At 44.2% G+C, this 122,256-nt stretch overlaps 2 protein-coding genes across 4 annotated transcripts; one reads left to right on the forward strand and one right to left on the reverse strand.

Moving 5' to 3' along the window:
• The first annotated feature begins 607 nt into the window (after window positions 1-607).
• AIDA (axin interactor, dorsalization associated) lies at window positions 608-40,271 on the forward strand. Of its 2 annotated transcripts, XM_066611689.1 has the most exons (11): window positions 823-888; window positions 3,523-3,564; window positions 12,281-12,350; window positions 18,802-18,855; window positions 20,181-20,235; window positions 27,174-27,237; window positions 27,515-27,621; window positions 34,178-34,300; window positions 36,056-36,178; window positions 36,447-36,564; window positions 37,971-40,271. In XM_066611689.1, exons 2-11 carry the CDS (start codon window positions 3,548-3,550, stop codon window positions 38,065-38,067), a joined length of 828 nt encoding a protein of 275 aa, XP_066467786.1. In that variant the 5' UTR covers window positions 823-888; window positions 3,523-3,547; the 3' UTR covers window positions 38,068-40,271. The 2 variants fall into 2 exon arrangements, with proteins under 2 accessions (XP_066467785.1, XP_066467786.1); XM_066611688.1 differs by lacking the exon at window positions 3,523-3,564 and having other exon boundaries at window positions 608-888.
• An 18,454-nt stretch (window positions 40,272-58,725) lies between these two features.
• On the reverse strand, window positions 58,726-115,708 carry MIA3 (MIA SH3 domain ER export factor 3). Of its 2 annotated transcripts, XM_066618715.1 has the most exons (29): window positions 115,522-115,708; window positions 112,041-112,174; window positions 103,903-103,989; window positions 99,822-102,693; window positions 97,587-97,859; window positions 95,988-96,127; window positions 89,832-89,963; window positions 85,054-85,075; window positions 83,919-84,007; window positions 81,598-81,675; window positions 81,398-81,508; window positions 79,012-79,083; window positions 78,129-78,233; window positions 74,007-74,129; window positions 73,800-73,902; window positions 73,163-73,218; window positions 72,989-73,079; window positions 71,569-71,707; window positions 68,319-68,420; window positions 68,167-68,227; window positions 68,020-68,055; window positions 67,760-67,827; window positions 67,500-67,597; window positions 67,268-67,390; window positions 62,335-62,406; window positions 62,177-62,247; window positions 61,965-62,027; window positions 61,314-61,461; window positions 58,726-60,287 (listed from the first exon to the last, which is right to left on the reverse strand). In XM_066618715.1, exons 1-29 carry the CDS (start codon window positions 115,676-115,678, stop codon window positions 59,935-59,937), a joined length of 5,979 nt encoding a protein of 1,992 aa, XP_066474812.1. In that variant the 5' UTR covers window positions 115,679-115,708; the 3' UTR covers window positions 58,726-59,934. The 2 variants fall into 2 exon arrangements, with proteins under 2 accessions (XP_066474812.1, XP_066474813.1); XM_066618716.1 differs by lacking the exon at window positions 61,965-62,027.
• Between the last annotated feature and the right edge of the window lie 6,548 nt (window positions 115,709-122,256).

The following is a 122,256-nucleotide window of genomic DNA, read 5'->3' on the forward strand; positions in this document are numbered from 1 at the left end:
CTCCCAGTTTTGCAAAGGCCCTAGATTTTTCTATTGCAGTGGTTCTCAAACTTTTAGCTCCAGGACCCACTTTTTAGAGTGAGAATCTGTCAGGACCCATGTGCAAGTGATGTCATGAGCGGAAGTGATATCATCAAGCAGGAAAATTTTTTAACAATCCTAGGGTGCAATCCTGCCCACGCTTTAATGAAAGTCTCATTTACTATCATTGTTAAAAGCATATACAGAGTAGCCAGTTAAAAGTAGACATTTGTAACATTCCCCCAAATGCAGTCACTTAGCAAGGTAGCATCAAGTCAAATATATTAAAAATAAAATATTGAAATGAATGGGGACCCACCTAGAATTGGCTTGCGACGCACCGAGTGGTCCCGACCCACAGTTTGAGAAACACTGCTTATTGTTTCTTGTGGGCAGCAGCTATCACTTGTACCTGGCAGGAAGGGGCAGCAAGAAAGAAGAGGAAGTCCCGCCTTCAAGCCATGAAAGCATTAGTCTGTCTCTTTTTAAGTCTATATCCGCCCCTTCCCGAGGGAACCTTCCCCAAAGGTTTCATTGAGCCTTGATGGAAAGAAAGGCGGGGCCAGTACAACCGAACATGGCTGGGGAGAGGCGGGGCTGGCCGGAGGCAGCCGCCAAGTTCGGTTGAGATGGCAGATGGGCTTGGTCGGGGACTGGTAGCGTCTCTGGGCTGAGCGGAGTGGAGGCTGCCCGGCGCGAGCCCTCCTTCCTCCCACCCCCTCCCCCGGCGCGAAGATGCCCTAGCGGTGCTGGGACCATGTCGGAGGCGACCCGGAGCCTCCTGCAGCGCTGGGGCGCCAGCTTCAGGAAAGGGACCGACTTCGACTCCTGGGGGCAGCTGGTGGAGGCGATGGACGAGTATCAGATGTGAGTGCGCGGAGGGTGAGGGGGGGGGCTGGGCGGGGTGAGAAGTTGAGGCGCTGGGGGGGCGCCAGGGCCGCGCCCCAGGGCGGCTCTGGGTGGGGCGAGGGCTGAGGGGGCTGGCTGGGGGAGGCTGAGGGCTGCGAGCGGCTCCTCCCGCTCTGGGGTCTCCCTGGGACGGCTGCTGGCGCTCAGGGAGTGCCTGTGCTGCAGGAGGTGATGGAGGGTGGGATGAGGCGCAGTTAGCTGGGGAGGGGCTGCAGGGTGGGTCTCCTTCTCTCGGCCTCAGTCTCCTTCTGGGGTCGTGATGGGCAGCAGCAGCAGGACTTGGGGGGCTCTGTGTGTCAATAGGTGCATGGGGTACAACATGACTCTGCCTTTAACTTTGCAGCGCCTCCCTGGGCACTGAACTACGTGTGCATCTGCCAACATCTAAGATCCAGGGAGAGTTTCCCTTTGGGGACCAGCTGTTGCTGCCCACTTTAGGGCCCTGTCCTGTCCAACTCTCCAGCTCCGGTGTAGCCACAATGCAGCCCCATGCAAAGGGAAAACACGTTCCCGTCTCTTGAGAAGGCCCTGGTGACAGCCCTTTTGCCCCCCATGCAGCACACACCCCAGTGGCACAACTGCACCAGCACTGGAAAATAGGATAGGATTGGGCCCCTAGTCTGCTTCTTTCCTGATTCTCCTCTCTACAGCTGCCATATGTGGACAGGACTGGCACAGCGTTAATAGTTGCAGTGGGAAAAATGTCAGCAAGTGTAGCCACTTCTCTTACCATACTCTGAAACTTCATGCTCAACAGTATTCGAACTCTTTTGTGCAACAGACTAGACTTTATAACAGGGGTGCTCACATTTTTTTGGCTCGAGAGCTACTTTGAAACCCAGCAAGGCCCGGAGATCTACCAGAGTTTTTTTTACAATGTTCGCGCCATCATAACATATAACATTTATGTGTACAATGTATGTTGGTGTACCTTGAGCCCCACTGAGTATAACAGGACTTACTCCTGAGTAGACATGCCTAGGATTAGGCTGTGAGGCTGAAATCCTAGCCACACTTACCTGGGAGTAAGCCCCATTGAGTACAATGGGCCTTACTCCCTGTGTTTCCTCCCAGAGGCACCTGAAGGGGGGGTCGGCACTCCGTGATCTACTCATTTTGCCTTGCGATCTATCGGTAGATTGCGATCCACCTATTGAGCACCCCTGCCTTATAACATACTCTGTAGCAGGGGTGTCCAAACATTTTGGCAGGAGGGCCACATCTCTCTGACACTGTGTCAGGGGCCAGGGGAGGGGGGAAGAAAGAATTAATTTACATTTAAAATTTGAATAAATTTACATAAATGAATTTATTGGAACTTATATGAATGAATGAAGGTCTTGCAGTAGCTCAAGGCCTATAAAAGGCCTTGCACAAAGCAAGGCCAGCCTTTCCTTTGTTGCCACTGCTGCATCACAGACATGAAACAGTAAGTAGCGGAGGTAGCCCTCATCCCACAGCTCAGGTGAAAGGTCGAACAGTTGTCCTCATGCTGAAAGCAGTTGCGTTGGGCCAGCATGGGCTCTAGCAAGTCTCTGGAAGGCCAGAGACTCATTGGAGACTAGGGGTTCCCCACGGGCCTGATTGGGAGCCCCCAAGGGCTGCAAGTGGCCCCCAGGCCAGGGTTTGGGCACCTCTGCTCTATAGCATACTCTATGGCATTCTCTATAGCAGGGATGTCTAAACTTTTTGGCAGGAGGGCCACATAATCTCTCTGACACTGTGTCGGGGGCCGGAAAAGAAAAGAATTAATTTACATTTCAAGTTTGAATACATTTACATAAATGAATATATTAGAGGTAGAACTTATATGAATGAATGAAGGTCTTGCAATAGTTAAAGGCCTATAAAAGGCCCTGCACAAAGCAAGACCAGCCTTTCCTTCACTGCTGCTGCTGCATCACAGACATGAAACAAAAAGCAGAGGAGGGAGCCCTCATCCCACAGCTCATGCAAGAGGTCAAACAGTTGGCCGTCATGCTGAGAGCAATTGCATCAGGCCAGCGCGGGCTCCAGCAAGTCTCTGGAGGGCCAGAGGCCCATTGGAGGCTGGGGTCTCCCTGAGGGCCAGATTGGGAGTCCTTGAGGGCCGCAAGTGGCCCAAGGGCCGGGGTTTGGGCACCCCTGCTCTATAGCATACTCCAGTCTATAGCATACTATATGGCATTTCCCTGCCATTGCTCTCCCACTAGAATTTTGGGGTTCGTGGAGGAGTGTCACATTGTCATTTGAGAATTCTGTCTGTTATTAATAACTTGCAGTTATGACTACTGATCTTTTCTTGATGCAGGCTTGGATTTAGACAACTGCTTGGGCTCATGCTGACCACTGTTTGTAAACTGCTTTAAAAAAATCCTATCTCCCCCCCCCCCCAAAAAAAGTCTGTCATTGGGCACAAAGTTTTCCTCTTTAAGAAAAACAAGTTGCTTGCTCCTTTGGAGTCATAGAATTTTAATGTTCAACAAAACACTCCGAAACCTAAGGGTAGATACTGCAGTGTGTACTCATAATGGCTATGATGGCAACATCCAGAGTGTTTTGTTGAGCATTCTGACTCTTCAAAATGTTGTTTCTTTCTTTCCCCACCCCCAGAACACACTGATGCATCACTCCCTGAATGTCTCCATATAGCAAGTAAGAGAGCACTTGTACACCTTTCAAGTTTTCTTTTGCCGAAGTTTGTTCTGAATCTCCCTTAGTTTGCACTGTGTCATAACAGCATGATGCATGCTATTAAGTAGGTACAGTGAGCCCAGATTTCTTACACTTATGTCTCCCTTTTTACAGTCTTGTATAGCAGGGTCTCAAACTTTTCAGTAGGAAGGCCACATTACACATTTTTGTCTCTGCCCAATCCATTGCGGAAACTCAGTTTGCTATGATTTGTTTATGCACATGCAGAAATGATGCTAATTTCTCACCACAATTGTTTTACGGAGTAGTTGAAAAGCTAACATGTGGAAAACAAATATGTTTTATCAGCGGGGTTGAGGTTAACCCTGAATAATTATGGTTTGAGGATCTTAAAGCATGTGGCCCAGGTAACTGAAAATGAGTGTTAGCCAGGCTGACACCACTTTGGCCGTATGGAAAGGAGTGCAGTGGACAGAACTGTACATGTTAACTTTCTGAACACATGGTTGGGAAAAAATATTTTAAGTTGCTACAAGTCAGATAAAATTTTCTGGCTGGCCAGATGTGGCTCCAGGGCTATAGGCAGGGGTGCCCAAAGTTTTTGGCAGGAGGGCCGCATCATCTCTCTGACACTGTGTTGGGGGCTGGGGAAAAAAAGAATTAATTTACATTTAAAATTTGAATAAATTTACATAAGTTTCCATAATTGAATATATTAAAGGTGAACTTATATGAATGAATGAAGGTCTTGCAAAAGCTCAAGGCCTATAAAAGGCCTTGCACAAAGCAAGGCTGGCCTTTCCTTTGCTGCTGCTACTGCATCACAGATATGAAACAACAAGCAGTGGAGGGAGCCCTCATCCCACAGCTCATGCAAGTGGTCAAACAGTCACCCTCATGCTGAGAGCAGTTGCGTCGGGCCAGTGTGGGCTCCAGCAAATCTCTGGAGGGCCAGAGGCTCATTGGAGACTGGGGCTTCCTGATGGCTGCATTGAGAGGCCTTGAGGGACGCAAGTGGCCCCAGGGCCGGGGTTTGGGCACCCCTGGTTTAGAGACCCCAAACTATGTTGTATAGTTAGTTCCCCACACGTCTTCTCCCTGAATCATTTCAAACATTTGCATTTTCAACTGGGAGGACTATAAAATGATGTAATGAGTTGAGACAGGGGTGCTCACACTTTTTTGGTTCGAGAGCTACTTTGAAATCCAGCAAGGCCCGGAGATCTACCAGGGGGGAAGGAAGCGTCTGATAGACACCCCCTTTAATGTATGGAGCCCCTGCTGGAGTCTAGTCAGTTTCCTCAGTTTTGTTGCTACATGCCTGAAGAGCAGCTAAAGTGTCAGTTTCAGTGTCAGTTTAGTGTCAGCTAAATATGTCAGTTTCATCTAGTCACTAGACAAAACTGACATATTAACAGTTTGGAGAGACAGGGCTCCGAGATCTACTCATTTTGCCTCGCGATCTACCGGTAGATCGCGATCCACCTATTGAGCACCCCTGCGTTGAGATCTCTAGGTACCCAAAATGTGTGTTTATGCTATCTTCAATTAAATGGTGTGAGGGGGGAGGAGACCATGAGTGCAGAGATGCAGAGCTTTCCTTTGTAGCATCTTTTCCCTTATCAGGAGGGAGCAGGATATGTGGGACTCAAATATTTTTAATGAGGGGCTACGATCAAAACTGCACAATGATAGGCACAGTTTAAATAGGGGTTCTAATAGCAAATGATAGTTTACATTAGTTATAAAGTACTCTACCCAAGGCTATTCATTCAAGGGAAATGCCATACTGCATTTCAAAATCTGTGCAAAGAAAGCAAACTTCAATGTGTTTGGTGCATTTGTATTGTGTGGATAAGCTTTGATGTTTATCATGCTGATTGCAAACGTGGCATCCATGAGTTTGGTCTCCAACTAAATGTTCAGTTAAGAGCAGGCACTGTTATCTTATTAGAGATAAATTCAGATAGGAGGGCACCATCATCTTTTAATGTCTGTACTGTCAAGAGAACATTATATGTTATGTGCTTGATGTTGGTTAATGATGAGTTTAAGCTCTCATGTTAGTAATGACGTTTGTGGGTATGTTTGGCCATCTATTAAAGATTTAACTTGGAAAATACTATGGTAGAGATTCACACGCCTTTAACCTTTTTTAAATTGATAAATTCCTTGGTTTTCCTAGCATAATTTGCACTGGTGTCAAATATTTCTGGGAAAACTAGGGAAAAAGGCAAGTGCAAATGTTTCTCAGATAGGGATCTAATCTTGTTATTTTGCCTCTTAAAGCTTTTGTGGGGATGGAATAAACCAGGCAGGCAGAGTAATGATTGTCATCAGCAGCAAAAATGACTGGGTCAGGAAGCAGCACTGATGGTGTGACCAACAACAACTCTTTGGCAACAATTATAGGTGCTGAGTTCCATTTTCGGCTGTCTCTCACATTTGTTTTCATCAGTATGGGTGTGTATGCCTAAGAGTGGTGGACTGAGTGATGCAGTAGTGTAATCTAGGAAGGATAAGTGTTGCCCTGTTTTTCTAGGAAAGACATGTAATCCAGTAGACATTTGTATTTGAGTCCAAATCTCTCAGTTCCAAATTGCACTTGTGACTTTGCACCATTTGTGACCTTGGACTGACTGTTGATTCTGAATGTTGGTTTCCCATCTGTAAAAAGGGGAATAAAGGAGATCATCTTCAAAGATTCTTGTGTGGACAAAACACAGATCCTTCTGAACTGCCACCGTGGATGAATCTGTACTGGAAATCCTGTGTCACCACTCTAAAAATGGCATGCATGGGGAAGGTGACTGTCAGGATCTGTATGAGCCTGTGGCAAGAACAGAATCCAGGTCCCTAAATTTCTTCTTGTCTTCAACCAGCACTATGAAGACTAACTGTACCAACATCTGACAGTGAAGGAAGCATGGATTACCAGTGTATGTAAGGAAACCACACACACACACACACACACACACACACACACACACTTATTTATTTATTTATTTATTTATTTTATTTATTTATTTATTCCCTGGACTTGGCAAAAATTGTGAAGCATGTGGCAGATTTATAAATACAGTAATTCTTCAGAAGACATATTAGAATTTTTGTCCTCCTCTTGTCTCTTTGCTGTGGAAAGATTTTTATTTTCATATATCTTGATACAATGAGAAAAGAATTAATGTGCCTCACCATCACTAAGGTTTAAAGTGAACAACAGGAATAAATGATAAAGGTAGGGGGTGCTTATGAAAATTCTGTACTTGTTGTTAAAAACTCAGTTTTACATAATTATAAAGTTACAAATTGTGTTGCCTAAATTTGTGGAGTTGGTTTGGGCAACTTCAGCTGTCAGCAAAGTACTATGCATCCTTTCAAGCACAAAAACATGGGTATACCTATTTGCAAACAGTTTCAACCAGCAGTGTCAAACATTAGGTCCTTGGGCCAGATGTGGCAGAAGCTCTTTATATGGTCCACGTGATAATTGGGCTCTCCCAGCAGTGTCACTTCTGACAAGACTCTGGGACAGAAGGCAAGGAATGCTGTAGGAGAAGGGGCAGACCAAGAGGGGTGAGAGGGACTTGCTAGGAGAGCCCAATTATCACGAGGCCACCCTTTCAGCTGTGCCATTTCTGCTGAGGCATCATTTCACAGAGCACATCTCAGCTGCTGAGCTGCAAAGCGATGCCTCTGCAGAAGTAGCACTGCTAAAAGGTAGGCTGCAAGATAATTGGGCTGTCCCCTAACTTGAAAATATGATCAAGATTTGCCTATTTCCTGTCATTTGGGGATAATGAGTTCTTACTTGAGGACACTTTCTTATAATCTGCTTAATGACATTACTTCCTGCTTAGTGATGCCACTTCTGGCCCTCAGCAGGCTCCATGGATGCTATTTGGCCTGCTGTATGAAATGATATCCTTGGTTTAAATGATTTCACTGTTTTTATTATATTGGTAGCTGGTGTCTATTGATCTAGACAAAGTTTATAAACAGGTGTGAGGAACATTTTATTCTTACATGAAGACAGTATGCAGTGCATTGAGCTTGTACAGTATTAATAAAGCAGTACTAAGTGTGGTTATTGCCTCTGTGCTGGGTCTCTGAACTACCCTTTTTTCTCCTTATCTGCTTCAAAACTTATAGGATAGTCTCCTCTACCAATGCCTTTCTCTTGTGCTTCTCATGTTATTGCATCAAAGACTGAGAAGCAGTGTTTCTGGAGCCCACTATCCTTGGCAATAGCACTGCATTTCAGGCCATGTGAAGAAGTGGGCCAGAATCTGTCCATGTATTTCAAGTACATGAGTCCAGCGCAGTACCCCAGCATCCACTATGAATGACATCTCCTGGCTTGTATACAGTGATGGAAGCAACATGTGAGCACCATATGTACTAAATTATCTGCTTTGTGAAAGTAGAAGAAACTCCTGGCAGGCTCCAAAAACAGTTGAGATCATGTTCTGCTCATGGGCTACATATGCTGCATGGGCTTAGGGTGGGCCCCAACCTTTCAAGAGCTTCCTGTGGAAGCATGTTCTAGGAGAAGTGCACCTTCTTTCTGCCACTTCCCTTCCCTCCATGAAGGGTCTGCATGAAAGGTACAAGCCTTTTTCTCTGACCTAATATTATTCCAGTCAGTGTAACCCACTCTGTGTAACCCAGTGTATAGTATCCATTTAGAGCAGGGGTGCCCAAACCCCGACCCTAGGGCCACATGCGGCCCTCGAGGTCTCTCAACGCAGCCCTCAGGGAGCTCCCAGTCTCCAATGAGGCTCTGACCTTCCGTAGATTTGTTGGAGCCTGCACTGGCCTGTCACAACTGCTGTCAGTGTGAGGGCGACTGTTTGACCTCTCATGTGAGCTGTGGGATGAGGGCTTCCTCCACAGCTTGCTGTTTCACATCTGTGATACAGTAGCAGCAGCAAAGGAAAGGCCAGCCTTGCTTTGTGCAAGGCCTTTTATAGGCCTTGAGCTATTGCAAAACCTTCATTCATTCATATAAGTTCACCTTTAATATATTCATTTATGTATACTTATGTAAATGTGTTCAAATTGTAAATGTAAATTCTTTTTTTCCCAGCACAGTGACAGAGAGACGATGTGGCCCTCCTGCCAAAAACTTTGGACACCCCTGATTTAGAGTATTAAATCACTCTTCTAGTGATCAATGAAACAATTTCCTAACTTGGGGACCCTACAGCATGTCACACTTTACCTGAGATGAACATGAACTCTGCCAGCTAAGTTGTCTTCATTGCTACGTGGGCAGAGGCACAAACTATGCATTTCTGAACTTGGTTCAAAGTTTAGGAACCTCCTATGCAAGTTGTAGGCTATGGTAATAGTTTTTAAACTTTGTATTCTGTGAGCTTTTTACACATTGATCTCTCTGCTGAGGAACTCCTGTGTGTTACAGATAGAAGTATTTGAAAATGTTATTTATCTTACTCAGAAGTAAGCTGATTGTATTCAGTAAGAGGCTGTAATCCTATTTTATTATTATTATTAACAACAGTATTTATATACTGCTTTTCAACTAAAATTTCATAAAGAGGTTTACAGAGAAAAATCAAATAACTAAATGGTTCCCTGTCCCAAAAGGGCTCACAATCTAAAAAGATGCAAAAGAATACCAGCAGGCAGCCACTAGAACAGACAGTGCTGAGGTGAGGTGGGCCAGTTACTCTCCCCTTGCTAAAAAAAAGGAGCACCCACTTGAAAAAGTGCCTCTTACCCAATTAGCAGGGTTAAATGCTTTGTAAATGCTTAGATGAGTAAAGTTTGTTTACTCACTGGAAACAAACACTCTTAGTTATGGAGGATTCTGGTATGTGTTTCAAGATGCTTATACTTAATTTGCGCAGAGGTTGGCCAGGCCAATAATACTCCACCATTACTTCTAGTGATAGAAGTGATATGAATAGCTGCAGCTTTTTATAAGGATCTGCAGCAAGTACCGTAGATACTCGCCTGTAAGTTGAAAAATTTATTCCCAGAAACGCAGCCTGAATTGTTGCCCCACCTTATCTCCGGGGCAGGCAAGCAGGGAGGGTGGGGGGGAGGTGCCCCGAGCGAGGGAGAAGCAGTCATTTGAAACAGCTGAGTCCATCTCCTCTTCCTTCTTGTTCCCCCTTCCCCCCTTCCTACTGTATTTAAACTTCAAGCACTCCATTGAAAAGCCCAACTTGCTAACCCCCTTCCCATCTCCCCACAGATGAAGCTGGACAGGGTGGGGGAATGGGGAGAGTGATCTTTTTACAAAAATAGAAGAGAGAGAGGCAGCCTGCAGAAGGCTGTACCTTTGTTTCTCAAGCCATTGAAAGGGTTACGTCTATCTCCTCTTTCCTTCTTGTTTTTGCCCCTTCCCCCTTATTGAATCCAAACTTTAAACTCTCTGTTGCAAAGCTGAGGCTTGCTAACCCCCTCCCCATAATAATTCACCACTGATGAAGTGGTGGAGGGAGAGGTGGGGGGGAGAGAAAGTGTTAACTTTTATAAAAGGAAAAGTGTTAAGTGCGTGTGAGTGTGTGAGAGAGAGAGCACTTAAAACAGTTAAGGCTACAATCCTATCCTTACTTTCATGGGAGTAAGCCCCATTGACTATTAAGGGACTTGCTTCTGAGTAGGCATGCCTAGGATTGGGCTCCCAGTCTATTCCCTCTTCTGGTTTTCCTCTCCACCTCCCCTCCCCCCTGTTACTGTATACAGTCACACTTCAATCTCTCCCTTGCAAAGCTTTTTGCAAACTTTCTTGCTAACTTCATTTTCCCCTATCCTCACCAATGAAGTTGGACTGGAGGAGAAAAGTCCCTGCATTTATGTATGTGGGGGGGGAAGCATCTGTGAGAGAGAGAGAGAGGCAATATCCCTGTGTGTGGAAGAGTCCTGGAGACCTTGCAAAGATGAAAAACACAGGAAAAGCAGAGAGCAGAATTTAAAGTAGAATTTTTCTGTAGCAACAGGTATTTTAGCAGGAGGTCTGGTCTAGAGGGTAGAGTCTCCATTTGCCTGAAGATTAACATCCACAAGGTCGCCAGTTCGAGGTCACCGGCACCGTGCGACCTTGAAGCAGCTAGCAAGCTGCAGCTGAGCTGTTCCATCTGCTCAGAGCGTGGGAGGATGGAGGCCAGAATGTTAAACCAGATCGGAGTGTAACAGCTTGAATGTGGTGGTTCTTGAAAGAGAGAACCTTCTTTCAATTTGTAAAAATCCCTGCGTGGATTTAATAAGCCTGCCTGTGTAAACCGCCTTGAATAAAGTCTTGAATAAAGACCAAGAAAGGCGGTATATAAATACTGTATATTATTATATTATATTATTATATTTAGCCAGAGATCTTTGCTGTATGCTGGCAGGAACTCTGAAGCACTTGCAACTGCTGCTTGTGTGGTAAGCTTTTAGGAGAGCATGCTTGCTTCTGCAGTGTCCCCAGGCAATCAGGCATTTATGCAGCAAAGTTTAGCTGCCTCTCAGATCCCATTGAAATGTTCTGTGCCCATGCAGGAGCCACTGAAACCCTCCTGGGGGAGAAGTAAGGGATTAATTGCCATCCCTGAGTTCCCCACCCCCCACTTGGGGTTGTGTGTGAATAATCTTATTGGTTTGCTCTTTTGTACTTCACACTTTGGCTTTTTACTAGTCGTGTTCTTGTGGCTCTTTACTAGTTGTGCAGCCTTGCTAGTTGTCTATTATAATATGGATATTTTAAGTTAAATTCTTGTATATGTGTTTCTAGAGGCTTTTGATGTTACATTAACCATTGGCGAGGGGGAATAATCTTATGCTTGAGAAATTATCTCTTGAGTATTTTCTTGATTCTTACTAGTAATACATTAAATTTTGAAAGGGTCAGGAGAGAGAATAATTCCTTTAGGTGGAATAGGTGCTTTGATGGCTGCTAATTCTTGCCTTATTTCCAGTGGTCTTCCTTCACCTCATCCTCTTTCAATAGTCAAAAGTGGAGATAAATTGTGAGGTCAGAGCATGCTGAATTTCATAGCAAGAGACTGATAGTGTATTAATGCTTCTTAATAATTATTTGAATTAATTGTAGAATATATTATTTAATTTTTATTTCATTTATGGGCCCCGAGTGCCAAATGACCTTTGCATGCCACTGAGTCAGACACCCCCCTAGGTTTAACCCCTGACTTATCCGAGGGGCATAGAAAATTCCATGATCCATGGCTCAAAACCCGCCCTCGACTTATCTGGGAGGTCGACTTGTGACTGGGTGTCTGCGGTTTGTTGGATATTTGTCACAGTGGATTGGATTCAGATTTAACCATCCTGTTTCAGCATTTGACGGGGGTAAGAAGGGGAGGTTGCCTTAAAGATTGGAGCAGAGTCAGTGCACGATGCAGTGGTGGAATAAACATAATTTCTTCCCATTCACAAGCAAAATTAATATTGGACTGGTAATTGTTGTATGTCTAGACTTCTCTGGTTGAAAATAATTGAAGATGGTAGAAGCTCTTAAATGAGGGTTTGTCTTTCACATATTGTGAAATGTAAGGGTATATTTTTACACTTATATTTGTGTGCATTATGCTTTTCCACTTTGAGGAGAGGGTTAGAATATAGATCTAGAGTATACAGAGTAGCTGCATAAATATTGTAGCATTTCTTAATGAACACTGTCATCATCTGTGATCCCAAATTGCAGAAAGCCCTCAAATTGTATGTGTGTGTTTTCTTCCCAATCCAGATTAGCAAGGCATCTGCAGAAAGAGGCCCAGTCTCAACCCAACAACTCTGAGTTCACAGAAGATCAAAAGGTACATAATATGTTATGTGGTGGTAGAGTACACTTTAGAACAGCATGGGTTGCTGTCAAAGGGTGGGTTGCGACCCATTTGGTGGGTCATGAGCCAATTTGAGGTGGGTCATGATGCACTAGTGCAGCCCCACCCCCTTGCTGTTGGGGCAGGATAAGCCTTTGACCCTGGGGAAACCTTAGGCCATCTGAAATGCTGCTGCCAAAAGAAGTCACCTGGCCCCATCGAGAATTTTAAGAACGCAGCAAATCCACTTTCATAGCTGCATCTCCTTAGCACACCTCCCATTCAAGCCTCTACAGACCACCCCAATGCTGTTGCACTACCCAGTCAGTGCTGCGGAGCTCCCGGGCATTGTCATGTTCCAGGGGCAGGAGGGCCAATGAGAGTGTAGAAGGTGAAGATGCTTAGAGCAGAAGGGAACAGGGTGCCGTCCTGAGTGAGGGCAGTCGCGCGCACATCAGTATCTCGTGGAGGTGCTTCTCTCAAAGGAGCCCGCTTTTCCCTCCCTCCCCACCTTGCTCTTTCTTAGGCGGAGAAAGTTAAATGCTGCTTCAGGGGATCAGTTGTGGGAAACAGAAAGTGATGGTAGGTGAGTCTTGGGCTCCCACTGTTTAAAAAATTTTTTTGCATTGGTTATTCCAAATAAATGAAAAATCAATAATCTGTGCCAATATGTAGTTAGATATATGAGAAGAGAAGTTAAAGGTACTGGATTTTGTTCCACAGTCCCCCCATTACTGTGCTAGATAGCTGAGTGATGTAGTTATAGCTTTAAAAATAATTGGCTTACCTATCTGAAGCGCTGCTGCTGACAAGAGCTGCACTACTCGAGGTGCAGCAGCTGCCAGAGCAGTTGTGTAGGGGGTTTCTTAAATCTTGGAAAGTTTTGGAAAAGTACTGAGGTCCTTGTGTATTTTTCTGGAATTTCTTTCTCTGTTGTAGGCTGCAGTCATCTGCATGCTTACTTTGAAGGAAGCCTTACTGAACTCAGTAGGAGTTAAAACAAGTGAGTAACGATGCCTAGGACTGTGTTGTAAGAAACCTTCATAAATGGGCAAGTCAAGAAGAAAGGGGCCATGTCTCTTTAAGAGGGGCTGGTGCATTTGTTGGGCTTGTGGTGTAGAGCAGCCACATGAGGGAGGCCAGAAGGAAGTGAAGTCAGGCATTGTATAATCTGCTGCTCAAGAGAGAGGTGTGAAGGGAGGCTGTTTTCATGGCACATTAAATGGCAAGTGGCCATTTGGTGATTGACTTTTGGTTGCATGTTTTGCTTTCAGGCTGTCTTTCTACCACCTTGTTTCCTTTGGGGCTCTTGCATGTGCCTGTGGTAGCTATTATTCAGGCACTCAGAATGAGCAGGACTAGCAAGCAATTGGCAATTCCCTTGCTGCCCCAGCAGAGTTTTTTTTTGTTGGCCTTAGAAATGTGAGAGGGGTAGGAAGGTTGTGCGTGCAGGTGGGCGCCTTTCACTGATTCCATAATGTAAGCTTTTGAGCAGCACAGAACTTTGCAGCTGGCAAAATAAACCTGGAGCTAGCCTTGAAATCTGGTAGCAGTGTATGCCTGTGGAATATGGTTCTGTTTAATGAGCTAACTTGTAGGGATGGAAACTTTGAATCCTAGTAGCGAAAATCAGCATTTTTTGCTGACTCTTAGAGATTTGAGTCACCTGCGCTGATACTTGGGCATTGATGCGAGTCTGAGGCCACTTGATTGGTACTGATTCCCCACGCATGCGCACTGGAGTCTGTCTGTGTCTGGGTGTGCTTGCTTGCTTTTTTCATGGCATGAAAGACCTCGTGGAACCATCATTCAGACCAGGCGAGCAGCAGGGAAGTTCCAGCCAGGAGGCAGGGAAGGGTTAATGTTTTGCTTTTGCATCAGGTGGGAGTGGGCTCTCTTGCCCATCTCTAAAGGAACCAATGGTCACTGGATGCAGGATGGGCAGTCTGCTAATTTTCTTTGGCTGAGGGAGGGCAGAAGGAGGAGCCCAAGGGGGTTCTGGCCTTAAAATTGACTGGTGAAACCCAGGGAAGCGGAGAAGGCGGTTCGTAGTGATCATGCTTTCCAACCACATGGCTGGCTCTTGTGTGCTCCAGTAGTGTAGCTTAGAGGGGGTGCAAAGCACTAGGTTTTGCAGGGAGCCTCACCTCGGCTTTCAAAGCACTACGTATTTCATAGAGCTTCACTGCAGGTGTGCAAGTGGCCCCCTCCCCTTCAGGGCAGGGCAGCAGGTAAGGCAGAACTTCCCTATTGTAGTCCATGGAAAAGCATGACATTTGCCCTGCCTGCTTGCACCTTAGGAGGCACTCCTTACATCTGAGAAAGCTTTTCAGTGGACAGTGACAGGGCAATTCTGCCTCACCTGCTGCTACTGCTCGGAGGTCCTTGTAAAAGGGGATAATATAGAATCATGTATTGTAAGGATTCTACCACACCTAAGGAGCAAACACAAATTCTTGCCTCCAGAGGAGTTCCTCTGAATCTACCATAAAGCACTTCAGAAGGTGTAGTGTTGCATCTTGCAAGAAGGCTCTACGCTCAGGGCATTTTTAAAAGTGAAGGTATTTAGCCATGTGCCCACAACTAACTGGGAGATGCAGATATAAGGGGGAGCAAATCTTATTGGCAGCACTCAGCAAATCTTGCTGTTCAATATCAAATAATCTGCATGTAATTAAATGGTAAACTTGCTCCAAATTGAGAGAGCCAAGAATATCAAAATCATGGCCCATAGTTTTAATTTACTTTTCAAAAAGGAGCAATTCCCTGGAAAGCACTGGTTCTTGTAAGAGATGGTCCAGCAGGTTCTTCAGACCTCAATTATAGTGTATTTTAAGCCAATATTGTAAGAATCTCCACCAGGCAACTGACTCCAACCAGAATAGACCTGCTTCTAGGCAGTGCACCATTGGGAAGCTGTGCTGTGCACGAGACAGGCTCTGCATTGCATTTGCTCTACATCTCTCCTTCACCCCTTCCTCAGTCTCTCTCAATGAAATTCTCTTTGTTTAACGTTGGAATAAATATAGCTATACAGCTACTGGAGTAGAGCTGCAAAGGATTGGGTCATCCCAGTAAACCTCGCAGCTTGTGGACGTGACCCTTCTCCCTCTTGCCACTTCTGTCCCCGTTCTCTTGCAGTCCATCCCACCTTCTTCTGCCTTGTTTATAGATGGAATGGAGACAGTAGGGGAGTGTTTAAAGAGAACTCCAACACACACACACACACACACACACACACCCCTACCTTAAAGACTGCCAAGTTGTGGGTTTTTGTTCTCCTTTGAGCGGTGGTCAATGCTGCATTCTTTTGTTTTATGTTGTCTACCATGATGTTGTGGTGGTGGTTGTGTGTTTGCTGCTTCTTTGTCATGTTTCTCTTCTGAGCTCTGCCGTGCCAAGGAACCTGCGTTTCCGTTTGAGCTTGAAAAATCCATCTGAGCAATTGCTAGTTTTTGTTCTTAAAATATGGGGGAATAGTCTCTTTCATCTCACCTCCCCCGTCCCATTGCAGCATGACTTCTTCATACCCAGCAAAGGCTAATCGAATTAAGTTTAAAGACTCCTGGAGTGTTTTCCATCATGCTCATCTTCATTTCGTCCTTAACTTACTGTGCTTAACTTCCTACCTGAAGAAGAGTTTTGGAGAACTTAAAAAGGGAATGCTTCAGTTATGCTGTCTGACAGGAGCGCAAAATAGGGCTTTCCCGTGATGGCATATTCTTCCTTTAGCATGTTGCCTTTTTTATAAAGAGGAAAATAGATATATAGAGATTAAACCATGAAAACGTCATACTTTTCCTTTTAAGTTGCTAGTAATAGGCATGTTTCAGGTTTGTTTTTGTTTTGAAATTTGTTGTCTGGAAAAAGGGAGAGATTTCTTCTAACAATGGAAAATCCCCAATGCAAATAAAGCTTTCTCTTGGTTAGAAATAGCCTTGCAAGGAAATGGATTAATTGTAAAACAATTAAATATGTCTTGGCTAACTTAACTTCCTGGATCAACAGCCATAGTTTGCTAGAATTTTCTTAGATTCAGTAGCCAGATGTCTTGTGGAATCAGGATTTATTTTCCCAGTACAACTATTATGCAGACTTGTGAATGCATATTGGGTATTGATTTTGACTGAATTTATGCACACATCGAGATTTCCAAAACTCAGGGATCACTCTAGTACTTGCTATGCTTAATCTAGAGACAGTTAATACCTGGTTTTGGTAGCATCCTAACATGCCAGGAATTGTAGTGAAGCAAATGGAGCCCATTGCCCACCCTTTTGCCTGTAGCCCAGTCTGTCCAAAAGGACTGAGAGTGGGTGGTGGCATTAAGGTTATGAAAGCTACAACAAAATGATAAACTTGCTGCGTATTGAGGGTATCATTATTTATATACTGCTTTTCAACAAAAAGTTCACAAAGCGGTTTACAGAGAAAAATCAAATAACCAATGGCTCCCTGTCCCAAAAGGGCTCACAATCTAAAAAGATGCAAAAGAGCACCAGCAGACAGCCACTAGAAAAGACACTGCTGGGGTGAGGAGGGCCAGTTACTCTCTCCCTGCTAAATAAAAGAGGAGCACCCACTTGAAAAAGTGCCTCTTACCCAGTCAGCAGGAAATGGGTAGTTTTTCTTCTGCGTTTTTTCATTATGGCAGTTTCAGCAGCTCTTCAGAAACACTGATAATGTTACCAGGAGGACTTAAAAAAAACTTTTTACCATGTCTTTTCAGGCAATGGTAGCTTTAACAGTGCTGGGAGTGCACTGGTAACTTTCTTGTAGGGTCACTTCCTGGCACATTCCAGAAAGGGGAAAAAGTGGCAACTAGCTGGTGCCAGGTACTAGGAAAGGGCTTCAAGTGCTGCTAAAGTTGTTGTAGCCCTTGGTGAAGAAAAGTAAGTCGATAGCACTCATTGGAATGTCAGTTCTAGGTTGCCAATAGCTTAATGCCAACTTTGTGTTTGGATCAGATGTTAACATCAAGGTGGTTGCATTGCTGTTATTATCTCTATATTTATATGCACTGTAGCTATAGTGCTTCAGTTATTTGCATCATCCTTATATAATCCTGCTTTGTGTTCTGCAAGATGGTGGAATGTAATAGTTCTTGCTTGAGCCTTAGGCTTTGTTCTGGTATCTAGACAAATTACTAAAGCTGGCCTTGTTTTCTTGTTTAACAATGTTTTTATTGTTGAAAAAAATCAGCTTTCTTGTTGGAAAAGTAACACTTGGAAAAACACAAGCTGTGTGTTGGGGTTCTTTTTTTACTTTACAGTTGGGTGTGGTTCCTGAGAAACAGTTATGAATAATGCTTATTGGTATCTTGCCATAGTTCAATAGATCCTTTTATTTTTTATTTTTTAAAAACCTCTTGTTTCTTGTACTTTTAAAGCTCTCCCAAGCAAATCTTTTGCGAGTGCATTATCATTCTTCAACTCTCAAGTGTTTTCTAATGCATCTCAGAGCATCCTGCTCCGCAACAAAGGGCAGCTAGGAAGTTCAAGCAGCTGTAACGCTCTACTTACAGTAGAGGAAATACAGTTCTAAGCATAACAGTTAATCCAGGAAAAGAAAATGATTGATATCTTGCTTACCTCTTAGTGCATGGAAAGAGATATGGGTAGATGAGAAAGAATCTTTCTTCTCTTGTTTGCTTCCTAGGGTAATAGGAAGGCTTCTATTTCGTATACATAAACAAATTCATCTCATGTAGGAAGCTATATATGTCTTGCAACTCCATTTCAAACAGTTCTGTTGCCAGGCCTCAGTGGTATCCAAGGGCCAGGTAATGTCATCTGAGTGGCATCAGCTGCTCTGTCACCCCTTGCCCTGTGCATGTCCATCCCTCACCTCCAAAAACGGCTCCACTTGGAGCCACTTGGAGCCAAGGGCAGTCAGGAAGGCCAATTTTGTGGTGTTTGCTGTGCTCCTGGAGTGAATGTTGTTGCCCTCCCCAGCTGAGAGAGCGGAAGACTGCCATTCTGCTGCAGGGGGCATGTACGCCCCCGTGGCTATGCCACTAATCTCAAAACTGATTATCATTTTGCTTCCAGACCATGTGTATTTCACAGTTCTGCTTGCATGACAAAAAGTACATCTCTTTGTATGTGTCTCTGATAGGTAGCTATGTTGTTCCATAGCAGCAAAAAGAGTCTTGTAGCTCCTTTAACAACTTGCAAATGTGTTGCAGCATAAACTGTGATATGCATGACTCGGGACCTACATGCGTGAAATGTACTAAGCAAATCTTAGGGATGCAAGACAATATTTCTTTTTGCTGTTGCCTCTGCAGTTTTGATGAACACTTCAATGTCCCTTGCTGCTTTTCCATTCTGAATTGATTTCTTGTCTCATACACATCCAAGAGAAGGTTGTCGTTGTTTAAGTATACAATAATTATTCTAATGTTACAGTGACAAAACTAGTTAATTTTTCTATTTTCTTTCAGAAAATCTTAGCTAAAATTGCAACATGCTTGGAGCTAAGGAGTGCAGCTTTGCAGGTACAGTTGTTCAGTTTCCCCTTGTGATTTTCAGTTTCTTCATAAATGTTTGACCAAATGGCAGCTGGCTTGTACACTGGCTGTATTCTAGTTCTGTGGTGAGTCACTTATTATAGTGCATGAGAAAATAAGGAACAGATAATCTGACTCAAAAAGGGGGAGGGAAACAACTCGTAAATACGGTGGCTAGCAAAAGCTCCGGTCCAACTTGAGCTTGAAATCTGACTTCATTTGTTCCTTGCCTTTACCACTCTAGTTTCTTCCTGCAGTGATTGAGCAGGAAGAAACAAAGACATAGTTCAAAGGTACATAACATGAGCTTGAGTGTATATTTGGTGCAATTAGGGAGGGGCTGTAGCTCAGTCATACAAATGTTTTGCAGCATCCCAGGTTCTGTCCCTGGCATCTTCAAGTAGGGCAGGGAGAGGCCCTTTTCTGGCTGAAAACCCTGGAGATACATTGCCAGTCAGTGAAGGCCATTCTGAGCTAGTTTGATTCACTTATTCACTTACGAAGCATAGTTGGCTTTCGTACTGTCACACTAGGAAACTCTGTAAACTTAATCCTCTCTACTGCTAATAGTTTACTATCATGAACACAATTATAAAGCTAGAGTGAGATTTATTTGTTCATTCATTCTAAGGATTTGTATCCTGTCCAATAATAAAATATCAAGGTGGCTCAAAACAAAAGATTAAAACAGCATAAAACCACAATATTAAAGCAATAAACAGCAAAGCTGACAAAATTAAGCCACTGGTGATAAAAATCATGGCCAAAGGCATGCGAACACAATGGACTCAAATTATTGTGTTATGCTAATTAGGCTTGTGTTGGAATTTTGCATACAAAGCTGTGGTATACAGCCAGACCACTGGTACTTCTAGCCCAGTTCTGTGTGCTCTGAGTGGCACAACCCATCCCAAGATCTTGCTCAGAGGGACCTGTTTTCTCTAATTCTAATGCAGTAATGAATCTTCAAGAAACAAAAGAGAATGCCCTCTTCTGGGTTGCATTAAGATGTTGTTTAACAAAATGATGTAACCAGCCTCTCCAGACTTTTGGGGTGCAAGTGATCAGCTTGGAAATGATATCAACAAGGGTTTTAGGGTCCAGATATTTTCCTATTAGTTTCCTAAAATTGTTCAAGGGGTTTAAAATCTCAATAGTTAGTTACTCTTTAAAAAAACCTTTTAGTCCTTTCAGGGTTCTTTTCAGAAAACCACTGAACAAGTAGAAAAAAAGTTAATCCATCCTTTTACTGTATTGAGATGTATATAGCCATGAATGATAGATGCAGATGTCTAATACTACTTTTCTTTTAGTCTTCACAGCCCCAGGAAGAATTTAAGCTAGAGGATCTCAAGAAACTAGAACCAAGTAAGTACCTTGCTTTTAATGTCAAGCCACAGTTTGAAAGAAGTTTCAGTGGTAGTTTGATGGGATGCTGTTGAAGCATTGGTACTGTCCAGACTTTGGTGGTTCCTGTGATAGAATTGAAAGGCAATTTAGCTGTTTTTTAAATACACAAACTTATCCTGCCCAACATATACTTGTGCTTTGAAAGTATGCAACAAGAGCTTGAAAGTACAACTGGGAAACTCGGTTTGCATTTCTGTTGACTAGGACTCCTGAGTGCTGTAACAGTGTTTCAAACAGTTATGAAGCTGATCAGTTTCTCAAGGAAATCTAATAATTAGCTTTCAGCTATTCAGAATAGTTCCCTATATAACTATGCTCTGATCCTTACAGCATTGTTGAAAGTCAGTTATATTATCTCCATATGGCAACTGGGCTGCTGAGGTTGTGATGGACAGGCTTGCCAAATGCTGCAGCCTGATAGAGAAACACTGGGATTTTCTTCTGGGTAAACATGAATAGGACTGAATGCTACAGAGTTCATAGTAGTCTCTTAGCCACCTCTGTGCACCGACTCTCTAATTTCAATATTGCTTCAAGCCATACTATTCTGTTATGCCAGCCATTTTCAACCTTTTTCAGGTCACGACATACTGACAAGGCACTAAAGTTGTCAAGGCACACTGCTAGTTTTTAATTACATTATTATGTTACAATTAATTTAATTAATATAACTAAGGGCACAATCCTACTCAGAAGTAAGATCTACTCAGGTCTACTCAGAAGTAAGTTCCATTTTGTTCAGTTGGACTTACTCTCAGGAAAGTGTGGTTAGGATTCCAGTCTTAGATCATTATCATTACGTGACAATTAAATAAATTCCCAAGAAGCTTGGAGAGGGAAGTATATGTGGTTTCTGGAAAGGAGGAAGAGTGTTCTGAAGTAGGTGATCAAATTGTTGTCAGTTGATATGCTTTGATATGCCAGGAAGTGCTGGTAAAGAGAGGTGAGACTGAGCACATACTGGAGAAATGTGGGGTGAGGGGCAGTGAGGAGATGTGATTGAAACAAGTGCAGGATTCAATGCGTGTGGGGGAGAGAGAATGCGAGGCAACTGATTCTGGACTTTGGAAGGTGGGGAGGAGGGAGGGGAGGGCAGTAAGAGAGGGGTTAACTGCAGTTATAATGGGGGAATGTGTGTGCAGGAGGGAAGGAGCTGGGGTAGGGGAGAAGAAAAGCATCAATTGCCTGCTCACGTATTCAAGAAAGAGTGCGATCAAGAGCCCAAGCCTCTGTACGTCTACTCAGAAATAAGCCCCATGATAGTCAATGGGGCTTGCTCCTAGGTAAGTGTGGATAGGATTGTGGCCCATACCCTTAAAGCCAAAGTCTTGCCAATGGAGGCAATACAGGGAGGGTCACTTTGGGACATTGCAAGTAAGGAAAAGGGTCTCTCAGGGATCCTTTTCCAACCAGCTGCTTCTGGCTCCATACCTGCTTTCACCTTCTGGCTCGCTCTCACTCCCTCCTCGCTCCTGCTCGCTGGGACCTCTTCCAGGCTTCTCTGGCTGCCCAGCTGGCTGGCTGCCCAATCAGCATACAGGACAGGCACCAGCAACAGCAGGAGCTTTGAAGCCCCTTCATGGGCTACTCCTTTTTTCTCCTGCTACTGCTTGAGGCTCCAAGCGGCCGCTTCTCCCACGTGCGCAACTGCTGCTGCCGCCTAAGTCCTTGGCCCCATGGCACATGTGAGGCAGCCTCACGGCACACCAGTTGAAAACCACTGTGTTATGCAAAGGAAGTGACTCTCTTGATCAGTAATTCCTAAACTGAAAGAACTAAGGAGCTTATGAGTAGAGATGTTTCAAAATGGTGTTATTTATTTTGCTCTGAAGTAAGCCCTTTGTGTTTAGTAAAGCTAAGGCTGTAATTTCTTCTTACTCACTGGAAACAAACATCTCTAACTATGAAAAGTAATCCTTTAAATTGTTTCTTTTATCTCCTTGCTGAACAGCATATTGGCTGCTACTGAGGGTCAACTCATTGTACTATGGCTGTACACTGGTTGTGTTGGTATTGTTCATGTGCTTTCAGTGTAAAGAGGTAGCAGGATTTTCTCCCTCTTTCCTTTCTCCTCCCCGCTGAGGGGGATGCTCATTGTTTCTCTGCATGAGTATGAGTCCTCATTGTGAGCAGGTTTTCCGGAACAGTAATCAGGAGTCATGTCCAGAACTGTGACTGATGCAGAAACCTAGTATGCAGGTTCTGCTTTTATGTGGCTCACTCTACTCCTTGCACAGGGTGAAGGTAATCCCTTCAAGTTGTAAGGGGCATGCCTCCAATTTTAAGTCAGAAAAAACTATTTCTCTGCTGTTAAGCATTTGGATTAGATTAAGCATTGCATCTAGGTTATGGTATGGCCTGCTTGCTCATCAGTAGTGAGCAGCCCTAGGTAGCTGACTGTTCGAAGGATCTGGAATGTGATTCGTGCCCAGTATTGGGGGGGCTGAAGCTAGTTTTTTAATGTGTTTCAGTGTGTAGGCAGGGAGAGTGGATTTGGACCAGGCTGAAATAGCTGTGAACCCAGTACTACCTGAGTGCTTGCTTCTGCTCATCCTCTACACCAGGGCTCACCATGCCTTTTCCCTCCCCTATGTGAATGGTGCTTACTGCTTCATGAGGGAGCTGTTCTTCCCTGCTGCTGATCTCCCCCAAATTGAGCTCTACCTGCTGCTTCTGGGTTCCGTTGCCCCAGCAGCCACTGTGCCTGAATTTCTGGGCAACCGTGGTGGGCCAGAGCACAGTTTGGGGGAGATCAGTGGCAGGGAAGAATAGCTCCCTGGCAGAACAGTAAGTGCTGGTCGCACTAGGGACTACTTTCCCATTGCACAGAAGCCCCCAGTTTGGAGATCGCTGCTCTACGCTCTTCTCCAGTGTGCACTTTTGTCCCCATAGGAACTACCCTGAACATCCCTGAAGAGTGCTAAAATGGCATTCCTCTGTAGTAAAGCTCTGGATTTTGACTAATCTATATGTCATTAAAAAGAAAAACTGTGTGCTTGTAAACCTACAACCCCCAAATAAAACTTTATCTTTAAATGGTCGGCAGGTTGGCGATCTCCATCAATTGTCTGTAAACAGGGCTATCAGAGATTGCAGCCTACAGAAACTTTTGCTATTAGCAGAACTCTGAAATTTTGCTTTGGACATTCTGTGGGAACCTGAAGGAATTCTATGTAAAGAATACCTTCCTCCCCTGCTGCCCCCCTTTTATTTCCACCATGATGATGGAAATTGCTCAATAAAAGATGTTGTCATACTGTTCATTGTGGAAAGAAATTGTTCTGTTTCTGGGGGATTTTTAGCTGAGCTATAGTGGCAAGGCAAGCAAGGGCAGTATTATCGTGTGAATTGTCAGTGTTTGATAGCTGCTGCTGCTGCTGTAGAAATCAAGTAAGCCAAAGATTCAACTGAACAATTAAAAAAATGCACCTGTCATTTTGTTGCCAGTTTAAAATATGACCTGACTTAGTATTTAAAGCAAGTGAGCCCTCCTCTGGCTCTCCAAGTGAATTTTTGTGCGTGTAAAACATTGCTTTGTTAATGGCTGTATGAGAAAATGCAGCTCCAAGCTAGTTTTCCAAATGATAGGAATACTGATTTGCACAGGTCAGTTGCAAAGGTTCCTTATGCCCAACTTAAACCTTCAGGATGGTCTGTCATCACCTCTGTGTCCTAGAATGTTGGCCATATGCTAGGAACAGTTCATTTTTTGTTCTTCAGGAACCTCATTGTAGTCTTGTTTCCTGTGCTGGCTGTATGATATTTTGTTGCTTTTTAATTATGGAAAACATCTTGTTCCAGTGCAGGAGAGGGCAAGTGGACACCCTTGAGAGAAATAAAGTTTTTAAAAAAATACACACAAAGGTGTTTCCAAAAGTATAAAATTGATTTGTAAAAGATTGCAGATTTGCAAAATTGTTGAAATTTGTAATGTTTGTTTTGTTGCCATTTGTTTTGAACATCAGGGGCAGCTTTGCTGGCATTTGTCATGTCTGTTATTTTTAAAAGTTCACATATATTCTTTCATGCTAAGTAGAATAGTGGGAGTCATTCTAGTTCTAAAGATACATTTTAATTCCAATACTCTCTTCTATTATAAGTAGCAAAGGTTTAAAGTTGCACTTTAAATTGTGGCACTGTGTCTGCATGTTAGTTAACACATGGCCATAATTTATCTCTTAATTGTCTAGAACAGGGGTTGGCAACCTGCGTTTCTAGAGCCGCATGCGGCTCTTTCAGTTGTCTGCTGCGGCTCCTCCCGGTGAACGTGGCAAAGAGTGTGACAGGAGGCACCTGTGCTGGGAGGGCAGGCTGCTTCCCTCCACCCCCTGAGCTCACTGCCCTCCTCTCCCTTCACCCCCATCTGCCCCGCATTGGTTTCCCTTTTCAATTTTGCCCGCTCTGCAGGCTTAAGCTCCCTGTTTTTCCCTTCCCCAACTCTCCAGCAGGCTCAGCCAATCAGCATCCAGCAGGCTCCTGGCTTTTTCTGTTGGAATGGCTCAGGGCCCTTCACTGGCAGACAGACCAGTCAATCCTGAGCCACCCTCCTCCTCAGCCATTGCAAGCCCTTGCAGCCCGCCTTTCCTTGAGCAGGTCCCCACTCAGTGCAAGGAGAGGCTTTTCCTCCACAGCAGAGGAGACATCCTGTGTGTCTACTCAGTAGTAAGCCCCATTACAGTGGATGAAGCTTGCTCCCAGGAAAGGGTGCCTGGGATTGCAGCCATGGAGCCTGCTCCTATGCATGTCTACTCAGTTGTAAGCCCCATTACATTGGATGAAGCTTACTCCCAGGAAAGGGTGCCTGGGATGGCAGCCTTGGCACCTGCTCCTACGTGTGTCTACTCAGTTGTAAGCCCCATTAAGCGCAAGGACAGGTGAGTGGGAGACCGCGCAGGTCTGTTCCAGAGTAAGTTCCTGATGTAGTCCCTGGGCTACTCCCAGGAAGGTGTGGAGGGCTGTATCCTCAGCCCCCTCCTATGCAGTTCTACTCACAAGTAGTCAGTGAGGCTTCCTCCCAGGAAAGTGTGGAGAGGACTGCAGCCTGAGAGCTCCAACCAACTTGTCTGCTCAGAAGTCCCATTGTAGTCAATGGGGCTTACTCCCAGGATAGTGTGGAGAAGGTTGCAGCCTGAGTGAGGGCAGGCAGGCAGGGCAGAAGCTGGCCTGTGGCTGGCCCCCCCTTCTTCTCTTCCCCACCTCTGGAGTCTGTGTCCTTTTTTCCTTCCAGCAGGGTGCTCTGGAAGGTGGGGGGAGTTCTTTAGTATCCATGTAAGATAAGCAGATGTCATAACCGCCATATGTATTGGAATCCTGGAAGATCTGGTGAGGAGCTAGATGTGTCAGCAGTGGCCCCTTTAAGGGTAAGGCCTAGGCATCCAGCAGAGTGTGCTGCACAGCTGCAGCCACTTGAAGGCAATAGGGCCCTCAAGGATATAAGGAGCACCTGAGGAAGGGGGTGTGGGTTGTAGAAGGAGTGCAGGTAGGAGAGGAGATGAGACTGACTGACTTGGCTTACTGACTTTGACTTGGATACTCTGATTTGACTGACTGACTTTGGAATCAGATCTTGGACTATGACTTGGCTTATTGACTTTGGACTCTGCCCTGGATGCTCTGACTGACTTTGTGACTAACGGACTGCTGGAGACACTGGAGTTTGGTGTGTGGCTGCTGTGCCCAAGACCTGCTTGAGGACCCAGGGTCTGCTGTAGTGGTGGGAGGCTGCTGGCAAGAGAGAGGACCTCTGCAGGTTGAACAGGCGAGCTACCCTGGAGGTGGGGTCCAGCAGGACTGCAGGGCAGAACCAGGGTCATTTGTTGGGGGAAAGAAGGGGAGCTAATTTGCTTAAAGTGGGCCTAATTCTCCAGGCAGAGAATGGCCTTGGAATCAGGCAAAACACCATAGAGGACCAGGTGTCTGAAAACACAGGACAAGAATGTATGACAAAACTAACTAAAAGCTACAAGAGGGGGCTACATTATAAAAATGGGACCTATAAGAGCATAAAGGCGAAAAAAAACTATATATGCAGTATTATCTTCATTTTAGAAGTCAAAAGGGTTTTGTTGCTCCTGAGGTTTTTTTTCCTCTGGAAAATGGGTCCAAATGGCTCTTTGAGTGTTTAAGGTTGCCGACCCCTGGTCTAGAACAGTGGTTCTCACACATTTAGCACCGGGACCCACTTTTCAGAATTTTTCACAATCCTAGGCTGCAATCCTACTCACACTTACCCAGGAGTAAGTTCCATTGACTACCATTGTTAAAAGCATATACACAGTAGCTTGTTAAAAGTACAGGTCTGTAACATTTCCTCAAATGCACATACCATGGTAGCAACAAGTCTAATATATTAAAAATAAAGTATTGAAATGAATGGGGACCCACCTGAAATTGTCTCGCGACCCACTTAGTGGTTCCTGACCCACAGTTTGAGAAACCCTGGTCTAGAAATATGTAAATTGCCTGAATTGCTTTGGCTTTATAGAAGCCTAGTATGCAGGTTTCCCATAACTTTAAATATTGGGCAACTTTGGGGTCTTCATGTGAAAATAATCTATTGTCCTATTCATTTGTAGGGATGAATTGTGAAGAGTTACTCTCCCTTTCAATTGTTTCGTATCAAGGTACAACCAGTAGTTCCCAAACTGTGAGCCATGGTTCCCAGGAGAGCAATAGAAATCAGCAAGGGGAGCTGTGGAATCCTTGTTAAAACCCCACTGCCCTATACAATGTATAGTGTTGTAACCCTAATGAGAAGCCGTGGCCCAATGACCCAGTAGGTCATTTCATCTAGCTGAAAATATTTGGGAACCACTGGGGTACAATTACATTATCTGTTTCTTACATTTATACACTAATTTGGCTTTTTGATAGATGATTATTATTTTTTCTTGCAGTCTTAAAGAATATTCTCACCTATAATAAAGAATTCCCCTTTGATGTTCAGCCTGTTCCACTAAGGTAAGGAAAAATTAAATCTGAGGTCTACAAGTGGTGAGGTTAAGAATCCATGCCAGAAACACTGGAATCTTGTCTCTTAATGCAAAGTTGTTGAATGCAAAATTGATGGCTCCAATCATCCAGCTTGTGTGAAAGGCTATCGGTTTTGCCAGATACCATTTCAAACCATAGCGTTCAATGCAGCTTTTGCATACAGTTAGACTGAGAGTCATTAGATGATATGCTTATCTGAATAAGTCCTCAGATGCCACTGTGTGTATGTTTTTACTTTTTGAAGGAAGATCTTGGCACCTGGTGAAGAGGAAGATTTAGAAATTGAAGAGGATGAGGAGGAGGGTGGAGCTGGAGCAGGATCTCCAGACACATTTCCTGCCAGAGTTCCAGGTAGGAGACCCAGTTGTATCAAATATGATTTATTAGAATCCGGGTAGGGATATGGGCCTGAAGATTTGTTGTGATGGTGTTTGGGTAAAGAAACCTGCAACTAGAACTTGGATGGTAATTGGCCAGATAGCACAGTGGCTATCCCACGGATAGCAAAAAGCAATCCACTGTTGCAGAAGACCCAGTGATGAGGCACCACTCATGCTTAATAGTTTTGATGGCAGTTTGTTAGCTATAGTAATCAAGCAACACTCGGGCTTTTCTTTACCTTTCTGTTTCTGGTCCTAGAAATTGTCAAGAGTGGAGCAGCCTATTGCCATAATGCAGTTTGCAAGAGAACAAAAAAAAATCATAGGTGGAACATTTCCAAAATACAGTGTGCCCAACTGAGAGCTTTTTGTGAAACTGTAATGGTACCAGCTATGTTCAGTGACCATTCTAATGTTTTGTCAGTTTGTGGGTTCAGTATGGTTTGGATGTAAACTCTATCATGCAGATTTTATAAGGGGTTGGGGGTCGTATGCAGGAGTATAGGGGGGCCCATGGATCCTGTATCTGCAAATTAGGTTGTCTGCAGATCGGTTCCACACGCCCCCCCCGGAGGCTCCTCTGAACTCAGCAGAGGCTTCAGTCATCTGTCTGCAGCCCCTGCCGGGCTCTGACTGAACTTGGCAGCAAAAAACATGTGACTTCCAGTTTCACAGAGTAATCGAAAGTCGTGTTTAGCTGCCGGGCTCAGTCTGAGGCCGGCACAGGCCACAGGCAGATGTCCTAGAGGCAAGGTGAGTGGAGCTTGTCTTGCCTCTGGAGGATGGGTGTATAGGCATTTGCCTGCATCTGTGGATTCTGGGGAGGAGGTTCAGGTAACAGAACCCCTGTGGATACTGGGAGCATGCCTGTAGTGATTTTTTTTTTAAATCGGGTATGGAATAATTGCTAACTGTGGATAACTTTTTAGACTAGGGATGAAATTTAGATTTCATGGCATAGACCAGTGTTTCTTAAATTGTGGGTCGGGACCCACTAGGTGGGTTGCGAGAATAGACTTGATGCTACCATGGTGTGTGACTACCTTGGGGAAATGTTACAGATCTGTACTTTTAATTATTATTATTAACAGTATTTATATACCGCTTTTCAACTAAAAGTTCACAAAGCGGTTTACAGAGTAAAATCAAATAACTAAATGGCTCCCTGTCCCAAAAGGGCTCACAATCTAAAAAGATGCAAAAGAATACCAGCAGACAGCCACTAGAACAGACACTGCTGGGGTGAGATGGGCCAGTTAATCTCCCCCTGCTAAAAAAAGGAGCACCGACTTGAAAAAGTGCCTTTTAACAATGATAGTAAATGGGACTTGCTCCTGGGTAAGGGTGGGTAGGATTGCAGCCTAAGATTGTTAAAACAGTTCCTGCTTGATGTTACTTTTGGTCATTACACCACTTCCAGTGGATCCTGACAGATTCTTAATCTAAAAAGTGGGTACTGGTGCTCAAAGTTTGAGAATCACTAGACAGTAAGGCATCTGCTTATAGCCAGTATCTCAGAGCAGCAGGACTTAGTTGGGATGTCACCTAAGCCAGACGGCATCCAGGTTTTTAGTGTGGGGGTATGCCAGTTGTAAAAGCTTCGTTCAAGGGTGGAAGGAGAGTTGTACTGATGTGAGGCATGCATGGGCAAGTGGAACTGTCCTGTTCATGCACCTACTGATGGCACACTGCTGCACAAACGGTCTGAACATGACCCAGCACTGAAATGGCATTTACAGAGCAGCTTAGAGGTGAAGGCAGGTGGTGTACTGCATATATTAGGTCTGAGGCGTATTTTGGCAACAAGTGCTCTTAACTGGTTTGCTAAGTTTGCAGTCTTCATTGTATTTGTCTACAATCTGCTTGCTCGCTTGTGTTTCACATTGCATTATTGTACTGCCTAACTGTACATGGTCTTGTCTTCTACATGCATGGCTCCATCCTGTAACCATGTGCTTCCTCATTCACCTAACCAAGGAACCAATGAAGGTATGGTAACATTTTAATTTGAACAGCTACTAATTGTGAATGTGTTCATGTCGCTGTGGCATTGCTCTTGTGGCTCTACTTTATACTTAAAATCAGCCAGAAACTATTTTTGTTCAATGAATGCTAGATGCAATGGCGTATACTCCCAATGTCCCTGAAGAGTGACTCCTGTGTATTGAGACTCTTAGGACTAAGACACATGGACTAATTCAAAAGATACTTTCCTCTGCCCTATCTGGAGATGTCGGAGATGGGACCTTCTACTTGCAAAACAGAATCTTTTCCACTTAGCTACAGCCCTTCCTTAAAGAAGTGCCATGTGATGGCAATTTCAAATGGAAATGGTGAAGACAAGTGCATCTCACCTTGGATAGGGTGATGGGAAAATGGGGCATTGGTGAGAAACCAGAAATGCTAGGGAAGTACTTCAGCCGTTGCTTGGCAGCTGCCCACAAAGTTCTTTTCCTGACAGGATGTTGCTGCAGGCAGCTTGAGGGCTAACCGGTTTGTTATACACAGGCTTTGTCCTGTCTCCTTACCTTGGTTGCTGTTGGGTGCCCTGGGGGACTGCTGTGGCCCCCTGGTCTTTGATACTGATTGGTACCCCCACCCCTCATTGCTAGAAAAAGGATTTTGTTCGTATATTTGGACTTTGCAGTTCTTTAAACAGATTGGTGGAATCTATTTTGTGGATCACACAGGAGCTTCCTTTTCAACTTCTGCTCTGCCTCTTGAGTTTTCCAACTGTGCATCACATTGTATCTTTCTGACATGCAGCTGGTGGGTTTCATACTTTAATTGCTGTGCAAAATTCTGTATATGTTATGCATCTGTATTTCCAATAGCTAACCTTGAAGATGCCAGAGCCTGTTGTACTTAAGCTGAAAATGGTAACTTCTCTTGTATTGAAGTGAATAAAGAACTGGTTTTGTGCTGAAAACTTGAATTGGATTTCAGTTGTGACACTAGCATGTGAGTGACTGTACAAGTCCTTCCTAGCTAGCTGTGCACTGCTGAGGTTGGACTATTGAAAGCTAAGGCACTCTTGACACATTGTTCCATTTCTTTTTTTCTAAATTTGCAGCATCTACAACATAGTCTCTTTAAAACTGCCAAGGTAACTCCCTAAACCAGGGCTTTCCAAACAAACCCTGGCCCGGGGGCCGGATCTGGGGTTTGGATTAACTCGTCTGCCCTGTGAGCAGACCTTACTGTTCCCCCAGGTTGCCTTATGACTTTCACTTCATTCTGAGGACAGGGATGCTCTGGGCAGTTGTCTGTTGCCAGCATCCCAGAAGGCTGCGTGACAGAACGTCTGGGCAGACACAGCTGCTCAGAGCGGCCCTGTCCCCAAAACAAAGTGACAGTCATGCGGCGAATTAAGGAATTAAGTCAGATAGAGATTAAAAGAGAAGATGTTTCAGACCTCATTGATAAATGAAAGATCAATAAGTCACCGGGCCCTGATGGCATCCACCCAAGAGTTATTAAAGAATTGAAGAATGAAGTTGCTGATCTCTTGACTAAAATATGCAACTTGTCCCTCAAAACAGCCATGGTGCCAGAGGTTTGGAGGATAGCAAATGTCATACCAATTTTTAAAAACTGAAGGCGGGGGGACCGGGAAACTATAGGCCGGTCAGCCTAACATCTATACCGGGTAAGATGGTGGAATGCCTCATCAAAGATAGGATCTCAAAGCACATAGTCGAACAAACCTTGCTGAGGGAGAATCAGCATGGCTTCTGTAAGGGTAAGTCTTGCCTCACAAACCTTTTAGAATTCTTTGAAAAGGTCAACAGGCATGTGGATGCAGGAGAACCTGTGGACATTATATATCTGGACTTTCAGAAGGCGTTTGACAGGGTCCCTCACCAAAGGCTACTGAAAAAACTCCACAGTCAGGGAATTAGAGGGCAGGTCCTCTCCTGGATTGAGAACTGGTTGAGGACCAGGAAACAGAGAGTGGGTTTCAGTGGGCAATTTTCACAATGGAGACAGGTGAAAAGAGGTGTGCCCCAAGGATCTGTCCTGGGACCGGTGCTCTTCAAACTCTTCATAAATGACCTGGAGACCAGGGTGAGCAGTGAGGTGGCTAAGTTTGCAGACGACACCAAACTTTTCCAAATGGTGAAGACCAGAAGCAATTGTGAGGAGCTCCAGAAGGATCTCTCCAAACTGGCAGAATGGGCAGCAAAATGGCAGATGCGTTTCAATGTAAGTAAGTGTAAAGTCATGCACATTGGGGCAAAAAATCAAAACTTCACATATAGGCTAGTGGTTTCTGAGCTGTCTGTGACAGATTAGGAGAGAGATCTTGGGGTGGTGGCAGACAGGTTGATAAAAGTGTCGACCCAATGTGCGGAGGCAGTAAAGAAGGCTGGTTCTATGCTTGGGATCATTAGAAAAGGTATTGAGAACAAAGCTAATATTATAATGCCGTTGTACAAATCGATGGTAAGGCCACACCTGGAGTATTGCGTCCAGTTCTGTTCGCTGCATCTCAAAAAAGACATAGTGGAATTGGAAAAGTTGCAAAAGAGGGCAACTAAGATGATTGCTGGGCTGGGGCACCTTCCTTATGAGGAAAGGCTACAGCGTTTGGGCCTCTTCAGCCTAGAAAAGAGACACCTGAGGTGGTACATGACTGAGACATACAAAATTATGCAGGGGATGGACAGAGTGGATAGGAAGATGCTCTTTACACTCTCACATAACAACAGAACCAGGGGACATCCACTAAAATTGAGTGTTGGGAGAGTTAGGACAGACAAAAGAAAATATTTCTTTGCTCAGCGTGTGGTTGGTCTGTGGAACTCCTTGCCGCAGGATGTGGTGACGGCATCTGGCCTGGATGCCTTTAAAAGGGAATTGGACAAATTTCTGGAGGAAAAATCCCTTACGGTTTGCAATCCATGATGTGTATGTGCAACCTCCTGATTTTAGAAATGGGCTAGGTCAGAATGCCAGATGCAAGGGAGGGCACCAGGATGCAGGTCTCTTGTTATCAGGTGTGGTCCCTGGGGCATTTGGTGGGCCGCTGTGAGATACAGGAAGCTGGACTAGATGGGCCTATGGCCTGATCCAGTGGGGCTGTTCTTATGTTCTTATGACCTGGCAGAATGGTAAGCTGCGTTCTGAATGAGGACCGCATTTTTGTAACACAGCGGTCGCAAGTATGGTGACTGCTGCCCTAAATTGTTGGATCATACTGTTGTGAACACACACACACTACTGTTCAAACACTGTTGTTTTCATGTTAACATGATTATCACTACTTGCAGTTTATAAGAATCTAGCTTCATTAATAGAAATCTACTTTAAAAACATCTCTAGCCTGGTAGCCTGACTAGGAGATTTCATACTTGCAAGTTTTCCTATGAACTAAAACCATGTTTTAATAATTGACGTATGATAAATAATCTGGTATTTAAATTATTCTTGCTTGGTGTTCTACAACATCTGTCCCCCTAGTGTGTTTGAGTACCAGGATTGAATTTGGTTCCTTAAGAGTGGCTTCTCTTAGAATAAAAGAGGATGCGAGGAACTGTTCTTCATGATTACTTTTTGTTCAGATTTTGTCTCCTAAAAATATGGAAAATTCTTACTGATTTTGGGGTGGGGATCTCTGTTTTCTCTGTCAATTTGGGAAAAAGTGTTCTGAATAAAGATGTCCCTTGAAACAGCTAGAGCGGTTCTCTGTAAACTGCTTTGTGAACTTTTGTTGAAAAGCGGTAAATAAATACTGTTGTTAATAATAATAACAGTGTGTGAGTATGCTGGTGACTCTTGCCTTCCCATGATGGGTGCATCTGTTCAGTGCTTAGTTGTGCTCAAGGCAATGCATCCAATCCACTGAAGTTTAAAAGGATAGGGGACCTCAGCCTATGATAGTTCCATGCCTAGACACAAGTTCAACATGGAAACGAAACCTGTTTTTTCCAGGTACACTTTCAGTATTCTTGGTTCACTGCTAGTTTCAGATGAATTGTCCTTTTGTGACCCAAGATTGGCCTTTTAGTCTCATGACAGCAGGGAGGCAATCCTCCTTTGGACATAGCTAGTAACAATGGGCTGGAAGCCAGAACAAACATTACTTGTTTCACATGAGTTTTATTCTTGTTTGATTGCAATCCCATGTGAATATTTTTGTCCATGGTTTGTGTTTTCGATGCAGTTTGACAGGGTTTCTCTACGCCTTCCTCAGTCCATGATTCTGTCTTTTCCAGCTGATTCAAGTTAGGGGTTTTTCATGGTATTACGTATGTGTCCAGAAGTAGACACACAGTGACTGACACAGACAGGGCTGAAACCTGGGTGAATTCCCGCAAGTGAAAGCCATTCTCCAAATGTTTGAATGCACTTTCAACTGTGGAACAGAATAAATCCAAACTCTAACACAACAAATTGGATGTTCTGTTACTGTAGAACTGTAATTTTGTCTATGCCAAGGATGCAAAACCTGAAAGCAGTAGTGGAAACTACACTAAAGGGCTGTCATTCAGTTACTTTAACACTCTGATGTGTTTTCTTGTCAGGTACTTTATTACCCCGATTGCCATCTGAACCTGGGATGACGTTGCTTACTATCAGAATAGAGAAAATTGGTCTTAAAGATGCCGGGCAGTGCATTGATCCCTATATCACAGTTAGTGCGAAAGGTAGTTACTTCTGCATTTATTGGGTTGACATTAAAGCTTTGTTCTTTTGGGCACTCCTGATTAATTTTTCCTAACCATTAGCACAGATGATGAGTAGTTGCCAAATATATTAAGAATTGGGGGGAAAAATTGATGTCGCAATCCTATCTTGTTCTTTGTTTAAGATAGTCTTGTTTAAGACATTTTTTTTTATCCAGCTAAATGCCCGCAGGACTGCAAACAATATACCTGTATAAGAAACAGAATAATTTAAAACAAACAGTAAAATTTATAGGGTTATTGCAAGGTGTTATTTTTTGTGAAAGGCTTCCTACAATTGAACAGGGTGACCCCAAAAAAACAGAATCCATAAAAATTTTATTAAATCCTACAAAGGTCCAGTAAATTTCAGGAAACTTTCCCTTGGTTGACCAAGACATATTGGGGAAGATTATTGTTCCAATATTTCATGCACAAAGTCGACTTGTATACCCTGAAAGAAAAAAGAAGAAAAATTAAAATTAACAGTTTTATTCAAAGATTTGTGGGTTCTGTTTATTTTGGGTCACCCTGATGTATAAATCTGCATCATCCAGATTTTTAGCAAAAGCCTTCAGCAGCCAAGTTTTTTTTCACAATTTCTAATGTAATCGATTGGGCTCCTGTTACCTGCCTTTAACATGTGCAGTTAAGGCGTGGCAAAGGTCCTCCATTGGATTAGTTTCTTTAGATGGTGAAGCATAAATATAAACAGATAAAATGTTTCTCACCAGTGTGTGTATCCTGTTAATTAACGGAAAATGGTCAGGGTGCATGATTCCAAAAAAGGTTAACTGAAAGACTATCTTTGGATTTCATGGAAATCCATGGTGACCTTTCAAGAAGTGAAGTGTATGATTTTTTCTTTTTTTAAAGAATTATTTCTTTGAGTGGAACCCTTCAAGAACAAATTTAGTTTGTCCTATGTGTGGTAGTATCTGTTGGAGGAAAGTGCACTGGAACATTGAAGGCAGCCTAGAGCATAGGTTCTCAAACTGGTGGGTCAAGACTCACCAGCCTGGGAAGCCCTGTCTCTGGCCTCTTAAGAGGCAGGGGTGGGGGGAAGGCATTGATGTGATCCCCAGGATCACGCTGCCAGGGACACAAGGCTTTAAAAACCTACCTAAGGTCCGTGCCAGCCTCTGGGGGTGCAAGGAGCCCTCCGCAGAGCTCCCATCCTCCAAAACAATGAAAACTGTGATCAGAAGCCACTTCCAGTTTTTGATCTTGAAACCGAAAGTGGCTTCCAATCACAGTTTTTACTGTTGTGGAGGCTTGGGGAGCTCTGTGTTCTGGCATTGGCATATCCTGGGGGTCAGGTCGCTGCCTAGAGCATATTGCACTCTCACATGTGACTTTTCTACACCAGTATCACTTTTAGATAGGAAATAGCATGTAGTTTGAGTGCATTGTGTTGTGCTTGGTGGATGTCTGTATATTTTGTCACATGTAATGAGCAGTGTTAAACCCTGATAGCCAAAAATATTCCTGTAGTATGCATACAGCACAGTACACATATGCATGATGTTGTGCACCTATTTTCTACCTGGAAATGACATTCATATAGGAAATCCATCTTGTGTGAAGATGACTGCTGAACTGTTCACTAAGGAGTGAACTTCTTCAATGATAACATTCATAACTGTGTCTGCAATGCAACATAATGATTGTTGATTAGTGTTACAAAAATTGTCCTGGCGTTTTCTCCTGAACAAAACAACTTTTTTTGCCTTATAGATCTGAATGGAATTGATTTAACCCCTGTGCAAGACACCCCAGTTGCTTCAAGAAAGGAGGATACATATGTTCATTTTAATGTGGACATTGAGATCCAGAAACATGTTGAAAAATTAACAAAAGGTGTGTGATTGAGTTCTAAAGCTCACAGAAATATGCTCATCAGGTCAAAGTTTAGACCTCCATGAAGCTGTAGAATCTAGGGTGGAGAGGGATCCATAATTCCATGGCAATCTGCTGTTACGATGGGTGTTTTTAAGAATAGCTTGGTATCTTTTAGTGATATCAGGAGATGTGACCCTGATGGCAGACTGCTTCATCCCAGGCAGTAAAGAGCTGTGGCTTGGTAATTTTGCAGCATGCTTGACTGCTTGTTTTTCCTTTCCTTCAGGTGCAGCTATTTTCTTTGAATTCAAACACTATAAACCTAAGAAAAGGTTCACCAGTACCAAGTGCTTTGCTTTCATGGAGATGGATGAAATTAAACCTGGGCCAATTGTTATAGAACTGTAAGTTGCACATTTCACACTCTACAGATTTCTTGTATGTGAGAAGAGACTAGTTTCTGGTATGGTGCTGGATTGGCGGTGGCTATCCACAGACTTCCAAAACTGGTGAAAGGAACTGAAAATTGTCTGTGAAGGTGGAAAATTGTTGTTCTTACTCCGTTGGTATTCTCTTGCAGTACAAACTGTAGTGTTAGTTGCATAGCTTGATCTGTGAAAGGCTGAACTGAATCTTCTGGAATGTGTTACTTCTGTTAGGTAGTGAGAGCTAAGTATTGCAAGCTGAAATATTTCAAAATTGTTTGCTTTATTTGAATTTCAAAACTTGGACTAAAATTGCATGTAGGGTTCCTGGAACAAAGAACCAATAATAATCACTATGTAAGTGACAAGGTTGTGGCTTAATAACTACATGAGACCTGCTGGCTCAGGTCAAGGACCCATCTAATTTAGCTTCTCAGATGACTCTGGGAGCGCATGACAAATGCGCTTTTCTGCATCTTTTCCAATTCCACTATATCCTTTTTGAGATATGGCGACCAGAACAGGACATAATGCTTGAGGATGCATCTTTACTGTCAATTTGTACAATGGCATAATATCGGCTATTTTATTCTTAAGCCCTTTTTGTAATGGTCCTCAACATGGAATTAGCCTTTCGACATCTGCCACACACTGGGTTGACACTTTCATTGAGATGTCCACCACCTCCCAGGATCTCACTCCTGATCCATCACAGACAGTTCAGAACCCATTCATGTACACATGTAACTTTGATTTCTTGCCCCATGTGCATCACTTTACGCTTAAATGGAAGCACATCTGCCATTTTTCCATCCACTTCCCAGTGTGGAGAGAGTCTTCTGGAGCTCTTCATAATCCATTGTAGGTCACAAATTGAAAAGCAGTGGTCTGAAGACCAGTCCTTGGGGGCACACTGATTTTCACCTCTCTCCATTGTGAAAATTGCCCATTTATACCCACTGTTTCCTATGCTTCAATTCTTAATCCATAAGATGACCTACCCTCTTATTTTTCTGACTGGCGTTTTCTCGGGAGGCTTGAGAACACTCAGTTGATAATAGATTGTGACCACAAATGTGTTAGTTCAGTGGCACAACAATGGAATGTTTACCTGTGGGGAGTGGATCAAAAAGTTAAGTTTTGTGAAGGAGTGTTTTAGGGGGGTGAAAATTTCTTCCACCTGGTAGAAGTCCTTACTAGAGCCATTATACTTCAGTAAGAGATAGCTGAACTACATCACTCTCTCCTCTGGCTTATTAAAGTGTATTTAACATAATATAGCTTGAGATAAGTTGTATAAAGACAATGTAATGGTAATAGTGAGGTGGTCTAGTTTTATAAGAAGCTTAAAAGTCTGACAATTCTTCTTTTCGGATGGTTTATAGATACAAGAAACCGACTGATTTCAAAAGGAAGAAACTTCAATTGTTGACCAAGAAGCCACTTTATCTTCACCTTCATCAAACACTACACAAAGAGTGACTCTTGTGAACTGAACCACTTGCCACAGAACCATAGCAGCTGCCTGTGTGGCACTTAACCTTCAGATGGCAGGAAAAATGGCTGTATTTTACCCAGCTGGTCAGTGGGGCCATTGTATGCTGCACAGCAATGGATCAGCAGCCAAGCCCTGCTAGCCCAAGAAGTCCAGTTTCCTTTGGAATGTATATTTTTATCACAGATGTTCCAGAGTATGTTGTGAGTCTCTTCTACTTGGGCTGGTTGTGTGTTCAGTTTTGTAATTTGGTTTCTACACCCACATGGGACCCCCCTGACTCAAGCAGATGGAAAGTCTTCATTCACCAAACATGATACAGCAATAAAAGGTGTGGCACTATCAACAACATTTTATTCTTGCCCTTCCCGTTGCAACTTATCACATCTGCATCTATTTTCTAGCAGTGGATAGTTATGAAGTGACAATTGGCAAGTTTTTCAGTGTCAATGGCATGGATTTGTCACACAGCATGGTGACCTTGAATGTCTTTTCTCATAATAAGTCTGCCTTTGGCTTGAGGGGGATAGAAGCAGTTGCAATTGAGTCATGGTTATTCTGAGAGTTCCTAAGATCAGATTCCAGATACATTTTATTCGTAGAATCTCAGTGCTTTCAGTCTTGGGAATAATTAGTTGTCCAAGTCATTCCACTGTCTAGGACCTGATAATTTGATAGTTAAGGGAACAAATCACACTAATGTTAATAAAGAAAGGCTATGCCTAAAGAAGTTGCTCTGCTTAGAGAAACTGTCAGCTTCTAGATGTTAATATGGCATTGTAACCTCTGATGAATGGTGCAAAATGGAATGAGTTTGAGGTCACTTTCTTATAACGGATACTACCTAAGAAAAGGAATCAGATGAAAATGTATAGAAGAAACCATTTTTCTTGTATAAGTAGGGCCTTGGTATCTGCAAGGGATCCATTTTTGGACCCCTTGCTGATACTTAAAATTGCTGATAATTAATTCTGCAATCTTCCAGTCCTTCCAGTGGAGGACTTTCTGAAGCCCACCAAGGCAGCACATGTGGGCTTCAGAATGCTCCAGAGAGGTCAAAAAATGCCACTTCCAGTTACCCTGGAAGTGGCATTTTTTTGGTCTTGCCTGGCCATTCTGAAGCCTGCAGAGGCAGCCAGTGGACATGCGCTGCCTCTGTGGGCTTCAGAAAGCTCTCCAGAAGGGACTGGAGCACAGCTCTGGTCTCCTCTGGAGGGTTCAGGTGAAACAGAGTCTGATGGTGCGGGTGCAGGGGACTTGCATTGAGCCAGATCTGTGGATGAAAAATCCACAAACAGGCTCCACCTGTCTAAGTTATAATGGTGACTAAGCACAAATTTGTCATCTGCTTCACTGCAGTAGATCCCTAAATAGCAATAATGCTCCATGGCCTACATGCTTTCTATAATCTAATGCAGTGATTCTCAAACCTAGCACCGGGACCCACTTTTTAGAATGAGTCTTTGTCTGGGGCCCACTGGAAGTGATGTAATGGCCAGAAGTGACATCAAGTAAGAAGTGCTTTCCTGCAGATGCAAACACCGAAATTGTGCCATTTTTCCTAGGCAGCCTATGAATAACTAAAGTAAAACATAACTAAGGGGAAATGAGCTGGGGAAGCCAACCCTGTTCCATCAAGTGAATTTTCTCTGTAGCCTGCCTGCAAAGCCTCAGACCCCCCCCCCCCCCAAAAAAAAACCACTGTAAGAGTTTCAGCCCTACCCAGTGCCCAGTTCAATTTTAAGTTCTTATATTTAAACCAGTTCAGTGTAATTGGGACAAAGTCAACTCTAAATATAACATGTTTTTTGTTTGGGCTAGATTGAGATTCAAAGCTTCCCTCTTTACAGCTAGAATCTTAATTATACTATAATTTTAATTTTCAGTGGAGATCGGAGAGAAGTGTTAGGAACCTTTAATAGGAAAGAAGGTGAAAAGCAAATAGATGGGACAGGTGGCTGATTTTCATGACTCCAAATAGAGTAATTGGTGGAGACCTACTAGGCTCTAGGAAGTCTCTGGCTATAACTAAGCTCCTTTTTCCTCTGACCTTAGATTACAGTGGGTTTTCAGAAGCTAGAATTTTTAACTTTAATTAGCCAGGCTTTGGGGTTTTAATAAACTCCTAGCTGGTGAAAGCTTGTCTTTACCAATTTTACTTTTGTGTCCTGTTTTTACATCTCCTCAACAATTTCAGTATTTCAGGTGTCTTGTTTAATCCTTTCATAATGTCCCACTTATTTGAGGGTGAAATATTTGGAAGATCTGAATGTGGTAAGAATTCTCTACCTCAGGATAACTCTAGCCACAGAAGGCTAACTTCCTATACTTGTTCATTCTCTTTGGATGAAAGTTCAATATTTTGGCATTGAAACAGAAGCCTGGTTCTCACAGCTGTAGCTGACCCACAGCTCTCAACGTGCAATATATGAAAAAGTGTCTGTGTGGATAGTTTAGCCTATGTAAATAAGTTGATAACAAAATTCAGACTAATCTGAACATTTCCTGTGGAAATACTTCTTAAAAGCTACCTGTCGCATATAGCCTACAGTGACTGCAACCAAGTGGATCCTAATGCAAATATTTTTAAATCTGGTGTAAAAAGGCCAGAGGCACAAGCTAAACTGTAATGAAAGGACAATCTACTAATAAAGAGCAAGATCCTTTTTGCTAATTTGAAGGATGAATTTTGTTCAATATGAAGCTGTTCTAGCCCTGAGAACACTGCAAGGAGTTGTGAACAGGCTTTTGATACTGCAAGTCACTTGCTTAATCAGGGCAGCCTGTCCTATTTAGTGGACTGTTGTGATAAGTGAGAAGACAGTGATATGCCTTTTATGAATCGCTGAAAGGTACAGAGTCTGTTCAGGAAAAGCATTTCCTGTACTGGACATTCACCATATACAGGAGGGCATTATAGCCAAAGTTTTTCTGGACCAAGTAAAAGCATAAACTTGAAAAATCAGGCTTATTTAACTGTGGGCTCTCAGTGTTGCAGTTTAATCACTAAGTAATTCTAAAAAAGCCTTTTATGTACAGGGACTCATTTGATTCCTTATGCATGCCAAATTCAGGTTGGAGCAGGCAAGGCAAATGAGTGCCTCTAAGTAGCCAGATTTAAAACAGCCTTAAAGGGGTTCCATTCAGGACTAAATCCTGATGTGAACATGCCCTTGAGGCAACCTTCACATGCAGATTTCCATATTATCGAGAGGTGTGTTATCCTGGGATGACTAGTCTGGTTTCACTGGGTACAAGGTTCTAATAAACCAGCGCAGCAGCATTACTGAAGATATGCACAAACTCTGGCACTTATGCCCAGACAACACTCCACCATTTGCTCAGGTGTTAAAACTTGGTAATAAGGTAGAGCAGCAGAAATTCAATTTTTTTTGTTTCCAGAGCTGTTTGGACACTCCTAAATGAAATCTTGAGGAGCCCCAGACTACCTGCATAAGTATGGAGTGATGTGGTCACAGGGCTCCTAGGAGCAGTATGAGAGGGGCTGAGCTAGAACATCAGTCCTCTTATGGGTCAATTACCAAGTATAAACAAATTGCCAGTAAAGTAAACAAGTGTGCCCTCAAAAATCTGTAGTAGAACCAGTGAATTTATTCAAAAGTATCTGGTGCCATACAGTCAAACTTAGGGATGGTACCAGATTGAGGACAATTAAAACCCAAGTAGACTTTTGTCCTAGTGATTTTCCTGCGTTGGTGTGGGGTCCACTGTTCTGCAAGCCGCACGCCAATTGACACAGTCCAAATAGACTGAACCATTTTAAACTGAAAGTTGTTTCCCTATTTAGCTGTAACCAAAGGGGTAGGAGACTCAATACACACTTGCTTCTTAAAAGTTCAGTTCTCCGGGCAAGGAAGGGTTGGCATTGTTCAGTCCTGGGATGGCCCCAGCCCCAGGAGGCAGAGTTGGTCATAAAGGTGAAGGATCCCTCTGTGGGCTGTCCCTACTTCCTCCCAGATTGGCATCGCCTTCCAAGGAGCTGTCATATTCCTGGTTGTTCCAGTGACCCTTTTTTTATTAAAAAAAAAAAGCTAAATTCAGAAGAGGAAAGGGCCTGCCCTTTCTTTCTCCCTTGCCTTTTTGCCAGTCTGCAGCAACAGCAGCCCTGCTCCAGTCCAGCCCTGACCCTGGGATGGTGCACATCTGCTGCCATGTCTGACTCAGAGGGAGAACACAAGCCCTGCTGGCCATGTGGGCTCCCTTTGCTGCTTTGCCTGACCCTTTCCTCTCTAGCTGTGGTCATGGCAGAAGATGACGCAGCAGCATCGTGAGGACCTGCAGCCTCACACGTGGACTTCTTGGAAGCCTTTGCTGTTGCTGCTCCTGAGGTGCCCACCATTTTCTTTTACACTTCAGTGTGAGAGGGCAAGCGGTGGCACCACAGGAAGTGGTATGCCAGCAAGGGGATGCCCTTTATGGGCCCCCTAACCCCACTGGAGCAGCAGGTGCTTGAGGGCAGTCCCAACACACACACAGAGGACGTGGAGATCAGAGGCTGAACAGACCACTCCCACCTCAGCACGGCAGTTCCTCTTCAGCTCAGGGGGCACTAGAAAGCATTCAGGGCCATCTGACACCCCCCCCCCCCTGCGTGTGTGGATCAGCAGCCATGAGCTCTAAGGACCCTGCACAGGACACAGGTATCCAGTCCCAGGATGGGACTGAATCGGGACCCCAATCCAGCCAATCCTCCAGCTCAGGGTAGGCCAGGCAAAGGGGAGGGGTTTGTCCTCCAGTCTCACTCCCAGCTGGAGGACATGATCTGGCGCATTATGGCTGTTGTAAAGGCCCACAAGGCTTCCTCTAAGGCAGGGGTGTCCAAACTTGTTGGCAGCAGGGTCACATCATCTCTCTGACACTGTTGGGGGCCAGGGAAAAAATAATTTACATTTAAAATTTGAATAAATTTACATAAATGAATATATTAGAAATGGAACATATGAATGAATGAATGTCTTACTTAAGCCCTATAGAAGACCTTTCACAGAGCAAGGCTGGCCTTTCCTTTGCTGTCACTGTTGCTTCACAGACATGAAACAGCAAGCAGCAGAGGGAGCCCTTGGCCCGCAGCTGGCATGAGAGGTCAAAAAGTCAACCCTGGCACTGAGAGTAGTTGCATTGGGCCAGTTTGGGCTCCAGCAAGTCTCCCGAGGGGGAAGAGGCTCAATAAAGACTGGGGGCTGTCCGCAGGCCAGATCCCTGAGGGCTGCAAGTGGCCTCCGGGCTGGGGTTTGGGCACCCCTGCTCTAAGGGTAAGCGTCACCAGAGGAGGACCCCCTCACTCTCCTCCTAGTCAGATTCCAGCAGCCCTGAGCTAGTCTCCCCCTCCCCAAGCTGTCAAAGGCCAGGCACCCCAAGGCTGAGCACAGGAAGCACCAAAAGTCCCTATCTGCCAAGGCAAAATATTGGGGCAAGGACCTGAGCCTCTCCAAACCCTGGGAATCAGATACCCATGATCCTTCAGAAGACTCCAGGGAGAGGGGGGGACTTTCTGGTGAGGAGGAGGCTTTTCCCAGTAGACTTATTCCCCCATCTTTTGGGCAAGGCAGGGGACATCTTCGACCTGGCTCCTGCGGGGGAGACCCCCTGACCCACAAGAAACCCGTAAACCAGGGTCCAAGTTCCTTTTTCCATCTTTTCCTCAGAGGCATCTGATGGAAAAAGAAACTTCTCCCCCCCCCCCCACAAAGGAACTTTTCCCCTGACCTCCCAATTGGGGGCCATCTCCAGCCCTTTGCGCCCCAGTGGAGCAGGATCACCATGGATGCCTGGGTACTGGAGACAGGCTTCAAGGGGTATGCCCTGAAGTTCCAGGTGAAGCCCAGGGACAACTTTCAGAAGGTCCCAGTGTCCAAAGATGGCCAGAAACATCAGCGCATGGAAGTAGCCATCCAATACATGTGACCTGCCCCCAGGTGGCAGAATTTGTGGTCAACAGGGAGAAGAGCTGTCTTATCCCAGGGTGGCAGTTGGTACACCTGGGCTTCCTGCTAGATACAGACAGGGTCATGATTTCCCAGTTTCAGGCCAGGCAGGAGAAGCTGCAAACACTCCTCATGCAGGTGCAGACTCAGCAGAATCAGGACATCAGGGTTCTGGCCCGTCTCCTGGGGATGATGATCTCCTGCCAGGATGTCATCCCGTGAGCTTGCTTCCCCTCTAGGGGTCTCCAGAGCTTCTTCCTACCTTTCACTTCCTCTGCCCATCAGCAGGGACCTGGCATTGTGAAGGGATCGGAGGTGTCTGGTTTTTGGTTCCCCCTTTGGGAACCAATCCTGGATTGTGATCACCACAGATGCCAACCTCTTGGATTGGGGAGTGCACATTCAGGGGGACCTGGCTCAAGCAAGCTGGTTAGAGAAGGGGAGGAAAAGCCACATCAGCCTCTTGGAACTCAGGGTCATCATAAGAACATAAGAGCAGCCGCACTGGATCAGGCCATAGGCCCATCTAGTCCAGCTTCCTGTATCTCACAGCGGCCCACCAAATGCCCCAGGGAGCACACCAGATAACAAGAGACCTGCATCCCGGTGCCCTCCCTTGCATCAGACATAGCCCATTTCTAAAATCAGGAGGTTGCACATACACATCATGGCTTGTAACCCATAATGGATTTTTCCTACAGAAACTTGTCCAATCCCCTTTTAAAGGCATCCAGGCCAGATGTCGTCACCACATCCTGTGGCAAGGAGATCCACAGACCAACCACACGCTGAGCAAAGAAATATTTTCTTTTGTCTGTCCTAACTTTCCCAACACTCAATTTTAGTGGATGTCCCCTGGTTCTGTTGTTATGTGAGAGTGTAAAGAGCATCTCTCTAGCCTCTCTGTCCATCCCCTGCATAATTTTGTGTGTCTCAATCATGTCCCCCCGCGGCGCCTCTTTTCTAGGCTGAAGAGGCCCAAACGCCATAGCCTTTCCTCATAAGGGTGCCCCAGCCCCGTAATCATCTTAGTCGCTCTCTTTTGCACCTGTTCCATTTCCACTATGTCCTTTTTGAGATGTGGTGACCAGAACTGGACACAATACTCCAGGTGTGGCCTTACCATCGATTTAGGGCATTATAATATTAGCTGCTTTGTTCTCAATACCTTTTCTAATGATCCCAAGCATAGAATTGGCCTTCGCTGCTGCTGCACTTTGGATCGACACTTTCATCGACCTGTCCACCACCACCCCAAGATCTCTCTCCTGCTCTGTCACAGACAGCTCAAAACCCATCAGCCCATATGTGAAGTTTTGATTTTTTGCCCCAATGTGCATGATTTTACACTTACATTGAAACACATCTGCCATTTTGCTGCCCATTCTGCCAGTTTGGAGAGATCCTTCTAGAGTTCAACACAATCACTTCTGGTCTTCACCACTCGGAAAAGTTTGGTGTTATCTGCAAATTTAGCCACCTTACTGCTCAACCCTGTCTCCAGGTCATTTATGAAGAGGCTGACCAGGGTCAGCACTGGTCCCAGGACAGATCCTTGGAGCACACCGCTTTTCACCTCTCTCCACCTCACCTTTCTGAGTGGCCCTCCAGTCATGCACACCATGGATACAGGGAGCCCAGGTCCTGATCAAGATGAACAACCTTACCCCCAAGGCCCATATCAACAAACAGGGAGGCCTGCACTCCTCAGCCCTCCACAGGGAGGCATGGGCTATTTTGTCTTGGGCATAGGCTCATCTCCTGGCAATTCAGGTGGAGCATGTGGTGGGCCTGGCCAACGCCATGGTGGACTGACTGAGCAGGCACCGGATCCAGGTGAAGAGTGGCAGCTGAACCCTCAAGTTTCGCCCTTGGGTCAAGAAAGTTCAGCATTCTGATAATGGAACTGTTCACCACAAGGGAAAATGTGCAGGTCCCAAGGTTCTTCGCAAGGGATGCACAAGAGGGCACAGAGGGACTGGATGCCCTGTAGAGCCCATGGCTGGAGAGTCTGATGTATGCCTCCCCCCCCCCACGGCCTTCATGCAGTGGCTTCTGAACAGGGTCAGGTGGAGATTATCCTGATCGACCCCACGTGGCCTCATCGGCCGTGGTTTCCAGATCTCCTCTGCCTGTTCAACCCAGGCTCCCTGGGAACTGCTGACTTGGGACCACCTCCTGCTCCAGGGCCCAATAGTGCATCCGCAGCCTTCCATCTGACAGCCTGGAGCTTGAGCAGGACATGCTAACCAACCTAAGTTACTCTGCTAAGATCATCATCACTCTGCTAGCCTTGTGTAGGTCATCCACCAGGAAAGTATATGGGTCAAACAGGCATACCTTTGCCTGGTGGGCAGAGACCAAGGGGGTCAGGGCAGCTAAGGCAAAAGTACTAGCCTTCCTGCAGGATGGCCTGGACAAAGGACTCTCCACCAATACCCTTCAAAGGCAGGTGTCAGCCCTGGGTAGCATATTGAGGACAGGCACAGGGGAGTCTCTATTCACACACCCTCATGTCTACAGGATCCTGAAAGGGGTAGCACTCCTGAATCCCCCCCCCAGTCCATAGGTTCTCCAGCTGGGACCTGAACCATGTGCTAGAGGCACTCACTAAGGCACCTTTCGAGCCCCTCTTCAGGGTCCCATGGAGGGAGCTGTCCTTTAAGGTACTGTTTCTGGTGGCCATCACCTCCACCAGGAGGGTATCAGAGCTAGGAGCCCTTTCAGTCAGTGCGAGGAGTAGGTGGTTCTCAGGCTAGATCCCACCTCTGTTTTGAAGGTAAACACCTTGTTCCATCCAACCCAAGAGCTAATCTTGCCTTCCTTCTGCCCAAATCCCATTCACCCCAAGGAGAAGGCCTGGCACATGTTGGATATGCATAGAGCACTCTGTTATTATACATGGAGAACCAAGGAGTTTAAAAGATAAGAATCCCTGTTTGTGACTTACAGGTTCCAACATGAGTCATAAGGCCTCTGCCATCTCTGGCAGAGTGGCTGTGAGCCTGTATTGAGCTAGTCTACCATTCCTGGGGGAAGGGCTCCTCCATTTTACTTCAAGGGAATGGCTCAATGCCCTCCCCCAGGTCCAGCCTTGACAGATCCAGTTTGTGTTCCTAGTTGTTGGTTGTCCAGTTTTCTCTCAGTTCTAGTATAAGTTCAGGTTCGGGTCCTGCCTCAGTCCTTGCAGTGCTGGATGGCAGTTCAATATGCTACAACTGTGCCTGAGGACTACCTGCTTTTTCCAAGCCTGGTCTAGGAGGAAGTAAGGACACCCCACGGAGGGAACCTTCACCTTTACGACTGACTTTGCCTCTTGAGGGGAGGGGCCATTGTGGGAGTGAACAATGCCACCCTTCCTCCTCCAGAACTGGAATTCTCAGGTAAGAAATACCTGCTTTCTGGTGGATAGCTCAACAAAACCATCTTACTCAGTTAAATTCCATGCCAGGAAAGTGGAAGGTAACTGAGCATAATGGTATATTAACAATAGTATCATTCTAGCTCTTAACATTTTTTAAAAGTCTTCGTCGTAGGGCAGATTTGATAATTTTGGTTTTAGTTAACATATAGAAGGATTGGTTTGTCTATGTACTTCAGTATGATAACCATCCTCTTTCATCTACTAGTGGAAGTAAGATGTAGGACTAGATTGTCTATTGCAGCAGGTTAGCTATTTAGCATAACCAGTAAATTCACAGTGCTTTGGTTGGCAACCTTCAGTCTCGAAAGACTATGGTATAAACCTACAGCACCCGGTATTCCCAGGCAGTCTCCCATCCAAGTACTAATCAGGCCTGACCCTGCTTAGCTTGCAAGATCAGATGAGATCAGGCTTGTGCAGGGTAACAGTGAGGAAATACAAAACACTTCACAAAGGATTTCATTGGAATCAGAGGTCAGTGATAACCTCATCACCTATATATATTGGGTATATGTAGTTTAGAGAGTCTGGTCCAACAAGAAGCTGACGGAACATACCAAGATCCAGGTCTACAGAGCTTGCGTCCTGAGTACACTTCTGTACTGCAGCGAGTCATGGACTCTTCGCTCACAACAGGAGAGGAAACTGAGCGCTTTCCACATGCGCTGCCTCCGACGCATCCTCAGCATCACCTGGCAGGACAAAGTTCCAAACAACACAGTCCTGGAACGTGCTGGAATTCCTAGCATGTATTCACTGCTGAAACAGAGACGCCTGCGTTGGCTTGGTCATGTCGTGAGAATGGATGACGGCCGGATCCCAAAGGATCTCCTCTATGGAGAACTCGTGCAAGGAAAGCGCCCTACAGGTAGACCACAGCTGCGATACAAGGACATCTGCAAGAGGGATCTGAAGGCCTTAGGGATGGACCTCAACAAGTGGGAAACCCTGGCCTCTGAGCGGCCCGCTTGGAGGCAGGCTGTGCAGCATGGCCTTTCCCAGTTTGAAGAGACACTTTGCCAACAGTCTGAGGCTAAGAGGCAAAGAAGGAAGGCCCATAGCCAGGGAGACAGACCAGGGACAGACTGCACTTGCTCCCGGTGTGGAAGGGATTGTCACTCCCGGATTGGCCTTTTCAGCCACACTAGACGCTGTGCCAGAACCACCTTTCAGAGCGCGATACCATAGTCTTTCGAGACTGAAGGTTGCCAATACAGTGTAGTTTAGATATACAGGTTGCCAATACAATGTAGTTTAGATATTCAGGGATGGAGTTAACACTCAGTGAAGTAGCAGGGAACCTTGAAGGGCTCCAGGGGGAACTGCTAAATAGATGTGTTTTCCAAGGACCTCAACAATGAGGTATTCTTCGTTGCCAAGAAGAAGGAACGAAGGTTGAGAGCTTGAACAGGGCAGTCTCTTGAAATGGCGGTTTCAGAGATATTTCCCCAATTGCTCTGTGCTGAATCACATCGTATCCCAGATGCCATCTTCGGGGATGATTCGGACAGCTGAGGACTCCCCCCCCCCCACAGCCTAGATAAAACATGAAAGCTAACAAAGCCTTTAACTGTGAGTAACCAGTTCATTAAAAGGCTATAAAAAGAATTGCAATCAAGAGGTTGGAAGGAGGGAAAGACAACTTTAAGATTATTTACCTTGGCTTGCAGCCACCCAGAGGAGAAAAAGAGCGAATGTGGATTTAAAAAGCCCCTGCTGGAGCAGTTTTTTCCTCTTCTTATTTGTAACAAGGATGATTGGAAGAAAAGAGATAAAGGATCACCCTGTCAGAATGGTATGCATAGAAAATAAATTAATAATCTTTAAAGTATGGAACAATTTTCACTTTCGTTTTTGCCGCAAAAGGCTTGACTCAGGCCTGAACAATTAAAGGTATACTAATTTAATTTGACAGTGTTAACTTGAATTGGATTATTGACCCACCCCTTTTGAATACAAGAACTTAAAGACTATCTTTGACAAGAAGGGATGCAAGACAATAAGAATTGGATGACTCTTTAACTGTAGGAATCGGCTTGATTTGATACTGATAAGAATGATATCAAAATATTTTAAGGATGTTAGCGAAAGCCAGACCTCATTAATGGAGAAGTTGCAAAAATTCAGAAAGGAACTGAAGCAAGAGGTTGAAAACTATCTGAACAAATGAGGCAAATAAACTCCTCCCTCACAAACAAACAAAGAAAAGTATGGAGGGGATGGAAAAAAGAATGGACCAAATGTCAGATGAAACTAAAGAACTGGAGATTTTTGTAATGAGACAGGAGATGGAAAAAGCAACCGTTATAATCAGAACTCAGAATTTTCAGGAAGAAAAAAAGAGGGAACTCTCAGAGAAAGAGAGTACATCCTTTCAAGAAGAATTTTTGGATTAAACTCAAAAAGAATAAAATGGAGAAAACGGGAAAAAAAGAGAGGGATCAAGAAATATAAGGGAGTTAAGAGGAAGAAGAAGGGAGTGGAAGGAGCAAGAAGGAAAATATCAACAAGACAGAGAACAAAGAAAATACTAAGACAGGAAGGGAAAATGGCTGAATAACAAGTGGAAATTTTTTTTGTAGGTTTTAATGGATTGAATTCTCCTCAAAAGTGAGTATTCCATTAATTATGTCAAATCATAAGGCGAATCAAAGAGGCAACTAAACTAATTATGTCAAATCAAAGAGGCGACTAAACAGCCACCGGGTAGATGGGACTCATCAGCCTGGAAAGGCAGCTCATCTGAGAGAAGGAAAACTCTGATCCCAAACCTCCACTGCCTTGTGGCTACATTCAGTTAAGGAAAAGGCTTCAGGAGTCAACCTCGAGGCAAAATCCGGAGCCGGAGTCCCTGAGGCAGTTCATGGCTGAACACAGTCACGTTCTGGCAATTCCTGCGACGCCACTGGAACCAACCGTATTGGCTTCTGCCTTTCCATTGGACCATTTCAGCGACGTGGAGAGGGGGGATTTGCTTCATGGGTAACAGCCTATCCTCCATACCTACTTTACCCAGGCTTCGCACACTGGAGAAGACACTGTTCCAGAACCACCATCAGAGTGCGATACCAGAGTCTTCCGAGACTAAAGGATGCCAAAGCATGTCAAATCAAGTAGATGTAAATGAAAACAAAGTTGGAACAAAAATATTAAGTTAAAGCGCTATTAAGATAATTAAAGCGGTATCTTCTAAAGATAATTTATATAAATTGTTTTATAGATGATATACAATGTCAGAGGAAGCAGCAAAAATGTACCCTGGATCATCAAATAATTGTTAGATATGCAAAGAGAATGAGGGAATTCTTTATTATATGTGGTGGTTATGTGGAAAGTAAAGAAATATTGGAAAATGATATATATTGTTACAAGAGATATTGAATTCTGTAGTACCATCCAAACCGGAAATATTCCTTTTAAATGTGATATCAGAAATTGAAGACCAATATAAGAAACATTTTATTGTACATATCAGTATAGCAGCAAGAATATTCTATGTGCAAAATTTGAAGCCTTTTTATGATTGGATAAATAATTTTAGTTAAACAATAGTGATTGTTTAGTTAAATCATTAATTAGTATAATGACAAATAGGATAATTTTTGTATCAATGATTTTTTTCCCCAGTTGTTGATTTCTTTTTTGGATTAAGGCATGTTGTAATCTATGGCCAATATCCTCATGTGTAACCGATGTAGTCCCAGCCCTAAGTTTAACCCATTTTCCTTACCTGTATCTGTAATAAATAAATAAACTTTGCACACAAAAAAATGAAATAAGTAGTTCATTAGAACAGGGTTTCTCAAACTGTGGGTCACAAAGATGCAACTGACATCAAACTTGATAAAGTTATCAAGATGATAACAGACTATCAAAATGCATGGAGCTCTATGGAAAGTGAAACTGAGCCACTGTGTGTTTACTTGTGAGCAGGCAACTTTGCCTTGGTCCATTGCAAAGGGCAGGCAGAGGAATCCGATGCCACTAGAATGGTCCTGTTCCAATGAATGCAGACCCCCAAAAACACCCAAGAAGGAAGTCCCTCCCTCCAAACAAACAAATATATTCAGCCCTATGGAAAGCAATACTAAGTTATATGTTCATGTATACTCATGAGTAAGCAAATGTGCCTTGGCTCATGTGGAGTGCAAGGCTACTAGAATAGTCCCAATCAGATCAATATGAAGCTCAACAAGAGCTCCAAAAAGCCCCCCCCCCACAGTACAGTAAAAAGAGGCTTAAAGGCGACTTTTTTCTTTTTTAAGCCTTGCAAAGCTAGGTAGGTCCTGATGGTGGGTAATTTTGAAAGTGCTAAAAGGTTTGGGAACCACTGCTTTACTGGAAAGTTGGTTGTCTTTTACAGACTCCTTCCTCCACCCCCCTTGCCTATGGAGCCTCATTTCCTGTGTTGGGGTTCCCCTCCTCCCACAGGTCCCCAATTTACCCAGGGAGAAGACTTCTGGGCCAGAGGATCAGGGAGGAAGCTGGTGGAACATGGGGCCACCTCCCCATATGCTGCCTGGGCACTCCTGTGGGCGGCAAAGCACAGCAGAGGAACACTGCGCACCAAACCCCCCGCTTTCTCCCCCCCCCCGCCTTGGAGGGGGGAGACAGCAGGCTGTTGGGTTGCTGGGCAGCCACCCCTCACCCGCCTCAGGGGAGCACTCCCCCACCCAGCCAGCCGGGACCTGCCTTGCCGGGCAGGGCACCTGGCTATGACATCGGGAGCCCACAGCTGAACGCCCCCCCCCGACACCATCCGCAGAGCTACAGGACCCAGGTGGGCCGGACCAGCCCACCCCCCAAAGGCAGAGACCAGAGCAGAGGCAGCAGCCTCCCCAGCCATCTCAGGAACAACGCTGGCAGCTCCAGGTGAGAGGAGGTGGGAGGAAGACAGAGAGAGGAAGGGGAGCAGTTGTGGTAGTTCCAGGGGAGGGCAGTCCCAGAGACATGCCCTTTTTGTACCATCCCTGTGAGGGAAGGGGCCAAAGGGGAGGGGTCTGCCCTACATAAACCTGGAGGCCAAGGATGACAAGGCAGTTGGGAGAACAGGCAGGCGGATCTGCTGACAGCAGCCCCTGCTCCTGACTCTGGCAAATGCTGCCAACCCAAAGAGGGGGAGCTGGGTGACACAAACCCCCTTTCTTCTGGTGGAAGTATGAATTTCTTACCTGAGAATTCCAGTTCTGGGAAAGGAAGGATGGCATTCCTACTGCTGGGATGCCCCTCCTCCTGGAAGGTAGGATCAGAACCTCCATGAACGAATACTCCTCCCACATTGGGGGGCTTGCCATGGTATTCCCCAGTCTGGACTTGACAAGCAGGAAAAGACCAGATGTCCCCCTGCTCCTCCAAAGTGGCCGGGCCCTTGATTTGTGGCGTGTCCGCCGCAAGGGTTGACTATGGTGATACCTAGCCAACTGTAGGAGTAACTACAAACAAACTACAACAACCAACCAACCCCAACAACCGCGCAAAGAATACCCGCTAGGGTTTCCTGCCCCCTGTGGGGAGGCCTGAAGTAGCAGTGCACCACCTGAGCTGGAGAAGCTGTGGGCAGAATGTCATCCTTCCTTTCCCAGAACTGGAATTCTCAGGTAAGAAATTCCTACTTTCTTTGGGAAGGAAGGCTGGCATTCCTACTGCTGGGATATACCAGAGCCAACCAGAAGGGTGGGCCAGCGAGGGGTCGCTCACAGCCTCACCACCTTACGCCCCATAGTTGCATCTGATGAAGCGGCTGTGGTGATCTGGTAGTGCTTGGTGAAGGTGTGGACCAAAGACCACATCGCCGCCCTACATATTTCAATGAGGGATGTGCACCCGTCGAATGCCGCTCCTAAGGGAGTGGGCCATGATCCCTTCTGGGGGAACTTCCCCTCTGGCCTGGTAGGCCAGCCGTATGCACGCCTTTAACCAGCGGGCTAGCTAACTGGCTGAGGCCTTGTGGCCGTGGTTGGAGCCCTAGTAGGTTACAAACAGGGACTCCGACTTCCTAAAGTCTCTAGTGTGCCTGGTGTAACAACATAAGGCCTTACGCACGTCCAGAGTGTGCCATGCCTACTCCCTAGGGCTTGGGGCAGAAGGATGGGAGAATCAGTTCCTGGGCCCTGTGAAATAGGGAGTTGACTTTTGGGACAAATGTCGGATCCAGGCAGAATACCACCTGGTCCTTATGGAAAATGCACAGCTTGGGGTTCATGGACAAGGCCCCAAGCTCCGAGATCCTCCTGGCTGAGGTAATCGCCACTGGGAAGAGAATCTTGAACGTGAGTTCCCTAATGGCAACTGAGGCCAGAGGCTCGATGGGTGCCTGAGTGAGGGCATCCAGAACCTTGTTCGGGTCCCAGGTAGGGAACCTGTGTACCGTCGGAGGGTTCAGCAGTGCCATCCCCCTCAGGAACCTGCGGACGTGAGGATGGGATGACAGGGATTCCCCTGAGCCCGCTTCCAGGATGCTGCCGAGGGCCGCCACCTGCCTCTTGAGTGTGTTGGTGGGCAGAACCTTGTCCAGGCCCTCCTGCAGGAAGGCCAAGACATGCTTTACCCTAGCCATGACCGCCATGACCCCCCCTAGCCTTCGCCCACCTAATAAAGGTGCACCAGGTGGACTGGCAGCAAGGTGGCCATGACCCTGTCAGAATATCCCAGCCTGACTAGCGTGCTCCATTCAACCTCCATGCTGTCAGATTGAAGAGATGTGACTGAGGATGTGCCATCGGGCCCTGCAGGAGGTCCTGCTGTAGTGGGAATGTCCAATGGTTCTGTGCTGACAGAAATAGGAGCTCTGGGAACCATGGACGTCTGGGCCACTTGGGAGTGATCAGAATGACTTTGGCCCAGAGCGGCTTGATTCTGTTGAGGAGACGCTGGAGTAGCGGAACTGGTGGAAAGGCGTACAGAAGACCCTGAGGCCAGGGGTTGCTTAGAGTGTTTATGGCCCCCGCCCCCTCTTGTGGGACCCTTGCGAAGAATCTTTGGATTTGCACATTCTCTCTCGTGGCAAAGAGGTCCACAAGTGGGGTCCTGAACCTCTCAACAGGCTGAAGACCCGCGAGTTTAGTTGCGGGTTTAGTCTGTCTCCAAGATCCGCCGCCTGCTTAGCCAATCCGCTGCGACATTGTCCACTCTGGCCACATGCTCCGCCCGTATGGCGATGAGATGGGCTTCGGCAGCAGTGATGATGGTTGCCGCCTCTTTGTGGAGGGCTGTGGATCGTAGGTCTCCTTGTTTGTTCACGTAAGCCTTGGCAGTTATGTTGTCCGTCCTCACTAGAACTTGCTGGCCTTGGATCAGGTGGGCGAATTTGCCCAGAGCCAGACAGATGGCTCCAAGTTCCAGCAGGTTGATGTGCATGCGGGACTCCTCCCTGGACCAGGCTTCCTGTGCGACCGCCCCCCTTGTGTGGGTTCCCCACCCCAGAAGGCTGGCGTCCTTGGTGATCACTGTCCACTCTGGGAGTTGCAGCGTGGGGAACCCTCTGCCAGTTTGGAGCGGCTCCTCCACCACGCCAGCTCCTTCCTGACCTTGGGAGGGATGAGGTCTTGTAGTGGATGTTGTTCTCTATCTCTTGCTGAAAGTGCAGGAGGAATCTCTGAAACGCCCTGGCATGGAAGCGTGCCAGGCATGGTATAATGTCCTGGCAAGACACCATCATGTCCAACAGCCTAGCTAGCGTCAACACAGCCTGTTGCTGTGTCGCAAGCAGTGTCTCCAGAAGTTGCCACAACTTCTCGCGCCTCTCCGGGGACAGAGAGAACCTGTACTCGGTAGTGTCCAGGAGCAGGCCCACGTGCCCTCTTGAAACGGCGCTTCCAGAGGAACCAGTTCAGCCACTTGTGGTCGAGGATCAATCTCATGCTGCTGTTCTTCTTTGGAACCAGGAAGAAGGTGGAGTAGACTCCCTTGCCCCTCTGTGCTGGCAGGACTGGCTTGACTGCTCCGATGTCCAGCAGGTAGCGAATTGCCACTTGCATGTGTGGTGCTTCTCCTGCACCTTGTACCGTGGCACCTTCCAGAAGCGGTTCCCGGGCTTGGTCTTCAAAGAGTAGCCCCTGGTCACTATCTTCAGCACCCAGGTGTCTGTGGTGACCTTGCTTCCATACGCCACAAAGTGCTGGAGGTGTCCTCTGATCTGGAAGCCCTCTGTCCGTGGTCTGGCGTCGTGTGGAGTGGGTGGGCTTGGCAGCCCTGTGGAAGAGGAAGAAGAATCTCCTCCCGCGGGGGGGGGGGTGCGAGACTTAGGGAAGAATTTAGACTTGGCCCATTGGGATTTGCGGGGGGCGGAGTCCCTGAATGAGCCTCTAGGTCTGAATGTGGGGCGTTGTAAACGAAAGGGCCGGCCTGGCCTTGTTGACTTGCCTGCCTCCTTTTGTGCCGAGGTTAGCACCTCACAATTGTCCCTGCTTTCTACCAGCAAGGGGTCAAGGGCCTGACCAAACCGTTTGGACCCTATGACGGGGAAAGCTACCAGACGTGCCTGGGAGCTCTGGTCTACGTCCCAGTGTCGGAGCCAGATGTTGCTCCTAGCCATTACATTTGTAGCCACCGCTCTAGTGCTGAACTGCATGGCCTCCAGGGGCGCATCTACTTAGAAGGCTGCTGCTAGCAACAACTTCTTGATGGTGTTACATGTGAGCCTAGACAGGGACTTGTCTGAGGCCAACAGGTCCTCCACCCAGACCATAAGAGCTCGTCATAATGGAGGTGGTGGCTGATGCCCTAATGGCTAAAGCAGAGTCCTCAAAATCCCTCTTGAGGGTGCTCTCCACCTGTCGGTTGCAAGGGTTCCTGGGGCCCCCTCCCCCTCTGAGGGCAGCACGGCTGAGGAAGATAGTGCTGCAACTGGGGAGTCCACGCCTGGGACCTTCACCTGCTCCATAATGTCAGCTGGCAGACAATAGAGTTTATCGCAGAGCATGGGGTACGCCTGGACCTGGTGGGTGCCCCTCATTCAGCCTCTAGGGCCTGCCTGAAGGCGTCTGGGAAGGGAACCACAGCCTCGGTGGTGGCCTTCTGGGGATGGAGGAACTTGGAGCTGGGTCTGTGAGGCTCTGAAGCTTCACTTGCCTCGGTTTCCCCTTTGTTACCTAAGTCCAACATGCCTGCTGCCTTGGCCAGTAGGCATGGGTACAAGTCCAAAGGGAAAAGCTTGCCCCCACTTTCCTCCAGAGGCCCTTCGTCATCACCAGTGAGCTCCCCCTCCTCCCTGGAGTCCTCAGACAGGTCGGGGGTGACTGACTCCCAGGGGTATGAGGAGGTTGCCCTGCTGCGTCCCTTGGTCCGCTTGCTGCGCTTGGGCTTGTCTGACTTGCCCTTTGCACCCGTGGCCTTATGCCACTTGCATGGGAGGGGGGCTCCCTCTTGGGGCTGCTGGAATTGGAGCTGGATGAGGATGGGGCGGCTTTTACGCTTCCTCTTGCCCCCCATGGGCCCGCCAGCTTGCTAGCTTCTGCCAGGATCTGTCACATGGCCTCAATTTGGACCTGGGGCAGCACAGCCATCCCCCCCTGGACTGGCTCATACTGGCTTATGGTAGGCCCATGTCCCCCTGAGGTAACTGCGGTGCCAGGTGGGTCCTGGAACTCCTCCATCCACCTTGGGGCTGTGGCCCCAGGTGCTGCAGGTTCCTGTCCTCCATGGGGGGGGCCTGCGAAGCTGTAAAACTGGAAAAGGTGGGGGGGTCAGCTCAGCCTACCAGGGCGCTCACCTTTCCCCCCGCCGTACTTCCCCCCTTGCCTAGTGGGCCTGTCCTGCGTGGCAGGGCAGGTAGCCTGTGTGGGAGGTGCTGCCTGGGGGGTCTTTGCCACAACCCACCTGGGAGGGGTGCCTGCCCTGCAGTAATTGTGCTGTAAGGGGTGTGGTAGCACCACCTGCCTGGCGCGCTACCTGTTGGTGTTCCTGCTCCCCCCGCACTCGACCACTGCTGCAGACAAGGGGTGGCAGCACTGTCTGGGGGCTTACTGGGTCTGCTGCTGGCGCCATTACTGGAGGTCTGTGGGGGCTGCGCTGGTTGAGGAGGGACCCCGCCACCTCCTCTGCTCTGCTGCCGCTTGGAGGGGAGCGGCGACCGATGGGTGCTTAGCTGCCCCGGTGGGCCTCTTGCGGGGCGCAGCATCGCTGGGGCCTGTGGAGCTGCTGTTACTGGAGGTCTGTGGGGGGGCCATGCCGGTTGAAGGGGGGGCACTGCCGCTGCTCCGCTGCTGCTTGGGGGAGTGGCGACCGATGGGCATTTCGCCGTCCTGGCGAGGCTCTGCGGAGTGCACCACCGCTGGGCTGCCACCGGCCTGAGTCCCTCCCACAAGGAAGGGGGAGGGCCCAAGATGGTACCTGCCACATGGCTCCGGTGCTCCTTGCTGCTGCTGCTGGCCTGGGTCCGCCACAGGCTCTGTGCCGGGGGGGGGGTCAGAAGCCTCCCACACTGCCTCAACCCGCCGTTCCTGCCTGCTCGCAGTGAGGGGGGAGGCAGCGCTGAGTCCCACCAGTAGACAGCTCTGGCTGCTGTTCAGAGCCAGGGAGGGGAAGTTCAACCCCCCTGCTCCAAGGAAGAAGGCAGAAGGAAAAATTTAAAAAATAAAAGGAAAAAAGGAAGAAATACTGATGTGATGCCAGAGCACGACAGAGGTCCGTCCTCGTTCCTAGATGGTAGGACTGGAACTGGGGAATACCATGGGACGTCCCCAATATGGGAGGAGTATTCATTCATAGAGGTTCTGATCCTACCTTCCAGGAGGAGGGGCATCCCAGCAGTAGGAATGCCAGCCTTCCTTCCCAGAGAACTAGTCTGAGGCCTCCACCAGGGGGTCCCTCTCGGAAAGGCTAGGCGGGCCAGACCCCTCCCCTCCCCCCACAGGGAGGCCTCACATCCAGCAATGGCTGCCTTATCCATTTGCCCCAACTGACGCTACCTGTGATATTCCTTTAACCAGGTATTTATAGATCTTTTCACTGTGCTAATATACACTTTGACACAGTCACAAAGTATATACTGGTACAATGAAAAGGTCTATAAATCTGATGTTGACGAACATTGAAGATTCTATCTATTTGCCCTACCTGACAAGTTAGCCATTGCTGGGCATGATTTTAGTATGGGACATCAGATTAAATTTGCTCAGTTGCACATACTGGTAAAGGCACAACATTACCAGATACTGATTTATAGAAAGGCCATAGAGATTCAATAATCTTATAGGAATAAGGGCAACCTTAGCCTCAGTCATACATGGATCCTGTACTTAAGTACTAGAATCTTAAGTTTCAATGGAGACCAGAAAGAAGTGTTAGGAACCTTTAATAAAGAAGTAAAAAGCAAGTAAATGGAACAATTGGTTGATAATCTACTTTTCTCATGACTCCACAATCACTGGGCTGATTGGTGGACCTCTATTGGATTCTTGGAAATTTCTGGTTATAACCACCCCCCCTTTTCCTCTTTAGTTCATTGATAATGCCCTAAATATTTGAAAGCAAAACATCCCTTAGGAAAATCTTCCCTTATGAAGATCTCAACTTGCTGAATGTGGTCAAATCCTGTAAGAATTTTCTACCTCAGAAGGACGAGTTTGATGTATTGTACCTGTTTGTAATTACAAACTTCCAGACCATGTTCCATTCAAGTTTGATCTCCCTGATGTTTTGCCCTTACCTGTGAAGGGCATTATCAAAGGTAAAAAGAAATTAAAAGCTAGTAAACGTAATAAAGAAGGCTAAAAGCTACCAGGAGCTAAAACAGAAAGGTTCAAATTTACAAAAGTGAAGAATATTCCTACATCAAACTACCAGACAAGGCTCCCGAAAAGGAAGAGAGGGGCATTATCTAGACAAGAATTTGCCATTTATAGTTCTTCCAGTGTTCTGCATTTATACTGCTGCCCTGCAAATTGTTGTGTGAGAAAGCTTCTCTCTAGACAACACAGGCTTACCCTCAAACTAAAGTGTTGTCTAGAGAGGAGCGTTATCAGAAAAGAATTTGCACTTTATGGTCCTTCTAGTGTTCCGTATTTCTATTGCCTCCCTGCAAATTGTTGTGTGAGCATGCAGGTTTCTTTTTACCTTTGATAATGCCCTTCACAGGTGATCTCAGAGAGATCAAACATGAATGGAACATGGTCTAGAACAGTTTGGTCTCCAAATGGTCTCTAGTTTGGAAGCCATTGAAAAGCTTTTTCCTGAAAAAGCTAGGCAGTAGACACCACTGCCCAGAGTGTCCCTGTGCACAAATTGGTTGGAAAAATAAGCAGCAATGCAGCACAACAGCATGCACTGCTCACAGGGAGAGGGCTTTTTTCAATGTCCAGATCTGCCTTGCAGGACCGAAGCTTGTAATTACAAATGGACAAGTTCTAATTTAAAGGTGAACAAAATACATGTTGCTAGAAATTGGAAATTATTTCTGCAAAAAAGAAAGCTATAGTTGGTTCTGCTGAAGCCATTGAAATCCTCACCACATGAAACGTGGTAGAGTTCAGTCCAGAAATCCAAAATCATGGTTTCTGTTCAGGTTTATGTGCAGAGTCCTGTGAGATGGCTGGAGGGCAGGATGGACCTCCTTGGTAGTCCTTTGGACCAGAAGGTGGCAAGTCCTTGGCAGGAGGAGGGGGATAGGCCCTTATTCCTTGTGGTGGTAGCTGAGGACCTGGAGGATAATCTCTGGGGGGTGGTGGCCAGAAAGGAGGAGGAGGCCCACGTAGATATCCTCTCTGCTCAGGAGGTGGCAGTGAACCAGGTGGAAGACATCGCATTCCAAATGGAGGGCCTGGCGGATAGTCTCTTGGAACAGATAGTGGAGGACCTGGTGGATAGTCTCTTGGAATAGGTAGTGGAGAACCACCACGCACTGAAAGGAAAGAAATAACTATGAAGTTGGCATTCTTCGAAGTAAATTGCTTTTACTGTCACTTTAGCAGAGTATACACAGCCTCCCACCCCCCACCCCCCCAACATATGGCAGAAATCTGAAGCAGGCTCCGAGTTCAACTATCATTTTAAGAAATTGCATTTCTAGTCCTTATGACTACAGAAACACGTTCAAAAACAAGACATAAGGCTCCAGAGTTCAGAGGCAGTGCATCTCTGTTCCTAAATGGCCTTCTCACTCTCTTCATACTCTTCTCCCTTCTGCATAACAATTTTTTGAAACAAGCTTTTTTAAAAAACTCAGATTCTACAAAAACCTAATAGCAAGTTCAGAATAAAAAACTGAGACTACTTTACATGCAGTGGATTTATATTCTGAAATATTTTGCTGCATTTACTTAGATATACCAAACCATACTGATTTAAATCTCTTAACTTCTGCTGGTTGGAACACATGAAGCGGCTTTACATCCAGTCAGGCCAGATATCTATCTAGCCCAGTCCTGTTATACTCCAATTGTCTCTCTCCTGTCTCTGAGGCCAAACCAGAGAGCCTTTGGACTGAGGACCTTGGGGCATGAACCTGGAACCTTTCTACATTAAAAGCATGTGCTCTACCACTGACATAAAGCCTTACAAAAGGGGTAAGAAGTAGTTCAAAATATAGAATTTAAAAACCAAATTCTGTATCAAAAGTTATGCTAGAGGCAACAACATACTAACAATGCCTTATACCCACAGTTTTGTACTCTTTCCAAGTCTCTACAGATGGCTGCATGCCATAACAGTAACATATTGGGTAGTAATGATCAGCAATGGCTCTGACTGCCATCTTTAATCCCAAAGTTTTGGCACTTAAAATGGTATTGCTGATATGTGGCAGAAAGTCATTTTCAGTCCAAGCTGCACCTTTGAGAAAATACCTGTTCTGTGATAGGATGTGATTACCGGAATTCATAATGCCACCGCAATATAATTTAAGCACAACAAAACATAGCAACCATACCGAGAGAGAGAGGAAGAGTACGAGGACCATAAGGTGCCTGATGTGGTGGAGGTCCAAATTGAACAGTTGGTGGCAGAGGTCCAGCTGGTGGGGATGCCATCATGGGAGTCCTTGAAAAAGGTGGTGGGCCTTTAGGCCCCATGTTGACCTATACAAAAGTAGTTAGTTATTGGGACTGAGTACACATATGGAGGTTTTCCTTTTCTTGAATGTCTTTACTTCAGTTCTTAGGATAATGACTCTGATACCCAATTATAAAGGTTGAACAGCAAGCCACCCAAAGGTGTATTTCTTTAAATATCAGCAAACCCAAACAGAAAATAGCTTCCACACACAGAAACCTAGAACACGCCCAAGGGGTTAAAAAACAAGTAGCAGGAAACCATCACAGCATAAATTTACAGAGTAACGGTTAATGTTATCCTTAAGGTAAAAAGTGTGGCTCTTTCAAACACTGTGTTAGGCAACGTTGGCTGCCTCAACACTGCATGTAGTCTTAAATCAAGAAATCTACTGCAAGAGATACAGCCCAAGGAATTTTGCAGTACTAATTTTGTCATGCTGTGAATTGAAGCCTCATGCTCCCCATTCACCATCTTCACCAAAAATAGGGAGAAACAAAAGCACCATTTCCAGCTTCTTAGTACTCACTGCAGTTGTGTCAGCTGGTGGAACAGAAACACTGGGGGCTTCACACTCCTTGGGAGGATTTTGCTTTATTTTTCCCCGGCAAATAATGAGCAAGAGGACAGACAAAACAGAATGGAAGAAGTGATGCGGCATATTCAACAGGGTAACCTAGCAAAAAGCCTGGCCAAAGTGCCATCTCAACAGAAGAAAAAAAGTTGCTCCCCCTTGCTTACCATTCCATCATGAATTGAAGGAGAAGATGTTTTTGGCCCACAGTTGATTAGGGCTGCCGGAGGACCAAGATCTGGAAAGGAAAACAACTCCATATTATTATACTGCTTCTGGAAAAGGTGGTAGACATTCAGTTGACCAATAGTTCAGTCTCTCTCACCTGGTGCAGACATTCTTCCAGATACTTCAGAATGCCTCCTTGGGAGCGGAGGACCATCACACACAACAGCATCTGAAAGAGGTAGAATCACTGCAGGGGAAGTATCGACATCTACAATAGAAATCACTCTTGGTTTTCCATATGCAGACAGTTTTAGATTTCCATGGGGCTGGTACAGGTGTCCCTTTCAAATATGCTTAAGAGTTTAGGAAAAGGTTCCCTCCACTTCCTGTTTAATGTTAAGGGATACATTGGTACATGAGTTCCGAGGACAAGGTTTGCTAGGCTTTAACCAGGATTTGAAGACAATTCTTGACTTAAGAAATCCAATCAGCTTTCTTTAATGTTGGTACTGACATATCTCTTAGCCATGGATTAAAAATGGGGGAGGGGAATTATTCATGGTCCTTTGGTCCACTTCTGATTTCTAACTTTGGTTAAGTGAGTGTTTTGGTTGTTTTTTTTTTTTTAAGATTGGGTCTGAAAATGGAGCAGGAAGTCTGAACAACATATTTGACTAGATAGTCACCATGCAACTCTGCCACATTGGTGGTTATATTGAAAATTCCCATCTATCAGAAGTTCAAATTCAATTCAGATGCCAATCCTAAACAAAAAAGCTGGGAAGTATATTTGCTGAAACAGAAACTTAAAAGCAAAAGTCTGTGTTGGTGTCTAATTTCAGCTTTAGACAGGATGTGGATATTTGAGATCCTCAAGCAAGGATGAAGCAGCATAATTTAACATTCAGGGTTTACTCATTTGCAAGCAACTAATTAAGTACTTATATCCTGCTGATTTTAATGGGGAAAAAATGTAAGCACATGCTTGATTCTCCCATTGAAATCAATGGAATAGAAAGTGTTTAACATTGGCTGGATTGTAAACTAGCTGCTTTAAAAAAATGGAACAGGAATTTCCTGTTCCTGGTAGCGGAAGGAGCATTCTTTACAGTAAGGGAAGCCCCCTCGCAGCAGCTGGTGGAAGAGTCCATTGAAACCATTGTGCAAGACTGTTGCCCCAGTCCATATAACTGAGCTAAGATGCTAAGCAATGCTTCAAGTCTGCAAAAAACCACCAAATGCTAATATTCTGTTCCTAATTTTTATACAGGAATCCACATAATTTTGTGTATTGTCTTCTTGTTAGTAAAGACAAATGAAGTAATCCCTATTTACCACCCCTCATGTCCCCAAGTACTTATACAAGCTGAGCCAGAAAAACAATGAGTGGGTGGAATGCCCCTTCCTCTATCAGGAACAGGAAATTCACAGATAAGGGAATTCTGTTTTTTCCTGGCAGCCGAAGGGGCATTCCTTACTGCATGGGATCGGACAGAGCAGTTCCTCCAGAATAGAAGGGTGGGCTGGTAAAGCGCTGTACCTTAAGATTTAAGCACTTGCTGCAATACCTTTCTACCAAAAACTACATCTTCTGAGGCCATCACATCTAATGTACGAATGGATGACCATGATGCAGCTTTGCATATTTCTGTCACTGAAGCTAATCCCCCAAAGGCTGATGTTGCTGTGCCCCACAACGGTTTGAATTCCTTGTGGTGGATTTATTCCTGTTGCTTGATAAGCCCTGATAATACATTTCTTCAACCATCTAGATAATGTGGATGTAGACACCTTTTCTCCTACCCTCCTTCCATGTACTGACACAAAGAGGGCTTCTATTTTATGTAACACTTTTGTTCCTGCTATGTAAAATCAAAGTGTCATCCTTATAACCAGCATAGGCCAAGAATTTTCCCTTGGATGTTTGGGATTAGGGCAGAAAGAGGGAAGTGTTAAATCTTCAATCTATGAAAAATTGTATTGACCTTTAGAATAAATGTTGGGTCTGGTCTCAAGCCTACCTTATCCTTATGAAATATACATAACTGTGGATGCACTTATAGAGCCCTGAGCTCAGGCACCTTTCTTGCAGATGTTATTACAACTAATAGTTTTAAGCTTCACAATCCTCACAGACACAGTAGCAAGTGGCTTGAACAGAGCCCATACCAAGGCCTGTAAAACTTTGTTTAGGTCCCATATAGAGAATCTGTGCACCATGGAAGGTCTCAAATATGTCACTTCCCTGAGAAATCTCTTATGCAAGGATAGCTGAACTACTTCAGTTCCCACCAGAATTTCTTCAATGGCAACCACCTGCCTACATAGTGTACTACCACTCAAACCCTTCTCCAAACCCTCCTGTAAGAGGCTAGAACATCAACAACTTTGTGTCACCCTCTCATTCCACTTTCACCAAGTCACAAATATTCTCCAAGTCGAAGCATATAATTTCTTTGTACTAATTTTGCATGATGACATGATGGTATCTACTACCTTATCTGAATAACCTTGTTTCTTTAAACCTAACCTTCTAACTTCCAGACTGTTAAATGGAAGTAACCAAGACATGGGTCCCTGTAGTAATGCATCTGTTCTGTCTGGCAGTTGTTCAGCTTTTATGGACAATAGATTGTTCTCTGTCCAATGTATTAACATTACTACCTCTCTGTGCAAGCTCTGAGATCTCATGCCACCCTGGCGACTGATGTATACCTTGGTTGATATGTTGTCCATGTCTAAACAGGACATGCCTTTGCTGGGTTGCTGTCTTGAATTTCAAGAGAGCTATCCTTGTGCCATAAGCTCCAATATATCCTGGAATCTTTCACGGACCAAGTGCCTTGTGCTATAGCTCCATGCATGTGTGCGCCCCACCCCATCATGCTGGCACCTGTTCCAACTATAATCCTGACCAGCACAGCTAAACTCACACGTTCTGTAAGGCAACCATTGCTCAACCACAACCAAACCTCCTGCAGAAGACTATGGCTGTGGTTCTCAAACTCCCTGGGAGAGTTAGAGAGCCACAAAATCTTTGCAGGGAAGTGGGGAAGATAACAGGGGTGTGGGGGAAGGCAGTGCCGCAATTCCCAGGATTGCATCTCTCAGGGGGCTGCAGGGACTGGCATTTACTTACCAGTCCCTGCAGCAACGTCCTGGGGGTGCAGGGAGCCCTGCACAAGCATCTGCAGGGCTCCCCAGCCTCCAGAAAGTCAAAGCACAGCGATCGCACTCCACTTCCGGTTTTGTGGAGGCAGAGCGCAAGTGCTGCACTTTCACTTTCTGGAGGCTGGGGAGCCCTGCAGAAGGGCCTGTGCCCTGTCTACAGAGGAGAAAGGGAAGTTGAGAAGGGGGGAAAAATATCACACGTGGAAAAAACCACTAAAACTTTCTTTAAGAACAGCTTGTGGGTGAAGAGCTCTGCAACAGATAACCTCTCTTCAGCAAGGTAGGAATGGACTGGGGCAGAGGAGACCAACGGTTTCAACAGACCATATCTCCAGCTGCCACGAGGGGTCTTCTCATACTGTAAAGAATGTCCTTTCATCTGTCAGGCAACAGTATTACAGAATGTGGTTCACTAGTTGATTTAGGGGCGTTCCTATTTTTTTGATTAACACACACAAAGAAAGAGCAAGAAAATTGATGCAGATGCGCACGTTTAACAGGTACACAGAGATACACAAGTGGAAGAGTTCTTAGATGGTTGACCTAATATTACCTATGCTGACTGTCAAAGGCTCTACAGGGTTTCAGACAGTTTTACTCCAGTCCCTCCTGGAGATGCCAAGGGCTGAACCTGGGACTTTCTCCATGCAAAATTTAGCTATGCTCCCCTCCCCAAATTCTCTAAGATACTTGTACACTTTCTTCTCAGTTGTTCAAGGAGGTTTCTTTAAAAGACTCCATCTTCAAAACCACTTCTCTATACAAGAACACAGTTCAAAATGTTTAATGTTTGGTATGTAACACTGATGGCAAGAATTTGTGAACTTTTAAGTGCTAACCAGGATGTGGGCTGTATAACTGTAACTACAAGTACTTTGCATTTATTCTTCTAGCCAAGTTAAAAATAGCCAAGTTAGTCATCTGAAAATTGTTAATAGGAGTTACTATGAGAATTGGGTCCAATATGAGTTAAGATAATACAGGTTGCCAGATAGCCTTCATATCTCATTATCGCCACAAATCACCTAAAGAGAAACATGCAGTCACTTCTCTTTATATGCGAATTCGCTATTTGTGAGGGGCAGAATTGCTACCTAAGTCTCGCTAGCTGCAACTCTGTTCTCATTATCCAAGAATACTGTGCCAGTGCAGTCGAAACTGCAGTTACGATCATTGTAGCTACAAGCAGGCAGGTAGTGGTGAGAGTCTGCAAGGGGAAGGAGGTGGAGAAGGCACAGTGGCCTCCTCATGAGCAGAAGGTGCCAGGTGCCAGGTGCCTCATGGTGCCAGGAAAGGGGGGGGGGAGAGAAAGAGACACCTATACAGTACTTGGCCAACTGAGTTGCAGTAATCAAATCCAACCAATTCTACTTGTTTTTTAGAAAGTTGTCTGGATTGGGTCATTGGTATTGGCCAGTGGAGAATGTTAGGCACATTTGTGTCTGCTTCCAGACTTGCCCTACCATCTTGGGCACAATCTTGGGTACTCCAACTGAACTTTCACAACCCCGACAATGATGAGAGGTCTCAGGAAGGTTACCCGAGCACTGCTCTGGGGCAAAGGAAGGAGCCAAGAGACTGCTGAAGAAAGTGAAACAACCCCCTCCCTCTGCTGAACTCTGAGGCCTCAGTGTTGGGTCAGCAACCTTCAATGAATCGAGAGATATCCAACATCTGATGCTTCCTCCTCTATGCTGGCTAAGATGATGAGCCCTCACTACCACCCAGCTCAATAGACTTCAAGTTAAAATTCAGGTTCTTAAAGTTCACAGAGTGCATGGTGAAGAGGGTCTCTTGGAACATAACTCCATTTTTTTCTTACAGGCTCAGTGATTCAATATCTGCTAATTCGGTATCCACTAGGTTTTCCAGAAACCTAACCCGAATGGATAATGAGAACTGATTGTAGGTCCATTTACCTCTTGACCCTTCCCTTGGATTGGTAGAAAGGGGCCGCCCTGGGAGTTCCATTATCAGTGGTGGGGAAGGAGCGCCACCACTCACAGGTGAAGGCCCAAAGGATCCATCTCGACTTAATGGACCTGCAAGAAAAAACACAATGTCACCAGTACAAAATAGCTGATTTTTCTTAGAAAAGTGAGTTCTGGCAGTTCAAGTCACTACCAGAAAATGAGCAAGGGGCATGTTTACCTCTGGGAGGGAGAACTTGATGGTCTGGTCGTCCTGCAATTGGTTTCATAATCAATGGACTCTGAAGTGTTACTATTTTTTTATTCACCTCTAGTAACCTACAAAGAAAATGAAGTGAAAGTTGCACTACTTGTATCACACAGAGTTAAGGGAATTTGCCTTATAAGAAGATGCATACAACTATTCCTTTCTGTTGTCTAACTTAAGAAGTGACTGCAACTGACTACCTTGTATGGTCAACACCAACAAAATATGCTTACTTATGCCTGAGGTTGGAAGCTTCCCTTTTTGATTCAGTTAATGTCCTCTCCGCAGAACGTGCTAGGAGCTATAATAAGAGAACAAAGCAAGTGTTGTCAGATACTGCTAGCAAAGAATAAATAGGCTGATTAGTGCTTTTCTACCCAACACTATTAACTGTCCCACTCCAGGGAATCAATCAAATTTTCAGTAAACAAATCAAATACTGTAAAATACCTCAGTACTGAAATGCTTTCATGACAGACAAACCAAAACTTACCCAGTTTTCATGGGCCTTCTTCTCATGAGCTGCAAGCTTAATGCATTAAGGAAGAGGGGAGGGGAGACAAAAGAGGTGGTGTGTTAGTTTGCACATTTTCTTAGTATACCCCACTTTCATCTTCCCATGATGACCTTGGCATCACACCTGTTTTTTGTAAGATTGCTCTGTTTTTTGCAATTCTTCCTCCATTTCCTGAATTCTTTGCCTGTCAAAAAATATTAAGATTAATTGGGCTCAAAAAATATTAAGATTAATCCAGAAATAGAAGATGTTAACTCTTCTAACATGCTAATTACTTATAAATTTTCACTTCTTCAACAGCCTGGCCTGCTTTTACATCAGCAGCAGAGAGCTTCTGCTCCTTCTCTTGACGTTCTAACTCTTCTTGTGTCAGCTTTCTAGGGGAGAAAAGAAGGAAGCAAAATTAAACACAACAGAAATGCCCCACCTGGCAGCTCAGAAGCAAGTAAATCATGGTTGAGGAAATGAGTAAGCACAGCTGTTAACGTCAAACCATTCCTAAGGAAAAAGGTGCAAGTGTTGTCCTCCAGCAGTGACAGGTCACACCCTCTCCATTTGGGGGGTACAAAGTAGGCTAGCATGCTGCCTCCTAGTCCAAACAAATGCATCCAGTAAGAACTCACAAGAAAAAGCCCACTCAACACACCTCTCTTTGTTGGAGAGGGGAATCTTGTCTCATTTGCAAAAGCTTAATACAACTATTTAAGAACTGCTTCACATTTCAGTAGCATGAACAGCTTTGATGTGCGACAAAAATTCCCCTGGTCTCTCACACTGCTTCAGATGTAGACAGCCACAACATACAAATCAAGTCAAGTTTAAAAAGACACATACCAAGTGTTGAAAAGGGTGGAAGGTTACATAGAAAATTGCTTTATGACAAGTCAGGCCACTGGTCTCTCTAGCTTAGCATGCTGGTACTGACTGGCAACAGCTCTCCACAATTTTGATCAGAAACTTCTATCTGTCCTACCTGAAGATGCCAGACATTGAACCCAAGACCTTCCAAAATGCAAAGCTGTTGGGGAATGGCAACACTGAGTTGCATCTCCCAGCAGAGGACAGCATCTAATGTTCTGAAGTGATATTGCACCTGTTCCCTTTCAGTGATTGTTTTAAGAGTGTGTCCTTGGCCATTTCCTCTAGGGCAGGGGTGCTCATTATGTCGATCTTGAGCTACCAGTCCATCTCCAGGCGAAATGAGTCGATCGCAGGCTTCTCTCCCGTCCACGCATCCCTAGGAGTGAGCCCCTGGCAGGCTTGTGAGCCCAGGGAGCGATCCCAGGGAGTGAGTTCAGGGAGTGAGCCCCTGTCAGGCTCCTCCCTGGGAGAGGAGCCGCTGGCAGGCTTTTCTCCTGTCCACACATCCCTGGGAGTGAGCCCCATTGACTCTACTGGGGCTGACTTACCTTTCCCCTGTTTTTGCACTGGTATGTATGGAGATCTGCCCCCCCCCCCACCTGTTGGTTCTGTGTGCAAGGGGTTTTGCACTGGTCTTGCTGTGATGTCTATACAGAGATCTTCCCTCCCCCACACCTTTCCCCTGTTTTTGCACTGGTCTGTATAGAGATCTGCCCCCCCCACTTGTATTGGAGTTTGAACAACTTTGAACTGTTGTGACCCACCTCATCCTCTACAGTGGTATACAACTAGATGCTTCCTGTAGTGCCACAGAACATTACTGGGAGTTACTGGAGGCCACTTCCGGGTTGCATCAGGCCTGCAAACCACTCCACTTGCCTCCGTGGGCCCCAGAATGACTTGGGAAGTGATCGGAAGTCATGGAAGCAAACTGGAGGTTGCAGCTCCAAACTGGAAGTCACTTCTGATAGCTTTCCCAAGGCTCCCAGTAATGTTCGGTGGTGCTGTGTGGAGCAATGGATCATAACCTACATAGGCTTGTGACCCATTAGTGGGTTGCAACCAACAGTTTGAGAAATGCTGCACTAGATAGTACTGGTGTGCACACCCAAAGCATTCTTATGGAGACATGCCTCAAGCTTTGAAAGTTAGTTCCTTCCTAGAATAGGCAACTGCCAAAAGAGACTGAAATAATTTTATCTACCATTAAACACTGGACTACCAATTGCCCAGATCAAGGGCAGATTCCTGCATGATAACTACACAAAGCCTTAATTTTTCAATAAATCCCCAGGTTTAGATGACATTATCCATGTGGATCTTCTTCCTTAAATTTACTTATTCTGGAGATGCTTGTCTTACCTTTCAGCACCTGAAGAGCTAGAACCACATTATACTGCAGGGTACGAACATAGGCATACACTACTGCAAGTTCCCCAGTGCCACCAAAGGAACCACAGTAGTATTGTCTTAAGACACAGTGTGCCATTATAAAAATCCTTAGAATAAGAACACCAATAGTTATGCCAGCATAATGTCATAGTATTAGGACACTGTTGCAGTGATATTATCCCACAGTAAATAGGAAATTTCAAAATAAAGTTTCAGCCATTCAACTGGCTTCTCAACTACACTGGCCACTAGCAGTTCTTGCAGGATCTGGGACTTTCAGCAGGATATAATTAAAGATATCAGATAATAAAAGGCTAAAAGGGAAGAAAATTCTTTTCTAGCCCCACAAGTACTAAGACCTTCGAACAAGCAGCAAGGACCCTACTTCAGTGCTTTCAAAAAGAATACTGCTAAATTCTTTCACTGGTATTGCCTTTTCAGGCTGCTTGACTTTGTTTTTAGCTGTTACTTTGTTAGAAGTGTAGTTATAATATGGTGGCTTTCAGTCACACATAATGCCACCCATATCATTTTATTTGAATATTCCATAAAAAGGTAAAATAGGATTTTTTGAAATAATTTAAATAAATGGGAATAACATAATAGGAAAATTCAGCAAGACCAACAAAGCAAATATTGATTTCTAGCTAAAGTTACAAGGGAGACAATGAGACAAACACAAAACCAAACTTGAGCCTTAAAGATACAATGAAATTTAACTAGTGAAGCTAATTAAAGCTTGCCTGTGTGAGGACTGGGCCCAGCCTCAGACCTCATGTATTATTATTATTAACAGTATTTATATACCGCTTTTCAGTGGAAAGTTCACGAAGTGGTTTACAGAGAAAATCAAACAAACAACTAATGGCTCCCTGTCCCAAAAGGGCTCACAATCTAAAAGGATGCAAAAGAACACCAGCAGACAGCCACTAGGAAAGACAGTGCTGGGGTGACCTGCAAGTTCTGAGAGGTCGACAGGAAACAGCAATACAAAAAAATGGGGCATAATCATATAGACATGCTATTTTCAATTAGTGTACTGTGGCATATTAGTGTGCTATGAATGATCCACAGGTGTGCCACAGGAGTTTGGGAGAAGGTCATTTATTAGTAGGGCCACTGAGGAACATGAACCCCTCCACTAGCAGTGTGATGCACCTTGCCAGTGTGCCAAGAGATGAAATATGTTGGAAATCACTGATCTAGACTAGAAAAGAGTACAGATACTATTAATCAGGTTTTTATGGCTCTTTTAAAAAGCCCAGTACTTACTTTTGAAGTGCCATCTCTTTCTGCTGGTAAAGTTCATTGAGAATCTCCATTTTCTGATGCAGCAAATTACAATCATTTTCTAACTGAGATTTTGCTGTCTGCAAGGAAGATGAATCATGTTCCAGCTTCTTGATTTGTTCTGTAATAAAGCATATTTCTACAGTATTACATTTGTGATGGTGCAGCTCCATTGGCTGAGCTGGTATGATAACAAAAGAATGTTGAGTTTGTCAAGGAACAAAGCAGTTTCAATACACCTTCTTTAATGGAAGGCAAAGTGGTAATTTTGGCTGTGATTAAATCATGTGGGGCAGGCTGACAACTGGGACAGAGAAAAGTTAAGTGCTGGAATCTGAGAGACAAGGAAACTGAAAAGGGGTAGGGAATGAATAAAGAGGCAGAGAAGAATCATAAATTGAACCAAGAGGAGGCTTAGAGAGCTTGCTCTAAGGGAACTTCCAAGAGCTTATGATCAAGGTACACTGTTTGCACTGGGATGAAAAAAAAGAAAAGTTGGTTGACAATCCGGGAGGCTAAAAGTGGTAGTGACCCAACTATACAATGGATGATGCCCTGAAGTAAAAAAATCAAGGTGAAAGACAATGATGACAAAGCCATAGAGCAGGGGTATCCAAAGTTTTTGGCAGGAGGGCCACATCATCTCTCTGACACTGTGTTGGGGGCCAGAGAAAAAAGAATTTACATTTGAAATTTGAATAAATTTACATAAGTTTACATAAATGAATATAATAAAGATGAACTTATATGAATGAATGAAGGTCTTGCAATAGCTCAAGGCCTATAAAAGGCCTTGTACAAAGCAAGACTGGCCTTTCCTTTGCTGCCTCACAGACGTGAAACTGCAAGCAGTGGCAGGAGCCCTCATCCCACAGCTCACGCGAGAGGTAAAACAGTTGCCTTCATGCTAAGAGCAGTTCCGTCGGGCCAGTGCGGGCTCCAACAAATCTCTGGAGGGCCAGAGGCTCATTGGAGACTGGGGGCTCCCTGAGGGTCGCATTGAGAGTCCTCGAGGGCCGCAAGTGGCCCCAGGGCTGGGGTTTGGGCACCCCTGATCTAGAGCAAGGAAGGGCTGTGTACTATTGGCAGGAAGAAAGTGGGCAGGCAAATGGGGAGCTTGGACAGCTGTGGAACGTGAACCAGAAAATCAAAACAGGACATTATTGCTGGAATCTAGTCTAGAGCCTGACATGTCTAAACTGCTAGTTGTTTCTACAGCACTGCAGTATTATGACCTGGCAATAATATGGGCTCAAAAAATGGTCAGAGGAGATTTCAGATATTGAGTTGATCCCAAACCAAACAATTCTTTGTTTGCAGACTTAAGGTGTGATGGAAACTGCTTTACTTCCTGAAATATTTTAATTTTGAAAACCTTTTCATGTTAAATTACTGAACACACCTTCTAATTCATGCCTTGCTGCTACTTCGTCATTTAGTTTAGACTGCAAGTAATTTTTTTCTTCTTCAATGATAGATAATGTTGTTTTTACCTGCAAAACAGTAACAGAATGGCCTATGAAACACTCTACCAGAAAGTTGAGTCATATTGATCAGCCAATATAGTGCATTATACCCTTGAAACTTCCATCATCTGCTTAATCCGGTTCTTCATCTTTTCACTCTTGGCACCTATAAAGAAGCAAAACACACAAAATGAAACATTTTCTCCATGTCTATCATTCCACTGTGGCCAACAGTCAAGAAGGCAAAATACTCAAAGCTGACATGATAAGGAGCAAAGTTCCAAAGACAATCTCTCAGAAGTGTACACAGAAAACTTCAAACTATAAAACAAGAAAGCGTGACAATCTCAGGCATCATCAACAAATCCAAAACTGATGAAAAAAAGTATGTAATAACTGGTGCTGATGGCTATTATGAGAAATGCCCACATTCATGCAATCCAGAATTTTAAAGTTTACTTCATATCGATAGATGTGCTGCATCATGCATTACAAGTAGGCCCTTGTAGTACAGAAATATCTATTCTAGAGATGCAACAAGACCTGCACTTGAGACCTGCACAACAAAACCAATGACTTTTCTAGTCATATGACTATGCAACAGTATTATATAGTCATAATACAACACAGTTGATAACTTACTGCTGTCTACCACTCTCCCCAGAAGAGAGATTCATAGGTTTTCTTCGCTAGCAAAGTTGTGTGCTCAAGCACTTATCACAATCCTATAGAAGTAAATTTTAGCACCTGATAGTTCTCCATTGGCCAAATCATTTGCTTCATCCCTCTTGTCTTCCAACTCAGAATCTGCATCAAGCTGCTTCAGCTGCATAATGCAGTTGGTCAAAGCCTAAAGCAGCAGGAAAAAGCCACATCTTAAACTGCAGAACCACAACACTTGGTGATGTTATAAAGTCTATGGAAACCAGTAAAATGTTCTTTAAGTAATCTTACTTCAATTTCATTCTCCTTGTAGGCGAGTGCTTCTTCAATATCTTTCTGAGATTTCTGATATAACGTGATCTGTTCGCTGAGCTCAGTATGCCGCTCACTCCAGCCTTCAACCTCTTGCAGCAACTAAAAAGATGTCAGGACATTATCAATATTATTGTCACAAGAGCAGCAGAGCCCCATTGCTTCAGATTGCGAAAACTACACCCTAGTAACTAATGGATAACATTTATATTAAAGTTGTGCCAAAACTGCTGTTTCAGGTTTAGTGTTTTCCAAGAGATTTACCAACTTTAAGTAACCATTATAACTATGTATACTACTCTGAGTTCCTTGGAGAAAGGGCAGTATAAAAATGTGAAAAATAAATAAAATGGAAAGCATGGCCGTGATAGCATATCAGAAAAAAGTGTCTAATCCTGTTGGAATTTTGAAAGTAGTGTTTCATACGGAAACCTAAACCACAACAAGTTCAGCCATGCTTTAAAGTAATCTTGATAGGAACCTGTTCTTGTTAAAGAACAAGAAGGAATAAAAGGGCAATTTGCACAGTGGAAGGAAGGAAAGAGTGGAGTCCCCCAAGGATATGTCTCGGAACCTATGCTTTTTAATTTGTTTATAAATGACAGGGAGTTCAGGATATTCAGCAAAGTTTGCCAATGACACCAAACTATTCATTGTTAAAAACCAAAGCAGACTGTGAGGAACTCCAGAAGGACCTATCCAGACTTAGTGAATGGGCATACAAATGGTAAATGCAGTTCAATATAATAAAGTGTAGAGCGGGGGTGTCCAAAGTTTTTCGCAGGAGGGCCACATCATCTCTCTGACACTGTGTCGGGAGCCGGGGAAAAAAAGAATTAATTTACATTTGAAATTTGAATAAATTTACATAAGTTTACATAAATGAATATATTAAAGATGAACTTATATGAATGAATGAAGGTCTTGCAATAGCTCAAGGCCTATAAAAGGCCTTGTACAAAGCAAGACTGGCCTTTCCTTTGCTGCCGCTACTGCATCACAGACATGAAACAGCAAGCAGTGGAGGGAGCGCTCATCCCACAGCTTACGTGAGAGGTCAAACAGTCGCCCTCACACTGAGATCAGTTGCGTTGGGCCAGTGTGGGCTCCAGCAAGTCTCTGGAGGGCCAGAGGCTCATTGGAGACTGGGGACTCCCTGAGGGTCACATTGGGAGTCCTCGAGGGCCGCAAGTGGCCCCAGGGCGGGGGTTTGGGCACCCCTGGTGTAGAGTGATGCAAAGTGGGGCAAAAGATTCCAGTTTCACATTTAAACCGATGGAATCTGAGCTGTCTATGATTTAGGAAAGAGACCTTGGGGTCATGGTAGATAGCTCAATGAAAATGCTGAGTCAATATGTAGTAGCAGTAAAGGTGGCAAATTCCATGCTTGGGATTATTAGGAAAGACATAGAGAATAAGACCATTAGACTGCAATCCTATGCACACTTCCCAGGAAGTAAACCCTGCTGGACACAGTGGGACTTACTTCTGAGGAAATATGCATAGGATTGTGCTGTAAATATTATATTGCCCCTATACAAGTTAATTGTGTGGCCAATTTGAAATTGTGTACAATTCTGATGGCCATAAGGAAGATATTATAGAGCTAGAAAAGGTCAAAAGAGGATAAACAAAATGAGCAGCAAGTTAGAGCACCTTTCGTGGAAGGAAAGGTTAACATTTGGGGCTTTTTAGTTTGGAACAAAGCAATTAAGGGGAAACACAATTAATACTTGCTAAGGGGGGACCATATCTGCAGATCCCGTATACGCGGATTCAGCTATCCACAGATCAGTTGTATGGGGCCCCCCTACGTGCGCCTCTGCCAGGCTTAGACTGAGCTCTAGGGCTGAAAACATGTGACTTCTGGTTTCTCTGTGAAACCGGAAGTGATTTTTTAATGCCTATAAGGGATTTATAGGTATTTCAGCTCTAGGGTTCAGTCTGAGCCTGGCAGAGACTGCCAACGGATGGGCATGGCCACTGCTGGTTCAGAGGACTCTCCCGTGGCAAGGGGGTGGAGCTCCCCTTGGCTCTGGAGGGTGGAAGGAGGCAGTCACCTATATCACAGTTTCATATAACGGTGTTTCAAGAATAGAACCCCCAGGGATACAGGGGATATACCTGTAGAATCTCAATCTCTATACATGGTACAGAGAAAAGTTTTTTCTCCTCTCATAATACTACAACTAGAGTCATACAATGAAACCGATTGGTGGGAGAGTAAGGATAGACAGAAGGAGACACTTCTTCACACAGTGAATAACAGTCTGAGGAATTGGTTGCCACAAGATGCGGTGATGGCCCCTAGCTTGGACGACTTTAAAAGGGGATTGGACCATTTCACAGAGGACGCATCATGATACGCTACTTCCAGTTCAGCATGATGTGTCTGCTGAACTCTGATGCTGAACTAGATGGGCATTTGGCCTGATGAAGCAGGGCTATTCTTATGCCCCAAACTTTAGGATGCTTAGTTTTCGTTGCTTACAGAATGAGCTTTGCTACCAGATAATCAGCGGTAGATGCCTGAAATAACAGCACTGTTCTAACCAATTGTGTGACCTGGTGCATCTGTTTCTGCTATCCAGAAACAAAAACAAGACAAGCAAGAAGAGGAATAGAGCACAAGGCCCTGAGTGGAGGAAGCAGGCAACAAGCAAGCAAAGGATTTCAGCGCCGTCAGGTGTCAGTGAATGAGGCACACATATTCCTTAAGTGACATCATCGACACATTCCACCCTCTCCAATTTCATTATATCGAAAGAGTACTTTTCCATTACTGTTTCAACCATGCAAGCCAAAGAAGGAATCTAGGAAGAAGACGTGGGGGGAGTGCTAATGTGTTTGGTACTTTCTATGATGGGATTTTCTAGTCAGATATTTACTCTCCTCACAAGGTCTGTATTCATGTTCAGTTGCGCTGCTTTCATTTTGTCTGACAATAATGTCACTGTCAATACAACTGATGAACACTAAACTCACTTTAGGAAAAAATCAGTGGCTTCCTTTTACTGCCATCTCCAAAGGAGTTCACCAACTCAGATCACTGCCTTCCCTTACTGCCTCCATCGTCTCACAATTTCTCCTACAGGCCACCGGCACCGTGAATGGTGAAACCTTGACGCAGCTGATAAGCCCAGCCAAGTTATGCCACCTGCTCTTTGGCCGCCCTTCAAGTGAGATATGAAGGAGCTGCTTGTCAGCCTGAGTGGGAGGAAACCGGAGGCCAGAATGTGATACCAGATCAAAAAGATCCATCTGAAATGTTGTAGTTCTTGAAAGATAGAACCTTTCTTCGATTGTAAAAATCCCTATGGGAATTTAGAACAGCCTGCCCATGTAAACCACCTTGAATAAAGTCTGAGGAGAAATCTGACGACCAAGAAAGGCGGTATATGAATACATGTATTATTATTATTATTATTATTAAAGCAAATCCATTTAAAAAACAATGTCCCTTTGCTAGGTGATTTAAGAACAGCCTTGCTTGCCTTTGTGTTGTAAGACAGTCATTAGGCAGACCATCCATCAATCAGTCTCTCTCCAGGTGCTTAGAAAGGCTTCACTCTGAGCCAGTGACCCCTCCCTTCACCCAGAGCGCAGTTCTGGGAAAGAAAGCAAAGTGATTACTGTATTTTGCTTTCATGTGCTCAAGGGGAAGGAATGTGTCACTTGCCTGGAGTGAAGTTGTTCTAAGAGCCTGGAGAGAGAATGACTGATGGATTGTCAGCAAGCTGCCCTCTCACATTAACGAGGCTATTGTTAAATGACTTTTTCTCTTTAATTTAAAGGGCCCTTCTCATTGTATTAAGATAAAACCACAGGTAAAAAAATCTGTGGATAATTAGGTTATACCTGTATAGTTCTTCAGATTTGCTACCTAGACAGATCATCCTACATCGTCTCTTAGCAGTGATCAATTGGTGCTCATTCCATCCCTCCTTAATTGTCCTGTGGGGTTACTCATACCCCCAAATTATATTTACATTCAAAACATAAAGTTCAATTCTTTAGCAGGTCTAATCTGCAGTCTAGTATGTGTTTAAAAGGTTGTTATTGAAAGAATAATAAACTGCTTAATAACCACAACACACTTACTTGCTCCTTGCTCCTCTTGAGTCTTACATTCTCTTCTAACACACAACGCAGCTCAGACTTCACTGCTTCTTCAGTTAGTTTAGCTTCACTGAGAGCCTTCTGAAACTAAATATATCAATGATTTCAAGTTTGAGGTGCAAATCATGTAAAATTGACAGAATTCAAAACACAGGAGTTTCATCTGACAGAACTGTTTTTAAAAAAAACACAAACATTTAAAAATTATCTTCTGCCTTTCTCATGCCAGAGCATATGCCCAAGATGGCCTACAGAGATCCAAGAATTTATGATATATAAAAATAAAATAATTTAAAAACAATAAAATCACTGGGGACAGTTTAGAACAGAAAAGCAGCAGAACAAAAACATTACAGCGACACAGACACCAATGCATCACCCAAACCCAAACAAAACAGAAACATTTTGAACCCTTGCTGAAAAGTTCTTAACTCCCCCAGCAGGGAAGGTCTGCAGTTGTGCCACCACTCTAATTTGGGAGAGAGGCGACACTTGTAAGAGATCTCCCTCAGATGACCTAAGAGGGTGGTTGGAATGTAAGGGAGAAGGTGGTCCCTCAGATAACCTGAACCTTAACCACAGAGGGTTTTAAAGATCAATACCTGTACCTTGAATGGAGCCTGGAAACAAATGGGTAACCTTTGTAATTGCTGAGGCAGTGGTCCAGAAGAATCAAACCTCCTAGCTCCAGCTACCACTTGGGCTGCTGCACTCTGCAGTAACTGCAGCTTCTGAACCATCTTCAAGGGCAACCCCACATAGAGTGCTTTACAGTAATCCAATCTTCAAGTCACTAAGGCAGAACCACTGTGGGTGGTTAAGAATGTGAGAAATAAACTTTGTCCTCAACATCTAGGTAGTTTACCTCAGAGAGCTCTATGGAACGCAAGGAGAAGGTTTCTTGGAATTTCTCCAGTGATTTCTCTAGTTCTGTGATCTGCGCAAACAAAAATTAAGTATTGTTGAATAAGTTGGATTGAAAACTTGAAAGGAGTATTAGAGCCACTCTTCTGCCAAGATGTAAATATACACACAAGGCCTAGTGAGGATTAAGGTTGGCCTCATGTTTATTACTATCCTGATTTTCTAAATATAATCAAGGCTAATAAGTGTTAAATAATCACATGCACAAAAAAATCAGTTTAATTTTAAGAAGAGCAGCAGAAAATGTATCTAAAAACAATAATCTGAAAGAGCCTGACAAAATTAAACCCTTTCTGTTGTCCCATAACAGCTAACAACAAAGGGGCTAGCAACTCTCTCAGAATGCTGCTCTAAATTTTGTGCACCATAATAAAAAGGCCTACTTGCCATGCCTCAGCCAGCACTTTCAAATAAGCCTAAAAGCAAATTTGTAATAGACATAGCTTGTACAAGACAGTTATTATTATTATTATTATTATTATTACTACTATTACTATTATTACTATTATTACTATTATTATTAACAGTATTTATATACCGCTTTTCAACTAAAAGTTCACAAAGCGGTTTACAGAGAAAAATCAAATAACTAAATGGCTCCCTGTCCCAAAAGGGCTCACAGTCTAAAAAAATGCAAAAGAATACCAGCAGACAGCCACTAGAACAGACACTGCTGGGGCGAGATGGGACAGTTACTCTCCCCCTGCTAAAAAAAAAAAAAGAGCACCCACTTGAAAAAGTGCCTCTTACCCAAATAGCAGGGGTGATTAGCAGTTGCAATACGAACCACCCTACTGTGCCCAGTAAGCACATCAGCATCCATATTTCAAATCGATTAGAGGTTCCTTGCAGTCTTCAAGAGCACTTCCATGTAGCACACATGACAGTCATCCAATTTGAAAGAGACTAGACATGGATGGCCAAGGCCAAATCCAGTTTCTCTAGAACAGTGTACCCAATATTGAGAAAAGCTGGTAGAAAGATACTCTAAGCCAGCAATTTTCAACCTTTTTAATCTCATGGCACACTGACAAGGTACTAAAATTGTCAAGGCACACCATCAGATTTTTTACAACTGACAAGGCACACCATGCTGCCAATGGAGGGCTCACATCCCCATTGGCCCTACTAATAAATAACCTTCCCCCAAATTCCAGTGGCACACCTGTGGACCACTTGCGGGCACACCAGTGTGCCATGACAAGTGGTTGAAAATGCCTGCTCTAAGCCATCACAGTCACCTGGGTACCCAGAAGCATTGCCAGTTTCAGGGTTCTCAAACTTCTTAGCATTGAGACCCACCTAAAAAAGTTTCACTGCTCAAACATCTGTGGCTATAATGGTGATTGGGCAGCAGTGCCCCCTCTCAAGGAGTATGTTTAACCCTTGATGCACATAGCCTAATTTACCTTGTCAGCTTCACAGACCAACAAAAATGGTGTCATGATTCACTGATTGACCACAGACCCAGTTTGAGAACCACTGTCAACAACTCCCAAACTTATTGCGGTACAGTGCCCTGCAGTCATGGTGCCACCACTGCCTGGCTCTCCCAGACACCACCATATTAAATTGCACACAATCTCATACAATTCAAGATGGAAGAGTGTGGGACAGCTGGTAAGAAGAGGCTGCCATGGACATCCCACAACATGCCTGTGAGTTTGCATTGGTGCCCTTGGGCATTGCAGCACACAGTTTGGGAATCAGTGCCCTAAGCTGCTAACTTGCTGCTTCAAGAGAAGCACAACCTTGTCCGGAAGAGGCTGTACACTTACTCCAACTTCATCAAAATCCCCAACCAACCATACCTCTACCTTCTCTGATTTGTCTTGGTGTGGTTCACCCTCATTCCACCCCAAACAGCCACCAGACATTGGTTTAAGCCTTTTACTGCCTCCCTAGGATCAAAGGAGGAAACCAACAAAAAGCATTGACTACATATTGGTGAAACCTTAGCTCAAATCTACAGATGACCACCCCAGAGATGGGGAAAGGCCTTTGGAAGCTTACAGGCTTGGACTAAGGCAGAGTAAACATTCTAAACAATTAGCACCACACCCGTCTCTGGTGCTTACCACATACTAAAAATTCTCATTTCACAAATGGTACAAAAACTCAATGGAGAATAAGTTGTGGAAAGGTTCGCTATGAAGAGCTGAGTTTAATAATGGACTATGGAATTTAAACTCAAGTTAGAGCTAAGAGAAGTCTGGTTGATTTTAAGCATTCATTCAGTTATTTGTCGATGATTGCATTCCCTGCAAAGATCGACAAACCTATAGTGTACAAACAGGAGAAAGAATTATTTATGAAGAATTATTTACTTGTTCTTGCTTCTTCATTCTTGTCTCGGTCTCCATTTTTAGCTTAGTCTCCAAGTTTATTACTCTTCCATCTAGAAGATTATTCTTTTCTTTAAGAATGTCGACCATGTTCTGTAACAGCAATCATAACAATTAAGTTTTAATATATAGTTAAACTATCCAAAAGAAAATGAAAGACACGTAGGATTTGTGCTTCATACCTTAAGCCCTGAAACTGTATCCGAGAGATCCGTATTCTGTTTCTGGACATTTTCCGCAGACTCATTTGATTCCTTTATCTAGTTACGGGGGGGGGGGGGGGAGAATATAAGGAATTAAAAGGTATTTACCTTTTAGGCTGCTTTTCCACCAAGGCAGCATATCATACAAAATAAAAAACAAACATCACAAGAACCAATATAAAAATTTTTTCAGCCAGTGTCAACAAAATCAGCAAGAACAGAGCAGCAAAACCTCAAATCAAAATAGCAGCAAAGTAAACAAGGAAGACAATGATTTCAAGCCTGGTGGTTCCCAAATTTACCTGGGTGACAAAGCCCCCACAGCCCTTCCTTCCTGTCTCCGTTGAGCATCACCATTTTGGATCTTGGGAAATCTCACGAGATCTAAGATGGCGGCAGCCAAATCTCATGAGATTTTGTGAGATGCAAGATAGTCTCGCTTGGGAGAAGATAGGAGGGGCCACCTGGGACATCCCATGGTGCCCCTATGAGTGTGCTACAATGCCCTAAGGCAGTAGTACTCAAACTGGTAGGTCACAACCCACCAGCTTGTGTAAAGCTTCCCCTGTCCCTTTAATGGGTGTGCAAAGAGGAGAACCCTAGGATCGCATTGCTGGAGGGGGGCACTAGTACTTACTGAAGGCTTGTGCAAGCTGCAGGAAGTGTGGGGAGGCTCTAGCAGTCCTCCTTTGGAAGGAGAGGCTTAAAAGGGAGGCCAGGGGATAAAGGTAGAATAAGCAGTAATGAAAAGTAAGGTAGAGTAGGAAAAGCTAACCAGCAGAGCTCTCTGGAGCCCTACGAAAACCCAACTTGTTGCTATGGGAGCCAGGACTGGACTGGGTTGGGATGCCCTCCCACCAGAGGAGGAAGCACCAATCAAATCTGGTCCTGTCTCATGTGGTGGGAGGGGCATGCCCACACAGTGAAGAATGCCCCCCTTCCCATTCCAGAGAATAAGCGTTCGTAAAACACTTCCGATTTGTGATCGCAACCAGGAAGTGACAATGGTCAGATCTGCCTTCTCTAGCAAACCATTTTAGCTAATGCAACAGACAATAGGACTCAGCTTTGCTCCAAGTAGTAGCTGTACCCAGCAGAATTTGCAAGGGTATTCCCAAGTAGCAAATAAACCTGATCTTTCAGAGGAAATACAACCCTGTCCAAAACTGACTATATACCCAAACTTAAATGAGAAATGAGAAATTGATTTTCAATCCAATTAGCTTTCTTACCAACCAAAAACACCTATATCTTGCCTCGATTAGTTTGCTTCCCAATGTCCAGTCCTATGACCTCAAACTCCAGTTCAGAAGTGCCACTATCTTCCCAGAACAAGATGGAAGAGATAGAGTTGGGTGTCATTAGGATATTGGCACCATCCTAGCCTACTTGCACTACCTCTTCTACTGGTTTCACGTAAACTCTGGACAACATGGGGACAAGATTGCTGTGGGAATCTACAGCTTAAAACTCAAAGGGTTCACATTTTGAACTCCGTTCTTTATGTAGGACTGGAAACAGAGCAGCCCAGTTCCAACTGCACCAATGACCCATTGTTGAAAGATTGAGCGGAGCCAACAGAGGTGAGCTCCTCCTGTCAGATTTCTGGCATAGGTAATTCACTAGGGTAACAAGGGTAATTTTTGTTCAAAAACTAGAAGCCAGAATGAAAAAAATATACCAAATATCACCTTACACTTCTAAGAATCTTGTATCCTTCCTTAGGTTGTACCAAGTCGAAAGTAATCCACAATAGCAGCAGCAATTTTACTTTTCATATTTTTATACTGCTCTTCCACCAAGGAGCTCAGAGTTTCTTCCATCCTTTTCTCCTCACAACAACCCTGTGAGGCAGGTTGAGAGATAATAACTGGCCCCAGGTTACCCAGGAGGCTTCATAAGCAGGGATTTGAATCTCCCAGGTCTAACTGCAAAACCATTACACCATCCTGGTTCTCTACTGGTGCCGAGGACACCTTCATAAGACCTGCAACAGGTCAAATTAATTTCAAAATGAAAGTGCGCGGCAAATCAGTCAGAGGGCTACCAAGAGTTCCTCTCCATTTCCTTAGGAAACAAGCTATAAAAGACCTCAGAGATACACAAGTATCACAGACAGACACCAAATAGGGCTTAAAATGGGCTCTAGCCTGTGTTTGATTGGATCACTAATGATTTCAAGTTAAATGTTACAAACCACAATGTCACTGAACCAGAAAGACCAACACCTTTTAGATTATACAAACATCAATTTTTAAAATGCTATAACACGACGAACAAGATACACAGACAACAAATACCTTTTGATCATAATCCGACAATTTTTCTAAGATTTCTGCCTTGTCTTGTAGTAGTTTTTTAATTTTTTCAGCCAGTTGTTTTTCTGTTACTAGAAAAAAGAAGTATATTAGAGATTAATGTGGAGCTATTTTTTGTAGTACTGGGCTACAAAAACTCTTTGTTAATCTGCATGTACTATATGTATCCCTACAACTGAGTCAAATTTCTCATATGGCCTTCCAACACTGAATAAAATGTTAACCCTCAGAGTTGGTTATCTCCAGGGCTTATGCTGCAAAACATGTGTGCAACAAAAGGCTCTCTTCTCACTTTGGAGCCTCTCTTCAATGTGAAGTTTCTGGGTATAACAGACAACATCATAACAAATACAGACATTGTTATGAGTGAAGGGGAAGAACTTATACTGAAACAACCAGCCACACACCAATCTCCAGTGTCTCCAGTAGTCTCTGTTCCAGCAGTCTCCAAAGTCCATTCACCCATCTGTCCTTTGGCAGTTCCAGTAGTCCCTCAGTCCATTAATCCAACAGTCAGTTTCCTTCCTCCAGCTTTCCTCCTTCTACTACCCACCAAACTCTCCCTTCATCAGGTGCTGCTTTTATCCCTGAAAGCCCTATTGCCTTCAAGAGGCTGAAGCTATGCAGCACACTCACTACAATCTAAGGCCCTGGTGTTAACCCATGCTTGCCTGCCAGAGCAAAGGGCCACTGTTGACACCACACCCGCTCTCCTCCAGGGATCTTGTGCATTTGTATTACAAGCATGCACATGGCTACTGAAATCAACCATAATCCAATGGCACTCCCTTTTCCAAAGCAGTTGCACAATGCCTCTGCTGAAAGTTGAGAGATTCACCACAGTGGAACTTAACACAGTAAAAAGGCCTGCAACTGGACAGACAAATCCCCATATGGATAGAGAAACACCTGAAGCACATGCACAACGCTATTTGAATTTCCTTTCTTCATTGTGAAACACCTGAAGTTCAGTATGTCCAAAAGACTGACATGCTCAAGTGGCATTTTATACACGTAAGGAGCAAATAAATACAGTTAAAGCCTTAAAATTGCTATTATTATAAACATACTAACAGATACATCCCTACCAAAAGAAGATCACAGCAAAGAAACCTACCTTGATAAGCTCTGCTCTTTACCTACAAAGGAAAAGAGAAGAAACAAAATTATTTTTTAAAAAAATTAAACCATTTTATCAATGCAATTAAAGAAATAAGGGCCCAACCTATTCAACTTTCCAGCTCCAGTGCCACCGCAATGCAGCCCCAAGGTAAGGGAAAAAATGTTCCTATACCTTGAGGAGGCCTAGGTGATTGTCCCTCCACCACAGGATGCTGCACACGCCCCATTGATATAGCTGCACTGGCCCTGGAAAATTGGGTAGGATTGGACTCTAAATCACTGCAATTGACAATTTCTGACTATTTCTATTTGGTTTCAAATAATTTCTGGTTTCTCTTTAAAGAATTATCAACACACAAGCTGCTTCCAGTGCAAGTACCAAGCAATGTTACACCAGCAAATGCTATTAAAAGCCTTTAGCTCTGCAGTTCTCAAAGTGTGGATCTGGGACCCACCAGTGGGTCATGACCCAATTTCTGGTGGGTCGAAAAACTAACAGGGAAGATTAGGCTATGTGCATCAAGGGTTAAACAAGCTACTACTTGCGAGGCAGTAATGTGCAATCACCATTATAGCCACACCCCTTGGCATTTATAAATCAGGCAGCAGTCTCTAGGGCCTCTAAAAAGTTTGAGAATCACTGCTGTAGATCAGCAGTCTCTAAATCGGAGACCACTGCACACCAGAAAGCCTTCCTCTGCACAAATGGAGCTTACCATTCTGTTGGGGAGCCTCTTCTCTAAGCCTCCAATCCCTTCTCTGCACCTCTGATCACCACCACCCCCTTCGTGCTGGCCAGCCATGTATGCCCAGAAATCCAGACACAAAGCCTGTTGGGGTGACAGAACCCGGAAACAGCTGGCCAGTGCGAAGTTTAGGGGTGATCAGAGGTTCTGGTGGAATGGTAAGCTCTGTTCATGGCAGGGAGGATTACAACAGGCACCAGATCTGGCCTGCAGGCCAGAGTTTGGCATCTGCTGCTCTATCAATGACCTACTTCAAAGTCAGGCTAAAGGTCTGTTTACTCAACTACTATGCAGATGCAGTTAACTCATCTATATTTTAAAACTCAAATAAGAGATTGAAAGAAAATAAGGTAAATAATTATCATGAGTATAACTTTTCATAAATATCCATCTTGAATTTGTAGAAATAAAGTATGTGCCCAGTTTTAGAACACCAGTTTGAGCGGTTGTTGCCCAAACCAGTCTATTGGCCATGTACTAATTTCAGACTGAGAACAGTGCATGGTAAGAGCCAGAGTATTCTGTGTTTTTCAGCCAGCAGTGCATTCTGACAGTCTATATTTTCCACAGTAATCTACTTTATACGTTACTATAGCAATTGTCCAATGGCCTAATTCTGTGGGCCTGCTATGCCCCCTGCATTCATGTTCTGGCAGGGACGCATGCTTTATGGAGGTTGCAAAGTGAGAGCTGACATTCTGTGCAGCCAGAATGCCACTACAAGCCACAGCCTTCTGAACAGCCCTGGTGTCATTTAGTCAGTGCAGGGGGTGGGCAGAATGGGGTGGGGGGAATGAGTGAAGGCCCGGAAGGGGGTGATGTCACTCTAAACAAAAGATCTGTGGGAAGCATTAAATGTTCATACAACCTGTTTAATTAAGATTTTTGGTTAACCAACTTATATGCAAGTTGGCTAAATGAAGCTAAATACATTACACAGGATTTGAACAATGTCAGAAGTTACTATGCAATATATAATCAAGAAATAGCATGTAAAAACAAAGATTAGTAGTTGAAAAAGTGTAAGCAACTGGAACAGGACAGAGCATGGTACAGAAGACAGTACTTGGAGAACCAGATCATGTAGCCTTGTTTATGGAAAGGCTTAAATAAAACTGGCTGCATTTGTTTTGACTTTACGCTACATCTGAAAAACTTAATGTTTTTCCCATCTTTGATAAATTGCTTTCTATTAAATTTCACAGTAGATCTGAGTCACAAAAACAGAACTGACAGGAGAACTAGTGTTCTACCTTTTGGCCAGGTGCCACAGAGTCCGTCTTATCTCCTGTACTCTATATGTCATATCTGGAAAAGGTCATCGAGAAATCTGGGCTAGTGTTATCAGTATATAGAAGATATTCAGCTGTACTTCATCTCAAGTTGAAGGTTCCAGGGAGGTGATGGAAGATTGACTCAGAGTTTAGAGGCAGTTCTGGTCTGGATGAGGATGAACATGCTCAGACTCAATCCATACAAGGCAAAGGTACATCCAGGCAAGGTGAAAGTCACCCCACCATTTCAGATAGAGGCATGCAACCTGTATTAGACTGGCCTGCCTTCTTGTGGAAGTAACAGTTACACAGTGTGAGAGTAAACTTGGATCTGGTGTGGGCCATAGTCAGGTCTTGTAAGTTGCTAGCAGTATTTTTCACGATTACAACTCCATTTGCAGAAGGTTGATCACTCCACAGACATACACACAAATTGCATCCAAGTTAGATTATTGCAACATACTCTATATGGGGATACTTTTGAAAGCAGTACAAAAATGGCAATCAGTAGATGGAAGCTACTAGCAAGAATGCCAAGGACAACACATATTATACCAATACTGCACTAGTTACATGGACTATCAATGTTTCCAGGAAAAATTCTAAGTATTTGTGCTAACCTGTAAAGCTCTGAACAACCTAGGACCAGGTTATCTTAAGCACGACCTTTTCCCATGTGTATCTACAAAGGAGTTCAGATCTGTTTCACAGCTCCTCCTTTCTGACTGCTGTAGCTGAAGCACATTTGGCAGGTACCAAGGACAGGACTTTCTCAGGGGTAGTGCCAACTCTCTCCTCAAGGATGTCTGCCAAGCCCCACCCCCCTTTTAAGACAGCCTATTGAAGACAAGTTTCTTTAGTTGAGTATTAGCAAGAAACTAATCTTGCTCACTGGTAGAAGGTATTTTATTACTCCTTTTTCACTCTCTAAAATGTTTTGCATTATTGTTCCTTAAAACTGTTATTTCCCTTGCAGTTTTTACATGGTGGATATGAATATGCAAGAACAACATAACTTGAAAGGTGGATTATAAATGCGTTAAATAAGACACAAGTGCATTATTACAGCAAACTGTATCATTGTTTTAAAAACAGACTGCATCCAAATTATTGTATTCAAGATGTCAAACAAGACTCCAGTTAGCTTACAGCCCTATCCTAACACTGAATTTAGTTGCCGGAAGACCTGACTCTGTGTCTCTCAAGTCTGTGCCAACAAAATGGCTAGTGCAGACTTGAGAAGCCCCACTGTGGGGCTTGGTGCTTTCCCTGGGGGAATGGGACAAAGTTCCTTCCTCCAAAGTTTCTGGATGCTCCCCAGTACCCGCTGGATACAGTGGCAGCCGCTTTGGCGCTGCTGCTCCAGTAGGTTCCAGGAAACTCAGGATGGGCTGCCCATGCACTTTCCAGGCAAGTGTCCTTTGTTTTGTCTCCTTTTAAAGACCTTTTACTGCAAAAGGGGTGCTGAACCCCTTTTTCTTAATGTTAGGATTTGGCTGTAAGTTATCCATTAAAATTGAGTGTTAGGAGAGTTAGACAAAGTATTTATTTACCGACAATGTAATTCATCTGTGGTGATGGCATCTGGCCTAGATGCCTTTAAAAGGGGATTGGACAAATTTCTGGAGGAAAAACTCATTGCAGGTTACAAGCCATGATGGGTATGTGCAACCTCCTGGTTTTAAAAATAAGCCACATCAGAACACCAGATGCAAGGCAGGGGCACCAGGATACAGGTCTCTTCTTTTGTTTACTCCCTAAGGTATGTGGTGGGCCACTGTGAGATAAAGGAAGTTGGACTAGATGGGCCCTTGGCCAGATCCAGCAGTGCTCTTATTATGTTCTTGTGGCAATGTTACCATGGCCAATTTCTTTAGCAACTGAACGTAGCACTTGGTCCCCATCAAACAACACTGACACAGTATAATTTCTTCTGAAGAACTTTACTATAAACTTTACAACAGTGAGGCAAGTATTAACAGGTTTGCTCCTCAGTGGGGTTTTCCAGATAGTCTTCAGGGAATACTTCTCATGTACCTCAGCCCTTCCCAAGCATCTGCTCAGCAGTTTTTTTCCTCAAAACAGCTATCTTTCTCCCTCACGTTCTTTTCCAACTGCCTCTTTTAACAGCTCTTTCCCAACATTTCAACTGCCATTCCCCCACATAAAGGTCTCCTTTCCCGTAATGTCTCCCTGCTTCTCGCATCCCTTTCCTGGGTGCACAGCACTGATGTTGTTCCCCACTCTCCCCTGGCACCATAGTGGAAAATGCAGAATGAACCCAATTCCTCTGCTCAAAAATATGCTCTCGACAGACCTCATTAAAACCCCTACAGTCTTAATTCAACAAGTGAAAACTTGCAGTGACCCTAGGATGAAAAAGTATAACCTTTACAGCCCTAAGAATTATGCTCCAGTATTGAAAGTACTTTGTACAGTGTTCTTGTGTTGCATGAGGGGCTTTTTCCAGTGCCAACACACCATGATTAGCACTACTGTAGCTCTGACATGCAGGCCTGGATTCCACAACTAGAATAAGGGAAGCCTTGTACGGAGTTCTTGCACTCTGTTTGCACTATGTAACAGACTGCAGATCAGGCTGTTGATATATTAAAAAAGCACATTTTATGTTCTTCGTTGTGAATTATGCACATAAGGATTTGATGCTACCAAAGATGCAAAACTGCACCAATTATACCCAAATTTGTGCAGACAGTTGGCATCAGTTTATCTGAACTTGAAAATTTACTTACAGGCAGGCAGGTTCTCCAGATGAAAATAAAAAGTGTAGCAAATCCCACCAAAGCCGTAACGATAATGGGCTCCCAAGGGAGTCCATGGAAATCAGGGCCAGGTCGAATTTCTTCAGGTAAAGTCGAAACAAACTGAGACAAAAAATTAACATAAAACAAATTAAACAGAGCATGAATTTAAGAGATGTAGCATACTCCTAAACATGTTTACTCACAAGGATATCTAATGGGTTTACTTCTAAGTTTGCATAGGACTGGCAAACTTCTTCCTATCAATCCATAACAAATATTTTCAAAGCCCAACTTCTGGAGCATATAACAGAAACAAGTGGAGTCTCCCATTAAAAAATACAACCACATGTGGGAAGGGAAAGCTTGAGCAAATTTTTCTCATCGAATTCTTTTCACTAATTCCAATTTGCTTCCAATATTCCTAAATATGGTTACTTATTAGCATTCCTACTACTTTTTTAAAAAGCTGTTAACAGTTTGAATTTGACAAATTAATCCTAATGTTATAGCTTGCATTCTCAATTACTAATGAATTTTCAAGTGAAAATTTTAAAAGAAAAATGTGATTGCATTTGAAATTCAGAATGTCAAATTGGGTTCTGAAGTTTCACCTTATATTTCTACCATCAAAACGAAACAATTTAAAATACCTGAGAAAACACCATGCATTTATAATTCTTCATGATAAAGAATTATATCACAATACTGTAGTTTTACTTCAATATATTTTAGCTTTATCAGTGATTACTTTTATTCAGCGAATACAAGAGATCAGTTGATTCAACACTACCCTTTTGCACCATGAAAAGAAGCTGATAAAAGGAATCTCACATAAATAATTCCTATAAAGGAAGCAAATTTAAGAATTTTGGGCAAAAAAAAGATGACAAAATGTAAGGCACAGCAAATGGTTTTAAACATATTTGCACTTGAATAGACTTTAATGATTCATCTGATCTATGTCAAACTTGGAAGAAATTCTGAGAGAACCAAAGTATTTTCATCTTCCCTCTTATCTATTTAATTCTTATCTGTTAAACACGAGTTCCAAATCCCAACATTTTATTTTAAAAAAAGAGACATGCACTACTATAACACTATACTTTTAAAAAGTGTCCTTGATAAGCCTAGGATACTCTGCAAACCCTTGAAAACTACTGGAGCTGCACCACAGATTCAAAGAACAAACCCCAGATGGAGGTTAGTCTAGTGTAAGTCCCAAAATGAGGTAGAGACTTGGATGGACAGCAAGGTTTTCCTAAGGGACTTGAACTTTTGCCTTAGGGAGGCTTTTTTGTCTACTTTACAGGTCTGACCTCTCCCAAGGGAGCTACCCCTCCCCCCCTTTGGTCTCCTGCAGTTAAAAGTGCATGCTTATGTGAATAATATGCTCTGCATGCTGGGATTCCTGATTGCTCTCTGTTTTGCCCACTGGCTGCCTGTGCCACAGTGCGAAGCACTGGCCAGTCTTGCTTCAGGCAAGTTGTGTGTGTGATGTGCCAATGTCCCGGGTAGCAGCTCACTAATGCAATGCATTAACTGGCTCCTTCCATGTCCTGTTCATGTGGGGGTGTTGTACTAATCATAGGATGACATGCCAACAGGCTGAAGATTAGTATGTGCTAAAGTGTCGAGTGGCTAACAGGGTTACATTTCTGAAGTTCTTCTTTGCTCCGCCCCCTTTGATCTGGACTAGCATAGGATACAAACTACAGGTAAGCCAGTGTAACTGGATTGGCAGCTTAATAGGATTGTACTATTAATGTTAAATGAAATCAGACAGCTTGCTATTATATAGCAGGCTTATTGCATCTTGTTACTTAAAGAGTTATACAAGCTTTCAGTTTTACTCCCAGAAGTCTTTGCTAAAGCAGTCCAAAGTGTTAACAACAAAAACAATTCAGGAATCTGTGTTCACGGACCTCAACACCCCAGAAACCTTTTCCAAAATAGAACTTTTTATCATACACAAAGAATGAGGTCTGCATCATCACACAGAAAGCAATGGCAGAGAGAGACACCTCCTCAACATGACATCAATACCAAAACTCACTTCCAGCCACCATCAACTAACAACAGCTCGCTTCTTATTTCAGTTTCCAAGTACTCTGCAAACCTCCTGGAAGGGCCTGGAGTTGCACAAACCCAGAAGTCTCTGACCTCTGAGCCACAAAATAAGAACATAAGAACATAAGAACAGCCCCACTGGATCAGGCCATAGGCCCATCTAGTCCAGCTTCCTGTATCTCACAGCGGCCCACCAAATGCCCCAGGGAGCACACCAGATAACAAGAGACCTCGTCCTGGTGCTCTCCCCTACATCTGGCATTCTGACTTAACCCATTCCTAAAATCAGGAGGTTGCGCATACACATCATGGCTTGTACCCCATAATGGATTTTTCCTCCAGAAACTCGTCCAATCCCCTTTTAAAGGCGTCTAGGCTAGACGCCATCACCACATCCTGTGGCAAGGAGTTCCACAGACTGACCACGCGCTGAGTAAAGAAATATTTTCTTTTGTCTGTCCTAACCCGCCCAACACTCAATTTTAGTGGATGTCCCCTGGTTCTGGTATTATGTGAGAGTGTAAAGAGCATCTCCCTATCCACTCTGTCCATCCCCTGCATAATTTTGTATGTCTCAATCATGTCCCCCCTCAAGCGTCTCTTTTCTAGGCTGAAGAGGCCCAAACGCCGTAGCCTTTCCTCATAAGGAAGGTGCCCCAGCCCCATAATCATCTTAGTCGCTCTCTTTTGCACCTTTTCCATTTCCACTATGTCTTTTTTGAGATGCGGCGACCAGAACTGGACACAATACTCCAGGTGTGGCCTTACCATCGATTTGTACAACGGCATTATAATATTAGCCGTTTTGTTCTCAATACCCTTCCTAATGATCCCAAGCATAGAATTGGCCTTCTTCACTGCCGCCGCACATTGGGTCGACACTTTCATCGACCTGTCCACCACCACCCCAAGATCTCTCTCCTGATCTGTCACAGACAGCTCAGAACCCATCAGCCTATATCTAAAGTTTTGATTTTTTGCCCCAATGTGCATGACTTTACACTTACTGACATTGAAGCGCATCTGCCATTTTGCTGCCCATTCTGCCAGTCTGGAGAGATCCTTCTGGAGCTCCTCACAATCACTTCTGGTCTTTACCACTCGGAAAAGTTTGGTGTCGTCTGCAAACTTAGCCACTTCACTGCTCAACCCTGTCTCCAGGTCATTTATGAAGAGGTTGAAAAGCACCGGTCCCAGGACAGATCCTTGGGGCACACCGCTTTTCACCTCTCTCCATTGTGAAAATTGCCCATTGACACCCACTCTCTGCTTCCTGGCCTCCAACCAGTTCTCAATCCACGAGAGGACCTGTCCTCTAATTCCCTGACTGTGGAGTTTTTTCAGTAGCCTTTGGTGAGGGACCGTGTCAAATGCCTTCTGAAAGTCCAGATATATAATGTCCACAGGTTCTCCCGCATCCACATGCCTGTTGACCCTTTCAAAGAATTCTATAAGGTTCGTGAGGCAAGACTTACCCTTACAGAAGCCATGCTGACTCTCCCTCAGCAAGGCCTGTTCGTCTATGTGTTTTGAGATCCTATCTTTGATGAGGCATTCCACCATCTTACCCGGTATGGATGTTAGGCTGACCGGCCTATAGTTTCCCGGGTCCCCCCTCTTTCCCTTTTTAAAAATAGGCGTGACATTTGCTATCCTCCAATCTTCTGGTACCGTGGCTGTTTTGAGGGACAAGTTGCATATCTTAGTCAAGAGATCTGCAACTTCATTCTTCAATTCCTTAATAACCCTTGGGTGTATGCCATCAGGGCCCGGTGACTTATTGATCTTTAATTTATCAAATGCATGCTGTTTTGTAAGCAGCTATGGAAGCAGTTTAAGAACTGACAACCCAACCCTCTCCACACTTTCCTGGGAGTAAGCCCCTTTGATTTCAATGAGACTTACTTCTCAGTAGACACACATATAGGATTGGGCTGTGACAGCCCAATCCTATGCATGTCTACTCAGAAGTAAGTCTCACTGAAGTCCATGGGGCTTACTCCCAGGAAAGTGTGCATGGGATTCCACCATAACCAAATCCCTGGACCCTTTGAAAAGGCACACCTGCCCTCCTAGACCCTCCTTTGCAGCTGTCACTGGGACGCACATGAGCTGCGACTCGATCCACAGAGCCTGACACCATCTCCCTCCACCGGCAGCCTGTGTCCTGCAGAGGCCTCACAGGGCACAGCTGTGACTGTCCAGCGGCCCGAGATGCGGCCCCAGGCACAGCCTTGGCTCAGAGCTGGCTTTAAGCAGGTGCCACCCCTGCCCCCACCGAAGGGAGAGGGGGAAGGAAGGCAAGCGCGGGGGGAGGCGACAAACCCCCCCCCCATCACGCGCACGGTCACAACGCTCCTCTCTGCTGCAGGCCGAGCGGTCGCTTTGCCGCCCCTTCCCCTCGCAGCAGTCTCCGCAGGTGCCGCGGGGCTCAAAGCCACAGCTCGCCCCCCTTCCACTCGGGGCTGGCCGGCTTCCTTCAGGGCCACCCCTCCAGCCTGCCCCCTGCGAAGCTGCTTCCCTCCGCGCCCCTCCTCACCTCCAGCAGCCGGCCGGCAAGAGAGTCGTAGCTCTGACACAGCGCCCGCAAGACCACCGCCGAGCCCCTGCTCGGAGGGTCGGAAGGCGTGACCGCTTCCATGGCGAGCCGCCCACCGTTTGACTTCGAAGGCTGGGGCAACCGCCTCCCCCCGCATCCTATTCCATTCTCCCTCAGGGACACGTCACCTCAGGCCGACCCCTGTGACCCCCTGACGTCATCGGCCGGGGCCGGCAACTCGCAGGGACGGTTGGAGATTCCGGAAGAGGAGCGTCCGGAAACGGGGCGGGGCGCCCAAACAGTCGGCTTGGAGAGCGGCTTGGCTTGGCTGGCTCTCCTCCTCTTCCCCTCCCTCCTCTGTATTCTAAGAAGGGGGGGGGGAGAGAGCCAGCCAAGCCCCGCTACTCTCCAAGCGGTGAAGGGACGACGATCACGTAGAATAAGAAGGGTGCCAGACTCACAGTGGAGTCTACTCTCCCAAGGGCAGGCTATGTCTCTGCCGCGCCCACCCTTCTACCCACCTCAGAGCTACAATGACCAGGGAGGTGAGGGGGGGGCAGGTGAGGCAGAGCCTCCCCACTGAGGCAGAGCCTCACTGAGCCCACTGCCCCACTGAGGCAGGTGAGGCAGAGCCTCCAGAAGCACCGCCACGAAGGACTCCAGTGGGGAGGCTCTGCCTCACCAGCCTCCCCACCCACTGCAACTTCCCATATGGGTTGTGGGTGCTTGGGTGCCTCACATGGCAGCGGTGCTTCTGGAGGACTCTGCCTCACCTGCCCCCACCCACCACAAGTCCCTGTCAATGACAAAGTTACATGGCAAACAAGCACAGGCTTCCCTTGCACAATTTAAACCTAAATTCAGTTTCCAAGTTAGGAGTCACTCCCATTAGTTTCAAGGACAAGCAACACCTACACACCAGGCTGCATATGGAAACTTGATTTTTCCCTCTTAAAAAACCAATTAGGAGCCTCTCCCAAGATTTTGAGTGAAGAAGGAGCAGTGCTTAACCGTTTCCCTTGCTCCAAATTATTACTCCCCACAGAGTTCCACAAGAGTGTTTAACTTCGCTGGTTGTGGTAACCAACCCTTCCCCCATTCTATTCCATTCTCCCTCACAGTTCACCTCTTTGAAATTTAGCTGTCGTCATAAGCATGCTTACTTAGTAGTAGCCGCCACTGAAATTTCTTGGACTTGTTTCTGAATAAACCTGGATTTCTGAACAAACCTGTTTCTGAATGAACCTGGAATCAACCTGGATGGGCTGTGTACTTTCGGCACAATCTTATGCATGTCTGCTCAGAAGGAAGTTTTATTATGTTCAATGGGGCTTACTCCCAGGAAAGTACGTATAGGATTGCAGCTTTAGTGATACAATTCAAAGCTACAATACTGTGTGCACTTGAGAGTTAAGCCGCACTGAACACTCTGGTCCTTCTGAGGAAATGCATTGCACCAGGTTGCCCTGATTTTTAAACATGCAGTTATAAACTTGCAGTCACTTCAAATGCAAAGCTTAACTAGGCAAAGTACTTACAATCTCTGTGAAGGATCGCATAGTATTCTTAACGTAAAAAACTGAAGCATCCCAAGAAGCAATACTATATGGAGTATCCGAATCTGCTTCTGATGAATCAAGACTCTCTTCCACTGTATCATCCTTTACACCAATTAAATCTTTGGTTCAAACAAACAACATAAAATGATTTTGACCACATTGCATTTTTTATATTTTATGCATTCTGTGGACTGCTTATAAGCCTTATTTTGCTTTTGCTTGGACTTCAAAACTATTTATATTTAAGTTTTACAGCCTGATCTTGTGCATGTTTACTCAGAAGTATGTCCCACTAAATTCAATGTGACTTCTTCTGTAGTAAGTATGCAAAGAACTGCTACATAACAGCATGATCAGTAAGCATGTTTTATTCAGAGCTAAGTCCATTTCCTAATAAGCATGCTTAGGGTCACAGTTCTAGTGATGATGAGCCCAATCCTATGCATATCTACTTAGAAGTCCCATTAGAGTCAATGAGGCTTACTCCCAGGAAAGTGTGGATAGGATTGGTCTGGATGCCTTGTCAACAATTTCAGTTGAGCCAATCAAATACATGTTTAATTGCTTCACTTCCATTACATGAATGCAACAGTGTTCTCAATCCACAATTTGGAGAAAAGCAGCTCTTTTATTCTGAATCTAAGGACATCTTATCTATAGCAGCAGTTTCATTTGCTCTGTGGAGAACACTCTCTGTGGGAAATCATTGTCCTCCCTGGTTTGTTGGCTTTTAGGAAGTGGTGGAAAAATCACTTTCAACTGAATTAAACTAGCATGTCTGTTAGTTCCCTAGTTTCTGTTAAGAGCCCTGGATGCATTTTTGTATGCTCATGCTGCTCATTTATTTAAATGGAAGAGACAATTCAATGTACACAAAGGGATATGTGCAGTCTCTTCCACTGAAAAAACCACAGCAGCCCTTTTGGTTGGGAAAATTCCATGTATGCATTAGAGGCTCCACAGACATACTAATTGTTCAATTGGAGTGCTGGCTTCAATTTGCAATACACATGCATTCAGAAGGCTTTTGTCACTAGGTGTGTTTTTTAAAAAATCTGAACAATGTAATCAGCAAAACAATATTTTGAATGTGATTTGCCTACGTTTTAGGTTTCAAATTAAAAGATTCAGATTTTAAAAACTACTTTAATTGTAAGTCACCTTGATTTTAGTTGAAAGAAAAAAAAACCCCTAAATAAATTACAGTCACCCCTTATCTTTGCCTTAGTTCACCAGAACAACTTCAACAATATGCACTTGGCAAATATACAAATAAACAAACAAAACCCAAACCACACACACATAAAGGAAAACAACAGTTTAAACAGTGAAAGTGATTCCACTTTCTAAAAACATGCCTGAGATCCCACAATGAAGCTGCTTTTCCCTCAGTCTGTATCAGTTCCTGCCCGAGTGTCATAAACAGATTTTTAAACAGATAGTACTTATTTTTCTGATGTAAAGGATTTTCAAAGTAATTTAGAATAGATGTGATTTTAGCTTTACATGCTGACCCTAGAACATAACCATCACATATGATGAGGGGCAACTGTACATACAAAGCTATAGGGACCTTACCTGCAATTGAATCTCTCTCAATAGTTCTCCCCGAATCATCTGATCCAAGAACTGTATCCATAGGTGGCAATATTTTGTCACCATCAAGGACGTTTGTGCCTTCCAATTCATCCAAAGTTTCTGTCTCTGTCAAAATATTCCCATCTGGCTGATCAAGCTGAAGAACTGCATCCTCTTGTGATATCTGCTCTGTATATCCAGGTATTTTTTGATCTGTGCTCTTTGCTGTATTTTCTATAGAATGTATGTCATGTTCAACTTGTTTTGGATTAGCTACAATAAACAGAAATATGTGTATTAGACGAATTTCTGTGATCTTAAATTATACATTTTTACAGGAGTTGTATAGAACACAAACCCTGGGAAAATGCATCATGAGGTCTTTCTGCAAGGATGGTAAATTGGCCCTTGATGAAACAGAATAAATTAAAATTCTAGCTCTGTTTGCTATAGAGGAGTTTAAAAATATGGTCGTACCCAGGAACAAATATAACCCAGAATACTGTCACATTTTTATGACAAAGACCTGCAAATATTCTGAGAAACAGAGTTAAGGATCTCCTTCCAGACAAACAGGAAAAAATGCAGCATTTCTGTTAGCTATGGATTGACAACCAGGACTTCATGAAAATGATATGAAAATTGTGTGAAGCCAGAAGGCTGCAGCTACATATGCAATTCATTTTCAGTGGTGGTCAGTTTTTCCATCCTTATTTTTATGTTTCAGTAACAGAACACAAATCATGATATTCTATGATATCAGCATATGGTCCTGCCAAATTTTTAATAAAGCTATGGTAAAAATTTGTCCACAGGTTCATCCTTGTGAAGCGATGATTTCAAGATATGCCACAACTGGATGTATCATCTCTGTTTTTGTATTAAATATGGAACAGGTATGTTACCTGAGGGGAGGGGCTGCAGCTCAGAGGAAGAGCCCATAATTTGCAAGTGTATGCCCCAGTTTCAATCCCTGGAATCTCCAGATAGGGCAGAGAAAAATTCCTGTCTGAATCCTTAGAAGGCCATTGCCCATCAGTTTCAATAAAACTGAGCTAGAGGGTCCGACTCAGTACATGGCAGCTTCCTATGTAAACATACACATGAGAATGTAATGCCATCTTCTGTAACAGTGTAGTTCTAAAAACCCAACTAACCACCCATGGGAGGGGGTCATGCTGTTTGCCCAGCAGAATACGCTTCTGCCTCCCAGATCACTGCCTGAGGAATGGCATGACCCATGAAAACACAGAAGTTGGCCAGCCCTGGTTAACCCTATTGTTATTTTGTGGTGTTATTTTGTGTTATTATGGTGTAGGCTTCCTCATGAGGAAGCTTCTTGAACCATTCACTAAAGAGGCTACGCCGTGTCTCCAAAACTAGATGTGATAGGGCAAAACGGATGCCATTTTTGGAATCGGCACCCCAAATATACCCAGGAATTGGTGTAACATTTAAGGAAGCAAAATGTGTGTTGGTCTGTGTAATCTAAGTAAAATTAAATGTTCTGAAATGTGGCCCCAATAAACTATATTAAGCAAGACAGTAGCAGTTAAACCCGTGTCTGATCTGTACCTCTTCAGACAGCAAGACATAACTGAAAGTTGCCCCATACAAAAAACACCTCCACATAGGAAAATAAATATTATGGTAAAGGGTTCTAGCTAGCTTATTCCCTGACATGCAAGTTTCCTATGAAGAGGGCATTTGTGTGTGTGTGTGTGTGTGTTCGTGTGTGTGCATGCATGTGTGTGTGTGTGTGTGTGTGTGTGTGTGTGTGAAGGAGCATTTGATCGTGTGAGGCTGCACTACCAGTATGAAGTGACATACACCTGGTACAAGTTTATTACTACAATGACCCTAGTCAGATAGAATGTAACCATTAATCTACAGTGCAGCTTTAGGTGAACCATTATGGGCCCAAACCTATCCAAATTTCCAATGCCAGTGCAGACACAATGCAGCCCTGAGGAAAGGGAACAAGCATTCCCTTTGCTGGAGGAGGTCTCCATGAAAACATCCCCCCCCCCCGACTACACAATGCAGTGCATGCCCTGTTGGCATGGTGGCACCAGTGCTGGAAAACTGGATAGGATTTGACTGTTAGCTGTATAACACAACCCTACTCATGTCTACTCAGAAATAGTCCCACTTAGCAAATGTGATGGTATTTGTATGACTACATATCTGGAAATTTTTTTTTAATCCCAGCCCTGATTCACTTTAAGATCTTACCTGTAATGGATACACCAGAGTCCATCTCTGATTGTGAAAGAGATGCAAGTGGAGTGCTCTCACTAATGGGAGAGTATTTTTGCCTTAATGAATACATTAGTTCCTGAATATCATCCAGTAAGGCAGCTTCCTCATCAAACAAATCCATTTCCCTGATCACTTCTTCTTTATTTTCTATCTCCCTTGCATCTAAAACGTTGTTCACAATATCCAAAACATTAGACTCTGATGTTTCAAGGATCTCATCCAAAGCCTTTTCGGAATCCTCAGGGTTATCATGTTTCTGAGCAATCATCAGCTCCAGTTCCATATCATGAAACAAAGATTCTATCCTGAAAAGATGTTGTTCCCCAAGATATTTCTGTAAACGTGCAACACATTTTACATCAAGGAATTCTTTCATTATAGTGAGCTGCCTCACAGACTCACTGTATTCTGGCTCTGTAGCTTCACTTGCATGTTCTGAGACACCTATGGGCCCTGAGGGATCATGGGAATGCTGGGGTTTGCCTTCTGCTGAGAATTGTTTATCTTCAAACCCTTCCTGGGACAAATCTTCCTGGAGATGCTTTCCTGTTTCATTCAAGTCATCCTTCTTGTCTTCTAATTCAGAGATATTTAAACTACTTGGTGTCATTTTATCATGGTGATCCAGATTTTTATGTTTTTTATCAACCAGAAAATGTTTCTGCTCTTCATCTTTGTTTTCTTTCATCTCATTCAGTTGAGAATCTTCCTTTATTTGCATTCCTTCATTCTCCTTATTCAAATCTCTCATGCTAGCTTCCCTCTGGGCCTGCTCAAGCATTGTATTTGCTTCCTTGCTGGAATCAGCAGGATTAGCAGCTCTTGAAATAGCATCACTTGGCATTTGTGGTTGAGGGCTTGCACTTTCAAGACCTGATGTGAAACCTTGTTCAGATGCGAGTTTCTCTTTAGACATTTTGGCACTTAAAGCATTTTCATCTTGTAGTAGTTCCTCTTCTGGATCTTCTAAGAAACTATCTTCTTCAGCATCAAGCTCCAAGGACTGGAGTTCTGCTTCGGGTGACTCCTCTCCATCCATATCTCCATCAGTTGAGATTTGTTCAACTTCAACAATGTTTTGCTGAGTAAAGTTTCCATGTTGTGTAGCTCTCATGGATTTTTCCATACCAGACCTTTTCTCTAGTATCTCCTTGCTACTTGTAAGGTCATTCTCCTCCTCCTCCTCCTCATCTTCTTCTAAATATTGAGCTTCTCTTTCTTGTTTAGATTCTTTGATAGCTTCTTCAATATCTTTCTCAATAGGTACATTTTCCATTGCAGAGACATTTAACTGTTTCTCATCGAGTACCATTTTTAGTTCAAAATCTTTACCATCTTGCTTTGTATCATATTCTGTTTTGCTTTCCAAGATATTAGCATCATCCAGATCACTTTGAGATTCATTTATTAGTTCTTCCAGCAGCTCTGATACTATGATCTCAGACTTTTCTTTCTCATCCTCTGTTTTGCCTTGCTTGTCCCATACCGTTTTGTGTTTAGTATCATTTTCCAAGCTATCTTCTAAATGTTTCTTTCCTTCTCTTTCTTTGTCTTTTATTATTTTATGAAAAGAAAGGCCTTCTGGATCATCCTGGATGTCACCTAATGGTGGTTTTAAAGTTTCTTCTTCTGTTTCAATAGATGCTTTTGATTGCAGGACATCACCGTAATTAGAAAAGGCACCAAAAGTATGCATAGATTGTAGTTTCTCTGTAGTTGGTTCTACCCCACTTTTTGTAAGCTCTTTTTCCTGAGTTTTTTCTTCCTTAGGGTCAATGATATCTACATTATGTACATTTTTTGTAATAAGATCATGTTCTGATGTAAGGGGGTCATTTTCTGATGAAGTCTCTAAATGAGCTAAAACATCTCCGTTTTCTTTCTTGCTGATTACAGCCACTTCTTTATCCTCCTCTTCCTCCTCCTCTTCCTCCTCTAAATCATCCTTATCTTCTGCAGTCGTTCTTTCACCTCCACTGACAATTGCAAAAATCTTATCTCCTATATGTGTCAATAAACCAGAATCATCTTTTTTCTGATTAATGAGTTTTGTGGAGGCTTCCCTAGTACCATCATCAGGATCACTGGTTTCTGACTCAAATATATCAACAGATAATGTATTTTCAGTTTCTGGGTCTTCTGAAGATTTGATGTCTTCTTTTGTAAAAGAAAGCAAAGGAATTTCATCTGACTCCTTGTGAAGGTCTTCTAGATTCTCTACATCATAAGAGTCAATGTCCAAATCTTGCTCAGCATCACCATCAAGTGATGTAACTAGACTAGTAGTCTCATCATCAGACACAAAGGCATCTGCTGTTGAGCCAAATGTTGTTTTCAAGTCCTCTGATGTCTCTTGGTGTAAATGTTTGTAAGCACTATCATTTTTGCTTCCATAATCTGATTGTTTAGATTCACCCTGAGATACAGTAGCATTTTTGGCACTTTCAAGTTCTGGCACTTTTAGCATTTCCTGCAGCATATCTTCTGAAGGCTGATGTGCGCTTTGGTCTCCCTGAGGATTGTCTGTGTCGCTATTTACAGCATGGTTTTCACTCCTGGAATCAAGAGATCCCTCTACATTCTTATTTTTCTCAAAAATTAAATTATCCTGTTCACTCATTTCAACAGGGTCTTCACTGCTTTCTTCAGAGTCCATCTCAAGGCCATCACTTTCTGGATAAATGGACTCTGTAGGATCAGCTTTTTCAGTCTCCTCTTCCTTATCAGTTTCCAGATCATCCTTCATCTCACTACCCACTGTGTCCTCTGATAATTTTAAAAGCTCATCCACATTGTAATTGTCAAAATCATCTTTACCGTCTTCAAAACAAATAAAATCTGTTTCCTGAAAAAAAAGAAACCCACATATTTCAATTATATAAAGAAACAGATTTTTTTGTACTATCATATTATGATTTTTCTTTAAACATTGCTGAAATTGAGATTTTAACTGCTCCCACTAAAATCTGCAGGTGGTTTATCTAACTCAGAGACCTTTTTTCATCTCATGGCACTCTGACAAGGCACTAAAATTGTGGGCACACCATCAGGTTTTTAACAATTGACAAGGCACATCATGAGGTTGGTGGGGGGCTCACATCCCCCATTGGCCCTACTAATAAATGACTTTCTCCAAACTCCTGTGGTGCACCTGTGGACCAGTCGTGGCACATCAAGGTGTGGCTGAAAATGGCTGAACCCTATTAAAGGATGCAAGTAAAAATCTGAACAAGATTTAGGGTCCAGTCCTATCCAACTTTCCAGCACTGATGCAGCTGTGCCAGTGGGGCACTCATTGCATCCTGCAGTGGAGTGGGCAGGCACAGAGGCCTCCTCAAGGTAACTTTGTTCCTTTATCTTGGGGCTGCATTGGGGCTACATTAGCGCTGTAATGTTGGATAGAATTGGGCCCTTAGACTACAATGTTTGCATGCTTTTCTAAGGAATAAACTCCATTGAACACAATGGGACTTATGTAAACTCTACAGAACATACAAATTACCAGATTAAATTGTGTCAAGACTTGCACACCAATAAAGTTTCAACAATACGTCTGCAGAGAGTTACAACAAAGACACTACCTACACATCTGTTCCTCAATCTTTCCAGACTATACTGGCTATGTAAAAAAATGAGATAAAGCCTGAACAGGTCTAGGCAGACAATGACCTACTCTGCAATAGAAAGTTAACAAGCCCCTGACAGGAAGCCATACATGGCTGGTGGCATTCAGCCTGATGGGCTGCAATTTGTGCAGGCCCTGATCTACAAGATTGTGATCCGGATCAACTAGCTCTTCTGTTGCCTCCCTGCACACATTCAGAGGAATTAATTGTTCTCAATGACTGAGAGGTGTTTTTGGTGTGTTGAGATAAATGCTTTTAAGCACTATTTCCTCCATTCTCACTATTCCCCCCCCCCCGTGTCCCTTTGTGTGGTCTGTTTTCATTGTGAGCCTTTTAACTGACATGTACCCACCCACCCACACACACACACCCCCAAGCTTTTGAGCAGAATGGTGTATAAAACAAAACAACACATAGAAATAACTTACATCTGTTGGTACTTCTAGTTCATCATGGGTATAAATATGGTTTATTTCAAGTAAATCCTTTGGAAAATATCCAAAGTTGCTTCCAACCTGCCATGAAAACAAGAGGTCAGTGTAAGATAAAGCTTTTTAAAAACCATTGGTCTGTTGCTGTTTAATGTTTATTTAGAGCAAGCAATGCACTGAATACTATTGAGAAGTGGCAATGTCCCTTCCCAGACGACTTATGAAGCATACAAAAACATTCCAACAAGGTGCATGCTGCAACCTCTACATATACAATGGGGCATTTAAATATTCTTTTAAAAAAATATTGGTTTTGCATTTAAAGAACCTCTTTCTGACACTCAGGCTGTCAGATTCTTCTTCTAGAGCACTGCAAAGACACCACACATTCCCCCCCCCCCTAAATTATTTTAAACCTTCTACTGTCTTCACATAATGGGGACTGCTGGATCAAGACTATGGAATGATTCAAGTTAATGTATTCCTTAAAATAACCTTAAAATGATTCCTTAAATCATTCCTTAAAACAACAGTTAACTCTATTGGAAATGTGTCCAAACATTGATTAAGTTACAGAGTCAAAGGTCACATACTGTAAACAAGTTCATGTGTAAGTGCCTATAACGGTGCATACAGGCATACTGTGCTTGTCATTCTATCATGAGTCAATAACAACTTGAGGCATCTATAGCATGCAATTGCTCCGTCTCAACTACACTGAAAATGTAAGTGAATCTGTGGAAAGGAGCCACTGAAACATCAGTGCTGGAAGTTAAGTTTCAATTCAGAGAACTTTAAAAAAAGGTATATGGGACTCTTAGACAAACTCTGGAAAAAGTCAGGAGTTCAAAGTTCTACAAAAAAGAACAAAAAAGTCACTGAATGAAACAACTGCATTCACAGAATAGGTCTTTCTCACACTCCGTATTGTAGCCCCCCATCTGCTCCTAACAGGTTGGTGGACTCCCCTAAACAGAGAGTCTTGTTACAGGGGCAGGGAACTGTCCGAGGAAAGGTGAATTGCCCACATCAGAAAAGAAAGGAAAAAGTACCCTTAAGGGCGCAATCCTAACCCCTTATGTCAGTGCTTTCCAGCACTGACATAAGGGCAATGCAGCTCTGAGGTAAGGGATCAAACATTCGCTTACTTTGAGGAGGCCTCTGTGAGTGATACCCAACTGCAGGATGCAGCACATGTCCCATTGGCACCACTATGCCAGCACTGACATAAGGGGTTAGGATTGCGCCCTGAATGAATTATGAAGACCACATGGCTTAGGAACACAGGAAGCTGCTTTACACTGAGTCAGACCCTTGGTGCATCCAGGTTAGTACTGTCTACTCTGACCAGCAGTGGCTCTCCAGGGTTTCAGAGAAGGGGCTTTCCCCACCCTACCTGAGATCACCAGGGACTGACACTGGAGCTTTCTGCCTGCAAAGCAGGGGTTCTACCTCTGAGATATGGACCCATACTCAACTACAGTTTTGGATTCAAGCCATTGCGTTTAATCATGCATACTCTGCACACACTGATATAGAGAATATAAAAGGAAATATAAAAGGATATAAATATATAAAATATAAAAGTATCATTACATTCAGAAGCATGGTTATCCCTTCTACCCCTGAAAACAAGCAGTGCACCACAGGTGGTATGAGTGTGGTTGGAATTTGCAGTTTCTGAGCTAGTGAAGGACCTTTCTGCATTTTTGCTTTCTCATACATACACAATACTGGATCTTAAGAACCCAAGACTGGATCAGACCAAAGGTCTATCAAGTCCAGTATTCTGTTTCCCACAGTAGCCAATCAGATGCATTGGAAAGCCCACAAGCAGGGCATGAAGGCCACAGGCATCTACTGCTGTTGTCCCCCCACCTACAACTGGTATTCAGACCTATACTGCCTTGGGATGTGAAGGGACCACATAGACATTCTGGCTAACAGTCAATGATAGACCACATATTTGTCCATCTACCTTCTGGAGCCATCACCATAACATGCGGCAGCAAAGTCTATAAATTATGAAGAAGGGCTTTCCCCGGTCTATCCTGACTCTCCCTCAATCAATTTCACTGGATACCAAGTCCCTAGTATTTTGAGAGATGGGGAAAAAAAAACACCATGCATAATTTTATAAACATCTATCACATTCCCCCCATTAGTCATCTTTTTTTTTTCCCTAAAGAGTCTCTCTTCAAAGAGAAGGTGCTTCAGCTTCCTGAATATTTCAACTGCCATTTTCTTTCAAAATCTGCAATTTGGCCTTCCTCCACCCCATTTTTTTTTCTAATGCTACCACCATCAAATTTAACAATAGTGAATATTTACATTGATTTTATATCTGGATGAGATATATCAGGATGTTTTATCTTCATTTTCTAGGGAAAAGTATCTTTGCAAGACTACATCAAAATCTTAAGTTACACTGCAACTAGAGGCCAACATCATGTGCAAGTGTTGGAATACATACTCCTCTTTTGGGACTGCTGAAAAAACAAACATCATCTACCCAAATTCCTTCCTGTTGTCTCAGTTGTTCACCCACAACTTCAGTGCGAAACAATTCCCATCTTTATTGACATGTAGTTGTTCATTAGGAGTTATCAAGAGTAGGGGATGTGCTTCTAGCCAAATGCAAACTTAAAGGAAATAACTAAACCTTAACTCCTTCTGGAGAAAGCTCCATGCTACACTGTCACTTCTGAGCTCCATTAACTGTTGTCAGGAAGCCAATATTAACAATGGTGAATTGCTACAGAGATTAGATAACCTATGCAATTAGAAAAGGAAAGAAAAGTAAACATACTCTTTCAAGATTTTAGATTTAGTAAGACTGCAATCCAGGTGGTTTGTCTCATTCCAGGATATCCTGATGTTTTTTTTTATTATGGGAGGAACAAAAGGACTAATTTCTTGGAGAAATATTCCTTCTGATGTTTAAAAAAACAAAAGGAAAGGTAGATAGGCCACATTCTGATTTTCTTTCATCCAATAAGATATGAAAATGAAGGTTTCCAAGATCTATTTGCAGAACTTGAAAACACTACGTATTTCAAATGCTTGGCGCCTTTAGGAACTGGCATCATATTCTTACATGTGTGGGGATAGATACCTAATACTATATTGATGCTTATACACCAGCATCACATTTCAGGGTGCATTTACTGGAGATTTTTTCTCTAATTGGTTATTTGGATTTGGGCAATGGTATAATAAAGTGAAAATCTGTCTAATAGATATCATGCACATATTAATCGACTGCGCTAATAGTGGCTGAATGTGCTGTTCCCTTTGTTCAATATTTACTACTAAACTGTACAAACTAGTAGTCCAAAGTCATGTTTGCACAAGAGATGTTAGCAAACATTTAGCAATTGCTATAGCAGAAGCCAAAATATCACCCGTAACAATGTTCAGTTACACGGATATGGCTTTGTTCAATGCTTTTTTCCCCCTAATGCCCTAAAATCCTCTGGGGCAGGTAGCAAAGATCCTTCCAAGTGAAAAAGTCATAAAGTAGGTTTTATGTGGCTAACTTTTTATTGACTGAAGTTGTCATTTACAATGCAGCATAACAATGGTTTGTTCACATGCAATGCTTTACATTAACTGCATTATGGTCTCATCTATAGGATGCATTACAAATCAGCACAAAAATGCCTATAAACAGCATATGTGTGGTGACCTTGTGTGTAACTTAATACTGTTAGTAAACAGCTCCTCAATTGCTCCTGTATAAGCCTGCAGAAGAGTTTCAAATCTTCTCAGTAGCTAGACATATCTGCAAACAATAAGTAAAAGTAAAACACAACTTAGGCTGCAATCCTAGATACCTGTTATCCTAACCTGGGAGTTAGTCCCATTAAACTCAGTGGGACTTACTTCTGACATGCCTAAGATTGCACTGTTTGACTTTGCTGTCTCTAAGCTTTCATTTGAAGGTTATGGAATTCTCATCTTGGCAAGCTGGAGCTCTCTAGCATGACAGCTTATATTTGGCTATGCTGTAAACTGAGCCTTGGTGTCCTTTGCAAAACTGCTCTAAAGCAGCACAACGTGGCAGCAACTACAATTATCTGTGTGCAATACCAATTATTTTTCTGTAAAGTCATACGCATCATAGGTACCTGCGACTCAATGCTGGAAAAAGAAAGGCTGTCACTGTCAGCCGTGTGTGTCCACATTCTTTGGAATGCCCATTCCAAGCAGAACTGTGTCCGGGAAGAAAATGACTCTTCCTCAAGCCTCCCTTCCATCTGTCCTCATAGCTCTCTCACTACTACTTGAAATGCCACATATAATCAGATCCACTGTGTGAATGGGAACCTCTTCCGTTATCCAGACTGCAGCCTGCATTCTACATTCTTTTCACCAGCGTTGATGTTATATCAACACTTGCATATGCAACAGGGACATTTTTTGGTCAAACAGGAATGCAAATTATGAAGTAACTGTTCTGCTGTTTTTCATCCAAGCTAGGATGCTCCTCCCTCTTCCAATCATTCAGGCACACATATTCAGAAATAATGCCATAAACCTCTTGCATTAGTCTCTTCTCTTGCGCGAAAATAAGAACAACTAAAGTAAACAGTTCCCCCCTCCCTGCTCTGAAACTGCAGAAAGCTGTCTAATGCATACATTACGTCATTTAGTTTGCATAACATAAGAATAGAAAAGCAGTTGCCAGATCAGGCAAACACCCATCTAGCCCAGTTTCCTGTTGGCATAGTGCTTTGAATGTTGTAAGTGCTACAGAAATTGGCCTAGATCTATCAGTATGCTGCATGCAAAGACCTTATATATGCACTTGCAGATCCAGGGGATAAGTGGGGGGCACGAACTGACAGTACCAATCATCTGACTGCTGTAGGTATGAACCTGATTCAGCACAGTTTATGACATAGGTGGAACAAGCAGCAGAGGCAGTTATAGGTTGTTTTTTTTTAGCTTTTTTGTGAGTAGAGAACCCAATCTGGAAAGTGATCCATGTGGAAAATTTCCCCTCCCTGACAGGTGTGCAAATTAAGAGTCCTTTAAAGCCCTGCATGGCTTAGGAACTGAATACTTGAAGGCCTCCCATGTGTATCTACCTGTACACTTTATGCTGCACCTAAGGCCTTGCTTCCAGTCCTGTCTTTCAATTAAGTACAACTCACAGGCACAAAAGGTAGGGTCTTTTTGGTGGCGGCACCTACATTGGGAGACTCTGTCCCCCAGGAAATACATATGACTCCCTCTCTGATGGTTTTTTAAAAAAGGGTAAAGAGCTTTTTGTTTTGACCAGCCTTCTGCTTATAAGTTTGCCTTTAAAAAAAAAAAATTTCTGACATTCATATTACAGATATAATGTACTTTTAAAAGATCCATCTAGGGAGGTTTATCCATGCAATCGTGTCTGACTCTTGGAGACTTTATAGGTGAGAGCTCTCCATGCTACCCTGTCCAGCACAGCCTCTTTCAATTGTTGGATGTTCAAAGATCCATCTAAATATTGCTTTATTATTTTATATGATGTTAGTTCTGCTGTTTGATTTTAAATATGTATTATAAGCCACTCTGGTGGCCCCTGGGAGTGAAAAGGTGAATTAGAAATGTTTTAAATAACTGACATATCTCCCATTTTTCTAGAGTATCCACATCAGATATTTTAGCAACTCAACTACATGAACTATCCTTAGCATGACAGTCTAGGCCTAGTTGTTATGTACTGCAGAGGAATCAGAAATTTGCACTCTTGATGTTAACTTTCACCTGCCATTAGTTTGTGGAAGTGCATATGGAAGGTTGCAAGCCTAACCACACTTTCCTGAGAGTAAGCCCCATTGAACAAAATAGGACTTACTTCTGAGTAGGCCTGGTTAGGATTGTGCCCTAAGTGCATAACTGATTGCTATGTGCAAATTAGGTTGGTTAATGTGAATGCCACCTTTTTAGTCTTTTTTGTTTAAAAATATAGAACTCTAATTATCTCCCTCTCTCCCCCCCCCCCCCCAATAAATGTTACAGAGCTGATTCTAGCAACCACTCATACTTTGTGTTTATGAAGCCCTGGCAGCCCTGGAAACAGATGCCTCCTCATTATCCAGGTTATTTGTAGCACTCTAGATGTCAGAAGGGAATTACCAGCATGATACAATGATTTCATCCTGCTACTTTCACTGCATACAGTGCTTTTCCTGTCTCATCTACGCAGCTTTAATTGGACTCTCTCTTGCTGCTGAGAAGCTGTTGCATCATAAGCCCGCACACATATTGTAATGAAAGCAGCACCTCCTGGCAGCTCAGGGAGTGAAGATGGCTCATGGCAGTAGATCTTCCTTTGCAAAGGATCCTTACTGAAATGTATGGGAACTGTCTGGCCCTGCTCACAACTCTAATCATGGAGAAATTTCCACTTTGCAAGCGTTTCAGGCTGCAATCCTATCCACACTTCTGGGAGTAAATCTCATTGACTACAACGGGACTTACTTCTGAGTAGGCAGGCATAGGATTGGGCTCTCTTTCTATCCTACTTCTCTCCCAAAGACCTCAATGTAGAGAAAGTTAGATTTGATTGAGGGTGCATCACATTCAAAAGTCCCCACCCAAAGCAAGTGAGCTCTATGTGAATATTTCTGAAATAAATGAATCTTAAATTAGCTGCAACAAATTTGTACCATTAATTTCAAGGGTGCTTATGAGGCTAACTTTTGTAGACTTTATGCTAATGAACCACATTTTCACTAACTATAATGCTTTGTAATATTTGAATATCTATATCCCATCATTCTGTCCCACAAAGTAGTAAACAAACAACAGCAGGTCAAAAATATGACACAGTGAGGCCCTTTAGCATGTCTCAGAATGTGGCTGAAATGTTTATCACATGAACATTGCTTTAGTTGCTTACTCTTTCTTATTTCTCAGAACCAAACTACAGATTACCTGCAGTTGCAGTCTTCTTTCAAATTAACCTCCCTAAAGGCTGCAATCCCTATGCATGCTTTCCTGGGACTAATACCTACTGAATACAGTGGGACTTCTGAGTAAACATGCACAGTATTGTGCTGCAGGTTACTTTTTGCCCCATGGGAAAAAGATGCAGGGATTCTGCATCTATTCCCTATGAGTAAAAAAACAGGTGGGAACAAATGGCAGGAAAGAAAGGACCTTCCTCTGAGGCTGCTTTTCAGGATTAAAAAATGCAAAAACAAATCAAGCAACTACTGGAGGAAAGAAACCTGTAATTTCAAGCAATACATAGCTTGGTCCTCCATATTGAGAATACTGACAAAAACCAACACAACAAATACCTTGCAAGTATGATTAATATGGTATGCCAAACAGGAACACTTTTATTTCAAACAAACTCCTAGAAATCTGGCTGATCTGGCAATTGTACTCTTTCTCATTCCCGTAAATAGACATGGTCTTGAAACAGAAGTAGAAAGCAACCTCTGTTTCCTCACCAATTGCTAACCTTTCCTCCAAAAAAAAAAAAGGTAAAATAAAAAATGCATTAGAAAATGGTGGATGTGATACTATTTCGGTTGCTAGGTAATTCAACCTTTGCTGAGCCAGTTGGTGATTGTTTCCTCAGTGGGAGTTAAGGACCAGAGATGTTCTCTTGTAAGGGTAATTAGCCCACTAAAGTGAGGTTCGAGACCAGTTCTTTATATACACGTGTATTGGTCGGTAGAAAAAGGACTACCAATACTGAATTTGAAGCAGAGGGTGCTGGGAGTTTGATTGAACTGTCTGCAACATGGCTGCAGGGGGTCTACTTTGTTGCTCTCCAGGAATCTGAACCAGCATGAGTGATACTGCTGTCTCTTTTTCGAGGCCTGCTCAGGTATTTGTAAACCATTTAAAGCTACCCGAAGCCTTTAGTGATCTATTATCTAAAGAAAACTAAATCCTGTAGAACTACTCCTGGACTTTCTCATTGCTTGGTGAAGCAAGGAACACTTAATAATACATTAAGTGGTGCGATATGGTATTATTTTATTAACACGGGAAATGCAAAAATCTGCTTAAGCATCGGTGGTGAAAGCAGACACAGCAAAGAAGACACACTTATCAAAATGTTATTCAGAAAAGACAATTTGTAAAACGCAATCTGGGTTAAACCAAATAAGTGGTGAAAAACTTACACTTCCAGCCCAAAGATCATTTGTTCTTCCGCTTAATTTATAATAAACATATACTGATTCACCTTCTTTAAAATCTACAAATCGGCAATCTGGACCTTTAAAATCCTTCACTGCCTTCCCTCGACACATTAGCACTGTTGAAAGAAAATGAGAGAAAGAATGACATGGTTAAATAACCAACAGTTCACTGCACAAGACAGGCAATCTGACAATATCATGCAATTCATATGTACAAAAGAAAATAGAACAGGGATATGAAGCTATGATTGGTGAAAATATAGTATTAAAATTATAAGAACATAAGAAGAGCCCTGCTAGACCAGGACTAGGGCCCATCAGGTTCAGCTTCCTGTATCTCACACTGGCTCCAGGAGCACTCAAGACTACAAGATACTTGTATTCTATTGCCACTTCCTTGCATCCGGCATTCAGAGAAAGGTTACCTATAAAACCCAGATGCTCATGTAGTCATCATGGCTTGTAATCTGTATTGGACTTTTCCTCCATAAATCTGTCCAATCCCCTTTTGTGTATGTCTTGCACCACAATCCTAGGACTATCTACTCAGAGATAAACTCCATTGAGTTCAATGAGCTTTACTTATAGGTAAATGTAGATACAATTGTCTTTATCTTTTCAATTAATTTTAATCTTAATCAACTGTTTTAATCATTTGTTAAAACAATGAAAAAATATTATAAAGATTCAGACTATGTTGTACTGTACTAAAGTCAGGAGCAAAACTCTTAAGTATAATTATTATCCCAATCTAACACTTACAGCACAATCCTTTGCATGTCTAAACCTAAGTAAGTCACAGTGAGTTCTTTGGGGCATACTCCCAGTAAATTTGCACAGGATTGCAGCCATATTCACTTGAATGTTATGTGCTATTGATTTTAAAGGACTGCATTTTAAAACATATAGGTCCAGGATGCCAAAGGACATTCCTGAGCACCCTGGCACCCTAATCCTAAACCCAGAAATTTATCAATCTGAAACCAAAGTAAAATGGTTTCAAGTTAAGTGTCTTTGATTGAGGAACCAAAACTGGCATCATTGACATGTTTTTATCCATGAAAAACATCTAGTCTTAAAAAAATTCATACTTAAGTTTATGCAAGCAATTGACACTCATAAAATTGTAGGATATGCAAAATTAGGTACCTCCAATTTTCTGAAATTATTCATAAAAACTTCTTTTTGAAAGCTGATGAAGACAAACTGTACATTTTTTAAAACTGCTCTCTCAAATACATTAAGTTTACAAACAAATCTTAGGGCCCATTTCTATCCAACTTTCCAGCATGGATGCAGCCATACCAGTGGAGTGTACACTGCATCCTGCAGTGAGGAGACAGTCAAAGAGGCCTCCTCAAGGCAAGGAAACTTTTGTTCCCTTACCTTGGGGGCTGCATTGCAGCTGCATCAGTGCTGGAAAGTTGGTTAGGATTGGGCCTTTAATGTTTGACTAGTCACCAGTTTCAAACGCACTATCCTTTCTCTCTACCGTGAAGTGTCCCACTGAGTTCAGTGGGGCTCCCTCCCAAGTACATGACCCCAGGATTGTGCTGGAAGCCTCCAATTCTATGCACACATATTTGGGAGAAACCTTCTGAAGTCAGTGGGACTGCTTTACAACTAAACATTCATTGGATTACACAACTTGACTGTCATCATGCACATATATGAAGAATGATGAACTCTTCCTTCCAAATACACATATTTAGGAATGAGCTGTGAGTAGCGCAAACCAAACACACCAAATCTCAATCTGCAAATGAAAATATCTGAGATGTTCGCAGAGTGAACTCTGGAGCAGAAGACTAAATGTCAAGAAACAGTTACAGTCCTCTTAGTAGGTCAATATTTTTATTTGTATACTGTATCTCCAAGAGGGCAAATTTTACAGATTAGGGGCCCAATCCTTTCTAACTTTCCAGCATTGACACAGCTGTGCCAACAGGGTATGTGCTACATGGGAGGGCAGACACTGAGGCCTCCTCAAGCTAAGGGAATGTTTATTCCCTTACCAAAGGGCTGCATTGCGACTGCATATGAGCTGGAAAGTTGGATAGGATTGAACCCTAGGTCACTTTCAGAGAAAGTGTCAGAGAAAGGAAAAGAAGAGGGGAATGAGGTCACAAATTTGCTCCTCATCAAATCCAGCCTCTTGTGGCTAGAAGAGGCAGTTTTGTTTACAAGCAAAGGGTGGGGAAGCCAACTGCTTGATGCTGATAATTTTCCCCCCTCTAGATTTAATCCAAGAGCAGCACTAGGACAAACAGGTCTACCAAGAAGATTCTAATGGACTCTTAGCAAGCTCCTCCACAAGGTTGGTCCAGCTGCAGAAAGCAAGCTGTTTCAGTTGAGGCAACAATAATTAGGATTACAACCAAAGCAGCAGGTGATCCCAGATGTGCCCAATCCTATCCAACTTTCCAGCACTAATGCAGCCATACCAATGAGGCGTGTGCTGCATCCTGCAGTGGAGAGGCAGTCATGGAGGCCTTCTCAAGATTGGGAAACATTTGTTCCCTTACCTCGAGGCTGCATTGTGGCTATATCAGCACTGGAAAGTTGGACAGGGTTTGGTCCTCAGCCTCTCTTATGAAACTGCATGGGATCTCAGGGCCCAATCCTATCCAATTTTCCAGAAATGCAACCCCAAGGTAAGGGAACAAATGTTCCCATGCCTTGAGTAGGCCTCTGCGACTGCCTCCTCACCACAGGATGCAGTGCATGCCTCATTGACATGGCTGCACTGTCACTGGATTGGGCCGTCAGACTGGGTTTGGGGTGACAAGATCAGCCCTGACCCTACATCAAGGTAAATGACAGGTAAGCAAACAAGATTATGATGCTTTCCATTCTTAATAGGGGAGGAGGAACAGGAACTTTTCAATATAGCGATATCACTCTATTAATGTGCAGGACATTTTCTGCAGTATAAGAGAGGAGATCCCTGCCCCAAGGAGATTACAATCATTCTAAAATGTGGCACAGGGACCCTGCAGAGGAGGGAGCCGGGGTGGAAGCAAGCTTTACTCACAAGTCAACCCGCTCAGTGCACAGCTAGCTTGCTACCGAGTTTTACACTGGCATAAGAACTGCTTGATTCCAAGCAAACAGGAATCTAGTTTTGAAAGGGGCAACTAGTTTGCAGTGGGCCAGGGAGGGCGATGGCAGGGAGGACATCTCCAATCGCATCTCTGTTCCTTCTCAGTTGGGGGGTGGGAGAGAAAGAGCAGGGGAAATGGGTGCCTGCCGTGCCCTCGCCATCCTGGAGCTGCATTCGGGAGGAGCTCTCCAACCCCTTTCCCCAGCTGTAGGGAAAGGAAGGAGGAGGCAGCCGCCCGGCCTTTCTCTTCTCTGCGTGGCCTTGGAGATGCCAACAGGTCCTCGTTCAGCTCTGCGGCGAGGCAGTCGCAGGGACCCGGCGGCTGCTGGCTGGCTGGCTTCCCTCCCTCCCGCCACTTACTGCTGCATTCGGGGTCGGTGCAGCGCTTGTACTCGGCGAAGCGGCGGTCCAGCGGCCGGCTAGCCTGGCAGGAAGGCAGCGGCTGGGCGCAGAGGAGCAGGGCCAGGCACAGGAGCGCCGGCCACAGGCGGCGTCGCCACCGCCGCGCCGCAGCCATGTTTCGCCAGAGAGCCTGCCGGCCTGGCTGGCTGGCTGGCTGCGACGGGGAGGGGGAAGCGGAGCCCAGCAGACACGTCAGCAGAGCCCGGCTGGGAAAGGATCTAGGCAGGAGGAGGAGACTGGATCGCCGCCCCGGAGGAGCTGCTGCTGCAGCAGGAGGGAAAGGAGAGCACCGCACCCTGTGCGGCGTCCGCAGGGGAGAGAGCCATGCCCGGGGACGCGCGGTGGGTGGGGAGGCAGGCGCGGCGCTTTCCCCAGGACTCCGGCGGGGAGGCTCTGCCTCCCCTGCCTCCCCACCCGCCGCGCGCCCCTGCATTCCACGCACACACCCCCTCCATCATCTCCTCTTCCAGCCTGGGATGCCCCCGTCCCTCAAGTCTTCCACAGCTGCCTGACAGTCTGGAAAAGTCAACAGGTTCACCGGGAATAAAGCCACCTGTTGACTTCCTCTGCCAGGTCGGCGGCAGGTGCAGCCCAAGGTGTGCTTCCACTGCGATGCTTCTGGAAAGCACTAGGGATGGCTGCCTTGAGCCATTTCTGCCCACCGTTGTGCATACGCAACAGGGGCCCTGTGTGTGCACCTGTGGGCTGGGCAGAAATGGGTTTGAACCCGAGTTCTGCTGGAGAAAGCGCTGCACAGTCTTCGTTCCAGGGCATGGCTTGCTCTGCTTATATGGTGCCTGGATTGCTTCCCTGTGCCTCTCACAGGAGGAGTGCCCTTCTCTAGGGCAGTGGTCTGCAGCCTTTCTCATGCGTGCCACAAGCCCTGTATAATATGAGATTGGGGATCTGTCACCCTCTTTCCACTCCCTTTACGCCCTCCCAGCACTTTCACTGTGACCAGATATTCTTATTAGAGAGAACAGGAAAAGTCACCATGAAGCCTGGCGCTATTGAAAGCTATTTTCGCACAATTGCTAAGAACCTGAGCAGGACTGGGGCACAGTCTCCTGGTACACCAGGTGCCTCCCCCTTTACCTTGTGGTGCTCTAGTCCAGTGGTCTTCAACCTTTTTAATTCCCATAAGCTGCTATCACCCCATAACTGAGGCTTCACCACACCATTGGGGTCCCGACTCCAAGGCTGAAGAACACTGCTCTAGGGGGTATGTAGGGTAGGGTTCATTATGTGCATCTCTTTACCCAGCATTTCAGTTCTAGCATTTTAATAATGTTCAGAGTTGTTCACAATCCTACCAACACTTTGAGGCACCCTTGGTCTGGACATATCATGCACATGCTCCATAAATTGCATTGGCTTCCCCTTTGTTTTCCTGGCACAATTTCAGGTTTGTGTTACATCCTATGAAGCCCTACATGCCTTGCTACTTGTACCCAAGGACAGTCCACATCATATTAACTTGTCCACACACTGCAGTCCAAATCAGAAGACTTGCTTCACATGCACTGCTGAACACGGTATAGTTGGAGAGAATGTGGGACAAGGCCTTCTTGATGATGATGCTCCCCCCCCCCAGTTTGGAATTCCCTCCTTGGCTGGCTCCTAGATTTTCTAGCTTTAAGAAAGCCTTTTCTTGAATCCTGACCATGGATGTTGAATAAATAGCAGGCAGCATTATATGCTGGTCAGAGTCATAATTGGGAAAGAGTGTGGCACAGAACATGCAGTAAGAAGCTTTCAGGTGTTTCAGCCAGAGTTCAGAGAGCTGCTATGCTATCTTTTGAGTTAAGACATAGCACATGGTTTAAGGCCAGCTGGTGAGCCCATGACAAACCTAAGGCTTGGGCACAGTTATCAGGGAACATCTGTGGCCTCTACATCACACTGCATCTTTTTGCTGTAATAGATGTCAAAAATAGGTGGACCAGAGTGCCGCATCACCATTTTCAGAATTTCAGTGCACATTACTGAACTGTAAAGCTCCTTTCAGGCACTTCACAGTTCAATCCCTAAGTTGCCAGTCTCATAGCTTTCTTTACCTTACCTGCATTGGTTTCATTATTTTCTCTGACCCTATCCTAACCACTCAGAGTCACTGATTGGTCTTGCTGGCTTCTCTTACTACTTCTCGCCCCTAAAATGTGAACAGCAAAACTACTGGACACCTGGCATCCAGACCTGCATCCCTGTAATCCACCAAGCCAGATGCGACCTACCAGATGCTAACCACACATACCATTTTTCCAAGCAGGCAGCAAAAACAGGAAGCTTTATGAGCCCTTGGTGGACCATTGTACATGACTGACTGGTGGGCATGATGGGCCATGATGTACAGCCAGGGCCTCTGGTCCTGTTCTGCTTTCCACTCAAGCCCACCTTCCAGTTGCTTGCACCATACCAAAGGTCTGTTATTAGAGTTGACCAAATAATTAGAGTTATTTGGTTGCACCATACCAAAGATCTGTTATTAGAGTTGATCTGTGGAGTTGACACATCTAAGTGTTTGGATGAGTGACACAAGAAAGTGCACACATCAAGACTCAAACCAAGGTGTATAGGATCTTGTATCCCAACATTAACACGGCAGAACAGTCTCATGATTGAGATGTCATTACTTTCATCTTTGCTCATTTGGCAACGTGCAGCAGGGGGCCTTTCTCATTGACCTGTGGAAGGCATACAGGGTCCCCGGTATGAAGAACACAGTGCAGAAGACAATGCAGAATAAATTGCAGCCAGCTATCTACAATGTCCTTCCAATTATCACTACTTTCTTATCTGAAATTGCTAACAGCAATCTCTACTACTAATTGCAGAAGTGAGGTTGATGTTCTTATCATACACTCATGATGACTGATTTCTTGTATATTATTGTTCTGTGCACTCTCAATATGAACTCCATGTGTCTAACAAGACAATCAATAGCTGTTATGTGTGGCTGCAGGAAAGCAGAAGCTACTTACCTTTTTTTCACCCAAGAAATTGGAACATAGGAAGCTGCTTCTACTGAGCCAGGCTATTGATTCGTCTAGGCCAGGATTGACTCCACTAGCTGGCAATGGCTCTCCAGTGTTTCAGACAAAGAGGGGTCTTTCCCAGCTCTGCCTGGTGGTGCCAGGCAATGAACCTGGGACCTTCTGGATTCAAGGCATGTCCTCTGCCACTGAGCTACAACCTCGCCTCCAAGGCTGAAGTGTTAATACAAAAGCTTGCAACAAGAGAAGACTTATGAGACTGAATATGAAAGTAAGTTTGTTGTAATCAGTTCTGAGTAACTTGAAATTGTGAATAGGAACCACAAAATTCATTCACTTTAGGGCCTGTTCATTTGTTACTTAACCTTTGAAAGTTGCTCTTCAGGGTGTGGGAAAGGGGAGATAATACCTTAAACTTGCTCCAAATCTTACTTTAGTACCATCTTAGATCCAAGTGGAGAAGGAATAAGCTTAGAGAACTCCCTTTCATGGGATGGATATAATGACCAGAAGTTCCTGCTGGGAAAACTGCACTCTTCGTGCCAAAGAGAGGATGAAACTGGATTGTACTCAGCTGAGGTGATATGAGGGATCTGGTGTCCTCTGAAATCCAGAGGTCTCACCCATGGTCCCATACCCTTCTTTTCCACTGCAGGTGCCTTTATTAACGTGCAGTACATTGACTAAGTAGAATCCTGCAAGATCGACTCCTGAAATCTTGAGCACCCTCACCACCACCATGAGGTGGTGCAACAAGAGGTCCTGCTTTTTCTCATTGGGATGCATTTGTGGGTAGTCTGCAACACTGGACTCCTCCATTGTTCCCAGCTGAACAACCTATGGGTGCAGAAAACTTTACTACACAAGTCAGGATTGACTTTGAGAAATGAGAGGGACAATGAGAGGGACTACTTTGCTTCACATGAGTAGTAAAGATGTGCCCTAAAAAAATGTTCTGCCTGCTAGGTTCATCTTATCTTTACCCAAATTACCTAGCCACTATCCATAGTCGCTCTTCCAACTGTGACCATCACGAGGAACAACTAATGCTATTCTTAACACACTGCACATGTATCTAACCCTTTAAAAAACCCAGTTATATATCCTTTTATTTATTGTTTTGCTGTAAAACAGGCTCAGGGCAGCTTTTAATGATAAATCACACAATAAAATACAGTAATACAATTCAACCAATTTAAGCTGAAAAAGCAACTCATCAAATGAAAATATAAAATAAATCCAGATGATAAAAGGCCTTTAAAAGATCTCATATACTACTAAAAGCCCGAGAAAATGAGAGAGATTTTTAGTTTTTATAAATGACAAAAAGACATTGTTGGCAGGTGATGGCATATATAACAATGGGTGCAATCCTAACCCCTTATGTCAGTGCTTTCCAGCACTGGTATAGTGGTGCCAATGGAAAGTGCTGGAAAGCACTGACATAAGGGGTTAGGATTGCACCCAATGAAGAATATGCAAGTGAAGGGACTCTTGTTAGTATGGCTGCAGTAGATCATGTACACGGAGTCTCCGAGTTAGGAATGTCCCAGTTATGGTCAGCTGCATCAGCACTTCTGTGTAGGTGCACTCTGTCCATTGTGCTGTTTTTTGCACAGGTGCAAAAACTGGGCTGGCAAGAGCTGGTGGTTTCAATTTATTAAAATAGGACTTACTTGACATGCATAGGATTGGGCTGTCAAACAAGTAGCTCTCCAGTTGCTCCACTGTGCACCATTCAGATCAGTTTCAGCCTACCAAGGTTGTTCACATCTTTGCACATACAACATCAACCTAGGAAGTCAGGGCTGGGAAAGACTGAAATGCTGAAATGCTGGAACACTGCTGTCAGTCAGCGTATGCAATACCAAGACAGACAGACCAATGGGCTGACTTGGTAGAAAGTAGCTTCCAATTGCCATATTTTGAGTTGAGAAGCAATTTTCTCTCCACTCACATGGCCTTGTGATTTTGAGTGGAGTGAGAGGAAAGATGGCTTACCATAGAATGGTTTGGTTTAGTTCAGCTTAGCACACTGAAATCAAAGCATGTCCAGGTCAATTCTGAATCACACAAACCAGTTCCCAAATCCTTCAGGGCAAAAAACCAATCCCTGAGCCCCACCCAGGGAATGATACACAATTTCAGCACAATTTCAAACCAATCTGAAAGACTTGTTCTGTAGGGCAGTGTTTCTCAACCAGTAGAGATACAGAGATACAGATACTACCAGTGGTACTTGAGGTGGTGTCTGGAGGTACTCACAGGACCCCTGGACCCCTGCCACTCAGCAGCTGGACTAGGAACACAACACAGCAAACAGTAGTAAGAGGCTAGGCTTGGCTAGCCGAGCTCCAAAGAAAGCTTTTCCATGCTCAAAAAAACCCTCCCATCTACCCTGAGCTTCTTACTGGAGTTTGTAGCTTTGCATCTGGTCTCCCAAACCAGAAGTAACTGGCGACAATGTCATCAGCAGTTACTTCTGGTGGTACTTCAGGTAGGTGAACCATGTGAAATGGTATGGCAGAGAACAAACCTTGAGAAACACTGCTCTAGGGCAGGGGTGGGCAAACCCCAGCCTGGAGGCCATTTATGACTCTCGGTGTCCCCCAATCTGGTCTGCAGGGAGCCCGCAGTCTCCAATGAGCTTCTGGCCTATTGGAGACTGTTGGAGCCCACACTGGCCCGTGACTGCTGGTCACAACCGTCAGACACGAGCTGTGGGTCAAGTTAGAACAAGGTCTTTTATAGTCTCCAGGTGTTTTCTGCTTTTCCCTGGGCATTATTTTAACCCCCCCCTCCATTGCCTCTTATCAAACAACTTATGACTCCATGTGTTTGGCTTGGTCTGTATGTTTTCACTGTGCAAGAGATGTGTGGTGAAACAGTTCATAGTTCTCATGTGGTTCTACATGCCTGTATTACAGTTCTCATGTGTATTATAAATATGCTCAGTAAAATTCATTCATTCATATACATTCAGTCTCTAATGTATTAATTTATGTAATTATTCAAATTTGAAATGTAAATTAATTCTTTTTTCCCCCCTGGCTGTCAGAGAGATGATGTGCCCCTCCTGCCAAAATGTTTGCCGAACTCTGCTCCAGGGTGACACAGAAATACATATTTGGAAGTCAGTATTTCACATTTTGGTGAAATACCAGAAATAACCTTCCTTTAACCTACTCCACAAAAATAACTAAAATAAAAAGATTGCCATCCTTTGCATGTTGACCTGACAGTAAATTCTATTGAAATCAGAGTGGCTTTGTTCCAAATAAACAGTAATGGGGCAGACAAAATGTGAAGGGCTGCCATTCTGTAGGAGTAATTCGCACACTGCACTGACTTTTGAGCAAACATATGTCCTGGGGTTATCCTAGGTATATCTACTCAGAAGTTTGTTTGTTTGTTTATTTATTTAGCGCAGTCATTTTCAATCACTGTGCCATGGCACACTGGTGTGCCATGAGTGGTCCACAGGTGTGCCACAGGAATTTGGGGGAAGGTCATTTATTAATAGGGCCAATGGGAGATGTGAGCCCCTACTGGCAGCATGGTGTGCCTTGTCAATTGTCAAAATCCTGGTGGTGTGCCTTGTCAGTGTGCTGTGAGATGAAAAAGGTTGAAAATCACTGATTTAATGTATGGCATATAATACATGGACTTACACATCAATTAGACTAGATCAAATGTCAAT

This window comes from Tiliqua scincoides, chromosome 1, assembly GCF_035046505.1.
Source record: "Tiliqua scincoides isolate rTilSci1 chromosome 1, rTilSci1.hap2, whole genome shotgun sequence".
Taxonomy (NCBI): domain Eukaryota; kingdom Metazoa; phylum Chordata; class Lepidosauria; order Squamata; family Scincidae; genus Tiliqua; species Tiliqua scincoides.

Bases quoted from the DNA above. Each gene is read 5' to 3' on its own strand.
- AIDA (XM_066611688.1), top strand. From the start codon at position 779: ATGTCGGAGGCGACCCGGAGCCTCCTGCAGCGCTGGGGCGCCAGCTTC. The intron at 20,236-27,173 runs GTAAGTACCTTG...TTTTTCTTGCAG, and splicing joins TCTCAAGAAACTAGAACCAA to TCTTAAAGAATATTCTCACC. The intron at 27,622-34,177 runs GTAGGAGACCCA...TTTTCTTGTCAG, and splicing joins ATTTCCTGCCAGAGTTCCAG to GTACTTTATTACCCCGATTG.
- MIA3 (XM_066618715.1), bottom strand. From the start codon at position 115,678: ATGGCTGCGGCGCGGCGGTGGCGACGCCGCCTGTGGCCGGCGCTCCTG. The intron at 102,694-103,902 runs GTAAGTTATTTC...CTTTTTTTTCAG, and splicing joins AACTAGAAGTACCAACAGAT to GAAACAGATTTTATTTGTTT. The intron at 81,676-83,918 runs GTATTTGTTGTC...CCCCGTAACTAG, and splicing joins TGTCGGATTATGATCAAAAG to ATAAAGGAATCAAATGAGTC.